Source organism: Nymphaea colorata, chromosome 9, assembly GCF_008831285.2.
Source record: "Nymphaea colorata isolate Beijing-Zhang1983 chromosome 9, ASM883128v2, whole genome shotgun sequence".
In the NCBI taxonomy this organism is placed as follows: domain Eukaryota; kingdom Viridiplantae; phylum Streptophyta; class Magnoliopsida; order Nymphaeales; family Nymphaeaceae; genus Nymphaea; species Nymphaea colorata.
The window spans coordinates 20,062,026-20,206,204 of NC_045146.1; the positions used below are offsets into that span (position 1 = coordinate 20,062,026).

The following is a 144,179-nucleotide window of genomic DNA, read 5'->3' on the forward strand; positions in this document are numbered from 1 at the left end:
TAATAGTGCCATATAATTCTATTTAGTATGCAATGGAATCGATCAAGAATTCCTTTCCTTGCATATTGTCATTTCTTTTTTTTTCCCCCACAAAAACTAAGTAAAAAGACGAAGTTAGGAAAAAGGAACTGGGCTTTCATGAACACCTCAATAGAGTCGGAACCATAAAGTCGACGCAGGTCCAATGTCACTTGGGTTGGGGAAGGGCAAAACAGACTGAAACGAAACCAGGTCGCTGTTTCATCATTTCCAGAGAGAGAGAGAGAGAAGGCTAGTCAATAGCGGGAGCAGTGCACCACCCCGAAGCTCAAATGACCCAGTAGTTAGACTCGGACTTAACCTACGACCAACAGCTGTCAGGTATTGATTGCCAAATAAAGAGCCAAAGACTGAGCACCAAGGGGGCAAAGGGCGAGCAGGAACGGAGAGGTTAGCAATGGAGAAGACGCCAGCCAAATCCGACAGCTGTTAGTGGCAAGACTCAACGGCAGAACAGCAACTATACAAGATGAGCCGCAACCGTAGGTTCTTTAGAAACATTTGGTGAGCAATTATGAATACACGGACACTCCTTTCAGCTTACAATCGTGCTAGGTGTGTTAAAATGTAAGAACCATGAAAACCTTGTTGATAGTATGCGCACCCTGGCTATGCTACTATGAGGGGTACACACCCTGCTAGATATCGCATAATAACATTTGCGAATGATATTTAAAATAGCCTTCTCAATACTTTTGTTCACGCTAATAGATTGCCGTTTCGAATATTAAAGCATGACCATTTTACGCCTTCAATACATGCAATTGGAAGCTTGATGAAATCAAACTGCTTCGAACTCAAACTTTGTACAGATCTCCGAATGAGAAGAAACCATGGAGGACTAGCAAGTCCGATGCGTCAAGACGTATTTCCACTTGTTCACTGAAGACACATGAAGAAAAGAATTCGTGTTGAATTCAGAAAACCTATCAATTCAGTTGATGTTTTTGTTCACCTGCAACCATCGACTATAGGGCACTGTACAGAGAATTTCCTGAATTGATGCTCGGATAGACAATTTGGTACGAGGAGCTATCGGGTTCAGCTATAATGAGCATCTGAATGATTATTTAAACACTGGGTCGGAAATTAGAAGACCACGAATGGGATTAGCAAAACGACAGCCCATCATACGCTTCAAGGGTAGACGCTGCTGAGGAAACCGAGTACAGCGACCCAATGCAGCTAGCAAAACGATCCATATCTTGGTCACAACTTTCTGTTGTGTGCTTCAATCATGGAAGCTCTCTCCTGCATCAAAGAGACACTGTCATTTCATACATGTAGAAGCTTTAAATAGTGAAATTGGGAACATCATGCTAACTTAATGCCAGGGTCACAAGGGCAAAAAGAAAAATTCAATTCCTGTCTTAATTTCTCTCCTTGAAAAAATAACAATGTACCTGAGACTAAAAACTGATAATATGTACAGATGACTTATGAAGATTGACTATACATTTGGACTGTTCACTCTTCATGCTTAAAATACACGATGACATGAAAACAGTTGAATCCATTACACTTTAGGTACTAACTAGAAGGGGCTATTTGTTTGCACAAATGCTAGCAAGTTCCAAACCAACCTCACCTCTCTGTGTGCTTTCTGAAGGAAACCAACGCATGAGTACTCCCAGATGCATCAATATGGGAATTAGTTTGAACATAAGAGGGGTTGTGACCTGAACATTTATCCAAAAAATTATTCAGGACCGCATATCAGATACTGCTGGGTGACCTGGTGAATATGTAAAACCACAAGACCACATTTCCCAGTTGGTGTACCATCAGCAGTACAGTGGCAGATCAAGCAGGTACTTTGTGAAGGTTTTGCACATGCAACATCAGACGACTAAGTCCCAACTCATAGGAGGGTCAAGAAAGATTACCAGGCTGAGGGCTGTTGTTCCCAAAAGAAGAAGATATATCTTCCCCTGCACATTAGAACACCAGAAAAAGTAACTGACGGTAAGGAAAGATCACAATGCACTTGATAGCTGCACTTCTTAAAGCACGAAATGGATGCATTTCAAATCCATACCTTTTAGAACGAAAGCTAGCAACCACCAAAAGTCAAGGATATAAAAAAAATTTAATTACTGCCAAACATTATTATGACACAATGTTAGGGCAATCTGTTGGGAGTCGACCCAGATCAGTTGGACCTGGAGTCATCTTAATAAGGACTGTTTGCCTTAGAACTAGTATTTTCTACTTTTTTTGTATTGGGTCCCTCATGACTTCTGCCAGTGCCCTGTAGAACTGAACCAGTAAGGTGGGTCAGGTGATGAACCAAGTATGTAATAAACCCAACCCAGTGTCTCCTATATAGTGCGAAGGTGAGCCACGCTGCCATGAATTTTGAAGGACCAGCAATTCACTTGTACATGTAGTTGTAAATGCAGCATAGGAAGCCGAGTTGGGAAGCCTTGGTGGAAGCGATGAAGGCTCGGTTTGGGCTATCAGATCTTGACTACAATGACGAGTTATCCAAGATCAAACAACAGGGAACAGTTGTGGTGGTATCAAGAGCAGTTTGAAGACTTCAATAATGTGGTGAAGGGCTAGGCGGTGGAAGCCTTAATAGGGCATTTCATGTGAGGACTCAAGGAACGAATACAAATTGAAGTGCAAGCAGTCCGCCCATGCAACCTATCTGATTGTTTTGAAATGGCAAGGACGGTTGAAGAAAAGAACATGAAGCTGAGCAATGTAGGGAGGAGCTGCAATGGCGAGAGGAGTCCTAGAATGGCTGCAACATGCTCAAAAACTCCTGCCATGGCAGTTGGGGGAACTAAGATTAGTTCGCCAGCCAAACAGGTGGTTTAGCGCCTCACATTGGAGCAGATCAAGGAGAAATGAGGCATGGGATATACTTCCACTTTGATCAACCATGGACGTCAGGACATGCTTACCAGAAACTCACATGTACTTGAATGAAGAAGGGAACAAAGTACAAACCTATGTCACCTGAGTGCAGGGTGCTGGTGCGGGTGCGGGTGCTGGTGCCGGTGCGGCACATCTCAAAAAATTTAGGTGCGGCGGTGCGGTGAGAGTATTTTATTGTTTTTTAAATATAATAATATAAACCACAAAATTATTAAACTGATCATTGATAAAATCATTAAAAGCAAAGGCCTCCTCAAACAAGTCAGATTAGATAAGAAAGATATTATCTCTGTGATGAAAACCTATAAGCAAAAGGTATTATCTCTGTGATGCAAACCTATAACTTATAAGCAATTTAAAAAAACAAATTAGACACCAAAGTGCAATCTCAAGCAAATGTTGTTAGTGTTAGTCATGACTGTAACAATAAAAAGCAATGCTCAACGGTGCTGCCTATTTGATAACAGAGGTAGTAAATTGGAACCCAAAATCGTGATTTTGGTATTGATAATGGCAACGAGGTGGTGGTTCTAAACTTCTAATGTACGAGAGGGAAGTTTCCCATCTTTCACCGTCTTTCCCTTCGTCTCCTCTTCCACCGACGCCCGTTTCCCCTTCTTTCCCCTCCCCTCTCTTCCCCTTCGTCCATGGCCAAATCCTACTTCCCTCTGTTTTCTCCCCAAGTTCGCCTCCCCACCACCGTCTCTTCCCATGTGCATCGATTCAAGAGCCTGCTTACATATTGAATGCAGGGTTCAACTGGAGTTGCAGTAGGAGCGCAGAGAGAGGGAGCAGCGTAGAGAGAAGGGAGCAGCGCAGAGAGAGAGTTTACCCAAATCCGAACGCAGCGCAGAGAGAGGGAGCACCCGAAGGCCGGAGTAGCGCAGGCTGCAAAGAGAAGGAGCGGCACCGCAGAGAGAGGCCGAGAGGGAGAGAATCAGCACCGGAGCAGAGAAAGGCCGAGAGGGAGAGAATCAGAGAAGAGAAGCTGAGCGTGAGAGGGAGAGAACTCGTGCCCTAGCTAAACTTAACATCATGTAAAAATTAAAACACCCAAAAAGTGGACGAAAAAGGGCAGGTTTGGTTTGACTACACCCGACTCATGTTTGACGCGAGCCGGGTGCGCGTCCAAAAATGGACGAATTCAGTCAGGTGCGGCTGACCACACCTGACTCGCGTTTGACCTTTTGGGTGCGCACCTGCGCCCGCACCCGCACCCGAAATGCGTCGGGTGCGGGCACAAACTGGAAGCACCCAGGTGACAGAGGTACAAACCACTACCTAAAGAGGAGGAGCCTGTTGTCGACGATAGCCACCAGATGCGAATGGAGAGCTGCAACCAAAGATATCCTTACAGGCTTCAGCAAGGATGAAGTGCCGCAGCTCATGAGAATGGAAGGACATCTATGAGGGCAAGCAGTGAGCGTGCTGGTAGACACTGGTTGTACCCGGGTCCGGGTACAAACTTCATGTTGTCGGGCTTTCGACCGTAGTGCCCGGCCCGGCCTGACATCATAACGGGCCGGGTCCAGGTTACTTGACTTGGCCCGCTGGCGCCCGGTTAAGTCGATAACTCAAAATGAAAATGTTTAGGGTTCCTTTTGCCGTTTCTTTTTTCATTGGAAGGGGAAAGAGGGTTGTGCGAAACTGCTACTCTTTGAGCTGAAACTCGTTCGCTCCTCTGCCTCTGCCTCTGCGCCTCCTCCTCAGTTGTTTAAAGGGACGAAACATCCACCACATCCGTAGATTCTCGCATTCTTTTGGGCAGAAGAGCGCTCAGATTCTCGCTTATTGCATTGGGAACGGGAGCGGAATCCAGAAGCGCAAAACCATGAGGTTTCCCTGAGCAAGAGTAAATGTATCATTTCCTAAGGCTTCCGCTATCTCGAGCGTGGATTTTGGCAACATTCCCTAGTTTTTTGGTGAGGTCCTGTCTAAGACGTTTGGATATGTGCAGGAAAGAGGCAGAATCAAGCTAGGAGGCAGTGTAGCTGAGTTCTTGCTGTGATATTCTTTGTCGTGCTTAGGTCTGGGAAGGTTATTCGTTGAAGGTGTTGTGTTTTCTACTGAGATGTGGAAGGTTATTCGTTGAAAGAGTGTTGTGCTTTCTGACTTCTGTTGAAGTTTTGCTTGATTTTTAGCTCGGGGAACTATAGGCTTGAGGCTTCATTTGTTAAAAAACGGGCTGGGCCGGGCCTTGAATTTGATTGACTAGGCCCTGTACCTGGCCCGGCCCGTTAATAGTCGGGCCGGGTAGCGGGCCGACCCGATCCAAATGCGGGTTGTTAACGGCGTTCATTAAACGGGCCGACCCGACCCGGCCCGGCCCGATGCCCAGGCCTAGATGAAAGCAGCCCCACCGAAACAAAGCGAAGAAGATATAGTGGTGAAGATGTTAAAGAACCCAGCAGCCTATTTTGTGTTGTTGTTGTCAATAGAGCAAGCTGCAGAGATAGAGACACCACTGATGCAGCAAGGTTGACCTTAGCAAGGAGAAGTTGTCAGCCTTGTTAACTGAATTGAAAAAGGTGTCTGAGTTGTCGAACGCGCTTCCTCCATAGCACAAGTGTGATCACCATATAAAGCTGCAACAGGGGGAGGAAGCGGTGAAGAGGCGACCCTACAGATGTGGCCAGCGACAATATGAAGCATTGGAAACCTTAGTGCAAGAGATGTTAGTGGAGTGCATCATACAACCTACCCACAACCCATTTGCGTCAACAGCCCTACTAGTCAAGAAAAAGGAAGGGAGCTGGCGCTTTTACATCGACTAGGGCATTGAACGCCAATATTGTGAAGGACTGGTAACACCAGTGATTGAAGACCTTCTAGATGAACTACATGGAGCTGCTTTTTTCTCCAAACTGGGCATACGAGTGGGGTACCACCAGATTAGAGTCGTAAGAAAAACATCCTGAAGATGGCCTTACACACGCATAATGGCCAGTACGAATTTAAAGCCATGCCGTTCAGGCTAACCAATGCCCCAACTACATTTCAGTCATTGATGAAAGACGTCTTTAGGCCATACCTTTGCAGGTTCATTCTGGTATTTTTGCATGACATTTGGTGTTTAGTGCAACTGAAGACTCCCATCTCGAGCATCTACGAATGGTCCTGTCAACCTTGTCATCAGTAAAGACAAGGTGCAGATGATGGAAGAAAAAGTCGCAGTTGAGCGACAATGGAAGCAGCCGCAGTCCAGTAAGGAGCTGCAGTTATTTCTAGGACTTGCAGGATACTATCGCAAGTTCGCAATGATTTGGCTCATACTGCACCTCTCACCAAGCTCCTCAAATGAGACAAATTCAGCTCGAATCCAAAAGTGGAAGGTGCCTTTAATGCGTTGAAATAGGCCATTACCTCTCCTCTGGTTTTGAGCATGCCAAATTTTAGAATTCCATTCATGGTGGAATCGGACAACTCGGATTAATGGGTGGGAGCTGTCCTAAGCCAAAAACAGCACCAGATAGCCTTCTTTACCTCTTGACCTTTCATTTTGAAACAGGTCTGCTTACCAATGGGAGTTGATGGAGATAGTCTTGGCGCCTTGGCAGTACTCATATGGAAGCAATTACCTAGAAATTCATAGTCTTGACTGATCATCACAGCATCCAGTACTGCTTACAGCAACAAGCGCTCTCCCTAACACTACAAAAGTGGAGTTATAAACTGATGGCCTTCAATTTTGAAGTACAGTTCAGGAAAGGCAAGGAAAATGTAGCAGCTGATGGCCTTTCACAAAACTGGGACCAAGGAGAAGGCTCCCTTATCACCATTATGGGATCAGATTAAGCAAGCCCACCAACTTGCAGTCCCAGTGCAGCAGATCAAGAAGAAGCTCCAACTCAGTCCAATGACATGCCATGGGTACGAGTGGAGAGATCCCTCCTTATACTACAGAGGGTATATCTATATCCCAACCAAACCAAATCTACCACAAATGCTCATGGGACTATTTCCACAACTCTAAGATAGCCGGACATGAAGGTAGCGAAGGAACTTACTAGCAGGTACATGCCACATTCTATTGGCCAGAAATGAAATGAGCCATCAAGGAATACATTAGAAAATGTGAGACCTGCCAGCAAAACAAATATGAAACCAGAAAACTCGTCGGCTTGCTACAGCCGTGCCCTATTTCCAATCAAATCTGGGAAGATATTTCAATGGATTTCATTGAAGCTCTCCCTAAATCAAGAGGAAAATTTGTTGTCCTAGTGGTGCTGGACAAGCTCTCCAAATAGGCAAATACACACATTTTATACGAGTGGAGAGATCCCTACTTATACTAAAGAGGGTGCATCTATATCCCAACCAAACCAAATCTACCACAAATGCTCATGGGACTATTTCCACAACTCTAAGATAGCTGGAGATGAAGGTAGCGAAGGAACTTACTAGCAGGTACATACCACATTCTATTGGCCAGAAATGAAATGAACCATCAAGGAATACAGTAGAAAATGTGAGACCTGCCAGCAAAACAAATATGAAACCAGAAAACTCGTCGGCTTGCTACAGCCGCTCCCTATTCTCAATCAAATCTGGGAAGATATTTCAATGGATTTCATTGAAGCTCTCTCTAAATCAAGAGGAAAATTTGTTGTCCTAGTGGTGCTGGGCGAGCTCTCCAAATACACACATTTTATACTATTGGCCCATCCTTTTATAGCAAGGTCAGTACCACAGGCATTCCAAGATTAAGTGGAGACTGGAGAGACTCCACGGCATGCCCTGTTCTATCGTAAGAAGAGACTCCCTTTTCTTAAGTTCCCAAAGTGTGAGCAGATTTTTATCTTGGGCCGAGTTAGCCTACAATACAGGGTGGCATTTATCTATAGGCACATCACCATTTGAGGCCGTGTATGGCAAGCCTCCACCAGACCTATGCAAATATCAGCAGGGCACTGCTAAAGAGGATAGGGTGGATGCACAACTACACTGCAGAGATGTTGTGCTGCAGGACCTTAAACAAAATTTGGCTGCTGCTCGAAATTGAAAGGTGTTGATAGATTGTGGGTTTCGGGTCCGGATCCATACCCGACCCGCCTTGTAGCCCGTTTTGGGCTCTACTTAAGTCATGTAACCCTAATCCTTAAGAGTTAATGATAATCTTAAGAGAGAGAGAGTCTGGCTGCTAGTGGGCACCAACTCCTCCTCATTCGTGGTTTTTTCTCCCTCGTGTTGAGGGTTTTCCACGTTACATCGTGATCATTGCTTCTCTTCCTCTTCTTCTTGTTCGTATCTCTACATGGTATCAGAGCCGTGAAGTTCCGGCGTTTCTGGTTGTCTTTTGCCCGTGTTAGAGGAGAATCGCCCGGCACTGTTCATCGTCTCGCCCGTGCCCGACGCTCGTGCCCGAGCGTCGTCTGTCGTCCCGCCGCCGTCTCCGCCCAGCGCCGCCCTGATCAACGCCGCTCAGGATTCCGCCGTCTCCGCCTAGCGACAACCGGCCCAGCGACGCCCTGATTAGCGCCGCTACTTCCGCCCAGCGACGCCCTGCCCAGCGGCGTTCCCGTTCAGCCACTTCCTGGTCTGTTTCCGCCCAGCGCCGGCCTGCCCAAACGACGACCTGTCCAGCGGCGGTCTTTTTCCGCCCAACGCCGTGTCCTTTTCCGGCGCCGTGCCGCTCTGCCTGGTCTGTTTCCGCCCAGCGCCGCGCCGACTGCCTGGTCTGTTCCCGCCCAGCGCCGCGCCGCTTTGCCTGGTTCCGTTTCCTGCTCTCTGTCCGTTTTTTGGTGTTGTATCGTGTGATTGCTTCTTGCTGCCCTTGCTGCCTACTGGTCTGTGATTATGGCAGCCTCTTCCTCGTCAACCGTCAACACCAATCCCACTGAAATAGGGGCTTTTAGAACTGAGAATGTTCCCATGCAGGTCATCACTCTTCGCCTCACCAAGGATAATTATTTCTCGTGGTCGCCTGCTATGACCATGGGGATTGCTGGCCGTGGTCGCATGGCCTATATTGATGGGAGCAACCCCGAACCAGCAAGAACAAGTGATGTGTGGCATACTTGGTTTCTTGAGGATAATCAAGTGAAAACTTGGATTGTCAATTCCGTTTCCGCCGATATTCAGCCCCTTATCCTTCGGAAGAAGACTGCTAGAGACATGTGGGTGGTCCTCGAGCAAATGTATGGCCAAAAGAAGACCGCAATTCGTACTTACCAAGTAATGAAGACAGTCTATGGCATTCGACAAGGGACCTCGTCTGTTGCAGAGTACTATGGGGCTTTGAAAGCCAAGTGGGAAGAGCTTGACTATCATTCTGATATTCCTTGGCATTGTCCCCATGATCAGGCGCTCTATGTTGCTCATGAATGGGAAAACAGGGTGTTCCTATTTTTAGCAGGTTTAAATGATGAGTTTGAAGGTGTTCGAAGTCAGATTTTGAATTCAGGGGAGGTGTCCAGTATTGAAGATGTGTACTCCTGTGTTGAAGCGGAAGAACAGAGAAGGCTTGTTACAAAAGAAGGGAAGAGGGAATTTGTGCCCTATAACGAGAGATCTGCTCTCGTGAGTCGTGGTCCTGGCGGCCCATCTAGGTCTCTTCGCCGGTGCACTCACTGCAAGAAGACAGGTCACACTGTGGATTATTGCTGGGATCTTCATCCAGAAAAGAAGGGGAACAGAGGGAGATCTTTGACTGGGAGAACGCCCGTGTCTGAGGTGCAAGCCTCTAGTGGAGAAAAAGTCTCCATTTCTGCTGACCAGCTTCGTGAACTAAGGGCTTATTTGGGCAGGCTCGATGTCAACAAGACTGAGACCTCAGAGGGAACTACAGCTAATCATGCTCTTGCAGCTATTGGCAATCAAGGTAACTCTTCTGTGGGGGAATGGATTGTCGATAGTGGTGCTACTCATCACATGACAGGTAATCCAAAATTGTTTCATGAGTATAAGTTGTCCTCGGGAAGGGAACGTGTTTCTCTTGCAGATGGTTCCTCTACCTGTGTGGCAGGCGAAGGCACTCTGTCCTTGTTGGACAAATTTCATGTGCAGGGCGCTTTACATGTTCCCCAGTTTCCTTTAAATCTCTTATCAGTCAGTAGACTTACTAAAGAATTGAATTGTGAACTTATATTCTCTGCCGATCGTTGTGTTTTGCAGGACTTGGTGACAGGGAAGAGGATTGGGATTGGTTTAGCTTCTGATGGATTATATCGTCTTCCCATACGTGTGGCTACTGCTCTGTTGACAGCGATCCGCAAGACAGATAAGAGAAGAGAAGATTGTCTTCAGTCTTTTATGTACTGGCATCAAGGAATACATTAGAAAATGTGAGACCTGCCAGCAAAACAAATATGAAACCAGAAAACTCGTCGGCTTGCTACAGCCGTGCCCTATTTCCAATCAAATCTGGGAAGATATTTCAATGGATTTCATTGAAGCTCTCCCTAAATCAAAAGGAAAATTTGTTGTCCTAGTGGTGCTGGACAAGCTCTCCAAATAGGCAAATACACACATTTTATACGAGTGGAGAGATCCCTACTTATACTAAAGAGGGTGCATCTATATCCCAACCAAACCAAATCTACCACAAATGCTCATGGGACTATTTCCACAACTCTAAGATAGCTGGAGATGAAGGTAGCGAAGGAACTTACTAGCAAGTACATACCACATTCTATTGGCCAGAAATGAAATGAGCCATCAAGGAATACAGTAGAAAATGTGAGACCTGCCAGCAAAACAAATATGAAACCAGAAAACTCGTCGGCTTGCTACAGCCGCTCCCTATTCTCAATCAAATCTGGGAAGATATTTCAATGGATTTCATTGAAGCTCTCTCTAAATCAAGAGGAAAATTTGTTGTCCTAGTGGTGCTGGGCAAGCTCTCCAAATACACACATTTTATACTATTGGCCCATCCTTTTATAGCAAGGTCAGTACCACAGGCATTCCAAGATTAAGTGGAGACTGGAGAGACTCCACGGCATGCCCTGTTCTATCGTAAGAAGAGACTCCCTTTTCTTAAGTTCCCAAAGTGTGAGCAGATTTTTATCTTGGGCCGAGTTAGCCTACAATACAGGGTGGCATTTATCTATAGGCACATCACCATTTGAGGCCGAGTATGGCAAGCCTCCACCAGACCTATGCAAATATCAGCAGGGCACTGCTAAAGAGGATAGGGTGGATGCACAACTACACTGCAGAGATGTTGTGCTGCAGGACCTTAAACAAAATTTGGCTGCTGCTCGAAATTGAAAGGCAATTCACTATAACAGGAGACACCATGATCAGTAGTTCAGTGGAGGGGACTGGGTGTACTTGTGCAGGCCACCTCATGGGTTGACTCATTCAAGAGCAAAATGGAACCACAAGCTAGCTCCTCGCTTTGTGGGTCCTTACCAGATCAAGAAGCGAATTCGGTCACTAGCCTATGAGTTGCGTTATTAGATCGAAGCCTCATACACCAATATTTCATGTTTTCAAACTCAAGCCTTACTACAAACTCGCCAACAAAAAAGAGGTAGCTATGGTGCCAATTCTGTTGGAGAGTCATCAGCTAGCCCCTTACATAAGATTGGGCACACGCAAAGTCAACAACAATTGGAAAAAGAAGGCAGACTGGTTGATTGAGCGGTTGAGCTATGAAGATCTACCAGCCACTTGGGAACCCACATCTACCAGCCACTTGGAAACCCATCGACCAAATCCAAAGATGTTTCCTTGAATTTGCACCTTGAGGACAAGGTGCTTTTGTAAGGGGGACTAGTTGTTAGGAGTCGGCCCAGATCAGTTGGAACAGGAGTCATCTTAATAAGACCTATTTGCCTTAGAACTAGTGTTTTCTACTTTACCTATATCGGCAACCCAACCCAATATACCTCATATATAGTGCAAATGGATTAACCCTAAAACAAGCAATGATATGCTGATTATCTCACCGAAGCTGGGCTTCTGTAGGTGTTAGCAACAAGAATTTCTTATTGTTAGCTGGCACTAAGACAATCTGATTGAACTTGATATAAAACCTTAAGATATTTCAAAGGTAAAAAAAATCAGGTCTAGTTCTCAAAGAAATCTTTTTTGTTCTTTTTTTTCTAATGAGTGATTCGATATCCATAAAAGTTACTCTTGCTAAAGACAACTATGCAAGATCTCACCTCTAGAAGTTGAGAATACAATTCAAGTCTACAAAAAAGTTCCAATATATCTAACGGATCATTGGAGAGAATGCTGTATAGAAGTTAGAACACAGGAAGAACTTACATTTTCCTAGGAAAATAAAAAAAAATGCTAAGGCCTTGTAAATATGAGTACCTCAACAAGATGAAGATTTGAAGCATGACTCAAAAGCACAAATGCAAATTCTCCAATTTGTGCAAGAGAAAGACCCACCTGTGGCACCCAAGTCAGCAAGAATGAGATAATGGCAAGTAATTCTGACCAAATCCACATCATAACAGAAAAAATTGATTACCATGAAAGAAGATCTCATAGGATAGCCAAAGGCCTTGGTCACCATAGCAGTCACTACTGTTTTTAATATAATAACAAGAATCACAGATGCCAGCAAAATATCTACATGGCTCCACAAGAATTGGACATGTATAAGCATTCCAATGCTAGAAAGAAAAAGTGCTGCAAATAGGTTTCTGATGGGCTCCACCTGCAAACCAAACACAGTAAGTGTGAATGACACTACCTATTCTAATTTCTAAGGGAAACAGAGATAAACTAGAAACTTCTTGCTCAATAATATATTTTTTGAAAAAAGTTGGGTATTTATATGCAAACTGCACAACAAAAATCAATATAGAGGCTCTTGTAGCAGTGAAATGCAGGTTAATACAGAGGTCGGTGAGCAGGCTGACTTGCATTCAAAATTGAGCAAATGAAAAGATATATACAAAAGAAACTTTGACAAAGAACCCAGATCTCAATAGCTTGCATAGACTTTGCCTTTTGACAAAAACTACCAATACAAGAACCATCAGAGGTGTTTTAAATAGAGGATTGTGTTCAAGAAACATGTTTCCAAACTTGTGAACTCATATTGCTCAAGCATGTGTAACAAACATTGAAATCTCTCACCCTCAGGTTGTCATGCATGTACATAATACATATATAAATACAAACATTGGGATGAGAATTTCATAAGCTGAAATATTCAACTTTTATTAGAGATCTTTCACACAAGAACGGAACTTTGAAAGCCTTAAGGAAAACAAACTCCAGGTGAATGATCCACATCATCGCTACCAATATGAACAAACATTTTAGGAGCCCAATACTATTGGAAGTTTAGGTGAAAATAGTTAATAAAAACGCATCATGATACGTCAAAATATCCATATCACAATAGTTATTAACGTACCTTGTAGAAGTTTCATTTTACATAGAATATATGTGATCATTCTTGTTTCTAAAGAACTCTTTTTTGCAAGAAAAATACTACTAAACCTATTAGTTCATAGGTTTTCCTATATTCTTTTATTTTGATTTTAAGAGATTCCGAGATATTATGAGACAAATCACATTAAGGATACCATGACTTTGAAAAGCCTTTCCGAGAAACAGCTGAATATCAGTGACTCTAGGTCAAATCAATCCCTAAAACCAGCTCTTATTATTAATGGGTTTAAAATCAGATCACTTTAACATCCAATAACAAAACAGAATCTAGCCCATAGTTGCCAGATCAGGAGTTGAAATCAGAAACCAGTCATTTCAAAATTTATAGAAGATTTAGGAAATGACACAGCGGATGGACGGTGTATACACACATCATAAAAAATTCAAATTAAGAAATAATCAAGGTCAATAGACATTGAATGATGCGCATGGATGTGAATCAGGATCATAATTTTGTTCCTAGAAATTGGATTTCCTACCTTAAGTGACTTAGTGGCCAAGATGGAGATTTCAGTTATTCTGTGTAGTACCTGAGAGACACTGACTTGAAATAAAGGTTAGCTTGGACATTCTATGGTTAGTTTCTTTTAGCAGATTCTTAAAAACAGTAGCAAAAACAACATCTTATCCAATGGACAAACAAAGACCGTATGAAGATGCCAAGAGGTAAATGAACCAAGTACAAATGGGATCTTTTTGTGACCACCAAATAGAAAAAGTAGCCATTAAGTTATAATTCCTCGTTTATACCAATCAGTCGACCAACTCAGAAGGATGTTTGGTCTAGTTCATACATGTTGTAAAGATTTAAAACACATTCTGTATTTTCTAATACATATTTTAGAATTTATACACTAAATTCTGTGATGCAATATAAGACCACCTTAATAACATTGGCCTCCATCAGAGAGATACAAGATGGGAGCCATGAATTCCCCCAAATAAGACAAGTTACAACCATCATAAAGAAATAGAACATGGAATAAACATAACATCAAACAGCTTAAAATTTTCACAAAAAGATCCATTACTTCAAAGACAGAAACAGTCAACTACAAAATCCAGAAAATACATTGACCAAATTGTCTGCTATATGGACCCTGGTAAAACAAAAGACATACCAATTCTGGTAAAACAGTTCTGTACTTTCCACCAGCAATAGGCTCTTACCTGCACTAATGTGTGGTGAGCAAAATCTGTGGTTGATATCATAATACCAGCAACAAATGACCCCAATTCAAGACTGAGGCCAAGTTTATCACTGCACTGGAATCATACAGAAGAATAAAGAATAAGATATGAACAGTATGTGCTGGGTAATAGTTATCTAAATACCAGAAAAATGAACTACATGATAGTCTACGCTCTACATTCATATTCATTTGAAAGAGAAGTTGCCTTCACCAACTAGGTTGAGTAAGACAGAAAGAGTTTCTTTTGCTTGTTTTAACAAGACTGGCAGCAAAAACCTGTGCATTCAAATTATGCTATTTTCGCTAGGCTGGCCTGAAAAGGATCTCTTGAGATGACCATGCAGCTATTTAAAATGCTTCATGTGTTAAAAATCCATTGTTTCAGATAAAGATTATCAAGCTATATCTCACAGCTATTTAGTTAAGGCTCTCCATGGGAGCTCACTGTTGTATTGGAGCCAAAAGATCAATTGAAACAGGATGGGACCTAAAATTGCAACTACGAAAAGAGAGAGGGAGAGAGAAAGAGAAGAAGAGGGGAGAAGGACGGCGAGGGAGGAGAAAACCAGTTCACTTGGCCTCATCATGGCACCCCTTATCTCAAGATCAACATGAGTCCTCAATAACATCAAGGTAGCACCCTCCAAGTATCAAACTAAGGACGTGGCTACAACATGTCACCCAACCCGATTGGTTGCGCTAGCCATCACTTGATGAGAGAGAGAGATGAAAGATCCAATAGAATGCAAATTAAGTGTATGATAAGCTACCAAATCAATGGAATCAATGCAACTCCTTGTAGAAGGGCAACTTTATGTGACTTCTATAAAGGTGATGTCCTTCTAGGCAATAATCTTAAGAGTTTACCTCACTCAGTTATATGCCATTCCATGCCCTTGAATGGAATAACCTTGTGTAAGTCATTAATTGGGATTTGAGTGTATCAACTATTCCTATCCTGGAAGGAACAACTGGATCTTCCCAATCTTGCATTTTCTTCCAGGCCTACTAGTCATATAATACCCATCACATATCCCTTTCTTTGCATTTACTTTTGCTTTTTTATCATGTTTTTAATGATTTTTACATTATTTTTGCTTTAATTGTTAACACTTAAGTTACATTATTCGTCCTCATTTCTATCATTAAGAAACATCATTTTTATCATTTTATCAAGTTATTTTTTACGTTTTTTGTTAGTTTTTCCATTTATTTTACTTTTTTCTAACTTTCAGGATTTTTTCCTTTCTAAAAAAATTGCCGAATTTTTTCCGAAATTTTCAACTTTGCTGAAAAGTATCCGAGAAAAACATCGCCGTTTAATACCTGTTAATGATATTTGTAACCATGCTAGTAACATAAAAAGTTGAGATAGACATGTATATAGCCAAAAATATCTTTCTCGAGTTTTGATTGGCAAGATTTTTCTTGGGTATTTTTAGCAAAGTTGTTTTTTTTGGGGGGGTGGGTGGGAATCTCCAAGTTTTAAAAAAAAAAAAATCAAAAGGTTAGGTACAAATACAAGGAATGAAAAACTAATAGGTATTGTATTGCATTTAAAAGGTCATGTTAAATATCTAAAACAAGAGGAAACAAAACAATGAAACAAAAGTTAAAAAAAAAACAAAAAATGAAATAAAAAATAAATGAAAAATCATGATAAAATCGTGATGTGATATTTTCCCGTTGTGGCTACGTGTATAATAAAATAATAGTTCCACTAATAAAAAACTTTCATAAGCAAGATGAAACTTACAAAACCTAAGACGTATTAGTGAAGACCAACATGTCATTTTCAGCTTACCCAAGCTAACAATAAGGAAAAGGCCACAGAAGTTAGCTGATAAAGCTCATTTGTCTGCAAATGAAAAATATAAAAATTGTTCAGGAAGCTCAACCATCAAATACAAATGAGAAAATTAAATAATGCAACTCATAGAGCGGTATGTAACTAATTCTTAAAGCAGAAAGTAAAGAACAACTACAGGCTGGCTGAAAACCCAGCCTTCAAGGTCCTCACTTTCTGGAGGTTTAGTCAAGCCATACCGGTGAACACAACTAAGATTCTTCTCCCTAATCCCTAGGTTCTGGATGAACACATATTCCTAGTTGAATTTGTGCATCATGAAGTTGATCTCATGGATTGAACTACTTGAGTTGAAGAGCCTTTATTCTGTTGAAGAAAGTATCACAAAATATACAAAATTCACCTCTATGTGATCCAGGAAAATAAGTATAAACAACTAAATTAGCTTACTGAATTCATGGCCATCAACGCTAGCCCTTATGCTAGCACTAAACATATTTTCCTTTGAAGAACTGTACAGTTACACTGATCTTTCTTAGAAACAATACAGTTTTCAATACCCTCTGCTTAAAATTATCAAAGGATTTAATAACTATGGGTGCTTCAGTTAGACTTCTTCAATACATTCCCCCGCAAACAAGTAACATTGTAGGTGAAACCCCTCATCTGCAAGTGTACCCATGTAATGTAGATTCAGAAAAGCCAAACTCAAGCTGTTGAAAAAAACATTGTCATATTTACAGTTCATTACAAATTATCACTGTTCATTTTTTTTTCATACCCATATAATTCCAAAATACAATGTGCGCACATTCGAGTTGATCATCAGCAAAGGAAATGTTGCTTACGCCTCTTTTGTCAACATCAGGTGCATTTGCCCCTATCAACCACTTCACATTATATCGGCCCCTCACTTAGGTGTTTCACACATCGCTTTTTTTCACAAACTGGCAGATTCAGCCCAATCGGCATATTAGCCCAAAAACAATAAGAAAATATTACTTTCCCATTTTTAAATAAAAAATTTTAAAAATGTAGAGTCAGGTCAATTTGATATGCCCCGTACTCTATTTTCTCATGAAATGATTATTCCCAATTCTCATATTAACAACTCTAGCTTATATTATGAAATATGAAATCTCAACATAACTGTGATTATCCATGGAAAAAGATCACTGGCACTGGCTTTTAGTTAATTTATCCAATTACATACATCTAATTCCTTACTCAGGCTTCCACATGTGAATTCATACCAGAAAGCATTGTGGTTATGATCCTGAGGAAAACCTACATACTAATCCTAAATCATGTTCACATCTCGGATTCTAGAGTATATTCATTATATATAGCTGCAGATAACCTCAGTCTAATGAGGGGTTTAAACATAAAATAAACATGTATAGGTTTGTCTATGAACCTAGAGGAGCGAATAACTCTCTGGCAAGAAATGTAGGCCGGGTTGGAGATTTTACTCCTAAAATGCCGGAGGAAAGAAGAGAAACAACACATATATGTGGTGGCCACCTGCAGTTTGCCTCCTTTCGGAAAACAACATAAGGTAGGAGAATTGGACACACCTATCTCACATCATATTTAAATGACCCAATCTGCTGCAAAGATTTACTTATCAACCAGTAAGGCACATGTACAGGTGAAGAATGACAACCACTACTTACCAAGAAATGTTCAAAATAAAAGCTTTTCACGTCATACTTTGTTCTAGATAATAAAACAAACAATAATCAACTTTTCTCAACTTTCCAAAATGTTGTACATAATTCAATTGTTTGAGCTTAAATTTTCTCTTCTCCACTTCAATCATGCTAATCTACGTAATCTTTTTCTACAGTTCACCAATAGAAACCTGCCTAGCCATTTTCCATAAAGGGGCATTTGATAGCCTCAGACTTGAGATCCTCAGAATTTGAGAACGGTGGATTTAAGATCAAACCCTTCTCCCTCCGATCTTAAATTCGACCTTTTCTCAATGCAAAGAAATAAAATAAGGATCGTAAGTGTGGATCTTTTGCCACATCAGCAAAAAGCAGAACTTCTGACACACAATATAGATGCACATTAATAGGAGTTTTCAGATGCTCATGTTACCTCTTGAATCATCACCATGCAGCCACCAGAAAATAAACAAAACATGAAGCAAATTAAAAAAATGAGTGATAACAACCTCCGAAGACAACTGACTCATCAACTTCAAGAAATGAGGAAGAAATGACCAACACAATATAGATGCAGCAGTCAGGAAAATGGACAGCATGAGCAACCTGAGGAAACAACCAAAGACCATCACTTGCAAAATCAAGATAATGCATAAGGCTAACAATTGCCCAAAATTATATAATATTAACAAAATCAAACTCCATTTAGCTGGTTCAATAAAAATGAATTATATGTAAAGAAAGTCATCAGACAGGTAAAAGGGGACAAGAAAACCAAAGCTGCACCAACTAACAACACTTACAGCTTTCCGATGGACATGATCCCTTGAACAAGGCCACTATTGCCACCTAAAACTGGAAGCAGAGCAAATAATAGGCCAACAACACAGTCCTGAAAATGGCCCAAAGAAGAAACTAACAGGTAAAATTGAGAAACTCTAAAATCTCAACACGTACATAAAACCTTCCACCTATAAATGAATGATGAACTTCAAGCTAACCTGAAAAATAAGTGTTCCTATAGCAACCTGACCATGAAGAGCATTAGCAGAACCACCCTCCACCAAAAACTTAAGCACCTGACCAAAAAAGTCAAACAGTTTGCAATTTCAGATTCGGTCGCTTACACAGCACTTGTTAGAGGATCATCTTCTGCATCAGTGGATGAAGGAACATCATAAATGACAAGCCATACCTCAAAACAGGAACATGTCACACACATAAGTCAATTCATCAAGAAAAGTGCTCACTCACTTGCCATATCACGTGACCGTTTCATATCCCTTAACAGCAAGGATATAACATATTCATGACAGAAGCTCTTATATATTAAAAACTACCAAAGCACAGATGGCAACTTGTAGATTTCAATTTCCTTTAAATTAGGGTCGATACAATTCTCTTGAACACATCTATTTCTTCCATGTAGTAAAGATACCTTCTGCAAGTTCTATAGCAGGGAAAAATGAAGAATTTTCTGTAGAAGGCATAGCCATGAGCAAGCTGCATCTACCATAGACAAGAACAAGCACATTCTACACCATATCAGGTGTGTCAATAGCATTTTAAGCAAAACCTGTCCAATCACCATATTTGTTGAGAGCCTAACCTTTGGTGCTCAGGAGATGTCAGTTATGGTCCAAGACATTTTGGCTAGCTCTCAGACAGGACTTTTCTATCATTTTCTCCTTCTCTTCCAAACCATAGACTCCAAAGGGATATTCTTTTACTACTCTGCTTGCATTTTTTCCTGCTTATGGCACATGAAGTTCTTAACTGCACTTCCTTTTTAGACAAAGCCTGGTTGAATCAAATTAAAGCAGGCTAGTTTGCCTCATTTTCTATTTACTACAGCAAAGCAAGGGAAAGCAGTCAGCCATATTTTTTTCAAATTAAGGCTAGTTATTTTCAGATTACTGCTGCCTTCTTCTGATTGCATATAAAACAGGACCTCACACATTCTTCTTTTTTTTTTTCGCTTATTCACCTTCAGCATTAACATGAAGCAACAGATCTACTCACTTATCACGTACTATGAGTTAAGATGCATGAAATGTGCACTGATAAAGCTAAACACGATCTAATGTTAACTGCTGCACCATCTAGGAAAGGAAGGATATGAAAAATCACCACAGCTGTTGATGACATTGACAGAAAAGCACCAACAAATATGCCGTCAGACATCTTTGCCCCGCATAACTGCACAAATGACCTTATTAATTTTAATTCAAGCAGTTTAAAAAGAAAAGAAATGTCATGAAAAAGTAACCAATAGAAGTTTCTACTGCAAACATAGTGATGATCTGAAGATAATTCTTGATGTTTACCAAAGCAGTCATGCCACACACACACATGAAGATGACAATCTGGAGCAGACCACCAAATATAGCAACAGGACCAACGGCTTTTAACTACATAAAAAGGCAGCAGAATCATTTCCCATTCATTATAATGAATTTGATCTAACGACACGGCTTCAGGACCAAAGTAGAGTAAAATATAAGGGGCTCATCAAACAAGTCATTGATCATCTTTCACCTACCTTTGTTAAAGAGAACTCAAGGCCCAAAGCAAATAGAAGAAAGACAACACCAAACTGTGCCACAGTTTCAACCTATTTAAGAAAAAGGCAAAAAATGTCCATGTAAACCATCAAAAACACAGAAAAGCTTTAGTTTAACCATCAGTAATTTATCAGGTGTATTCCAACTCCAGAGCCAGGTTTTTCCCTTCAATTAAGGACATCAATGAAGTTATATTGCAGGCTAGATAGAGGTTTCCCATCATACTTATCTCAAAGCTGATGCCATGCTAAAAGAACAATAAGCCCATCTAAACCGAGAAAGGATCTACTAGTCAAAGATTGATAACAATATAACAGGTTACCCACTCCTTAAAGGGTCATAATAATCAGCATAATTCATAAGGAAGGCGAACTACATGGAGATAACTATATAGATACATACACGGAAAAGGTCTCTCTCATGATAGGATAGCAATTGAAATGGCCACCTAATGTTGCAAAAGGAACCAGGCCCACAGCTACTTGCCTAATTTAACATAGTTCATAATAATGTTACCTGAACTATTTCGCTAACAAAACTCAGGCCCCCAGGTCCAATGACAGAACCTGCTAGGAGATAACCAGTTATCACCTGAATCCAGGATGAGAAATAAATAAGTAATACTCCAAGATATGAAAATAAAATGGAATTTAACATTCCTATAATTCTAAATTTTCAGTAAACTTCAAAAGGGTGATCCCAGATTGAGAAAAGCATACTAACAGGTTGCCCAAGGCAGGCAAAGACAATTCCACCAATTGTTGCAGAAACAATTACAACTACCAGGTCTGAAAGGAACCTGCAGGACATTGAGAAGCAAGTACAAAAATCAAAACAACAGATGCATGCATGTGTGCACCGAATATATGCATATATATACAATTCCAGAAGCATAACATTTTGTCCCTTCTCGTGGTAGAGGAAGACGTCGTTTTCCTAGGAGGATGTGGGAGACTCCAATGCACGTATTGTGGTCGTCTTGGTCACTTAGAGGATAGGTGCTGGAACAAAGTGGGTAAACCGAACAAATCTGCGTCCACGACTATGACATCCTCCTCCATACCAACTTCAAACTCACGGTCCATTAGTATGGTTCCCAAGGTGAATCCCACTACTGCTTCGGTAGATGCCACTTCTCTCAAGTTAACTCCAGCATAACTTGAATTAGTCACGGAGCATCGATCAAATGTTGCTACTTCCACCTCATCGGCTTCTATTGCTATCACAGATTCAGCATTTTATGTAGGTAGAACTCCCTCTAATGGTTGTTGGATAATTGACTCTGGAGCGTCTAGACATTTTTGTGGAAACGCTAATATTTCGAACTTGCAGAAATTTTATCTCTCTTAGTATGTTTGATTAGTTGATGGAAGACTATCTTCGGTTGAAGGACATGGAGATGTCCGCCTATCTCCATCTTTACATGTTCATGAAGTGCTATATACTCCTGAATTCCCAAAGAACCTGTTATCTGTAAGCAAAATTACTAAAGAGATGAATTGTCGAGTTATTTTTTACCCTGACACTTGTGTATTTCAAGACTTATCGACGGGGAGGAAGATTGGTGGAGGCCATGAGAGAGATGGAATCTACTTCTTGGATACTTTCGTTAAAGATGCGTCTCTTTTGGTTGATTCACCTTCAAGTGCATTCCAATGACATCTCAGACTTGGTTATCCATCCTTTCATAAACTTCGGCAGTTATGTCCTCAGATTTCTTCTTCAACCTCCATCAAGTGTGAAGCTTGTCAATTAGGCAAGCATAGTCGTACATCTTTTCCTTCGAGTCAAAGTCGGTCTAAGCCAAAATCTATTTTATTTAATTCATGTTGATGTATGGGGACCTAGTCAGGTTCCGAGTCGGTTGTCATCTCGTTATTATCTATCCATTGTTGATGATTTTTCTCGAGTCTCTTGGGTGTTTTTGATGAAAGACAGATCTGAAGCTTCTTGTATCTTGAAATCTTTCATCTTGGAAATAAAAACTCAATTTAATACTTGTGTCAAGGTTGGTTATTCACACTGACAATGCTCTCGAGTTTAAATCTACTTCCCTACTTGAATTCTACAAATCCCGTGGTATTGTGCCACAATTTACATGCCCTCACACATTTTAACAAAATGGTATAGTTGAAAGAAAACACTGATATTTGTTAGAGGTAGCTCGCACTATAATGATTCATTCTCATATGCCTGCCAAATTTTGGGGAGATGCAATCTTAACAGCATGTTATCTGATAAATAGAATGGCATCCTCTTCAGTAGACAACAAGATACCAATTCAAATCATTTACCCAAATAAGGCATTGTTCTCTTTACCTCCACGGGTATTTGGATGCACATGCTTTGTACATCGACTTGGACCTAATCGAGATAAATTTGCTGCACAAGCAACTAAGTGTGTCTTTGTAGGATACTCTCAAAATCAAAAAGGGTATCAATGCTTAGATCCTACATCTAATCGAGAGTTTGTCAGTGCTGATGTAACTTTCCACGAGTCTTCTCTGTTCTTTGCTGCAAGCTCTTCACATTCTCAGTCTTCCTCTGTTCCACTTCCAATTCCTCCTATTCCACTTGGGTCCATTCCCTTTATATCACCTCCTACTTGTCCCAATTCCTCCATTCTACGGTTTAAAGACCCTCCTCTTATATATTCAAGAAGGAATCCATCATCTAATGGCCTTGCGCCGTCTTGCTCTCGGGAGGTATGTAATTCTGACTTGCATAATATGCCTGAGTATTCCATTGATGCTTCTCCTCCTGATGATTTACCTATTGCACTACGTAAAGGAATCAGACAATGTACAATTCATCATCTTTCTAAATTTGTTAGTACATCTCATTTGGGAAATCATATGTGCAAATTTATTGATGCCTTGTCAGCTAGTTCAGTTCCTATATCTCATGAACAAGCTCTTTTGGACTCTAAGTGGTACCAAGCGATGAAGGAGGAGATGGACTCTCTTATATCTCGCCATACTTGGGATCTTGTCAAACCTCCATCTAGGGTAGATATTGTCGGCTCAAAATGGGTCTTCACTATCAAGTATAATTCTGACAGTACAATTGAGCGATACAAGGCACGGTTGGTTACAAAAGGGTACACACAGACGTATGGTATTGATTTCTTTGAAACTTTCTCCCCTGTGACACGTTTGGGTACTATACGGCTAATTATATCTGTTGTTGTTCATCATGGATGGAATATGTACCAATTAGATGTCAAAAATGTCTTTCTATATGGGGATTTATCTGAAGTAGCATATATGCAGCAACAGGGGGAGTGTACCAAGGTATGCTTATTAAGGAAGGCTATATACGGTTTGAAGCAGAGTACTAGAGCATGGTTTCAGAAATTGTCTGATGTTGTATCCAAGTTCGGGTTTCATAGATCTCCTTTAGATCATTCATTGTTTATAAAAAGGTCCTCACGAGGTATGGTGGTTATGGTGATATATGTGGATGACATCATTTTAACTGGTGACAGCGAGCAAGAAATACAAGATACAAAAAAGTATCTCCAACGACACTTTGTTACTAAAGATCTTGGTTCTCTACATTACTTCTTGGGGATAAAAGTAGCAAGAAGTAAAGAAGGTTTAGTTCTTTCCTAAAGAAAATATGTTCTTGATTTGCTACAAGAGACAGATATGACTGAAACCAAACCTGCATCTGTTCCTATAAACTCAAGTGAGATATGACTGAAACCAAACCTGCATCTATTCCTATAAACTCTCGTATTCACTTGTATGATGATAAATCTGAACCTGTGGATAGCAAGTCATATAGATCATTGATTGGAAAGCTACTATATGTAACCATAAGTCGGCCTGATATATCCTTTGTTGTGGGAAAACTGAGCCAGTTTATGGACAAGCCAAGAAAAGCACATTGGGATGCAGCCATGCTTTTATTGAAATTTCTAAAAGGTTCCCTTAAAAAAGGTCTATTATTTAAAAAGGATTCATTACTGCGAATAGAAGCTTATTCTCATGCAGATTATGCAGGCTCTGTTGATGACAAAAAGTCCACTACGGGATTCTGCATTTTTGTTGGAGGTAACTTAGTTTCTTGGCGAGGTAAGAAACAAGCTATTGTGGCTCGATCTAGTGCAGAGTCTAGATATCCAAGCCATGGCTCAAACTGCAACTAAAATTACTTGGGTGAGAGCCATGTTAGAAGGTCTTGGAATTCAAATAGAACTGCCTATAAAAATGCATTGTGACAATGAAGCGGCTACTTATATAGCCAATAATCCTGTCTTTCACGAACAGACCAAACATATCGAGGTGGATTGTCACTATATTAGAGACTTAGTTCAAGCAAGGATTATTTCTACTGAATATGTTGCTTCTGAAGATCAAGCTGCAGATATATTTACTAAAGTTCTTCCTATATCTTATTTCACAAAGTGTTGTAATAAGCTGAGCATGATAGATATCTATGCTCCAGCTTGAGGGGGAGTGTTGAGAAAATGTTATGTTTTGAGGTTTTCTGTATTGTTGAAACTTTTGTTTTGAATTTTTCAAAACATATTGGACTTTTTATGTAAAGGGTTAAACATAACCCTAATTAGTTCTTTTTATTATATTAGAAGTGTGGGAGCCGTAAGTAGATCGACGAGCTCTCTTCTCTCTCTCGTGTCTTCTCTCTTGTTCTCTCTTCTCTACCTTCTCCCAACAGTTCTATCCTCTACGTCTTCGACATTGAAGTTCAACATACATCACAGTCACACAAAACATATTGAAATAGATGAACACTTCTTTATGCAGAAGGTTTCAGATGAGGAGATGGAGACGTGTCATGTTCGATAGAAAGCCAGACGGGCAATTTCTTCACCAAAGGCCTAACAAAGCATCAGTTTTGTTGTTAATGAAGCAGTTGCCCATGTTCCAGAACTATGTACAACTTGAACAAGGGTGTTAAATGTGCTTTGTATTTGGATCAATTCTTATTCAGGTTCACACACAAGTAAATATAATAAGGTTGTTATGTTAGAATTATTTTAGTCTTAGAGATAAATATGCAACTGGAAAAAGACTAAATAAATGCTGGTCATACCGTAGATCCACCTGAAGCATTGGATACTTTGTCTTCTTGTTAGAAATAACAAAGACATTGTCCTGTGAAGATAAAAATCAAATCAGAATATCAAGAACAAACCAGTTGCAGCAAGCAGGCATGCACACCCTCAACCCCTCTTTCACAGACACACACACACACAATATAGAGAAAGAGAGAGAGAGAGAGAGTTTTAAACTTAACCCTTTTATCAATCAAAGTAGGCGTCTCATCAGAGCCCTCATTTTCCAAGGTAAAAACATCTTGAATTTGGAAGGACCTAGTGCCACTGACAGAAAGAAAACATTAGTCAAAAATCAAGAAAATTAACCTCAGATTGTCAATTTTCATCCGCATAAGAATGTGATGTTTATTCCTTACTTTGGTTCCTGGATTTCATTTTTCTTGGTTTTATCATGAGTAACTCTGGCTACTTCCTCCAATACAGCCTGTAAAACATTAGAGAGTTAAAGATTCACAGTCATAAGGCCTATTGCACCACTTGATCTGATAACCCACTAACAGTGATTGAAGTGATTGACTTCAGAAAGTCCTAACTAGAATCATCCATGTAAAAGAGGGAATGGAATGTGGCAAGGAAGCACTGGTAAAGTTCAAACATGGATAATGGTTAATGTTTCCTTTATATCCTTCACAAGTTAATCAAAAGGTTAACAAGGAAGCAAAATCAGACAGCCTAAAATATTTAGTATGGCATGCCTGCAAGTAGAAGAAACCCTTAGATGATTTGATTATGTTCCACTAGACCAAAAGAAGACTCGGTTGACAAGCATGGAATCTCATAAAAAGTTTGTCATCATACTGTGATCTTTGATTGAAAGAATGCATGTACTCAATAAACTTGGTTGTATCTTAATCTGATTCCTGTTGGTCTAAGTCACATAGGTACTTCAATAAGGTCCACGTACCCGTGTCGCCGTACCCGTCCCAAAATGGGTACTTTGACACTTGGGTATCTATAAATCCAAACTGCTTAATTTTACTTTGATTTAATTTTTTCTACCTTACTTCTTATTCTATTCTTTGGATGTGAAAATTCGATTGATGTTCATATTTGACTAGGGGGTTGCTTGGTTGTCCATATGTTTAAAGTTTTTCATAGGTTTCTTAAACACACTGCTGCAAGAGTCGTTGATATTATTTTCTATGTTATTTATTTGTTTATGTTGATGTATATTATTTATTTTGATACATATTTTCTAAGTATTTCTTATATATATATATATATATATATATATATACTGCCGTACCCAAGTTTTTTGAAAATGGTCAGTACCCGTACCTATGTGACATAGCTGTTGGTATGATGATTTCAGAAATAAACAGTACACCATCAAGCAATCTGCATACTTTGAATGTTAGAAATCCATGCGGCATTTGCTCTCCTCTTTCTAGGGGAAAGCAAAAGGTTGCCAAACTATGTATTCTTATTTCTTGATTATTCAAGTTAACAAAAATAAATATTCAAACTTCCACAACTCTTGGGTTCCTTGACCCTGCAGTGTCACAGAAATTTCAGATGCTCTTTTATAAAGACAAAGGGAAGCAAAGGATCTCATGAACAAGTCAAACAGTCAGTGTCGAACCGTGTCCTTTCATCTCCCTTCCAAACAGCATTATGCATAGACTCCTCTATACATGGACTTCTCTATGACCTCTCAGATCATCAAGGGAGTAGATGCAAAACTAACACCTAACTAAACTTTGAAAAAAAAAAAAAAAGTTATACCAAAATGATACATTCAAAGTTGCACAAACATCTCCTAATTGTCACAAAACTATATGGTGCCAAAATATATACAGAAGAAACACATTAACTCGTAAGGGTACGACAATCTACCTTCTTTTTATGCATTATAAAAAGCAGAAAATAAGAACATTGAAGTCTTATGAGAAAGATGTGATTTGCAGAGACATCTCTGATGTTCAAGAAAATAGTTAGTTCCCAGAGAAAAGATTTTAGAATGAACAAATAAACATCTTTTTTTCTAATTTTGAAAAGCAAAGGATTTGAACAAAGAGATGCTAGTTAAGGTGCCCTGACTCAAAAAAGATGCATCAAATGCAAGATTTCTGCAAGAAAACTGAGAAAAGGTTTATAATATGATATACTTGCTGTCAAGCATGAACTATAATTACAAAAATAAGATATAGGAATGGTAACACAAATTTACTACCTAGGACAAGTTCGTGAATTGAGTGAAAGAACTCTTTGTCTGGGATGCTTTGGCATCAATCAGCCATCATATAAATTAGCACAACAAATTTTATAGCTCTTCTCAGACAGCAAGTATTGGCGAATAAGCTCATCCATCAAAATTGCAGGAAAAAAACATGCTTGAGAAGTGCCACCATGCCCCAGCGGATGAATAGAACTCTGAACTGTAATCTATTAGACAATATATTGCATTAAATTGAATTTATCAGACGTTAAAAGGGATAAAGGAAAAAGCCACACCTACTTGTTGATCTGCCACGGTGCTGTTGAAACTGCTTCTATCAGTTCCTGCCGAAACACACGTCATGATCATTAGAAATATGCAAGAAGCAGTGGTAATTTTCCAAAACAGGCATCTATTTGCCAAAATAAGCACCAACGAAGAGCTCATGACATGAAGTCCACTTTGAAATAGGTAAATTCATGTGCATAGATATTTTACGTAAAAATAGTACACAAGGATGAAGCCATCCGGTGTCATATTTCAATGCACGCATCCGGCGACTTGCAGTCGCTCTTCCAAACTTTAAACAATTCGAGCATGGGCGCTTTGCAAACATATACGCATTAACAATAGCAGATCGACAAACTGCGACTTACAAGCCTAGAATACAAACAGTTCAACATAGTTCCTCCCATTCAAGCATATTAAAGTCACTCCAAGCAAACTCCTTCTCCATAAATAAACTAAAGCGCTCTCTGATTAAGATCCACAAGATTTGATCGTGGCCTTGTCAAAAATCATGGAGCAAGTCCATCTGTTTAATGCAAAGAATAAGTGCTTTGCGGTTGAGAAATTCCACTCGTGTTAACAACATGAACAAGGAGATATGATACGAATAGAATGGACGAAACAAGAGGAGAAACGGAGCTCGGAATCGGAGCCGTCGGAAAGGCAAGCAAAGGCGAAGAAGAAAGAAAACGCAAGTGAACAGGGTTCTTAGGAAAGCGAGGGAAGAGGTAGAGACGAACCTTCGGGCTGGTCCTTGTCCGAGAATTCTTTCTCGAGCACGCGATCGATCATCTTCGCGATGCTTCCGTCTTTGGGATCCGGCGGTTTCGCATCGTAGGAGAGGCTACCGTAGAACCTCGCCCGGATCTCCTTGTCGTCCCTCTTCCCGTCGCCTGGAAGCGTAAGGTGGGCCCAGGCAAGAGCCAGGAGGAAGAAGAAGACGCGGCGATCCGTCATTCTTCCTCCTCTTTGTTTTCTTCTTCGCTGCACAGTTGGACGGATGGCAGAGGCAGAGGCAGCAGCACGGCCACGGGACGTACGGTGCGAGGGTCCAACACACACAGCACCAAGAAGTCAGGGGGCAAGATGAAGGAGGAGGAGTCAGGAGGTCAGCGCTGCAGGGTGGGGCCGCGCAGGTGGGCTAAGTCCTCTTCCGCCCCACTCCGTTCTTGAACGCCCGCGCCTTAACAACAACCATCGGATGCGCGGAGGAAGAAAAAAGGAGAAGAAAAACAAAAAACGCTAATGAGATGAGATCATGAGCGGGGATGACCCAGTCTTTCCTTCGTCATTTATCATCATCATCAACATTTGTTCGTTATCGATTCATCATCATCACCGCCGGATTCAGCGACTGGAGACGGACAATCGCTTTTCTGAAAGCCGGTGCATGACGTCACGACATGCTTGGAAAGCAAGCAAGGCAGCCACCAGACAGACCACTTGTAAGTTTACTTCAAAAGAGCGGAAAAATAACAGATCCACGGATCCAAATAGGGCTGGACTTTTTAACGATTTGGTCATCTCCCGCAAAAATGATACGCCGCGCCAGAGTACTCCATGGTTCCTCGGGCTTTGTCGCTTGCGGATTCATTACCAGAACAAGGAAAACGATCCACCATCTAAAAGAAATAACAGGAAAAACCAAATGATCGATCCTTAAATAAGCTCGTAAGTACTCCGATATAAATCCAAATGCCGAAAAGTCAACGTGACTATTATGGTCCAGGAATGCGGGATGCGCCTACCTGACTGCTTAAAATCAAAAGAACTTGGAAGCGTATGAACATTGAACACCCACCCACGTAGAAGAAAAGATTGGCTCTGGAAGTCGAGGCGATCGAGCAGGACCTAGACACAACCATGAGAATAAGCAAAATAAAGGAAACAGTTTTTCTGTATGGAAGAAACAGCAGCAGTGAAGATGAGAAAATCGATTGGACAAAGGGTTGACGGAAAATACGAGCAACAGGAGATCAGATCAGTGGGTTAAACTTGGAAATCAACACGCTGATAGAAGCTGCGCGGTCAATTGACGTTCGTTCCGATCCTGTCCTCGTGTCACTCCTACACAGCGTTAACATGTTTCTCATAACATCTGTTATGACATGATACATGTGAGAAAAGAAAAAAGGAAGCTTTCTGTTGGGTGGACGTCGAATCAGAGACCTTCCCCCTATTGGCGTATTAGTCCATGACCTTTTATGGTGTCTGTTTTCTCCATACCAGAGCACAGAGCTCCCGGCTCCTCCTCCTCCAACTGCATTCATTCAGAAAGTCCCCGTTAACTCATAAATACTCGGACACATGCGCCCATTCACCGTCATCGCAGACACGTCAGGAACAAGCTTCATGTGTGTTGGTCGCTTTCGGTAAAACTAATTGGAACTCCTTTGGGTCTTATTTCACCACCCGCTTCTTAACGAAAAACAGGCGTGGTTGATTTTCCAAGCATCCATCTCCACTGGGCTCACTCGCTCTCGCACCACCATAGCCTAGCTGGTTGAAGGCGAGAGGATGGCCCCACCAAAGCAGAGCTCCTCGCGAAAGAGTTAGTAGGATCCTGCCACGTTCAAGCATCCGGCGCTCATGCTTCGACAAATTCCGAGAGAGCGTGACGTTCGCTCTCAGCTCGAAGCCGAGCGGCCTCTGCAAGCGGGCGTGCCTCGTCAACCCATCGATCGAGGGGCTCTGAGCGGGATACGGGCAGAGACGGTGCGAGCCATGAGGGACCTCAGCTCGTTTACGCTTCTCCGTCCAGCAGCCTCGACCGGTACGCGGACGCCTTCGACGTCGCCGTTGACGGTGTGCCCAGGCGGTTCCAGAAGCCGGTTTGACTGGGGAAAAATCTTCAAATTTGATACAGAAAGTAAAAATAAATAAAAAAAATACCGCGTGCAGGTCAATTGCAGAAACGAGGTCGCAGGGCGTATGCTTCTACATCGTCATGCTGTCGGATACGGATATTAATATTTTTTCCGTTATCTTTTTACCTTTGGGGTTTGTTTCCATATTGTCATGGCCTTGTCTTGAGGATTTGTGTGAACATGGAAGTGGTGAGAGAAAGAACATAGTAGTTTTTTTATTTTATATTTTTATCCGTTCTGTTCTATCCCCTGTGTGTGTGTGTGTTGAAGACCTACGATGGAAAGATTTGAGACTGCGGGTACCTTTTGGAAGGGTTGGGTTGGGGGAGAATATGGGAAAGATGGCCGATGAATGTTGGTGCGAGGGAACAAGCAAATAACACTTTGCTTGCAAAGGGGTGAACGCCACAACACTTTTTTTTGCCTTTCTTTTTTTTGGTAATTGGGAAATTAAATCCAATATCTCTGCCCAGCCACGACGATCTGTTGCAAGAAGAAATGATTATGTAGCTGCTACTCTATCGATCCGATCGAGAGTAGTTGATTTTTCTAGTCTGCTGAGGCCTTAAATTAGTTGCAGGCACTATCGTCACCCCCGACCCGTGCTGTGTTAATCATGTTGGATGGAACTAGAAAGATGAATGCAGGCGGCACACTCGGAATTTTATATATATCCGGCCGGCCTCATCATGGGAGCTCCATGCTTAAGCCAACTTAGCCAAGTGCTCTGTTTAAGGCTAGCCTAAATCGGCTGAGTCAAAGGTAATTTAATAAATTCAAAACCCAAGAGCTCCCTTGCTGCCCTTCGAGTGAAGACCATGCAATAAGAGCTTGAGTAGGAAGAAGTTTATCACCACCCCAAAGGAAAGGAAGAAGGAAGAGAAACTAAAAGGACCTTTTGACCACGTTGGTGACAAAACTTCTGGCCACTGTAAGAAAGAAATCGTCCTCAACTCCGTAACGCCATATAGCCAGTACGCACCTGCATCTAACTTCCATTTTCACACCAACACAAAAAATTTTCCAATTCATTAATATAAATCATGGCGGAAGCACATTGAGTCAGACCAAATGCGCTGTATTAAACTAAAACAATTGGACCCAAACAACTAAAATGACCACTAAACCCAAAAACAACGCAGTGTCCAGAATGTCAATGCCCGTCCATCACAAGACTGAGGTCGTCACTCCAAGAGCCAAAAATCTATCAAGGGTACCTGTAGAGATAGAAAGAAGGGTCAGAATTCCTCTGAGTATGGTAAAATCCAGCCATGAATGGAACATGGCCCAACAAAATAATTGTTTGGTTTCGTAAAACGATTTCAAAAAGGTCTTATGAACTACAACCATAAGCTTTCCAAAACTTAACACATATCAGAATTACATCACATCATCAAAGACAGAACGAGGTGTGCACAACCTCCAAAATTTCATAGGCTTCCAACCGTGGTTCTATGACAATGTCATGGTCATCGTGCCGAGCAACAGAAAACCCCATGGGCACTCACGGGCGAAACAGAAAATCTCTTCACCAGGCGATCCAACGGATCGATGGTAACTGCAGTGAAGCCTCCTGAGATATCTCAGGTCGCCGCTGCAGCAGCATGGTCTCTCTAGGAACCCGGGGTGAGAGACCAAGAGACATTGCTCCCAAACAGAAACAGAACGGAATCCCGAGCCCTTGTGCAGCCCAATACCCTGTGCGCCCTCCAATACAGACAGAAGAGTGGGCGACAACAGAGAACCCTCGCGCACCACCCCTCCCGAGACGAAACCAACACTGGACAACATAAAAAGCTCGCACTCGCATAAACCATCGCACAAAGTTCACGTTTCGCCTTCAAATTTCAAAAGTGAGGGTTTTTTCTTTCTAAACATCGTCTAGTACCTCTCATAAAAACCGCTCTCAGGCTCAATTTCCCACACAACAGAAATAAACCATTTTATAACTTGATTTAATGACAACAGAACAAATCATCGAAATTAACACAAAAATCACATCACGTTTGAAATTAACACAACAATCCCATCACGTTCAAAATTAACACAATAACAAAAACCCTTTTTTTGAAGTTTAAATAAAACTAACAATACCAGAAAGCAATAATGCATAACATTTCGGTTTTCTACAGAAATCACAAACCAATATAAAAACCCTCTTTCAAGAATTTTTAAGAACCCAGAGGGCACCAAATCGCAATTTCATATTAAATATCTGGTTTTTACTGAAAATCACTTTCGCAAGCCTCTTTTGAAGAGGTTTTCAGAAAAAACGTTGCGGCATGAATTTCTAAAAACTATAACAGCTTATCCGAAACGTTTGTTAATTAAGTGGATCCGTTTTGAAATTTCTTAACTTAATATAAAAGCCGTCGATCCCTCGTTTTCTTTCATTTCTCTGCCCAACTTTCTCTCTCCTCGAGAGAACGCCTCCACCTTCCTCTCGTGCGACCGATGGTGGAGCTTCCACCGTTTTCAGTGACCCAACACCAGCACGAGGGGGAGAGAGAGCTCCGTCTCCTTCTCTCGTTTCTCCCTGGTGTGTAACAGAGAGAGGGAAAAGGGATTTCGGTGAATCCTTTCTCTTCCAGTCGACGGGGAGAAGGGAGGGCCATCAGTCGTTCCTCTGTCCATCGGCAATGGCAGCAGCCGCCGACGCCTCCTTCTCTGCTCTCGTCTCTCAACCCTACCGCTGTGAGGAAAACGACCTCCCCAAATCTGTCTCCACATTCGTTGCGACAGGGATGAGGTAACAAACCAGGAGGGACGACAGGAGAGAACCTGTAATTTCAATGTCGTGTTCCTCCTTTCCCCCAAATCGCCTCTGCTATTACCACTAAAGAGTGACCCTTTTTTTTTTAGTCGGTCGAGCAACTGGTTCTACTCGTCCGTAAAACTTACTGTATTTCCCTCCTTCCCTCATATTTGTGTGTTGATTCTACACTTGCTATATGTCGAGCAGAATCTGCCTTGTTCTCTCTCGGTGACGTTCTGGACAGCTCCCTATATTTTTTTTTTGAATCATAACAGATTCGGGAAGGCCACCGAGCCCCTTCTCCTTCAGATTTACGTTCTGTGGCCAGACCCTCTGAGAGGGTTCTGGTATTCCAGTTTCTTTCTTCTAGTTTGATCGAATCTTTCTTCTAGTTTAAACGAATCCTCCAACAAAACCAATATTCATGCTTCGACCTAAGGTCAACTCTAGTCTCCTGAGGAAGGCAATAACAGACAGAAAACAAGGAGAAACAACTTGACTGACATGTTTTTCTCTTCATATCGCATGCTTTCTCATGGATATTCAGAACGGATATTCAGAACTCTGAACCTATATTTCCATCAATTAGCAGTCAAAATACGAGGGCTTCAAAATACGAGGGCTTCATGCTGAATATTCCCATACCTTTTTCAAATCCGACCAACTTCTACGTCTCTTACTCTTAGCAGCCAACAACTTTAATCTTCAACTAGATAGAGGGCAAAGATGAGGACGTTCCTCTCTCTCTCTCTTCCTTTCTCTCTTTCTCGAGTCTCTTCGAGTTGAACTCTCACGTCTAGGGCTGCAATGCAATAATAAGGAATGGTTATGTTTTCAACCTCCCTCAAGGAAAGGAAGTCAAGTCGGTTTCATTCTCCTTCATTTCTTTCCAAAACCGCTCCCAAGGGAATGAATAATCCGTCTGTTTTTCTTTCCCCTTTATTTTTCTAAAATCAGAGTTTTTTTCTTTGTTGGACGTGCCCTCCTCTAATGCTGCAGTGCAGTCACAATTTTATCTTTATCCTTTCCATAATTATCTCCTTTACGATAAACTTGTATCATTTGATCTTTCAGTTGATTCCTCCCCAATTTAACATTTCAAATATTAAAGGAAACTTAATAAAAACAGTGGGTTGTAGCTGCCCCTAATTTATGACAATGCCAAAACTCACATCAACTAGCTTAAACCCTAATATGTAAGCAAAACACGGATAAAACTTTACAACACCACCAATTTCAGCACCAGTACACTTTTCCAGGAGGCAAAGCTAGGTTAGCGACATCTCCAAGAGATTACACAGACAATGAATCACTCAGGGCATGGAGCTCCAGTGTCCCGACCTTGATCTTGGCAATTAATCACTAATCACTACTCAGACGTTTATTGCCTTTCAACTCATGAACCCTCCATAAGCATATTCGAACATGCCATCTTATTAGTGGATCCTGTTAGGACCCGGCCGGTGGAGACTATAAAAGTCACACCTAATGTCAAAATCCTAATCCCAAGATCTTCTTGAAGAGGATCTTCTTGAGGAAGCCCAAAATAAAAAACCTAAGAAAATTATACACAAGTCCTACCCCACACAAAATCCCAATAAGACAAGGAATACAAAAAAGTGTAACCCGAATCCCAAGACTACAATACTAGAGGGTGTGAGGTCAGTACAAATGTGTGTGATACCAATGATTACTCACAACTCACTCAAGAAACCACGCCCAAACCAAACCCTAATATGAACAAACCACGTCCAAACCAAACCCTAATGCGAACAAACCACGCCCAAACCAATAGGAAGGCTGGCCCTCTTGCGGTCGTGTCTTTGGCCGGTGGCCTCCAAGGTACCAGAGCGTAGAGGATGGCCGTAGTTGGGCTAAAAGGGAAATAGCATGCAAGAACTACCACCCTCGTTTCTATAGAGAGTTGAGAGTAGGCCTGGGCGCCGGGCCGGGTTGCCAGCGGGTACCCACTACTCAAGCCACAAATGAGGTTGCCGCCTGCAGCCAAGTGACGCCGAAGGGCTCTGAGAAGTGTTGACCGCTTGCACCAAGGGTGGCCGAGAGGTGTCGGCCAGTTGTAGCCGCCTGCTGCCAGGGGCGGAGCCAGGATTTTCTTCAGGGGCTGACCGACAGTCCAACTTCTGGACCTGGGTAGGGCCAAATTGAATTCAAATCCAAAAAATACATGGCGCAATTAAAAAATTATATTTTTTTCAATATAATTTTTTTTTTCATTGACCAGGGTGGGCCATGGCCTACGCCCCCCCCTCCCTTCGCCCTTGGCTGCTGTCGAAAGACGCTGAAGGATACTCGGCCGTATGCTGAGGATGCCAAAGCCGCGGCCGAGAGTTGCAGTCGCGGTCGGCCGCCTGCTGTCGTTGCCGCGGCCGTAGATTGCGGGCAAGGACAGCCGAGGGGTCTGCTGAGAGAAGCTCGGCAGCGCTTGCCTGACACCAGGTGTGGCTCGGCCACGCGCGCCGGGAATGCCGACGATGCTGCTGCTGTCGTGCCGAGGTCGAGGCCTACTAGGCCAGCGAGGGTGCTGGTCTAGCCGGCTGCTGAACGTACGTCTAATTGAGGTTGGGTTAGGGTCAGGTTGGAAAGGGCTCTATGGGTTGGCTCGTCCAAGAGAAGGGTAAATTGAGTTCGGGTAGGTGGGGTAGGCTAGGTTTGCTTTAAGTGAACTAGGTCAAGTTTGAAATGAGCTAAGCTAGGTCCACTAGGGAAATGAGGTTAGGTCTAGGCAATAATGATGATTGGCTTAGAGTTAAGGCCGAGGTGGAAGATGGACGGTAGAGGGGCTAAGTGAGCCCCACTTGCTAGTCAAATGGGGAGCTACGGTTTAGGAATGCTTAAGGGGTTGCGGTGGCTAAGAAGTTAGCACAAGGAGGCCGCGCGGCTAGTCATGTACTTTCATGTTGCTGATTTTGGTGAAAAGCAGGGATGAAGCCGAGACCGTCAAAGAACAATTTTAACGAGATTCCACCGTGTGATCTCCTTCAAACTTTGTGGGACATGTTTAGGAGATGGATAAGGGTGGGCATCGGGCCGGTAAGGAGTCAGAGGGAGAGGGGGAGTGAAGAGAGAGTCAGAGGAGGGGGAGCGGTGGACGGAGGGCGGAGGGCGGGAGTAGGGCTAGGCTGACGCTCAGGCTTAGAGATGGATAGGCAATTGTGAGCCTTGTAAGAGATGACCTTACACTGATTTCAACCTCAAATTTCCAGATCTAACTCTCGGGTATTCACCGAGGGCTAGACCTAGTTTCTTGGCCGAATTCTATCCTAGATCGATCCCAACATGACGCTCAATATCGGGCTATAAATCTCAAGCCACTAACCTTTTGATTTTGATGTCTCTCTTAAAGTAGACCGATGACTTGTTTACCTTCAAGCTTCAAGGTGTAGATCCAACCTCTCAACCCTTGTGTGCATCAAAAGAAGCCACCAAAGTCTAACTTGCAATGTAGTGGGGTGTTGTTTGTGGTCAAGTGGGGCCGTGGTACACCGGAGCTGCCGTGGAACACCTTACCGTGGTCCTAAGGCCGAATGGGTAGGGAAAGACGAGAAAGGGGAGAAGAAAGAAGGATTAGCCTTTGGTTGAAGAAGGTTGATGCCATCACCAGAATCCACCAAGGGGATTGGAAAAGAGGGTGAGGGCGTCGCAAAAGGAGGGGATGCAAGGGGAAGAGAAGGGAGCACCACGGCGGGAGAGGGGAGGCACGTGAGAGGAAGAAAGGAGATCACGAGAGGAGAGAGAGGAAATTCATGAAAATGAACTTCTATTCCAAAATTGCATGCGAATGCGAACCCTAATTACAGAAAGCTTAAGTACTAGCTAAAGTGACTTGGTTCACAGATAGATCGAACCGGTTCACTCCAAACCAAAGCAATACACAATCCGCCTCGGTTTACACAACTAGAATTAAATGAATAAACAAAGAACAAATGAATCAACTCGGGCGAGATGCCCAGATGTCTGAAAAGCCCTTGAGCCTTGTGAGCCCAAGGTGGAGAACTTGTCTGGGTTGCCACCCAGACTTCAGTCTTCTTGGAGCACCTTGCTAAACCTGGTTGGTTTAGGCCATCTTGCCTAGGCTCGATCCTAGACTACCTCAATCGACGCGTGGACTTGGACTCACGCATGGGTTTGACTCTTCTAAACCGGTAAGTCCTAAAATTGGTTCAGTCAAGCCTTGAGGGATACCCTTGAGTTGCTCGCACTTGGACCTAGTTGCTCCACCCACACCTTCCATTGCAACCTGATGAAGTGTCTTACCTCTTCAAGCTCTTCTGAAGCTTGTCCGTCTGCCTGAGCCCACATGGCCCTAGGTCTGGGCTGCTTTCTGCAGCCTCCTCAGTAGGTGGGTAGGTGGGTTCGGACCTAGAAGAGGGCCGTAATAGATCCCAAGCTTGATCGCCAAAACACTGTTTCCTCATTTAACCAACCTACTTTGTCTATCCACCAGAATTACGAGCCCAATAAGATGACCAAACTTGGATTTAGTAGCTAGGCAAATACATGCTGAATGCAATGAGGTCTAATTTTATTTGGTTCAGGATTGAACTCAGACTTGTTGCAGATCTGCATACTCAACCCCGTTATAAAGGGATTCTGTTTCACCTAACCAAATCTGACAAATTTTATATGGATTCCACCAGATATTGGATCTAAAGATGATCCATATGAATCTGGAAAGCTAGATGGACTTTTTTACAAGAGGCATAAAAACAGCTTTTCATATTTCTTGTTTTACTGTGAAAACGGAATTCCACTCAACACTCATAATGTCAACTTAAACTACTCAAGCTGAAACATCAAGGCGAAACCAAAAGGAATCTAAATTTAACTTTGGAGACAGACAGGCAGTGCAATGAAACCAAATGGCCCACAGCACTATAAGTGCAATAAATCCTCTACTCGACACTAATAAGACAGGAACCTTGAGTACCTTAGGAAGGACGACTAATTATTAACTGTATTGTTGTAGCTCTCCGGAGAGCAGTTACAAGTGGATGCAATTAATCGTTAATTAACGACAGAGTCCAATTAAGAACTATTTTTTTCATGTTCTGCACATTAAAATGGTTTGGCGACAAAGGAGCAATCAGGTTTCAAAAGGAAAGCATAAACTAGAAACAAAGCAATGCAACCTCTCAGGTTTTTGGTGATGGATAAAAGGTTGCTCCTAACATGAAGATCCTTATTGCAGCTCGCCTACAGGTGCTTCATTGAGCCACAAGAAATGAATGAAACCATACAGCTCTGCACTGACACTCACCTATTTTAAGCAAGAATTGTCCCATCAGATTAATTAACATATAATAAAAAACAGAAATAAACTAAAAGACGTGTAACCTTGTAAGGAGTTGGGTTCAACTTTCGTAGGTGGTCTGGTCGCATTTGATCTAACTGCTGCATGCATCGCTCCCGGATCTTTGAAAGTGGAGGCAGCTCTTCCCTTTGTTTACCTTCACAGAAAAAGCAAAGGTATTTTTAAAAGTTTCAACACATGTTTGAGATAAAGATAGCTGATATACATATGTTAGTATCTACATCCATGTACATTTATGTACGCGTGTGTCTGTGTGCATTAATGCCTCATCAAGGCACCTAACTTGTGGTGCAGCAAGTTGCAGGTCAAGTGAGCCTCATTCAAATCTGGGCTTGCCTAATTTGGCCAAATGGCAAGCAACTATTTGAAAGCATTTATGAAGCTCAAATCCAGCAAAAATAAATTCCTTGCAGTTCTGGCACACTATATAATTTATATTCTACATTCCCATCCTCAAAGTAACAGAAACAAGAGTTTGTAAGACAAGTAATTATTAATACCTGATTTTCCTGGCCAGTAGCACTTCAAGAGTTCTTCAACACGTTTTGGTACCACATATGCCCTTTTAGACTCATTGAAAGGATGGCGGCACAAAATCCGCTCACCAACCTATTCATAAAACAAGCAAATAGCATTACAATTTGTATATGGTATAGTGTGTCCCTGCAACGAAAAATAAGTATCATGACACACACAAACACACAAAATAAGCTCTTATGATAGTATATGTAAGAAAACCAGATATAGATATAAATGTATACCTTGCATGTCACACACAGAATCTTGCACATAACCAGAACAAGATATGTCATGACCCAAGTTTTGACCCATTTCTTTTATCAGTTGATCCAACAAAGGTAAAAACTATTCGATGATGGAATGTGTCAACCAACAAAAATTAGAAGTTTTCTTGGTTTGACAAATTACTATAGAAAGTTCATCCAAGATTTCCCCAAAATTGCAGCCACAATGATGAAGCTCCTACAAAATGGAGTCAAATTTGAATACTCAGAAGTTTGTGAAAAAGGTTTCAAACATTGAAGGGCAAATTAACCTCGCTCCAATCTTGACATTGCTGACAGCCGACAGGGCAAAAGGGGTTTGTTGTGTACACAAATGCATTAGCAGCGCATATTTGGGGAGACAAAATTATAGCATATGCCTCTAGACAGCTAAAACCATATGAGAAAAACTCTCTCACTCACGAACTGGAGTTGAAAGTTGTGGTGTTTGCCCTAAAAAATCATTACCTTTATGGTGTGGAAGTTGAGATATTTTCTGACCATAAGTTTCTCAAGTATTTATTCTCTCGAAAGGAATTGAATTTAAGATGGAGGAGATGACTCTAGTATCTAAAGGATTATAACTTCAAGATATTTCATAAATGCTAATGTAGTGGCAGATGCACATTGTAGCACCCCATCGAAAGTTTAGTCCCACATTGAAAATTGTGAGATATCTTTAAGGACGTGTAAAGGGAGCTGTTAATTGATCGATTGTCTTAATTTCTACCCTTTTAGAGTTAGAACCAAAACTTGCTAGGAAGCAAGTTGGGATCCATCGAAACTAGGAGCCAGAGCCCAGCATTGGAGGGGGTTGGGCCATTATATTTGGTGTCAGAACAAATTCAACATTCGATACTTGGGATTGAAAAAGGTTGAAGAACTTCAGATAACTAAGCAAGTGATAATCCTCCAACAGATTTTTTCTCATCTTTTTTTTTTTTTTTGATATTCAGCCATAGCAAGCTTTTTCTCAAACTTTTTTAACTTTGGGCATCTAGGCTTTATATCCCTGGTTCATGATAGTAAAAACATATAATTTTCTTGTTTGTTTCTTCATGATTCATGCCAAAATGAGGAGGACTATAAGGCTTTATATGATAAATGAGGAGGACTATAAGGCTTTATATGATTCCCAAGTCTTGAAACTACCAACACACTTTCATCAGCCTCCTTTTGATGAATAAATCTATTCTGTTCATGATTAGCTTAGCAAGAGCTTCAACCAGAACAAGAAAATTAAGAATATTACAATTCAATAGTATAACATAAGCATAAATTATTATTCGAACTTTCGGACCAGTAGGAAGCATTACCGTCATGCCAAAGATAAGATAAGCGCCACAAGTAACCAAAAAAAGGAGACTGACAATGTAATGGGTACATATGAAGCCATAGACATGGAACTAAAAATATGAGCTCATATCGATTACATCTGTAATGTCATCCCATATCTCTTATTGATGTCATCTCATACAGAAAATTTCCATGAGATAGGAGATGCAGGCCAATATTTAACCAACAGGAGCAACATCAAATTTTGCCAGTGCATTGTTGTAATCAACAAGGAGCAATGACGATAGACCACCATTGGTACATGATAGCATAGTCAAAGGTATTTAGGACATATGTTGAGCTTGGATATACGAGCCACACATGGAGACTAGAATTACTTTTCCACAAGCATACTAGTTCAAGTCAAAACATTGACCAAATCATTTTACACTCAGCTCTCAACTTTCTTTAGTTAAGTAATTATATTCCATCAACCGTGTTAGGTTTCTGTAACTTATATTATATGATTACATCTTTAAGGAGATAATAGTCTAATACAAGTGTACAAGTGTCAGAGATACACGTGCCCCCAACTCCTATTTTATGTACTCATGTCAAACCATGTTGGCATAGTGCATACAAAGGATACCAAGTTTTTATCATGCCCTTTCTCTTCCATGTATACCAATTATTCATTCGTAATCTACATTTAGACTACTTTACAAGGTGGCACGTTAACCTAAATCAACAACTCAAAGATTTAAGCGCATAAAAAAGACAGAAAGAAAGGATAGACCGATGCTCAATTGCATTCAAAGAACATGCTTAATGGAAATTACGGGATTAAGGTTGATTCAGACAAGGTTAGGTTTCAGAAAGTTACCTTTGGAGGTGATTCCTTTTCTCCAGTCATTATGTCTACCAAAGGATAACCTTCCTTACCATACAGTCGGTAGCATTTCTTTTTACATGGTATTGAAACCTACAAAGAAGAAGATGAAAGAGAAAGAAATCGAAATATTGCAAATCAACAAATATGAAGATAAATTATCACAATAAAAACCTTGGAGATATCTTCAGAAAGTTTAATACGAGGTTGGTTATTTATCTGCACCAATTTGAAGACACCACCAAGGGCAGCTTGAGCATAGCATGTTACAAGGTGGGTGCCGATGCCAAAGGCATCAACCTCATGTCCCTGCACATACAATGCAGCATCAAACTTTAGTTCCTAAAGAAGTAGATCATGTTTAAGATTAGCTTCTGGGATAAGATTCTATAAATTGGAACAAGACTAAGCTCATATAGCCCATTTTTTAGTACAATTGACATTAAGATAAGAACATGCCATAGCTGACAATGTTCCCCTGTTTATAGTTCAGGTGAATGGGAGAAGTATTTCACCCCGTCCCCCCTTGAGGGTTCACAGCTGTGTCAGTGCCTGGTGTGGGTCCCATGTATTAATTAGTACATCATACTCACTCCATTGGCACAAGGGGTACAGCTCCATGCGACTTGAACCATTGACTGGCCTCCTACCAGCCACTGCCCCGAGTGCTGCACCAAACCCCTCGGGGCTGTTCCTTGTCTATAGTAACTGGATTATATTTACTAATCATACACACTGCTAGACAGATAATGGAATCATAATCTACTGTTTTTGAGGAGCTTAGACATCAAATGTCATAATGAAATGACCACCTGCTTGTTCAAGGCATCCAACGTTTCCTCGTTAATGTCATTACTTGCAGTAATTGTCATGTCTCCAAAACCACAAACTCCAAATTCTTTTTCAATAGCACGGAAGAACTTACGAGCCTCAATAGACAGATAGGCTAGATCACCAGAGTCCAACCTAATACCTTTTGCTTTATACCTGCTCTATAGGAAGCCTGAGTTAATACCATTTCATAAAGAATTAATATTAATTGAGGCATACTAAAGATTCCTCAAAAGACAACAAAGTGATCAAGAAGCAGATAAGATGGGATGATTCTTGGAAGGAGTGGCATGAGAATGCCGATAGTCCCAGATCAAAGTAACTCTAACAACAACTCCAGGACCCCACAACTTCCCTTCACTTCATGATCTTCTTTCCTCTTCTTTCTGCCATCTTTCTCTTAGTCTTTGTTGTCTTGCTTGTTTTTTCTTCTTCAAATGCTGTCATTTATTGTCATGCTGTTGGTATGGTGTTAATGTCTGTTAAAGTTTTGCATTTTCAGCCATTTTTGTATAGTTTTTACTTGTTAGTGTCAATTTACTTGCTTATTCTCCTAATGCTGTCAAAAAATTAGATGCCTTCGGTTTTGTTTTAATGTTGTTATTGCATGTCAAGCTTGAGAAATTATGATACGTAATATAAATACATCTTTTTCTGTTACATGCCTCTTGTATGTGTACAAACATATTAATCTTCAATGTTTATTGTTTTTCTTTTTAAATTAATTTATTTTAATGTGCTAAATTGTTAGGCCACTTCTTGGATTCGTTAAGCTAGTGGCATTCTGTATGTGTTGTATAAATATAATCTGTATAACATGTTCTTTTATTATAAGTGTTGTTTTTAGTATTTGTTGTGCAGTAGTTATATGCTTTATTTTTGAGAAATAATGCTCTTAATACTTGACCATGAATTTTATATAGGCTGCTCATTCCACCTAGTCCATAGGCAACGTCACCACCTAGACCCCATCAAGTACTTTCGATTACATAGGCTATTATGAATAAAATATGAGGTTCAGGTGATGATTATTTTCTTTAAGCTGGGGGCCATAATTGTACCTAGGAAATAAAAACCATCAGAAATATAAAGCATAAAAACCAATTGGCGCTACTTTAGCACCAAAACTATATTTTGCCCAGCATAGAAAAATGGAAATTATTTTGCATGTAAATTGAATAAGGTCAAGAAGATTTTCCAAACATGCCACGGTCAACCTACATATAAAAATTGGAAGAACATATACTGATTGACATAAATTAGCCAGAATTGGTAATAACATGTATTGCTACAAAGCAGTCCAATAAAAGAAAAAACAACAGATATTTTCTAGCAGAAACAAAATTTTATTCCATGCAGAATAATGTACATAATAAATAAACTAAATGACATAGAGATATATCATCTGAAAAATACAAAAGTTGATTATATAAGGAAATTTAACGTTTCATTTCTTCAAAACCGCATAACTGAGTAAGTTCCTTTCATGGAAAAAAAATCAGAACATACCCTAAATCATTGAGGGCTAACGCAACTGCACAAAAGTTGGGTATCCCACTCTTCATCACCTGTTAGAAAGTAGGAACAACTGAATAAAGATTAAAATAAAAGCATATAATGCATGTTCCACTTTGACATCCAATATATTAAAAATGTGAAAAAAATAGATGCACTAGAACACTAGTTCCTGCTGGTGGTTCCATTCATCAGATTCTTCTTAAATCTAAACAAGGGAAAGCGTTAGGAACATTAGTGACCTCTATCAGAAATTTGTAAATATATGAATAGCTATGGTACTGGTATACTTGCATTTAAGAAGAAAATGTTCTAAATTCAGGGGTTTCAATATTGAGCAGTAGTGCTGCTCACATATTTAATTGGTTGACCTAAACTATACAAGAAATCACCTAGATTCTGGTCTGCAAATTTGGGGATTAACTCATGCATGTTCTGCACATTGTGTTGAAGTTTGATAACACTATCGGGGTGGCGAACGTACTCTGACTGTTATAACACTGGAAAACTCATCATACATGTCCATCAAGGAAACCTTCATACACAATCTCATGTTATCTACCTGACATTAAGAAAATACCAACTTTTTATTTTACTGGATGTTACTGGCTTGTTTGAACAAGTATGGAAAATGACATTGCTCCTTGACTGATGCCTACCATAGCCTAGAATGTTAAATAGGCATCTCTCTTTTAATCAACTTATGCAAAGAAAGAAAAGGTATGGTCAAGAATAACCTATGCCTATAGAAATGATCATGGACATATTTACCAAAGCCAGCAAGGTTATGTCAACATACATTAAGATTGACATGTTATCCATTTCCTTTTGTGGTCTGATATTCATTTTGCATACATGAAAAGGCACTATATTGCTATATTAGTCATGCCTCCAACTCTTCTTTTAGAAAGATGCTCATGCAATCAATAAAAAAAGAATATTGGGACATGCTCTGACATGCTTAAGTATGTTCAAATTAGCAGAATGTACTCTTTCGCTCTCCTCTATGCATTACTACCACCTTTTAGGGCCATTGATCACTTTTCCAAAAACACAGATGCTAACATTTGGGTCAGATCCACTTGCTGTTAAGCAATATGAGAACTAAGATGGCCTTTTGTAAGCCTGGGCATCAGGCCGCCTGACACCCGAAACCCAGGCCTGGTAGCGGCTACCCGCTGGCAGCCCGGCTCAGTGCCCAGGCTTAGCCTTTTGGTCCTTTTAATGTTCATTCAACGTTACTTCACTCCAGGGCAGATATCCCCCATCAGAGTATTGTGATGCTGCATTAATGCATATAGTGAAAAAAAGGTGCTGATCAGTTATCCAAAAAGAAGCATAGCTCCAGAGGTCACACAAACACTCAATCTCTCTGCAGAATTGTCATCCTTTAGCCAAAACCATGCCTCTGGGCTACTGAAAACATGCATAGTAATTTGCCAAAGAGTTTATGATACCATCAGCAATATCACCTATTTAGAGTTGAGTTCAATAAAAAAATTGGTAACTTCACATTCAAGCATCAGACAACTCCTATGGGACCCTATACATGTTAAAGGCATATAATCAACAATATGCACAACTTGATATCGAACAATCACAATCAATTGACAAGCTCTGGCAGCAGCAAAGTGTAGTAGGTCGATAATGAAACATGAAATTGTCTCCATGGATGCTATCGTAAAGTCCAAACAGTGTAGACCCAACAATAGACCAAAGAAGAATAATGGCACTTAAGGACAATCACCAACCCAAGACAAAAGATGAAATATATGACAGAACTGATCACAAGATGCTGGCAAAAACATTGAGCACACAAGAGGGTTCTGCGCTCTGTATATACAGCTAGCAAAAGGGAGCCAGACCTTGGCCAGCTCCCAATGGCTCTAAATGGAGCCATAGGGCTAGCCAACGGCTAGTCAACCTTGGTCAAGACCCAATCTTTTCCAAAACTAGAAACCACAAAAAAAAGTACAAAAACAAAAGCACAGAAAAAAGAAGAAAAAAACAATTAATCCATATACACAGTATAGCCTTTGAGTATAACACATAATAATGTACATATATGTACACATGTCACCATGTATATGATTATGTTACAAATGGATACAAAAGTAGACATGTTTATAATTATTTGGTTGAGATGGCTATCAACTGTCGTGCATCTCAAACCAGAGACTAGTTGGTCAGATAGTCTTTGGTTAAGCAACTAGTCCCTGACCTATAAATAGATATGCACATTCTTGTATAGATATACATGTTTCTTTATTTATTTTCATATAAGTATGTGTATTTATTTATTTTGACTTCGACTGAGTTGGACCTACTAGCCGTGACTAGTCTTTTCAGGGTCAAGAAAGATCTTTCTCCTATTCCTGATTTTGACAACTTGGATGACGGACTACCTTGATATCTAGCTCCGCAATAAAATCGCAAGCTTTGGGACCAGCCAGCCTATAATTGTGATGGACTTTCCACACCTATGTAAATACCTTGAAATTACTGATATTAAATCACTTAGTAACAATATTATTAATAGATCCTAAAAAAATCTCTTTAATGTTGAAACATGTAAGTTTCAGGACTATATGACACAGCAGCCAACTAAGAGGAAGATGAATAAATAATGCATGCAGACACATATTTATGAAAGACTTACATCATAGGTGTCCACAAGGGCAAGAAAGCTGCTTGGAAATGCCAGTGCATATGATGTAAAAGCAGTCAACTCACTCAGGTTGGTCTCGCTAAAAACACCGCATAATGAACCAGCTGTCTGGCAACATACAAGACCAACCATGAAAAGGAAAGCAAATCAACAAAACATGTGCATCCCAATATGTCAGAACGTCTATTCTTATCTTCACAAGGAACATTAAATATGGCACGTAAAAGAATATCCAACATAAATTTTTTGAGAATATATTTCAAGCATACATAAAATTATTGTCCATGAACACTAACATACTTATGCGAATAGAAACTCATCTTGCACTACAAGCACACTATGTTTTGATTACACAAGAACCTATTGTAATGCTTGCCAGAGATGGAACAGCTTTTATTTAGGTAAAATTCCATATTTTCTTCCAAATTAAATCCGATAAAAAATATTTTCCACAAGTCAGGATTTTTTACAATGCATACATGTGTCCAACTGGTCCCGTTTTGAATATTAGGAGGTAGGTGTCGGCAGTAGGCACATGCAAGACAACACAATGATAAAAAGTGAGGCAAACTATTTCATGTACTAATGTAATAAAGTAAAATGATGGTACATGTATACAAGGTATTTTTCTTTGAGAGGCAGGTGGGCCACAGTATCTCATTTCTTTATCAGTTATCAAAGGGAAAAGCAGCTAGGCCAAAAAGTCATTTTTGGCTCGCATCAGGAATAACATAAATATTTCAGGTGAGGTGGCATGTTGTCTTTTATGTGCAGACACCAAAAATGTGCAAAAAGAGTTGTCAGGTTTGAGATGGTTGTCTTCTGCTTCTCTCAGGCCATGTGGAGATATGCAACCTTCAGTTTAAACAAGCAAGCCTGCTGGGTCATGAAGGAAAAACAGTGCTACCATAAAAGTTGATTTATCCGCAAGATGGGAAGTCACATGAAACATTTGATTCGGGGAGTCAAAACTCCCTCCAAGCGAGAATAAGACAGTTATACCCATATTTAACAGATAATGGCAATCTGGCAGGTCAGGAAAAAATCAGCAACATAAACAAAGGTTTCCAAAAGTAGCTACATTCATAATCTTCTAATTTGAGTAGCAACTGAAATTTTAGGACTCCAGTTAAAACATAAAAATCAATGCAAAGACAATACTGAACAAGGAATATGGTTTGGATAAATGAGGCGATGATTAATTAGTGGGAACATATATATAATGACAGCATTTGTGAACAATCTAAAAACAAAATCAAAGTCTTTTGTTCACAAAATAACATGCAAATCTACAATCAAGATACAAAGATTTTTGGGGATATCAACATCAAAGAAAAAAGAAAAATAAGATTTATGTACAAAGACAAATCAGTCAGTAAAAGTGGCTAATGCAAAATCAATTTATAAATAGCAGATTAACAACAGCATCCAATCAGCCAAAAAAAAAGCAACCAGTGTTTCAGAAGGAACAACAAGCAAATCAAAACAACAAGACATAGCACATATACGAGATAAGTTACAAAAACATAATTAAAGTATGAGGCATGTAATAAATGAAGATAATGCAGATACATGCCACCAACAACCTGAAGTTTACTGAGCCAAGCCTCTACAAGACTGACAAAATCCTCACAGACATAAGAACCATCAAACCTTGGAAGTGCTTTCTCTATGATTTCATCTGGGCCCTGCAAACAGTCAAATGATCGACTGGAAATTGGTAAGACGATATAAGTTGAGCAAACTAGAAAAGCCTCAGTAACAATAACACTATCATTCTGTTAAGACCATCTTCAACCAAACGCCAGTGTGAGAGCAAGAAGAGAGAAAAACCTCTCATCATGCCTTCAGAGACTTTCATATATTAATCAGTTGACCCATTTAGTTGACAGTTACTCCATGACAAAGCAGTGAAACTGCGAAAGAACAGTCAGACTGCCGTGTAGGTGTGTACAGCATTACTTTTCAGCTGGCATGTAATACAAAATATATTGAAAAATTACAGAAATTAAGTCTGCCTTGTCCAAGCAGTGTAAACAAATATCAGTAATTTCAAGCTATTGAAACTATCTATATAGTAACAGTATCTGATCACCCCTTAAAATCATCATGACAAAATGCATCTGCCCACAGGACAGTAAAAAGCACTCAAGGACCAACAGAAAATAGTACTTCGCACATCTATATATATGTATAAGTTAGCAAGATAAGCAATGTACTGACAAAAACATAACACATACCATTAATACATACCGTGTACGAGCTGACAAAAGCATGGGAATGTGTTCCTCGAAGTGGTATTCCAAATTTTCTTCCAGCAGCAACATTGCTGAGAATAAGAGCCCCAAAAGGGAAGGAAAGCATGAGACTACTTACTGCAAAAGTGATAGACAAATGGCCACTGGGAAGAAAAAGCACATTATAGAAGCCTGCCCGACTAAATCAAATTCCAAAATGGTATTTATGCATGTAAAGGAATGTGTATATTTATGTCAAAATCTTCAGTTGAAAAAGTAGTGGTATAGGACACACTGCTTTATGTCTAGGTGAGCCTCGCTCAACCTAGGTTGCAGTTTCTGTAAAATATAAGGAAAAGAAATTAAAATCCTCAATCCTTCACAATTTCATAGAACTAAAAGAACCTAGTTGCATCAAATCCGCCAATGTAACAGTATTTCGATGCACTTATTCCACCATCAGGTCCCTACATAAGCAAATAGCACAAAATCATAATAAGGCAACAAGAAAGCACCTTCAACAAAATAAAAAATAACTACTAGCTTCACCTGGGCTCGTCGAAGTCCAAACTCGAGCAGACTCTTGGATTTCCCTGCAACAACACGATGCCTTGCAGCATTTGTAGAAACCAGTGATGCATAATTTATTAGATTCAGAAAGGGTGTCTCTAGGAGTTGGACAACCTGAAGGAAAACAGAAATACAGACTCCAACATCATATATGTAAATATAGAAGAACAAAATGGCATCCTTTTAAAAGACAAAGTAAATAATTTAATTGGAGTAGAAAACCATCACTATTACAGACACTCACAGCAATTGGTCCTTCAACTCTCATTAGAGGAATCTTGGGGAAAACAGCAGAGCCCTCCAAAATTGCGTACACTTCCACATCTGAGCAGTCTATTCCTCTAAGGTAATCAAAAAACCCAACCTACCATAACTTTAATATAAGTATAGCTAATGAAGGAACATGTAGCAAAAGTTCCATTAAAAATCCTTGGCCATGTTATGAATAAAGCAAAGAATGTTTCCCAATAGGAACATGTGACTCTCTTATCGGGTGTTATTTAAACAGTATAATTGCAAAGCCTAGTCCTCCATAAATAAGCTCCTACGTGATCAAATCCTACTTGTATGGAAAATATTCATGAGCATAAAAGTGAGAGAACCAAACCATAAATATATAATACATTTCAGTTGATATTGGCATCTTAGAACTTGACTCATAAAAAGCCTTTGCTGTTCATTGCATTTGGGAGTAGCATACAAGTTATACAACATAAGTAAACAGATACTCAATTTATAAGATATAAAGATGAACAGATAGTCCACTTTTCTACACTATATGATTAAAACTGAAGTGAAAGAGTCACAGCAATAAAAAACTGAAATCTTGTGAGATAGACGGAAAATGAAAAGATTAAGTCAAACAAACCTGAAGAAGTCTGACTGCAAGAACAGGCCCATATAAACAATGTGAGATATAAATCAGTTAATAAATCCTAAATGCCACACCTAATGCAATAACATAATCAGCAATCCAAGCAGTTGAAGATTAAATAAAAAAAAATTTTGATGCACTCATTATTCTTGCAAGTGAATTATCATCTAACTTATGTAGTACCCAGTTATTTAGGTAGCAGAATTTCAGGATTCTTGATTCACAATTTTTTGCTTTTTCTACACAAATTCTGCACAAAAAACAACTGTATTTCCAGGAGGATGCATGCTGATGAACACTAAGATTTAAGAGACTTATAGCATAAATACTATAGTATACCTCACATGTGGAAGGCAAGACAGCGCGAATGAAATCAATTTCTTCCTCCTTAAGCTTAAAATTAGCAATAAATCGAATACATTCTTCCAAGCCAGCAAAGATAGTATATTCACCACCAAAAGGATTCTTTCGGAAAAACAAGTCAAACCTGAAACACACCATTTACTAAATTAGATAAGACGAAGTTGAATTGACAAAATAGAGAAAGAAATTAAAAAAAAAAATGAAAAGGCTGTCATTTTACAATAATCTGTGTCATTTATAAAAAAATTATTCATATCATAAAATATGGTTAACTGGAATAAACAAAGCCAGAGTTCCTCAGAAAGAAATTTCAAAACTGAGAATCCAGACAAAGCTTAAACCATCTCAACTTGCCGGTGGTCTGTTATTTTGTTCAAGTTTCACTTCCAAATGTGCAGGTTTGTTACTTCAATTACATCTTCGCTTTCAAACGTGAATCAAAAGTCATCATTGTGTTGGTTTTATTGTTTCAATTACACATTTACTTCCAAATGTATAAAATAAAGTTGAGAATTTTCTACCATAGTTGGTATCAAGCATACAATTAGAAGCATTACTTTTACAACCTGCATCAATGAAGCTTTCTTTACTTACATGCCCTTCTTTAACTCTCTATGCATTTAAAAGCAGAAAAAAGCATGAGTGCTGCTAGATGAGATTCATGACTCAGTAATCACCGGAACCTGCAAGTTGAAACATTTAATGTGTCCATAATATGTTGATGTCGTTTCCCTTAAGTTCATACATGGGGCAAGTCATCAGAACAGCAGCTTCGATGACAACCAGTCGTTCATTGAAAATTAGCCTTCTAAACAAGAGATTTTTTGAAGCTTGCTATATGAAAACTGCTCAGAAACTAACAAGAGCTTGTTTTTCTTTTACTTGCGTCTGCTCCCTGAATGGCATGTCACTGTAAATTCTGACTTCTGTTGTTGATCAATTGAGAACAAAAAAACGATAAAATTTCTGCAGAGGATTGCAAACTGTTGAAATATCATTGTGATTAATTGCCATTTGACAAATAGAGAATCAATTACCAAGAACGATGGACTTAGCATTCCTAAAATCTGGTGCATACATGGTTATCATATCTTCACAAAAAGCAAAAAAATCTCTTCTCAGACTTCCTAAAATAAATTTTTTTCACCTGTAGAAAGACCCCAAAAATGGTATTACCAAAAATTAAGTCTTCACTTTCCACTCATGCTCATTTGTGATCCACAACTTACACAGCTCGTTCAAGGTGCTTGCCAGCTTTCCAGTATGCATAAGCCATTGTGAATTGATAGAGATCAGTAAGAAGTGGAGAAACCATTGGATTCGTTGGAGCATCGAATTCCGCCATCGATCCATTGGCATCCATCTTTCAAATTCAGACTGACAAGTGGTCCAAAAAAATGATGGTCACTGTTTTCAGTGCATATCATGCAAACCATGCTTTCACCTAAGCATCAAAATTCACGTTTTGAAATAGACAAACACTCGGATCAAGAATATCAAAACACAGCAACTTCAACAACAGGAAAAAATGACCTTCAAGACACACATATTTTGGGTCCTCATTTGGACAAAAAAGTTAGCTGGTAAAACATACAAATGTATCACTTCAGTCAACAGATGGTTAAGCTGGATCCACCCACTCAGCAAAAACGGTGGTTCAGATTCATTCATCAGATAAGGCGGGTAGCTTTATCATGTGGTATAGTTATAATGAAACAAATAACTTAAGTTGCCGCATGTTGCGAAGATACTTTAGTCTCCAGAGCACCTATTATAGACACGAAATGTAAGTAAGAAGCCTGATATTTCATATGTGACGTGTTCCCCCTTTATAGACTTGTGGGTACAAAAGAGGGATGACAATCAAGATAACCATAAATTCTCGACTGGAACTCAATTTTTTTCTTTACCACCAAATGTCTGCTTCCATTTAGCAGACACCCAGAAAATGAAATCACGAACTTTTCTTTTCAGACTCACCAGACAACCTAAACAAAAACATGCACCAACAATAATCACGAACTTTTCTTTTCAGAATCACCAGACAACCTAAACAAAAATATGCACCAACAATAATCACGAAGTTTCCTTTTCAGAATCGTCAGTGAAATCTAAACTCAGTTCCGTACTAACAAGAAAAATTGTGGGGAAGAAACAAACGAAGTTCGTCAAGACAACCAACAACCAGGCGCCGCAAGAATGAATGAAGCATATCAAAACTTATCTACCGCGGCGAGTCCTAACCGTAAAGAAAATTCGACAATTCGAAAAAAAAAAAAAACAATTAGAATCCAACGTCAACGCCTTTCCTTTCACCATAGAACAAATTCCCGTCAAAAAGGGAAAAAAAAAAGGAAGAGAACTGAAATGCGCAGGTACTCCTATATCACGTTTTGAAGCATGGAAATGGAATGGGAACAATGTCTTTGCTACCAACCAAGGGGGAACGACAAACTCAAGGAACTCACGCACCTGCCCAAGTATATAACTATTTTTTGTTTCCTCTTTTATGGGTGGGAATCTCTTCTTTGCCTGGACTTGAGAAGAATGGCCAGGAGAAACATCCGCTCACATGCAAGGAAGATCCTGTATCAGTACGTTCCCACACCGCTACTGCCGTCAAACAAAGGAAAAATAAAGGAGGGGAATATGAGGCCTCTTGTCTTCCTAGTTCTTGGCAACCGTCATAGAGTTACCGTGTTGCTCTTTGCTCCTGCTGTGTGTCATTCCCCGGTTCTTTGATTCTTTCTTTCAGCTAATTCAGCAAATAAAAAGCGAAAGAAAACCAGTTGGTAAAAATGACGTCAGTTTGTCACCGAGGGGCACGTCGAGAGCAATAACAATTTACAGCTGGTGATGCTGTCATATTATAGAATCCTAAAGAATCACTGATCTGCTAGGAGGTATCCTAGAGAACCACTCGAAAGCAGCCAACGACACGGTTAAATCGAGTCTTTTATATGCGTGAACGGAGTAAAGATGCGTTTGACACTCTCATCTAACTTAGTTTTGTAAAAACAAACTTTTTTCAACTTAAATGCAAGTATACCAGTACCATAGCTATTCATATATTTACAAATTTCTGATAGAGGTCACTAATGTTCCTAACGCTTTCCCTTGTTTAGATTTAAGAAGAATCTGATGAATGGAACCACCAGCAGGAACTAGTGTTCTAGTGCATCTATTTTTTTCACATTTTTAATATATTGAATGTCAAAGTGGAACATGCATTATATGCTTTTATTTTAATCTTTATTCAGTTGTTCCTACTTTCTAACAGGTGATGAAGAGTGGGATACCCAACTTTTTGTGCAGTTGCGTTAGCCCTCAATGATTTAGGGTATGTTCTGATTTTTTTTTTCCATGAAAGGAACTTACTCAGTTATGCGGTTTTTGAAGAAATGAAACATGTTAAATTTCCTTATATAATCAACTTTTGTATTTTTCAGTTGATATATCTCTATGTCATTTAGTTTATTTATTATGTACATTATTCTGCATGGAATAAAATTTTGTTTCTGCTAGAAAATATCTGTTGTTTTTTCTTTTATTGGACTGCTTTGTAGCAATACATGTTATTACCAATTCTGGCTAATTTATGTCAATCAGTATATGTTCTTCCAATTTTTATATGTAGGTTGACCGTGGCATGTTTGGAAAATCTTCTTGACCTTATTCAATTTACATGCAAAATAATTTCCATTTTTCTATGCTGGGCAAAATATAGTTTTGGTGCTAAAGTAGCGCCAATTGGTTTTTATGCTTTATATTTCTGATGGTTTTTATTTCCTAGGTACAATTATGGCCCCCAGCTTAAAGAAAATAATCATCACCTGAACCTCATATTTTATTCATAATAGCCTATGTAATCGAAAGTACTTGATGGGGTCTAGGTGGTGACGTTGCCTATGGACTAGGTGGAATGAGCAGCCTATATAAAATTCATGGTCAAGTATTAAGAGCATTATTTCTCAAAAATAAAGCATATAACTACTGCACAACAAATACTAAAAACAACACATATAACAATCAATTAGATGTAGAAATGAAGCCTACAGGTGCAAAGTTTGGCCACTTGTAACAAATCAATTAATACACCACCTCAAATCACAATTTTTTAAGTATATAAAAATCCTAATGTAATGCTTTTCCTCATCTCAGGCTACTGGAATGGCATGGATGACTTTGCAAAGAATTTGATAGACAAGAACTTTCAAGAAAAGTAGTCCTTGTAGTGGGTTCTCTCATCTTTTTATCATTAACTCAACAAAGCCTATTTTTCTTCTTCACATTAAAAACACTCTCTATATGTGAACTGATGGATGTTTTTAATGCTGCCCGTGTCCGTACATCGAGTTTGGTGAGAAATAGTGTGTCGTATTCAGAAGCTTGTTCACTGAGTAAATGAATAGAAAGATCCCCGGAGTGAGTAAATGAATATAAATATTTAGTCAATTGAGCAGCTGGGTCGGACCTTATTTGAACCCGAATGTTTCTGTGTGAAAGTGATTCATATTTACCATATTACCTTTTTGTGAATACTTGAATACTTGGTGCTTCTGAATACGATACACTATTTCTCACCAAACTCGATGTACGGACACGGGCAGCATTAAAAACATCCATCAGAGAGTGTTTTTAATGTGAAGAAGAAAAATAGGCTTTGTTGAGTTAATGATAAAAAGATGAGAGAACCCACTACAAGGACTACTTTTCTTGAAAGTTCTTGTCTATTAAATTCTTTGCAAAGTCATCCATGCCATTCCAGTAGCCTGAGATGAGGAAAAGCATTACATTAGGATTTTTATATACTTAAAAAAATTGTGATTTGAGGTGGTGTATTAATTGATTTGTTACAAGTGGCCAAACTTTGCACCTGTAGGTTTTATTTCTACATATAATTGATTGTTCTGCCAGTATTAGAGACTATCTAATACACCTTCTTAGCTTTTTTAGCCCTTCAATTAATTGTCTGGGTGTCGAGTTTCTCTATATGTGAACTGATGGATGTTTTCCTTCCGTCAATGATCGCCGGCAGGATGCCATAAAGACCGCTTTGCTGCTTGGTGCTATCGATCGCGAAATCGGCGGAATTGCAATGGCCAGATAATTAATTAATCGAGAATCAACACCAATATTGAGGAGCCGGGTCCTAGTTAAGATCAGTTTGGATTCGATTTGTCTTGTTAACGCTTCAAACAAATAAAATTTGATCAGACCAAACATACTACAGAATCCTCATTTTAGATTGAATGTACGTCTATCGGACTTTCCCCAACTGAATCACAAAACATGTGTCCACAAAAAGCTTAGTAGTCAAAGTACCTATGCAGGAGATGACTGACAAGGCACACATAGGCACTGGGACCAGTGTCCATCAACTGAGCAAAAACTGCCTAGGTGCATGGCCTAACCTTAAAAATTCAAAAATATTAAAATCACGGGAAAAATTTTGAGAAAAATGGCAGAGATTTTCATTTTTGGCGAGATTTTCCAAATCTTGCGACTTTTCCTATTTTTTTCGTTTTATTTGATTTTCTTGTAAATAACGAAAAAATTTTGAAAATCTCGCGACATTTGTGAGTCGAGTTGACTGGCCCGAATGCCCATTTCGAGCTTTTTAATCATACACCATTATTATAGATAGTGTTTTCTTTTAGGGCGATTTTACTTGAAATTTTATGTTGACCCTTTGCTAGAGCTTCATTCTGTTGCAATAAAGTTTTAGTAAACAGGAAATAAGATGACATATCTCTCCTTGAAGCTTATCAAAGACAGATGAGAGTGAAAACAAGGGAGTGCTTTGGTACAGGGCAATAATAGTTCTATACTAAGTGTTCTTCACAGATCCACTTGTCTGAACATTTTTGTTGCACTTGAGGTATGATAGTGTTGCATATAAACTTAAGGAAATTATAAAACAACAGTTATGAGGATTGACTCGGATTCTATTTTTATTTTTTTTTTCGGCTAACTTTTTTGACATTCCGCTTATTTTTTGGATCCCACCTGACTTTGGGGTAAAAGTAAAAATTTGGTTACCTGAATCCATTGAGGAGTTTTCAAGGGTCAGATTATGTTGGATGGGATCGTTTTCTTGTCCTTGGCTCCTCGCATGCTAAAAGCTGTTGGGTACAGAATATTGGATTTGGATGGAGATCGTCCATCCATTTCCACATTTTTTTCGAGAGTCTCAGACATCAACTGAGTTCAAAGTTCAAACCAGTCCTTCAGACGTCAACTGTTCTTCTTAATGGCATGTCACTAGAAACCATCAGAAGGAAGAAGGATTGAGTATTATCTCTTTCCTCAGTATCCTATGGTGTCCTCTCTCTCTCTCTAATATATATATATTATGGGCAGAACCTGTCAGTTGAAATGCCGGTCGTGTAAACTGAATGCTGGACAGTAGTAGATATTGTTGGTTGCAACTTCAGTCTAGTGAAATATAACTGAAGCATTATGAATATGGGTAAGAAAGAAAAGATGCAGATATTGAAAATAAAATATGATGCATAAATTAAGCTCATCATCTGAGTATATGAATGTTGTGGGGAAAGGATTTAGTTGTCAGGAATATGTTGGTGGATGAAAAAGACATGAAGAGGATGATGAAGACTGTACAACACCACTCAGTGAATGGGACACAAGTAATTCCAGAATAACGTTTTTGGGGATTGGGAGCTAAGGAATCAAGTGTTGCTTTTAACGACAGATAAATTTGATGAAGCAAAAGAAACTTGATAATATTTAAAGAAAATGCATGTCAACCAATTAGACTTGAAGATATTGATTGCATCGAGATTAGAGGACTAAGGCAAGCAGATGAATCTATCTAGCCTTTTGTGCAAAAAATTTGAGGCTGTCAGTGTTAGATTATGTGTGAGTACATTTATGTATATTCGTATATATGTATCACTTCATATATTACATATCCAGTATATATATATATATATTTGTTTTCTTCTTTATTGATCTTTGTTCTTTACTCCTTTTGTATTTTCTTTTTTTTTCTCAGCTGTTTGTATTCTAGCAGTTGGAACCATCCAGTCTGTGTGTTGGATTGTGTTTTTTTGCTGTTGAAGGGACATAGCTCTTGTTTAATGAGGCAAAGATCTTGTTTTCAGTCAGAATATCTGTTTATGTATTCTGTTTATGATGCAAACTAATAAAAAGTGTAGAAAACATAAAGGATTTGTAGAGGTGTAGGAACCTTGAAGCTGAAGCAAAAAAACAACAAGCTATTGATTTACTGATAACTAATGAGGACTGATGTAGAAAATGTTTGCAGTAGCATTTCACATCGCTCTACCCTACCATTCATACGCTAAAAAAAATATTTATTTTTTTGGGTGCAAACACAAATAAAGAATTGAGTTATGGGCTTCCAGTCTGGAGTATAAAAATCCAAAACCAGATTGCATTGACAGAATCACAATCACTTGCAGTAAACACATAAAGTAAAATAGGGATAAAGTTATGATTTTATGCAAAATTGACAGCTTTCTTCAATTCCTAATACTAGTTAACCCAAGAGGCAGACTTGTTATGATCACAGGCACAGATATCTGTAATATTTGAAAATATTATGTTTTATTTTCATAACAGCATAAACGTTTTTGTAAAGGGAAAATTTCGTGATATGATCAAAATATTGTTCAAAAGTATTTCTTGTGATAAACCACAATATCTTCCATTTTCCTATATAAAATTTTTTTCAATCTGTTTTTCAGAGTATTTGCAAAAGCTATTCAGAATTTTAACGATACATTTTTAAGAAAATTAGTAGAGAAGAACTTATTTAATAATTTTTTGTTCTCATTTTTTTATATAATTTTGAATTCTCAAGGTTTTCCTGAAAAACAACTTTGTAGAAAAAAAATACCTGCCTTGCCAGTAAAACCCAAAAATTTTATATATTTTTTATATTGTCATGGTTAAGGGAAAGATACGTTCTGACAAGAACAACTGAAATTTGATGAAAAAGAGGACTTTGAAGACAATTCGTTCCTTTAATGGTACTGAGGAAGTCAGATGGAAAGAGAGAAGGCTCTTGTGCGTTCCAATTTCTGTTCAAGCAGGTGCTTCCCACCATTCAGAGTGGGAATCGGTTGACCTGGATTTGACTTACTTTTGCATATTTTAAGTAGCACCCTCACCCAAATGTGGCTCCATCATTATGCCTAGGCAACATAGGTATGGACAAAAAGTCCAAAGTGATACAGGTCTAGGTTATTCACCTATCAATCCAATGTGAAGGTGGAACAAATGTATGAACAATATAATAGTGAATGTTTTTCAAATAACAGAGGTTTCAAAACGAACCTGACAACCACCTCTTAGAGCCTCGATAACGAGATACTTCATTTGGTCCCGACTGACGGCCACATCTCGACTGACGGTCACATCTTTTAAATACTCTCTAGCCAGAATTATCTGTTGTGCAAGAAATCATGTGAAGAATAAGCCTTAGAGCAGCAAATTTGAAAAATAAGAAGTTTACTTTCTTTTTCAGAAATAAATTGAATAATACACATCACAAGAAAAACTTAACTTTCAAAAAGAACGGGTAACAGTTTTTCAGAAATTTCACACTACTGAAGAGACAACACGTAAAGAAAAGCAGGCAAATAAAAACATCAAAGTGAATAACATCCTCTGACGGTTTGACCTGCAAAATCAGACAATGCTGTAGCTCTCATTGAAGGATTCGTGGTGAGATATAGACAAAGAATTTACTAACTTCCTAGGAAAACTAATGACTTGAATATTTTTCTCTATATTTGACCTGAAGAGTTGGTCAATAACCATATTTTTCAGTTAATATAATCCATTAACTTTGAATTTCCTTGCAAAGCAATCAAAGGTCATCCTTAATTGCAGAACATTGAAGGTTTAGCTAATGCAGGAATGAAGCCGCCAACACCGCCGATAGGGCCAGCGAGACTAGTGAATCTTGATGAAAAGTTTTATTGAATCATACCATGGGATAACAGTATTAGAAGGTTCCGGTTTCAAGATGGTATATTGAATCTTGATGAAAAGTTTTTTTGCTCAAGTTCGTAACTCCTTTCACAACTCTGAACTCCCCTGTTGTTATCAAGCTTTGTCTATCTCAATAAATTTTGCAGAAAGAGCAGACTTTTACATTAACTGGTACTCCTTGACCAAATGATAAGTAGCCAAACATAAGGGCCACAAGACGACGCATAAAGACCAAAGAAAGCTTATAATTGGGCACCAAACAGATTTGATATGGCTTTTGTCAATTCCGTAACTCCAACTGGAAAGAGCTTATAAATGAAGCACCAGAGGCGGGTAAGAGAACGGCGGAGTGGACACTTGCGGGATCGTCGGGCCGCCAACACCGCCGATAGGGCCAGCGAGACTAGTGAAAGCTGAGAAACAAAAGAATGAAAATTGTAAGGCATTACATTTTAAACATAGAAGAAAATTGGCAACTTACAGCCGCATCTGGTGCGGCAAGCTCATAAGTTCAGAGGTGCCGCTCCAGATGCGGCTGTAAGTTGCCAATTTTCTTCTATGTTTAAAATGTAATGCCTTACAATTTTCATTCTTTTGTTTCTCAGCTTTCACTAGTCTCGCTGGCCCTATCGGCGGTGTTGGCGGCCCGACGATCCCGCAAGTGTCCGCTCCGCCATTCTCTTACCCGCCTCTGGTGCTTCATTTATAAGCTCTTTCCAGTTGGAGCTACGGAATTGACAAAAGCCATATCAAATCTGTTTGGTGCCCAATTATAAGCTTTCTTTGGCCTTTATGCTTCCTACTATTGCCACTTGCTTCTAACTGCCGTAAGCTACTCCAGTTTCAGAACAAAACATAAGGATAAATTTTAAGCGTTGTAAAATCCTAATAAAACAATACCCAAACACTAAGGTTGCATTTGATAACCCAGGATGTCAGATCCCAGGTGGGATTTACCGCATAAATCTGAGGATTGTCAAACTATAGATTTAGAATTGTACATTGGATCTCAAAACGCTGAAATCCATGAATCTCAAATCGGAGGGAAAGAATTTGACTTGAAGTGTACATGTGTGTGTAGACAGGGGAGGAGAGAGAGAGAATGCTGAGGGAGTGCATCAAACGTAAGATTTTTAAACCTCAGATCCCAGATCCGAGGTTTTAAAATTAAACCTAGATCTAAGATCCGACGCAATCAAATGCAACCCCCATGACTAGGGCAGGCATTTTTCGTGTGGAACCTAAACTGTGCTACAAAACTTCGTCTAAAATTGTTAACGTGAATATTTACAAAACAAAGATAGTAAAGGTGGTTTTCCAAGGTTCGACCGAACGAAACAAAGGTATATGTGGAAAATGCTTTTTCTATAAAAACAAAAAAAAAATGAAACAAATAAAAACACAGGGTCAGAGACATGTAAGACTGAAGCACATAAATCCAAATCTAACTTGAATATCATGAAAGAGCCTTCTGTAAAGTTGGCTTTGATAATTATGGTATACAGAAATGGCGTGACACAATCAGAAAAACGAGCCTAGGTTATTCTGGTAGAACACCCAAAGGTTAAATGTCATAAATCCAATTAAACATTATTGGAGGTAGTTTATTATAACCTTGAGAGAAAAAATGGACAACAAGATGTGCAATAATATTAGATGATAAACTGTCACAATACTTTTCTCTTAACCGTTGAACTAAAAAAGATCAAAGGTTGGTTGAGACTGTTATTTATCCATCTAACATCTATGCGTCTAACACATACCAGCTTCTCATAATATATATATATATATATATATTAGAGCAAATTCATAAATATACTTATAAATATGTTTCAAAGATTAGAGCAAATTCATAAAACAATAATTTTAGTATTTCATAAATATACTTCAATCTTTACAATAAATTCATAAAATAATCAGAAAATATCAACCGACCCTCTTTAAGGTTGAGGGGAATAAAATCTTGGTTGGCGGCCCCTCGTCCATCTAAATGATGATAGCAACTCGTCGACTTTACATGCTTCAGTCGACTTTACATGCTTCAGCTTCCAACTGAGGAAATTGAGTTCATAAAATTTTAGAAAATGACGTCTAACTTTTGTCTAGCTGCCTAAAAGAGGCTAAGAAACGGACCGGCATTAAGTCATTTTCGAATATTCTGGACAACTTCCAAAATCGTACCCCGATAATTAATGCCCGTTTACCATTTTTAGATTTTCCGGCACATCCATGGCCCATATCAGAAATTTTTAACAAAAGAAACTTAATTACATTTGTGTGGTAATACTAATTTCTGGGTTTTTTTTTCTTTTAAAGGGGTTTAGAAACAAATCAGTGAATTTAAAAGTAAAAGTATAAAAAAGCACTCATGGAAAGTGAAAACATTTGGGCAAACAAAAAAATAAATCATTAATTTGGTGAGGAATATTGATTTGTTTTTAGGATTTTTTTGGTTCAATGCTGCGTTTGATGTCTTAAAATTTTCTACCTCCACCTTTCCCCAAGGTTATTGTGGTGTTGGGGCCTGGACCCCCTCAAAGGGCTCACATCTTCGCTTGGTTCGTGCTACTCGACTGAATTAAGACTCAAGTAAACTTGCAGCATTTGGGGTCTTCTTTGGCTTCAAATTGTCCCCTTTGCAAGCCTCATCAATAAGAAAGAGACTGCGGCTCACTTCTTCTACCCTTTCCACAAAATGGACCGGCATACTGATCCGACATGAATGGAGTGTAGCGAGGTGCACAAACACCCGTGAATTTTGTGCCAACACAGTGTATGGTTCGATCCTATGACACAAGTATAATATGTCATCGTATTTAACGCATGGTTCGGCATGTCCTAGACAAATAATATGTGCTACTCTATTTAAGTACCGAGTTTATTATATGTGCAGAATTAAGCAACTCATTAAACCACGTCATTTATACAAGCAAAAGTCAAAATTAATATATATGGTCGCACTCCAAACCAAAAAAATATGTGCAACAAAAGCCCCTGTACAAGTCAAAATCACAAGGAAAAACAAATTGAGATATATTTATAAATAGCAATATTTTATTATAATTTTATATATTTATAAATATTATTTATATATTTTGTTATAATCGGGTTTCTCCCTGCAACTTGGAAATGTTGACACGTTTAAATGGCCCCCAAAAACCATGGAACGGATCCATTCGACTTTCCACCCATTCAATCTCATAGGGCCGTAAAATAAGGGGAGCCGCATGGGTATGAAGAAGTGTCTTCTTCCCCTGCGTTTCCATCTTGGAAGGCGAACAACGGAGGGGAGAGGAAGGAGGTCGTGTTGCCGGTTCCGATGAGGAAACTGCTCCCGAACCTCGACAGAGAAGATGGACTTGACACGGTACTTGAGGTTCCCGTTCCAGAGGAGATATTCAACCCAATGGACGGGTCCACGAAATCAAATTCATGGAGCAACGTCAAGACGTGGATGAAATGTTCACAAGTCTCTGTAGTTAGACCGGCAGCACCTCTACCTGGTGCTGGTGGTGGCGGCAACTCCGAGCTCCCACTTCTCCTCAATGTTGTTGGTGTGCCGTTGATCCCGCTGCATGTTGAGAATGATACATGACCGAACCATTCCAAAAAAGTAGCTACCTTTCTACAACACAACCCATGAATCAAACTGACGGACCGCCAATGTCTGCCATTGAACCGGTCCATCCCATTCCAAGGACTTCTACCGGTTCCAGCTCAGGCACGGGCAGATTCAAGCACATGGTGCGAACTCTCACCCACACACTCGCAGTCTCTCTTTCTATTATATAAATCCTCAAGTTGTGAGAAGAATCCCTCTCACACACGCAGCCCAATGTATTTTTTCTTTTTGTTTGGGTTGTGTTAATGAGGCGGTATATATATAGATTGAAAATCATTTTTATATATAGAATTGACAGATTTTTCCAATCTAAGTTTAGACTGAAAATCTTCAGTCCTTAACACACCACTCGATACAATGTACATGTACACTCATTTTCTCTTTTTGACTAGTGTACAAGCAGAGGAAATGTAAAACAAATTTAATAGCCCATGCTTGAGAAATCTCAAACTTCCAAAATAAAAATGCAAAATAAAATTTATCTTGACTTTAAAAATAAAAAATGAAGAAAGAGAGCAAGGATTTCTAATTTCTTCCCAAAAACTTCGATCTTTTCACTCAAATTTTTTAGACAAAAAGTAAGTACATGAACATCAATGGCTCAGCTTGCCCCCTTGATAAAATCAATTAGAGGTGCTTCTTTTCCTCTATTTTGCTCAAGCAAACTACACAATAAACTAAAGTTGTTTGACAATTATGTGTGCTAAAATTAAAATATGAAAAAAAATACATTCTTTTTTTCCTTTTAATTTAGCAAACCACCACCAATGGAGCCGATGCCTCCATCATATCATCGAGTTGTCACAGTCAACCTACCAATTAAAAGTAGAACACTTTAAAAGAAAAGAAAAAGATAAAAAGAGCAACTCAACACAACTAAAGAACAGGTAATATAGATAGACAAGTATTGCTCCATATATATTTCACCAACCTACAAGTCATTTCTTTGCTATTGAAATGAGAGTGTGCGAAGTACAATAAATCATACACAACTTTTAACAAACAAACATGAGGAAAATGCAACACATGGTTTTAAGTCTGACCTTTAAATTCTCAGCAATTCTAATATGTATCCCATTGTAATCACTTTTATTCGTTAACATGTTTGTTGTCAAATTCCAATTCAGATGAGGAGGCTCTCAGATGAGGAGGCTCTCATGAGTGGATTTCTTTCACATGTGCTCCCAGATTTTTCTTTTTCAATTTCACATTTTTGGTGCAATTAACAAAAACTTAAGCACATCGACATCAAGTTTTTGGCTGTTAAAAAAAAGATACAGAATGGTCAAGTGTCTTTAAAGCATATTGGAACAAACTATATGATTGCGGATCCGCTTACCAAGGGTTTAACACCTAAGGTCTTTCATGAACATGTTGTTTGTATGAGGGTGTTATTCTTGGGTGATGTGCTGATTTAGTGGGAGTTTGTATTTTGTTTGCTCTTATATATAGACCATATTCAGTTTTTATGAAGAATATAGTTTAAAGTTCTTTGGCTCCATTCTGTGTTTGTATTTTTTATCTGCATAAGGTTTTAAAGTAGGGCCAGTTGAGAATAGACATATTATAATCACATTACATGTAATTCTCATGTTATACATCCATATCATATCTATGTTATTGATTGTGTTAACATTTGTGATAATTGAAGGTTTAGCTAATTTTAATATAGCGAAAGCCGCTTTGGTTCTGTATTGATATGGTCATGGACGAGATTGGTGAAAATGACGTTTAATAATATAACAGTTATGAGCTCCTAAGGTTTTATGTAATGTCTGAATGTATAAAGACATATTTGGCCAAAGTGGGAGATTGTAAGAATAATTTGGTAGGCCGGCACATGTTTATGAGGAATTTCAGACATTATGGTTGTCTTAATGTAAATATCCACTTAAGTGATTGCGTTTTGAGATATTACGTTATTTAATATGATATGAGGTATTTTTATGATGTATACATACCTATATGCAATTATAGATTCTTTGATAGGTTGAATTTGTAATTGCTTATAATATAAAAGGGTAGTGGTGGTCCATAGGGTACGGTTGCTTGAAAAAAGAATGACCTTCAAGTCATATTTTGGGTCCTCATTTGGACAAAACATACAAATGTATCAGTTCAGTCAACAGATGGTTAAACTGGATCCACCTACTAAGCAAAAACGGTGGTTCAGCTTCGTTCATTAGATAAGGCGGGTGGCTGTATCGTGTAGTACAGTTATAATAAAACAAATAACTTAAGTTGCCCCATGTTGCGAAGATACTTTAGTCTCCAGAGCACCTACTATAGACACGAAATGTACGTAAGATATTTCATATGTGAGGTGTTCCCCCTTTAGACTTGTGGGTACAAAAGAGGGATGGCAATCAAGAGAACCATAAGTTCTCGACTGGGACTCAATTTTGCTCTTTACCACCAAATGTCTGCTTCCATTAAGCAGACACCCAGAAAATGAATTCACGAACTTTTCTTTTCACAATCACCAGACAACCTAAACAAATAAATGCACCAACAATAATCACGAACTTTTCCGTTCAGAATCGTCAGCGAAATCTAAAGTCAGTTCCGTACTAACAAAAAAAATTGTGGGTAAGAAACAAACGAAGTTCGTCAAGACAACCAAGAACCAGGCGCCGCAAGAATGAAGCATGTAAAAACTTCTCTACCGCGGCGAGTCCTATCCGTAAAGAAAATTCGACAACTCGGGGAAGGAAAACAATTCGAATCCAACGACAACGCCTTTTCTTTCACCATAGGACAAATTTCCGTCAAAAAGAAAAATCGGAAGAGAACTGAGCGCAGGTACTCCTATATCACGTTTTGAAGCATGGAAATGGAATGGGAACAATGTCTTTGCCACCGACTAAGGGAGCGTGACAAACTCAAGGAACTTATGTACCAGCCCAAGTATATAACTTATAACTATATTATGGATGGGAAGCTTCCCTTGGCCTGGACTTGAGAAGAATGGCCAGGAGAAACGTCCGCTCACATGCAAGGACGACGCCGTATTCCTATGTTCCCACACCGCTGCTGCCGTCGAACAATGGAAAAATAAAGGAAGGGAATTTGAGGTCTCTATCTTCATAGTTCTAGGAAATCGTGTATGTGGTTACCGTGTTGCTCTTTGCTCCTACTCTGTGTCATTCCCCAATTCTTTCATTGCTCTTTGCTCCTGCTGTATGTCGTTTCCCGATTCTTTCTTTCAGCTAATTCAGCAAATAAAAAGAGAAAGAAGTCTAGTTGGTAAAAATGACGACAATTTGTCGCCGAGGGGCAAATCGAGAGCAATATCAATTAACAGCTGTGATGCTGTCATATTATAGAATCCTAGAGAATCACTCCAATGAAGGGTCGGCTGGGACTGGGAGTTATCCTAGAGAAACACTCGAAAGCAGCCAACGACACGGTTAAATCGAGTCTTTTATACGCGTGAACGGAGTAAAGATGCGTTTCGCACTATCATCTAACGTACTTTTGTAAAAACAAACTTTGTTTTTTTGGTTGGCACATCTAAAATTTGGTTTTGATTTTTGAATAATTTAAGGGGGCTAGGGCTTTCAGTTTCTTTTATAAGACTAGGTCTTATCGACTTTAAACATAATTTTGATGGCAACCAAGCACTTGAAAAACTCAGTTTCGAAAGTAAAATTAGGTTTTACCTATAAAACTTGGTTTATAGGTATCATACACCCTTATTAAGTAGTAATACTTAAAAAAAAATTCAAGTTGAGTCGTTTATCGGCGGGCAAGTCAACTCGTAACTTATGTTATGCATATAATAGTTTTCATATTTAAGTAGTGGTAGTGCACAATTTCAGAACTCACTTTGACGCTCCTTCTTAAAATGTAAAAGAAGGAAAAAAAGAATCATCTAAAAGCGTAGATTACATAATGACTACATTCTTGTTGCTTGGTCATCACTGCCAGAAAACGAGAGAGAGGGGGGAAAGAGTCGAGCCTCTCCATGAAGGGAAGGCAAATTTGGTAATCAATTTGATTCAAACGAGAGAGCGGAGTAGAAATCAGTGCAGAATGAAAGCAATTAGTTGAGTTCCCGTGATGCACCGCATGCGCACGGTAAGCGGAGTACTCGTGGAATCCTTGTCACCCTTCACGTCTGCCAAAAAATTAAAGAGAAAGGCAGGGCAGGGGCATCACCTCCTCCTCTACCCTCTCGGCCTCTCCCTCTTTGTTTTGCAATTCCTCTCCATCGTCTTTTATGTTTTCGAGTGGCTGAGTTTGAAGTGTGCTCACTGACAGCTCACTTCATCTTGTGAGATAGCCCTAACAACCTCAATATCTGAGTGTGCTATATATAAAGGGGTTAGCTTGTTTAAAATGTTTACTACAGCCCATGCACGCACTTACATATTGAAAGGTTCCGGTCCCAAACAATGCGTTCAGAAATCAATTCAAGCAAAGCTTACAAAGGGAATTAATTTGCAAATTTTTAAATTGATAACTTCAGGATGGATTAGAAATGGAACTAATTGTGCTTGCGTCGTCGAAAAAAGTATAGGGGAGCTTTGCCGAACGATCGAATCCAACGTACATATGATGCAGTCATGTTTTGAGATGGGCTAGCTGCTTTCTGATCTTATAGGACTTTTTACCGTACCACCTGTCGCTTGCGCTGGTCCATGGATCAATGTAGCATAGTGCTGTTGAATTAGATTGCAGCGCCTCTTTCCAGAGTTGATGAATATGGACGCGACTCAATGGACAGTGGCCATCTCTAAAGCAAAGAGAATTGTGGCGATTTAGCAGATGGTGGGATCTTTCTTCTGTCTGTCTCACCTAGCAACTCCGAATTTCTACTGGGGAAGAACTCGAGCAACTCAAATTTCTTATCTTGTCTCTTCCCCCCACTCAACTCTACAAGTTAAAGCATTCCATGCTGCTGAGGGTACAGATGTGAAAGACCTAATGTACAATTATCTGCATCAAGATCCCATTGGAACGAGTTCTTGAACAGATAGTCTTCTTCTTCTTTTTCTTCTTCTTCTTCTTCTTCATCTGGGAAGGAAATCTCTAGGACTTCAGTCGGCCGTTTCTTTCAATCTCAAAGAAGTTTTTGGACCACTACAATCGGTCAAACTCCCGCTCAGTCCGAGCAACAGTACTACCGCCTATTTGGAATGGAGTGCTTAATGGACCACGTGTCAGAGACTTCCAAATTAGTGGCTATACGCACCCACAACGCGCAGCTTTTTTTTTTTCCCGTCCCCAGCACTTGAATCTTTCAACACATTGCTATAAGAAACAAGTAGATGGAAATGGGAATAAAAGGAAGAAAAAGAACGTCATTTTTCAGTCAGTTTATATTTAGCTAGTTACGAACCACTGTTCTTATTCCTACCTTCCACGTTAATGCAGTACACAACGATTGCACAAATGAATACTCACTCATATGCACACATAGCAGCCACCCTGTACGGTTCAAAGTGTTGGCCGAAGGAACAAAAGGGGTTATTGAAAGAATTGTTCGGAAGCCTTTGGTACGTAAATGTAACTGAGGAGATTGGTAAGAGTTCTAACGCGAGAAAGGGGAAAGAAAACCGCTAGTAAACTGATAAAACAGAATTGCAGTAGAAGCGCGGGTGGGTATAATCCTGTAAAGAAGAATCCTGAGTAAATCAATTATGTCGGTCGGAGGTGCAGCTAATTCTGTTTTATCAGTAATGCACGAGCATCTAGGGCACAAATACAGACTTAGTTTGGTCTTTCTTTCGTTTCTGCTCACAGTAAGCCTGGGCACCGGGCCGGGCCACCGCCGAGTACTCGGTACTCGGCCTGCCATGGGCCCTGGCTCCGGCCTTGAAAAATTGAGTTTTAGGTTTTTTTCTATCATGCTTGGCTCGGCCCGATAAATAACGGGTCGGGCTCGGGCTTGCAGCTGTGATCGGCGGCGGCCCGAGAAGCCCGATATTATTATTATAATATTATTTTTTTTTCCACAAAAATGCACTTAGGGAACTTAGGATTTTGGACTTTTTGTTGTAAAAAGTTTCGTCCCCGTGGTCGAGACTGCCTCCTCCCACTGTCCTCCCCATCTTCATTACCGTCGGTCCTCCCCATCGCCGTCGCCATTGCCGTGAAGGTCGGACTTTTTTTCGACGATCTTTTTTTCTGCTCGTTAGGGCTTATTCCATCGCGCTCCTCTCCCCAATCCCCATCGCTTGTGGCCGGTCTGGCCCATCGTCGATCACCAGCCACCGCCTTGCCGTCACTGCTGCCCAAAAGCCCAGCAAGTCCTCGAGATCGATCCTCTGGAAGATGACGAGCAAGATGTCCTTGTCCATCTCGTCCATTTCCTCTTCTCACACCACCATCCCGCTTCGCGATCCCCTCATCCTTCTCATCTTGCTCCACACATTTCATCTGCAACCAGAAGCCCTTCGGAGCTAGGGTTTGGGTTTTGAGGACAGGAAGACACGTAGATGAAAGATAGTGAAAGATTTTAAGGAGATTAAGGAGACAAGGATTTTCTCATTTTATCCGGACCGCCCAAAAGCCCGGTTCAGCCCGCTCGGCCCCTTAATAATCGGGCCGGGCCGGGCCTCGGGCATAAACCGAAGCCCGAGGCCCGATAGCACATGGGCCCAGCCCGACCCGTTTATAAACGGGCCAGGCCTCGGGCTGGCCCAATACAGTAGTCGAGCTTCAGTTTTGACATTTTTATGGGGCCGAGCAGGGCCGGCCCGACCCAATGCCCAGCCTTACTCACCAGATCGATATATATCACCCATTTAAAAATACAAAACCGAAGGTGGACCAAGAATCTCATGAAAACTCACAACCTAACAAATACATGCATATAATTTAAAAATGCAAAACCGAAGGTGGACCAAGAATCTCATGAAAACTCACAACCTAACAAATACATGCATATAATTATTTAACTAATTAAAAGAAGCGACCATCATTTGCACATGTAGGCAGAACAAGTTTCAAAAAAAAATTAAGGAAGGCGAACTTCATCTATTGAGGACAAGTTGTTAAAATAGGAAGAGCAAAAACTAAAATTGCCACAAGAGTGATGGATAGTAGAGGTACCGCTCTGCTTTCCTGATCGGAATATACACCGATTGTCGAGCCCACGTTGTTTTTGGACCAGATGTGATAGAGTTGTAGATGGTGTGTTGAATCGGTTGTTGTTGTTGTTTACATGAAGTTGGCGACAAAATGCAAAAGGCAGCAGGTAGGTGGGGAGGGAGGGAAGGTGAGCACTCGGCTGGCAGCCGAGGGAGAAAACCAATTAACGCAGTAAAATAAAGACGGGATATTCCCTTGTGGGTGCTTGAACAAAATGGCCACACACGTCTCTACTGGACGGCACCTTAGATTCAGCACCACAAACTTTCGAGTTCTGTAAAAGCTCGACATATAGTTGGGGTGGGACTGGGACATGGCATGTGACTCGCACCAGATGCTTCTTTATCTTAAAAATAGAAGACGAACCGACACAGCCCTGGCCCCCACGTTAAGTTGATCCAAGAAGGAATGATTTTAACGGTAATAGAATTCAAAGGCATGGATCTCGACTCAAAGCGCTTTGTCAGAATCCGCTCACAGTTTGCGTTTAATGTTAACTTGGCTTGATCGATGGAATGCTGAGAAAAATTATGAGTTCAATTTATATGTATTCATTAATTTCGACCGTCAATTTTTTTTCTCAAGTTTTGTTGATCTTTGGAGCTGAACTGCAAGGACGCCGTTAATGAGTATACAACTAAAAACTATTGTGATTTAGAGATTTCTTCGACAGCTCGTTATCGTGCATGTAGCCACATTTGATTTTTAAGAAAATATCTTCTGCGGAAAAGGTTGCATGGAAGAAGATCTGTACATATTCATGTTTTGAAAGCGGTTAAACATAGGAATGTGCTAAAGAAAAATACATATGCATGTAAAACAAAATTTCATTATCCTGAGCATTTGTCTAGTTGTTGTACAAAATTCCAATATCGTGAGAGTACTGTCTGCTATTGCTGGTGAGCGTTTGTCTAGTCCAGCCATGGGCGGCCGTCGAAGAGACTGAAACGAAAAACCACAGTATATAATGCCATATTCTCAAAGCACGCGATTGATTTCCTGCAGCTGCAACTTTGCGATAACCAGATGATCAGTCGCTGAACCTCACGAAGGCCTGCAGTACTTTTACCGATCCGATACTAAACCGCAAGTAAAGGGCTATGTGAATGAGGTGCGCCGTTAACAACCAAGTAAATGAAAAGAAACTTCTCTCCTTCTCTTCTTAAAAATTAAAAATAAAAAAAGGAAAAGAAGAGAGAGGGAGAGTGAATCACCAGATCGATCCACAATCGAATGACTGATGTCCATTGGTTTCAACAAATTTGTCGGCGTTCATAAAACGTGTGAGCCAGGTGGTCCTTCATCATCTTGTCCGTATACGTATATAGTAGACGCTGTGCCAGGCGACAGAAAGAAGGCATCAGACAATGTTTAATCCCTGGTTATTACTTCAAGCCATCTTAATTGTGGGTGTTTGGTGATATTACTAGATGACTAGAATGCAGTATTCCATGGTGACACTATATTACTATTCTTTCTTTTAATCAGACCGAGACACCCCAAAGAGCCTTGTGGCATTCTCTTGTTCTACGGCCCTCAGAAACCGGTTATCTTCAATCAAGGCTCTCCAGCCCCTTTCGTTCTCTAGGGGAACGGTAAAATACATTCAAGTGGGATGGGGACCATTCGCTATGTCCGACGCTTGGGGAAACGTGAGTCTGTAATTAAAATAACAAAAGAGAAGGAAAAAAAAATTCGAGGAAAATGAGTCCCATAGGATGGGGACCAGACGAACCATGAGAATCCCACTTGCGCTGAGTGTACATGCCGTTCCCTCAGACTGCAACTCAACATGGGGAGAATCCACGGCACTTCATCCGGCGTTCACTGTTATAAACTTCGGTATTTACGTTCTTTGGTATTTATTATTTATGTTTTCTCCACGGCAATGTGTGCGGATTTCATTAACTGACCAATACATTTTGTCATAATCAAATGAAACCAAAGTGCATTTCAAACAAACATCTCTAGCTTTAAACGAAGTTGATCCATCTTTTGGGAGAGCGAAGCAGACAATCGTCCCTCACTCTCCCCCTGCTCGCAGCCGCCTAAAAGAAAGAAAGCTTAAAATGCCATCTTTTATTTGGTCGACCTCTTCAAGCACTCCTACCTATATGCGCAGAGGAGACGAACGACACCCAAGTAAAGAAGCAGCACCAGACCAAATAGGCCACTTCCGTAGAAGGGAAAAAACCCGCCAAACTGCAAGAAGGAAATACAGTTTAAAGTTCAACTATTTTTTTATAGACTCCAATTTAGAACGATCCACTGTCTAACCAAACGTAAATTCTACCCCACGAAGGAGCGACGGACAATAGATCGAGAGTTTACACGTAACATCGCCTTACATCTAACCACATACCGCTCCCTTCTGTGTTCAAAGACGAGGTGCCGTTCTTCGTTCTTTAGGATGGCTCCTTTCTTACAAATAACCCTGTACACAAAGATGAGTATTTTGAAAGACGGTCATGCATTACGGATAAAGATGACTTCAATGCTACCGATGAAGATTAACTGATTAAGGCAGTTTTCAAAACTCTCAAATGTAACAGCTCTTATTATTTAGGAGCAATGTTTAGAAATCATTGTAGAGAACCCTCATAAATATGAGGGACCTGTTTTATGGATTTCAAGGCCCATGGCCTTTCCTGGGTAAAGAAAATTACTCCACCTTAATTCTTTTGAGCTCTTTTTTATTATTGCCCTTAAAACGTGAGAGAAATTAAGCGTCTGCCGGACAAATCTAAATGTCAAGGTTTTCATAAGTTGGCGTTTGATGGGCGTGAAAACTTTTTCATTCAGGTTCTTCACCATACACCATACCAACAAATACTGGAAAAGTTTCTCAAGATTTTTTTTTTGGTTTAATAAAAAAATGTATGATTTCCACCGTGCTTTTCCTAGAAAACTATAATTATTTTAGTTCAAAAATTTTACCTGCTGTACAGTGACTGCAGAAGCTTCTTCTTTTTGGTTTCAGCCCATCAACCGCTTGCTAAAGGAACTTCAAGAAGTAGATCCTTGTAAGGCCATCATCCTGCAGATGAGACTGTCCAAAGGTCCTAAAGACACCCGCTGCAAGCTCGATCAATTTCTTTGTGTGCATAGTAAACGTAAAACAATTAACCAATTTCTTAACGGACGACCAAGTCTCCTGCAAAGCTCACGGTTGCTCAGCATATCGTGTGATTATATGGAAAAAAGGGAAATTTATGTTATAATAGTGCCATATAATTCTATTTAAATATGCAATGGAATCGATCAAGAATTCCTTTCTTTGCATATTGCCATTTCATTTTTTTTTTCCCACAAAAACTAAGTAAAAAGAAGAAGTTAGGAAAAAGGATCTGGGCCATCATCAACAGCTCAATAGAGTCAGAACCATAAAGTCGAAGCAGGTCCAATTTCACTTGGGTTGGGGAGGGCAAAACAGACTGAAACGAAACCAGGTCGCTGTTCTCAGTTTTTCCTTCATTGCAGCCGAAACTTTTAGTCGGCTTACAACTGATGGATGTACATAATCATTTCCAGAGAGAGAGAAGGCTAGTCAATAGCGGGAGCAGTGCACCACCTCGAAGCTCCCAGTAGTTAGACTCAGACTTCATCTACGACCAACAGCTCTGAGGTATTGATTGCCAAAGACTCGGCACCAAGGGCTAAAGGGCGAGCAGGAACTGAGAGGTTAGCAATGGAAAAGACGCCAGCCAAATCCGACAGCTGTTAGTGGCAAGACTAACGGCAGAACAGCAACTATACAAGATGAGCCGCAATCATAGGTTCTTTAGAAACATTTGGTGAGCAATTATGAATACACAGACACTCCTTTCAACTTACAATCGTGCTGGGTGAGTTAAAATGTAAGAACCATGAAAACCTTGTTGATAGTATGCGCACCCTGGCTATGCTACTACGAGGGGGTACACACCCTGCTAAATATCGCATAATAACATTCGCGAATGATATTTAAAATAGCCTTCTCAATACTTTTGTTCACGCTAATATATTGCCGTTTCGAATATTAAAGCATGACCATTTTACGCCTTCCATACATGCAATTGGAAGTCTGACAAAATCAAACTGCTTCGAACTCAAACTTTGCACAGATCTCCGAATGAGAAGAAACCATGGAGGACTAGCAAGTTCGATGTGTCAAGACATATTTCCACTTGTTCACTGAAGACACATGAAGAAAAGAATTCGTGTTGAATTGAGAAAACCTATCAATTCAGTTCAAGTTTTTGTTCAAATGCAACCATTGACTATAGGGCACTGTACAGAGAATTTCCTGAATTGATGCTCGGATAGACAATTTGGGTCGGAAATTAGAAGACCACGAATGTGGTTAGCAAAACGACATCCCATCATATGCTTCAAGGGTAGACGCTTCTGAGGAAATCGAGTACAGCGACCCAATGCAGCTAGCAAAACGATCCATATCTTGGTCACAACTTTCTGTTGTGTGCTTCAATCATGGAAGCTCTCTCCTGCATCAAAGAGACACAGTCATTTCATACATGTAGAAGCTTTAAATAGTGAAATTGGAACGTCATGCTAACTTAAAGCCAGGCTCACAAGGGCAAAAAGAAAAATTCAAAAAATAACAATGTAACGATACGGTACGCTATTAAATCGCCCGTATTGTGCGATACGGGGGCCGTATCGTTGTGTTTTTGTTAAATGACTATGCATTTGCATGTGCATGCTAGAATTGATAACTGCTTAGGACAGATGAGGTGGGGTATCGAGTCGAGTGTCTCCTCGACCCCGATTGTGCATTAGAGAGCATCATAAAATGATAATTGCATAGGATAGCTACGAGCTAATCACGGATCGAGACTACTATTCGTGGTTTGGCTAAGTTTTGAAAGATGTGACTGATGTGTGTGATTGTGAATGATTGGTCATGTGACAAGTTTTGTTTTAGAAAGCTATTAAAAGCTTGTTTTGAAAATTATTACGCATTTGCATGTGCATGTTAAAATTGATAACTGCTTAGGACAGATGAGGTGAAGTATCAAGTCGAGTATCTCATCGATCCCGATTGTGCATTAGAGAGCATCATAGAATGATAATTGCATAGGACAACTACGAGCCATCACGGATCGAGACTATTCTCCGAGATGTGACTCAGTTTTGAAAAATTTGATTGACGTGTTTGATAAGATGTGATTATTGTGATAATGAATGTGAATGTTGTGTTTGTTGCATATACATTACCACGGGCAATGATTCAAATGAAGGAATGGAAGGTAGTTGTACCCATATTGTTATGACGGCTAGCCAAGAATATTATTGTTATTTATAGCCCTCGTGTGGAAGCAATTGGAGGTGTGGGTGCACTCGTGAAGTGCACCAACCTCATGAATTAGCCAGTCAGTTTGTGAATGTGAATAATAATGAATGATTAAGAGATTAAAGGCCAGTGGGATGTGGCTGTGTTTGGGAGACGTCCCGTTCTTGCCACTGGTCTCGCCTGTTCGAAGCGCAGGCGGTGCAAGGCCCTAGGGTACTGTTGTGTGTTGTGCTTGGAGCGTTGGGCTCCCGCCTTCCCAACCTGGGTGTCCTAGGGAAGGTTGAGTATCTCTCCTTAGAATTCACACATCCATGGATGAGTGCTCTACTGTTGCAGCGGATGAAATGGATCTATACTGTTATGAGCCGCTACGGGGGTTGTCTCTCGGCTGTAGGCCACCCATGGTGTGCACGTGCCTGTGTTGCACTCACAGGAACTGTTAATTCACTAAAGTTAATGGAAATGTATTGTATATGATTGAATTTATGTGATTGATGTGCATGTGAATGATATGAAGGCATGTGATTGAAACTGTGTTATCTTGGCCATTGAGTGGCCTTTACATGTCGTAGTTTACGTGAGGGGCCTTCTTGGCAAATGATGTAACTATGCCCTAACACGACATGATGATGATTTGTTTTATGATTGTATTATCTCTTATTTGAGCCCTACCTAAGAGGGTTAGGGATTTTCTTGGCTTGTTGCCATACTGCGAAGGCTAAGCCTTCAGTTGTTTTTCTTTTTTCAGGTTTTTGACAGACTTGGGGCAGCAGGTTGATCAGATGGCTCTACTCACATCCTACTGGCGAGGTTTTGGGTCCTTGGTAGTGTCGACGCGTCATGGTTTGGTCTTTTGATGTCTTATTTTTGTTAGGCATCAAAGTTTAGGGCATTTTTGTCATACACATAGAAGTGATTTTGGTATAAATTGAAATTGTTATATAAAATGAAAGTTGCCCCACTGTTTCGAATGACATAGCTCCCTCCTTTTTGAATTGTTGTGTAGTTGCACCTCAATGCTTTATGTTTAGAAAAAAAAAACTTTTGTTTGGGGGTCAAAAGGGTGGGGTGTTACATGATACCACTGTAATAATCTGACCCATTCCTGGGCTCGAGCTCTTGGTTTGACGAATCTCAACCCACCTCCTAACAATTTCGATTCTGACTTTAAAAAAACTAGGAACCAAGACAATCATCTCATTAATGACATTCCTTTATACTGACTAAACTTTTAGGGTGTTACATGGAGTGCCTACCAAAAAAACTCTCGTCCAGGCCCTACCTCAGATTCACTATTAATGCCAATGGGTACACTAGTCCTGCCCTCCATCCTCGTAGAAGCAATTTGAAGATCCACTTGGCCCCTCATCGCTGTAGCAACTCCTGGGTCTATACTAGTTGAAAGCCAGACTCGCAAGGGCAAAATATCTTGAGGATCATGCCTCAAAATACAAAACCACATCTCCAAGCACCCTTTCCAGAGCCAACAGAAGGTCTCCCCAGCCCCTACCCTTGTAAGAAATCATTGAAGACAGGGTCAAGGTAAATGTTTGAATCAATGACTTTGCTTAAAAGTGAAAGACCGAGAAAATTCAAACCTGATGGTTTCATCTATGTTAAGGCAATCCATTCAGTGATATCAACGAACTCAGCATCTCCTTCCATTATAGGACGACAGATAACGTCCCAAACAATCAGGTGCTTGCCTTTATCGTGATTGCTTCCTCCCACAGAAATGAGGCCATAACTGAGGAAAGCTGCTTCACAACTTCACTACGAAGAAGAAAGACAGAGGACCAAAAACTAATCACATTTTGCATAACATAACCGCGTGAGGCATAACCTGCCTGCATAAGAAAGTATTTCCACTTTCCAATTGGCTAGCCTTTTGCTAACTTTTTGAGTAAGAGAGTAGCATCACTCCTCTTTAAGTTGGCCACAAAACAGATGCAGGTATGTCGCTGGCAAAGACCCTTCTTGCCAGCTCAAAATGTGTTCCGAATCGGAGGCGAGCAAGCTGTCCGTTTTAAAAAAGTTTAGAGGAAAGATTTGGAGGGATTTAACATTGAGCCCCGTGTGCTCTGTTATTCCCTCGAGCAGTTGTTCAATTGAAAGAAATGAGTTGACCTTTGATCTACTAAAAAGTAGAACATCATCAGCAAAAGCCAAAAGCGGTGGACAGTGACCAACCCTTGTAATGTTTGGGACCTCAACAAGACCAAGATCAGCTTTAGACTTGACTTGTTGAGAAAACATCTCCATGATCAGGATAAAGAGATAAAAGGAGACAGAGGATCCCCTTCGCAGAGCCCACGCCTGAAAACGAACTAATCGCCCTGCTTTGGGCCAGCAATCCTTTGAAGAATAGGTTTCATTCGATTGGCTAGGCATTTAGAGATGAATTTGTAGAGGGATTTGCACAACGGTATGGGGCGAAAGTCGTGAATACGATCCGCGCTTTCTTTCTTGCGATGACCGATCGATTCATTTTTCTCAGCAACTATTCAGATCTAAGAAGCTGCTGATAACGCGCACAACATCTGTGCCCACCAAATGCCAGTATGCCTGAAAGAAAGAGGCTGGTAAACCCGTCTGGACCTGGAGCGCCGCTGTCCACGTCTGAGGAGAAGACAAGGGACTTCGCCTCCTCCTCCTCTTCAGAGACCAGGGCCATGAGGCTAGTAGCATTTTCTTGGTCTGTCACCTGTGGACCCTCATTGCAGCTATCCAACAAATCCCTGGCGAGACCCCTAGGAGAGATTGGAAATGGGCGCTACAAACAGCCTGGATCTCGATAGGGCGAGTACCTGAATGCTGAAGCATGGTGACGTTAATATTGGCCCTTCTCCCCGTCACCACATTCTGAAAGTAGTTTGTAACGCTGCCCCCTTCCGCCAGCCATTTAGCACCAAATTTTTGGCTTTCTTCCTCCTCCAGAGCAGAGCAGCCATAAGCTCCTTTCAGAGTAGTTCGGCTGCATCATAGCTCGCGATCTTCCACTTTGCCAAGACATAGCCGCTCTCCCTCTCTCTCACACTCCATTTGAAAAATGAACGCGCCTCGGCGACACATAGCATTCGTTCTACCACGTCAAACCGACTCCCTGTGTTTGACATTCAAATCGCGACGCTCAACACGCCATCGATTGCACATTCGTACATCAGACGTTCTATCTGACTGCGTACACGCTCACGACTTAGACCATTATATATATATATACACACGCAAGTTTGACAACTATTATTGGAAACAACTCAAACGGCGTAATTTATTTTTTGTCGTTAAAAACTCATAGTAAGTATTCATACAAGAAAGATAGAGATTGTTGTTTGATAATTAGTTGTTAGAATTTAATTAGCAACATATATTTATACACCGAGTAAATATGAGATACACATACATTAATCATGATTTGTCAAATTAATTTAACTGATGACTATAAAGTGTTAGGCGTGTGTGTGTTCTTTTTAAATTTTGCAAAAATGTATAACTCTGCGCAGTAATACTAAGACCACTTTTTCTGCCGGGTCTAACTTTATGAGCCTTCGACTGGTTCCCCATTCTTGCAAGTGATTGTTTGAAACGAGGCCATAGAAGCAGGTGCAAAATCTCTGATACCACACGTACAAAAAAATCAAAGAAATCAGATGCATGGATTAGGTCTTATAAGTGATCATAAATTCCTAAAGAACTATTGGCATTGAAGGTTTCTTCAATCTCCAACACCATGCCTTTCTTTCTCTCTCTAAAAGCCAGAGTTTACATATGAATGCTACCTTTCATCTTCACTCCAATGGTTAAGTCTCATAATGATTGAATAACTTGCATTTATGCTACCTTTGAAAAATAAAAATTAACATAGAAGCTCGTTCACCCGTTCTGGTAAGGTAACTCACCCGCATCCATGTTGATGGATCCATCATGATGGGGACGGCCATCGACGGAGAAGCAACAGGTGGGCAGCTTACAGGATGTCGACAAGTGTCACATGCCCAATGGGCTTCTTCACATGCGGAGAACCGAAGTAGCCACCCATCGGAAAGAGAAAAAGATCGCGCACCACCCCCTTAAAACTCGCCGATCCGCCACGTTTGTAAAATGCTTGAGAGGCGTAGCCGCGTAGCCAATAGATTCGTCAGATTTAATTTTTAATGTGCGTTTCTGGTAGAGAGTACTACCAATGTTATAAGAAGCCTGCAAAAAAAACACGACTCAAGGAGTTTTTGAGAAAAAATACCTTGACGCAGTGAGGCGCACGCATCCCTGAAGCATGCACCTCATTGGGTTGAGGCGTACGCTCTACCAGTGGTACGTTCCACGCTTGAGGCGTACGCCTCAAGGACAAGTCGGAATATTAGTTTTGTTAATTAAAAAAAGTTTAAAATTAATAAAAATGGTAAAGGGGTTTCACGCGTAGCCCTAATTTAACAGATTTGTATTCCTAAATCTCTTATCATCAATCTCAAATCACTTGTAAATTCAACTATTCCTTCACCTATGAAATTATTAGAGGGTGGAGGAAGCTGCCGCTGCCGGAGCCATCGCCAACGTCAAAAACGGGTGGAGGAAGCTATGACTGCTGGAGCCATCGCCAACGTCAAAAATCCATCATTAGTAAGTCTCTCTTGTCTCCACACTTCTGTTCATGGCTGGCGCTGGCCATGGCCACCATCTTGCTGTTCTAGCCCATGACTGCAGCCCACCTGAAGCTATTTTCTCTTCATGCCTTCTTTTGACCGAAAGAGAGAGGGGGAGGCGGCGCTGTTCATGCCTTCTTTTGTTTCGTGGCCGAAAGAGAGAGGGGCAGGCGGAGGGGAGTTTCGGGGCTGCCCTCTTAACCTATTTTCTTCGGGCATTGCAATCATAAATATTACCGTCTTCATTTTTTTCTTCTTTTATTGTCATCATTTGCCATCATTTGGAGTTGGACGAGTTCTCCATGGATGATGGTCCTTGTCATTGTTGCAAGTCACGTTGAGAAGCAAAAGACAAAAGACTCCAATACTATTATAAGTGGTGGTGGGCATCTTTGTCTGTAGCACCATGGACTTAGAAATTTGAATCTCCATTGTTTATTTGGGTTGGGTGGTCTAATCCATTGTATCTTATCTTAAATTAGATTTGTTGTGCTTAAGTGCATAGGTTGATGCGTCGATGACCATCTAAATTTTTGTCTTACAAATAAAGATTAAACGAACAGTTCAATGTAACCCTCTTTACTATGAAAACAACATTTGGTTATCATTAGTCTGTCCCAAAAAATACATGTGTGGTATTTTTCAGATGGGAAAGAGACAACCTTAGAAAACGATCTTTCAAGCAACCGTTGCACGACTCTAGGGACCACTACCCTTTTATATTATGAGTAATTACAGATTCAACCTATCAAATGATCTATAATTGCATACATGTATGTATACATCATAAAAATACCTTATACTATATTAAATGACGTAATATCCCAAAACGCAATCACTTAAGCGGATATTTACATTAAGATAACTATAATGTCTGAAATTCCTCATAGACATGTGGCCCACCAAATGATTCTTACAATCTCCCACTTTGGCCAAATATGTCTTTATACATTCAGACATTACATAAAACCTTAGGAGCTCATAACTGTTATCTTATTAGACATCATTTTCACCAATCTCCTCCATAACCATATCAATACAAAACCAAAGCGACATTCACTATATTAAAATTAGCTAAACCTTCAATGATCACAAATATTAACACAATCAAAGACATAAATATGATATGGATGTATAGCATAAGAATTACATGTAATGTGATTACAACATGTCTATTCTCAACTGGCCTTACTTTAAAACCTTATGTAGATAAAAAATACAAACACAGAATGGAATCAAAGAACTTTAAACTATATTCTGCAGAAAAACTGAATATGGTCTATACATAAGAGCAAACAAAATACAAACTTCCACTAAATCAGCACATCATCCAAAAATAACACCCTCATACGAACAACATGTTCGTGAAAGACCTTAGGTGTTAAACCTTTGGTAAGCAGATCTGCAATCATATAGTTTGTCCTAATATGCTTTAAAAACACATGACCATTATGTATCCTTTTTTTAACAGACAAAAACTTGATGTCGATGTGCTTAAGTTTTTGTTAATTGCATCAAAAATGTGAAATTGGAAAAGAAAAATCTGGGAGCACATGTGAAAGAAATCCACTCATGAGAGCCTCCTCATCTGAATTGGAATTTGACAACAAACATGTTAACGAATAAAAGTGATTACAATGGGATACATATTAGAATTGCTGAGAATTTAAAGGCAGACTTAAAACCATGTGTTGCATTTTCCTCATGATTGTTTGTTAAAAGTTGTGTATGATTTATTGTACTTCGCACACTCTCATTTCAACAGCAAAGAAATGACTTGTAGGTTGGTGAAATATATATGGAGCAATACTTGTCTATCTATATTACCTGTTCTTTAGCTGTGTTGAGTTGCTCTTTTTATCTTTCTTTTTTCTTTTAAAGTGTTCTACTTTTAATTGGTAGGCTGACTGTGACAACTCGATGATATGATGGAAGCATCGGCTTCATTGGTGGTGGTTTGCTAAATTAAAAGGAAAAAAAGAAGGTATTTTTTTTCATATTTTAATTTTAGCACATATAATTGTCAAACAACTTTAGTTTATTGTGTAGTTTGCTTGAGCAAAATAGAGGAAAAGAAGCACCTCTAATTGATTTTATCAAGGGGGCAAGCTGATCCATTGATGTTCATGTACTTACTTTTAGTTTAAAAATTTTGAGTGAAAAGATCGAAGTTTTTGGGAAGAAATTAGAAATCCTTGCTCTCTTTTTTCATTTTTTATTTTTAAAGTCAAGACAAATTTTATTCTGCATTTTTATTTTGGAAGTTTTAGATTTCTCAAGCAAAGGCTATTAAATTTGTTTTACATTTTCCCTGCTTGTACATTAGTCAAAAAGAGAAAATGAGTGTACATGTACATTGTATCGAGTGGTGTGCTGAGGACTGAAGATTTTCAGTCTAAACTTAGATTGAAAAAATCTCTCAATTTTATATATAAAAATGATTTTCAATCTATATACATATACCGCCTCATTAACACAATCCAAACAAAAAAAAAGTACATTGGGCTGCGTGTGTGAGAGGGATTCTTCTTACAGCTTGAGGAATGCATGTTATTTATATAATAGAAAGAGAGACTGTGAGTGTGTGGGTGAGAGTTCGCGCCATGTGCTTGAATCTGCCCGTGCCTAAGCTGGAACCGGTAGAAGTCCTTGGAATGGGATAGACCGGTTCAATGGCAGACACTGGCGGTCCGTCAGTTTGATTCATGGGTTGTGTTGTAGAAAGGTAGCTACTTTTTTGGAATGGTTCGGTCATGTATCATTCTCAACATGCAGCGGGATCAACGGCGCACCAACAACATTGAGGAGAAGTGGGAGCTCAGAGTTGCCGCCACCACCAGCACCAGGTAGAGGTGCTGCCGGTCTAACTGCAGAGACTTGTGAACATTTCATCCACGTCTTGACGTTGCTCCATGAATTTGATTTCGTGGACCTGTCCATTGGGTTGAATATCTCCTCTGGAACGGGAACCTCAAGTACGGTGTCAAGTCCATCTTCTCTGTCGAGGTTCGGGAGCAGTTTCCTCATCGGAACGTCCCGCACCGTCACTGGCAACACGACCTCCTTCCTCTCTCCTCTGTTGTTCGCCTTCCAAGATGGAAACGCAGGGGAAGAAGACACTTCTTCATACCCATGCGGCTCCCCTTATTTTACGGTCCTATGAGATTGAATGGGTGGAGAGTCGAATGGATCCGTTCCATGGTTTTTGGGGGCCATTTAAACGTGTCCACGTTTCCAAGTTGCAGGGAGAAACTCGATTATAACAAAATATATAAATAATATTTATAAATGTATAAAATTATAATAAAATATTGCTATTTATAAATATATCTCAATTTGTTTTTCCTTGTGATTTTGACTTGTACAGGGGCTTTTGTTGCATATATTTTTTTGGTTTGGAGTGTGACCATATACGTTTATTTCGACTTTTGCTTGTATAAATGACGTGGTTTAATGAGTTGCTTAATTCTGCACGTATAATAAACTCGGTACTTAAATAGAGTAGCACATATTATTTGTCTAGGACATGCCGACCATGCGCTAAATACGCTGACATATTATACTTGTGTCGTAGGATCGAACCATACACTGTGTTGGCACAAAATTCACGGGTGTTTGTGCACTTCGCTACACTCCATTCGTGTCGGATCAGTATGCCGGTCCATTTTGTGGAAAGGGTAGAAGAAGCGAGCCGCAGTCTCTTTCTTATTGATGAGGCTTGCAAAGGGGACAATTTGAAGCCAAAGAAGACCCCAAATGCTGCAAGTTTACTTGAGTCTTAATTCAGTCGAGTAGCACGAACCAAGCGAATATGTGAACCCTTTGAGGGGGTCCAGGCCCCAACACCACAATAACCTTGGGGAAAGGTGGAGGTAGAAAATTTTAAGACATCAAACGCAGCATTGAACCAAAAAATTCCTAAAAACAAATCAATATTCCTCACCAAATTAATTATTTATTTTTTGTTTGCCCAAATGTTTTCACTTTCCATGAGTGCTTTTTTATACTTTTACTTTTAAATTCACTGACTTGTTTCTAAACCCCTTTAAAAGAAAAAAAACCCAGAAATTAGTATTACCACACAAATGTAATTAAGTTTCTTTTGTTAAAAATTTCTGATATGGGCCATGGATGTGCCGGAAAATCTAAAAATGGTAAACGGGCATTAATTATCGGGGTACGATTTTGGAAGTTGTCCAGAATATTCGAAAATGACTTAATGCCGGTCCGTTTCTTAGCCTCTAATATTATTGCACATCTTGTTGTCCATTTTTTCTCTCAAGGTTATAATAAACTACCTTCAATAATGTCTAATCTGGATTTATGACATTTAACTTTTGGGTGTTCTACCAGAATAACCTAGGCTCGTTTTTCTGATTGTGTCACGCCATTTCTGTATACCATAATTATCAAAGCCAACTTTACAGAAGGCTCTTTCATGATATTCAAGTTAGATTTGAATTTATGTGCTTCAGTCTTACATGTCTCTGACCCTGTGTTTTTATTTGTTTCATTTTTTTTTTGTTTTTATAGAAAAAGCATTTTCCACATATACCTTTGTTTCGTTCGGTCGAACCTTGGAAAACCACCTTTACTATCTTTGTTTTGTAAATATTCACGTTAACAATTTTAGACGAAGTTTTGTAGCACAGTTTAGGTTCCACACGAAAAATGCCTGCCCTAGTCATGGGGGTTGCATTTGATTGCCTCGGATCTTAGATCTAGGTTTAATTTTAAAACCTCGGATATGAGATCTGAGGTTTAAAAATCTTACGTTTGATGCACTCCCTCAGCATTCTCTCTCTCTCCTCCCCTGTCTACACACACATGTACACTTCAAGTCAAACTCTTTCCCTCCGATTTGAGATTCATGGATTTCAGCGTTTTGAGATCCAATGTACAATTCTAAATCTATAGTTTGACAAACCTCAGATTTATGCGGTAAATCCCACCTGGGATCTGACATCCTGGGTTATCAAATGCAACCTTAGTGTTTGGGTATTGTTTTATTAGGATTTTACAACGCTTAAAATTTATCCTTATGTTTTGTTCTGAAACTGGAGTAGCTTACGGCAGTTTGAAGCAAGTGGCAATAGTAGGAAGCATATTTAATGTTAAAGCAAGTGGCAATAGGAAAATTTTAGAAAAGGACGTCTAACTTTTGTATAGCTGCCTAAAAGAGGCTAAGAAACGGACCGGCATTAAGTCATTTTCGAATATTCTGGACAACTTCCAAAATCGTACCCCGATAATTAATGCCCGTTTACCATTTTTAAGATTTTCCGGCACATCCATGGCCCATATCAGAAATTTTTAACAAAAGAAACTTAATTACATTTGTGTGGTAATACTAATTTCTGGGTTTAGAAACAAGTCAGTGAATTTAAAAGTAAAAGTATAAAAAAGCACTCATGGAAAGTGAAAACATTTGGGCAAACAAAAAAATAAATCATTAATTTGGTGAGGAATATTGATTTGTTTTTAGGAATTTTTTGGTTCAGATGCTGCGTTTGATGTCTTAAAATTTTCTACCTCCACCTTTCCCCAAGGTTATTGTGGTGTTGGGGCCTGGACCCCCTCAAAGGGCTCACATCTTCGCTTGGTTCGTGCTACTCGACTGAATTAAGACTCAAGTAAACTTGTACCATTTGGGGTCTTCTTTGGCTTCAAATTGTCCTCTTTGCAAGCCTCGTCAATAAGAAAGAGACTGCGGCTCACTTCTTCTACCCTTTCCACAAAATGGACCGGCATACTGATCCGACACGAATTGGCTTGTCGACAAATCTGGATCCAACTAATTGAATGTCCATGATTAGCTGGTTCGGTTCAGATTCAACGCTACCTTATGGTCCAATTACTTCTCATAAAATTAGGCAAAATGAGATCAGAGGTAGGTCAGGGCTAGGCAAAGGCTTCATATGTGCCAAGGTTTGAAACTCCCCCCAAATCCAATATCCATCAGATCCAAGCAGATATCCAAATCCATTCGCATGTAATTAGAATTTGAGTACTTTGTATTCATATATTCAGGACCTGTTTAGATCGGACAATGTGACTTGAACGGAAAGGTAATTTTAAGATTGGGTCTTGAATTTACTTTTTCATGTCTAAATTTAGATTTCAATGAATAATTTATATTTAACTTGCAACGCGGAGATCATTTCATTTTCTGGACGAGAATGAATATGGACTCCAGCTCCTCAACTTCTAGTTTCCATCTATATCATGTCAGCCCATCACCCAAAAAATTTTGGTTAAAAAAAAACAACAAATTCCCTTTTTGTTTTTATTTGTTTAATCATTTTCCTATAGATAGGCTGACATGATATAGATGGAAACTAGAAGTTGGAGGAGCTGGAGTCCATATTCATTCTCGTCCAGAAAATGAAATGATCTCCGCGTTGCAAGTTAAATATAAATTATTCATTGAAATCTAAATTTAGACATGAAAAAGTAAATTCAAGACCCAACCTTAAAATTACCTTTCCGTTCAAGTCACATTGTCCGATCTAAACAGGTCCTGAATATATGAATACAAAGTACTCAAATTCTAATTACATGCGAATGGATTTGGATATCTGCTTGGACCGACTAATTAAAAGAATACAAAGTCATATGCGTCTCAATGCTTTGGACTTCAACAAACATCTGATCCAAATCTGGATCTTACTGGGAAAGACTCTAGTTTACAAATTTTGGAGCTGAATGGCAATTATATCTGTATCCTGTACCTCCCCCCAAATCCAATATCCATCAGATCCAAGCAGATATCCAAATCCATTCGCATGTAATTAGAATTTGAGTACTTTGTATTCATATATTCAGGACCTGTTTAGATCGGACAATGTGACTTGAACGGAAAGGTAATTTTAAGGTTGGGTCTTGAATTTACTTTTTCATGTCTAAATTTAGATTTCAATGAATAATTAATTACCTATCAATGAATAATAGCTGAATGGCAATTTACAAATTTTATGAAATTCTCCTGTTCGCCACTAAGTAAAAGAAGCTTTTTGGTGTTGAGATTACTCAGTGTTCCTTCCTCCACATGTAATTTAATGAAGTCCTTAAGGGCTATTACTTGAGCTGCAGCCTGCACTCTATATAGAGGCCACAGTGTAGCAAGGGAAGGGAAAGGGGCGAGGCAGAGTGATGGAGTTCTCTGCCAGAGTGGGCATGGTAGTGTTGTACCGCCACTCCACTAAATGTTCAACTATATTTTACAGCTCCAAATCTGCTGAATTATTTACAATGTCAAACTCAAAAGCCCAAAGAGTACATGGTGTTCGCTAGTCGATGAGCATTCTTAATGTTGAACATATGATCATATGACTTTAAATACAAAAAATATAAAGTTGAGAGGTCTGTCTTGTACAAATTTGATATTCTTTGTGAAAAATTTTCAGAGAGCTGTGCAAAGACTTTTCCCCTGACTTATTTTCCCCACCAACCTCAAACGGAGACAATCCCAAAAAAGCGTAATTTAATCCGCTTCTTTTGGTCATGGCCCAAAGAAGTAAGGTGGCGGAAGGGGACAAATAGCACCCTTTGTATGTCGTATTTACAGGACTAGTTGACAAGAAATGGATACATATGACAACATGGTACCGGGCCCTATTATTTTTCCATCAGAAAACAGAGCCTGTATAATATATATATGGAACCAATATGCACCGTGGCTCGATCTCATCTCCTTTGGAAATTGAGATGCTTGATGTTGAAGGCGAAAATGAAGAGGAAGAGGAAGATGATGCCCACATGGAGTCCAAGAATCGGGAACAGGAAGTCCGAACGCAGGCCTAGATAGGTCTCCATGAATTCTTTGGCAGTCTCTGGTTGATGTCCGAAAATGCTGACGGCTTCCGGCCGATCATTCAACTGGGTCACCATCATGCCGTATATTGTCCACGCCGCCGGGTCCATCCAATAGTACCATCTAGTCCACACACGCATCAACTGCACAGAGAAGCAACATAGGGGTGGGGATTAATTACTGCAGATAAGGCGCCGCCGTTAGACATACAATTTGTGGAGGCGTTAAGTGGGAACCGCAGAAATTTACATGGCAAGGTTGAGACTTGACCTGACCAGGGTTGGAGACTTTGAGACATTTCATATTCCCCTCATATCACTACTCACCACATGTGGTGGTGCTACTTTTAGTTACGCTACATGCAAAAAGCAATTAAAATTTCCTGCTAACTCAGCATTTAGTTGACCAAGTCCGCCCTGTTCCTCCCTTTGTTGGACACAGGCTACACCGCTCTATAAAGTGGTTGACATTTCGTGCTAGTGATCTAGACACGAAATTTATATGCATTGTCGAAAAACATACCGGCCTTGGGAGGAAGAAGCCCGAGAAAAGATTCCATAAGACGAAGAAGAAGAAGGACAAAGCTGCTGCCATCTCGAGGCTAGGCAAAAACGACACCAGCATCATCCCAAGGAGAGTGAAGTACATGAAGCCCAGGAAGACAAAAGATATGAACCACACAAACTTTATAAGCGTCCACTGGAATCCAATCATCGAATACACAATGAACGTGAACAGTATCACTTGGAGTATGATATAAGGAATCTCCACAGCCACCTGCAAATCAACCCACAAGCAATCAAAATTGGAGAAACCAGAATAATGTTGTTTTAGCTCCATATTTTTACGTTAGGTGGCGAGTAAGGGACAAATACTTCAGTACAGTCAGACATCAGTTGTAAGGGGAGGAAGAGGAAGCACGAGAAACTGAAAAATTGCAACTGGTTACATCTTTTCATGGAAGAACGGACCAATTTACATCTGTCCCCTACCTGAGAAATGGCGTAAGGCAAGGCCGAGTACATTCCTGCTGACTTTTCTCGATAGAAGACGGTCCTTTCAAGCCACACAATAGGTTGAATTGATGAACAGTTGACAAACCCCAAGAACAAAGCCGACACGTAGAGGGCTCCAAGAGTATTAAACAAATCTTGCTCTCTCTTTCTGTGTAAACGAGGAAAACAATAGCACAATAGCCTTTAGGTTGTTAGTACACCTAGGAATGAAATGTCGCGCTTACGCACAAACTCACAATCGTCCTCTTCAATGCATATAAGAGATGCATGGAACAAATTGTTGTGTCCCAATAATCAGAAACATTTTCTTGGATATTACTTGGTAGACACATGTATTAGATCAGAACGCATTAACAAGTTTGGAGTTTTTCGACCAAGCAAAGAATCTCATGCGAAAAAGTTCAACATGGTTTAGGAAAATAGTTACCTACGAGCTACACACAAACACACACACACACACACACAGAAGAGAGAGAGAGAGAGAGAGAGACTTACGGCTTATAACCGATGTTCCAAAATATGGTGCCAAAGAGAACGGCAACTATAAGTGTAACAACGAACCGAATAAGGTTTTGCTCAGGGTTCCTCCAATATGACCAATGTTGCTTCAAATAGCAAGCAACGCACTGAGTTTTGAAGCTTTGAGCATATCTTGATGTGAAGACGAGTTCCTGTGAACCTGGCAACGGCTTACTCAACTCTTCAACCAGTTGCATGTTTTCCCTGACAGAATTCACATTTATCCGTTAAAGACGAAAGAATAATGAAAAAAGTGGAAAAGAGAACACAAGAAGATCATCAGTAGGACTCAAGCATAGACAAGGGCATTACTTGTATAAAGGAGAGCGCTGATAATATTCTGCAAAGTCTATTCCGAGATCAAACTCCATATCCGTAGATGTCACATCCAACATCCACGCTGAAGGGTTAGAACCACTTCTCATCTTGGGTACCCCAGGAATTGCCTGCAAATTAGTTTTATGCTTCACTCGTAAGCTCTAATCACAAGTTTAATACTTAGAAGAGCAAATCAACAACTGATCACAGAACCGTTTTAATTTTTACCTCAAGATATTTGACCATGTTCTGCGCAGAATTTCCTAGTGGTCCACTATAGATAAGTTGTCCTCCTCTTTTCATAAGTAACAGCTGCAATTTATATGCCAACAGTTATGAAAATTAACAAATAGGCAGATACTTCCCAATACAGACAATCGAGAGATCTGTCATTAGAGTTCATATGCACTATAATGTTTTTGTTTCTACCTCATCAAATGATTCAAAGATCTCTGTGTTGGGCTGATGTATTGTACAAACGACCGTGCGTCCAGTATCAACCGTGTTCCTCATTGCTCTCATGACTATGGTTGCAGCTGGAGTATCGAGCCCGGTCGTGGGTTCATCCATGAAAATGACAGATGGATTAGAGACCAGCTCCACTGCAATAGTGAGGCGCTTGCGCTGATCAGTAGTAAGGCCGAACAAGTCAGGGACGCCAACCAATGAGCCCTTCATTCCCTTCAACTCCACCAATTCCATAACCTCATCCACAAATCTCTGAACCAAGTATAAATTAAGGGCTGTTAGTTTTAGAAATTCAGCAATGACTCGATATCCAAAGGATCAGCAGATGCATCAAAATCTAGTAGAATTTCATTTTATGCAGAAACATGTTGGAGGAAAGAGAGTATTAATTGCTCAAGGGACATACAATTCTGGTCTCCGAAGATATCTCGGGAGGGAGTCGGAGCCATGCAGAGAAAAGAAGGGATTCATGAATGGTAATGTAAGGAGAATGTATATCATTCTGTTCACAATAGCCAAAGACCCTTGCAAAGGTTTCCTGCTTCTTTGGATATCCAGAGACCTTGATGCATCCTTCTATATAACCTCCTGTCTTTCTTCCAGCCAAAACATCCATCAATGTGGTTTTACCAGCACCAGTCACCCCCATCAGCGCTGTAAGAGAACCTGGCCTGAAGGCTCCACTAACATCTTTCAGTAATTGAATCCTCTTCTCCTTTATCCCATATTTCTTCATTTCCTGCACTTCACATATTTAAAGTTAAAAAGACGAAAAACAAACGCATGACAAACTTAGCCATGAATTATACTAACAATGACCAGCTGATTGAAACAATGCACCACCATCCCCCAAAACCAAATGTCACTACCTTGAGTATTTCAATCGGCTGAATGTTAAGTACACGCAGAGAGAAAAACACACTCAATCACACAACAAGTCAAAGACGCATTGACGTGAAAAGACATTCTACTGAGTACAGACCTTTTGACTGACAGAAGATAGACATAGATGGAGAGGCGGTGAGTGCAGAAGTTACCGGGGGCGTGTCCACGAAGTAGTTTATGTGCTTGAAAGTGAGAGTCAGCGGTTGGAGCGGCAAGACCATCCGCCTCTCAGGAGTCCCATTCGGTAAGCCGAAGGTGGGGCTGCTGTCTCGCCGCGCATGCACCCTGCTGTCATCTGCCGGAGCACTTGCAACATTCCCATGAGCTTTTTGAGGGGCTACAAGGAGTCCAAGAACCACATGCTATGATGTTTGGTGATGGTACTTTAAAAGAATAAAAGAGTAATTGGTAGAGAAATTGCACTATGTTCATACCCCTGAGATACATCAAAGCAATTACGCAGAGCGTGTTGAACAGCACGGCGAAACCGCAGAGAGCTCCAATGCAAATCCAAAAAGAATATTGATGAAAGAACATTCCTCTTGCTTTGAGGAAGGTCGTGCCGATTGTGTCACCACCCCAAGTTGGCTGCCGAAAGGTAAACAACGAACACATTTGAGCGTCTGTTATGTAATGCCCTCAGATCAGGTTATATCGAAATCACTAGTCCTGGTGATTTGCATGTGCTTTGCACCGAATGCCAGAACCTCAAATTCTTTTGCTTCTGAGGTTTTGGCTTCCGATTCTTCACGGACGAGTTAGGTTTTCGTTCACCATCAACTTGTGATTTTCGCTTATCACCCCATGATTCATGAGATTCTTTTCACAAAACAAATACAGCCCCAACTTACCGTGTTCCACCTTTTATCCAGGAATTCATTAAGAGCCACCGCGTTCTGAGCATACGTCGCTGGAGATATCCAGTAGCCCCAAATCCACCAAGGGTGGATGTCGTCTGTAAAAAAGGATGAAAGAAGGGTACAATTCAATAACTCTTCCAAAGTGGAGCGTGTAAGAATGAATGACAATACTCTATTGTTTTTCAAGTGAGAAGAGAAAAAGTACATGCGATTCCACATTTTTCTAATAAAGTTTATAAGTAGGGATGCATCATGCTTATGGGTCCTGAAAGCATAGAGCGCCTAAAAGAGAAGAAAAATCCGACCTTTTGAGAGGACAAAACCACCGAGAACGTAGATCGTCACAAGGATGGTAATCCCCAAGACGTTGGAGGCCACTTGGGTCCTCGCAAGTGCAGCAATCAAACGATTAAGGCCAATTGAGGATTCTTGTATGCAACAGAAGGCCAGGAACAGCCGAAATAGCCTAGAGAGAACGCATGGAATTTTTGTGAGCAAAAGGAAGTAAATGCTAGTTAATACAATCTATCTTCTCCTCCACCAGCTGGTTACAGATTAAGCTATGTTTTAATCATGAAAAGATCGTGTAGAATTTCAAGAATGTGAGAACTCGCAGTTGCTGTGGTGTGATGATGTAGCGAGTTTAAGCACAATGGGAGGAAAGGGCATGCAAGTACCTGTTTGCAGAGCGAGCAAAACCGATGGGGAAGTAGGTCACCAAGAGCCACAAAGCTGATTCAAACAACGTGATGGGGACGTGCAGCAATATTGCTGGCACCAAGAATGTCCATGCTGGGTAAGACTGCAGGTCCCTCTGCTTGTAGAACACCGGAAGCCTCAGAAGCAACATGGTGAGCTCCACCATGCCATTGAACATGAGCACCACCACGCCCGCGTATATGGCGCCTAGTAGCCTGATGAGCTCTTGGTCGATCGGCGGCGGGTCCTTCCCCCTTGAGAACGTAGACGTCACGATGATGGCTAGCAGCACGATCTGAACTGCCTTGAAGGCGTGGGCGACGCTGTTCCTCCTCACAAATAGCAGCTCCCTCGACAGGCTTGCCTTGAACAAGTCCCACTTCTTCACTTTGAAGGACTTGGACGGCAGGACCGCAGGCTGGCTCTCGGTGGAGACTTCACTCTTCTTCAAGTCCCCATACAGGTTTTGGCCCATCTGGTACGATTTGAATGACTCCACGAACTCTTGGTTGGAGACATACCTATAGCACTCGTTCCTCTTGGCCCAGTACCGTGATTGATCCTTCCCGGAAGTTACCTGCGTCACGTTCAACTCTTAACAAAGGCTAAAGATGTAGAGAAAACTTTTCTGCTTATATGTAAGTGAAAAAGAGGAAAATTAAGGAGCCACAGAGTTCTTCTCTTGGTTTCGAAATGATGGTACTCTATAATCTTCTCATCTTTAATGCATATGAATTGTTTTAGAAGAATCAACTTCTTGTTTGCTTAATTGCCAACAAAAAGGGTGGTGGCAATAGTCGGACCGCATTTGCGCGGTAGAAAACGTAGGAGACTTAAGGTGCTTGTGCCATATATGATTGGTTGGGGTAGACAATCAGTTGAAAATGAGTATAGATCAGGTTACCCGGTGCCGTTACTTCAGAACGTAAATTTCCATCCTCTGTACATTGCCAAGGTTGTAAACAGCAAATTAATGCACATAAAATCCTTATGTTAAGGCGTCAAAGACTGACCGAGCAGTACTCAATCCATCGAGGTTGTAGGTTTCAGAGTTGCTATAGCAGAGAGTTCAGTGCAGGTTCTTGTTTCACTGAAACCTGACACTGTGAAGGGATATTTCAGAAAAGCAGGCTTTTCGCATTTGAAGGACAAGGAACATATTTTTATTCATTTTTTACTCAGTTTTAGGCATTTGAATTAAAGGATATACAAGACAAAGCAAATGGTTAGATGAGAACTATAGCTAATTTGCTACTTGAACATGTATTGATTGGTTGATCATTCACTTGCAGGTTAAGCGCCTGGTCTGTTTATATATTCAAACCGACAGGTAAAGAATTCCGCTTTAATTTTGTGCTGCCAAATTTGTATGAGCTAGCGGAAGAAATGTACCTCTAAGAGGAAATCAGGGACGTTCATTTTGTCGGGGCATTTGAATCCCATGAGCTCAAAGAAATCGAGGGCCTTCTCGCGCGGGCCTTGGTATAAAATCTTCCCCTGGCATAAGAGTATGACATCGTCAAACAGCTCAAATGTCTCCGCAGAAGGCTGCAGCAGCGTCATGACCATCGCCGTGTCCATAACATGAGCCATATGCTGGAGGAATTTCACGATCTTGAACATCGTGGAACTGTCTAAACCGTTTGATATCTCGTCCATGAAGAAGGCTCTTGCAGGACCAACCAACATCTCCCCTGAGAAAAGCAGGGCGCAATAAGTTTAGCCGCTTTTAGCTTTTTATAATTCTAATTACTTTCTAGTAGTGACCGCTCGTTTCAGTGACATGCCATACCAATGCTAACGCGCTTCTTTTGGCCTCCTGATATCCCTCTCCTCATCTGGTCACCCACCACCGTGTGTGCGCAGATTGAGAGACCAAGCACCTGCAATGAAACAGAGGAACTGAATCTCCAAAACTTCCATCAAAGCATGCATGACACTTATATATCACCTACGACTGACTGACTGACTACCCATCAATTTGTATGACCCCTTTTCATTTCAGTTCATGCGTGTGTACCCGGAAAGCGTAAAATGAATTGCTACCTCGATGATGTAGTCGACCGTCAAGTTCCTTCCATTCATTTGGGAGGCCTAAGAAATTTGGGATCACAGAAAGAGGGTCAATTTCAGAAGCGTAGACAGATAGTAGCGAATTGCTTCGAAAAATGAAGATGGATAAAAATCACAAAAGAATGCAACCTAACGACCTTAATAAGTGCGTCAATCTCCGGGTCGTGTTTGGCGCCCGTGGCATCTTCTGCTCTTGAAATTTCCGACAGAATTTCTTTCAAAGTGCAAATCAAGAAAATTAACGCCCACCCCAAATTGCAAAACCAATAAAACACATGGAATCAGTGTAAATTAATTGAAATACAAATTGCTATGTAGGCCTGCTGGGAGGCATGCAGATCGACTTAATTGAAATTGAAAGGTTTATTAAGAGTACGTTATAACCATTACATTTATACTTTTGATTTTCAGAAAAGGATTTTGCACATAGCAAACCTTAAGCAAGTTTATCAAACACGACGCATAACATACTTACTCTTCATGCCTGGTAAAATTTTATATTTAGGTTTTAGAGTATACAAGCTAAATGGTCAATCTAAGTTGACAGATAAGTAATTCGGTCAGAGATTTATAAAAAGTGCTACGTACGTATAAATTTCTCGGTGGAACGCTATAAAAAAAAGGTTTAGCTAATAGAATGGCAAGATTAAGAGTTAATATAATGATGACTTCCCCTTAATCCATTAAGGGGCCACGAGTGGTATTCGTACCGGAAATTGTTCATTGATAAAGTAGTACTATCAGATCAGGGACTTATATTTTTTAATACGAAGTGCGAAGACTAGATTGATTTTGATTGTTCTCCCTCTCTTTCACGTTAATTTATGAAGAGGGAAAGAATGTAAAAAAAAAAAAAAAAAAAAAAAACTAAAAGGGGAAGAAAACGATGTTTTTGTAGCTTTGAATTAAAAGCACTTGCGGTTGCCCCTACAAGTTAAGTTACCACCAGCCAAGGTTTCTTGTTTTTTTTTTTTTTTCCTTCCTTTAAAAAGAAGGAAGAGATCTTGACTGAAACCATGTGACTGCATTGAATTCTTTTGATTGATTCGTGATAAGAAAAATCAAACGCGTCAGAATGGAGGGCCATCTTTAATTATGAGGAGGAGGCCAATCGTCCAACCGCCATTCATCGACGCTCTGTAATGTTCCGTGCATAACCTGATAAACTACTACTAAAAGAAGCGGCGCTGCAGCAAGGTTACTCGCAGGAAGGAAGAAAAGAAGCAGCTCGTACGTACGTACCTGATAGGGTGCTGCTACCGAAGAGCTGGTGAGAGAAGTGGAGCGTCTCCTGCACCGTCAGCTCGCCCTGGTGAAGGTCATACTGGCTCACGAAGGCGGTCGCCTGCTTCGGCACCGACTCCAAACCATTGTATTCCACTCTCCCGCTCACTCTGAGCCCCGATTCCAGCTTTCCAGCCAGTGCTCGCAGCAACGTTGACTTCCCTGATCCGGGGCGGCCCAGCACTAGAACCATCCTGCTCAGCTCAGCTCCACCACAACCATTAATTGAATTAGAATTCAAAATCGAAATACCCCATTGATCTGGGTGGCTGGTAACTTTCAATGTGCATTGTTTTATCTTTCAAAACTTCCTCGCAATCGATCCGTTTTTGAGGCGGGGATGGCGAAGAAAAGCCAAAAAGCATTATTTGTTGTCTGATGATGAATTGAATACCAACAACCGATTGGAAGTTTAACATTTGCGCAGACTCATCAAGGTTAGGTAAAAGTTATCCGGCTCACGGTGGTGGGTAGGACTTCAATCCCTACCCCTTAGCCTCCGCTTGTACAGTCTCAGTCTCCCACCGGTTGTTGGGAATGCCTGACTATTCGGTTTAGGGATAAAAATTACATTTCTTAAAATTTTATTAAAAAAATGTTTTAAATAAAATATATAATTTATTTGTATTATAAAAAATTTAATATATGTTTTTTGTACAAAATCAACCATATATTTACAAAGTTAAATTGTAAAAAATAATATTTTAGCAAAGTAAGTTTTATACATAAGATAAAGAGAAGAGAGGTACATGGACAAAAACAATACCGAGATGGGTAGATGTGGCCAGACAAATCGTCGAGTATCTTCACCACCACCCGCTTGTCGCGAAAGACTCGCACATAGCTTCTCATAATTACCTGCACACACATGCACAACACCATCACATCCATCCACAAATTTCTGCCCAGTGTGGAGGACGGGCGGGAAATGAGATGTGCACAATACCATAGATGTATAAGCGTGTTGTGACATGGGCAAGAGACTGCAGCCCTTTAACCGTGACCTTCTCCAAACTGACTTCTCCCCTCACCCACAGCGCGCCATTCTTATTCATTTTTAACCGGAAAGGTAAAAGATTTCTAGCTTAGGTAATCACACATGACATCGCATAATAGGACCATCTGCAGGTGGTCCATTCAAGGATGCGAAGAATGCTTTTGTAGAAATCATCTGATGCTACTTCATCTTCGTCATATGCGCCTTCCCAATTAATTCGACCGCAACAGTTCGAAAACAGGTGTCCGGCAAAAGACTGCGATAGTTTCTCAACCAATTGTGGACCACTCTTATGGAAACAAGATCAGCCGGCTTTGGTTGACGGTGCTTCTGTAAATTTGTTTTCGATATCTAGAATCACTTATCTAACCGTTGAAAAGGTCTAGAATCACTCAACTATGTAAGCATAAAAAGGTTCAGATAAATGGTGTAAAGATGTAAATTAATATTATATAACAAAAATACTCATCACCTTTTTTTTTTTTTTTAATTATTCATCACCGCTGTGCTTATATATATATATATATATACAGTCACTAATGGTTAGTGCACCTGTCTCGGTGATCTGCCAATGCAGAACCATGATCATCGACCTACCCAATTTTGAAATATTTAATGTTGAAGGGGTGTCAGTCCTAATAACTATTCAGGGTTGAAATGGAGTTGGGATGTACCCTTACAGGTAGGTGTGTGTGTGTGCTGCCCTTGGAACTCACCAAGGGTAGGATCCCTATGCTTTCCAAATCAAAAGGTGGTCCCCTGTTTGCTTGTTTGAATTCTGTACCGCCATAAAAACTCTTTCCAGCGGACCTGGTTTTGGCATCACGTACCAGTTAAAAGCAAACTTGGTTTCATGGTAAAACCAGCTCTACTCCAACGTCATCCACACAGCTATTGAGCAGCTGCTCCATTTAAAGGGTACGTTGACCTTATGTTGTTGGCAAAAGTGAATGGTAATTTCTTGGATTTCACTACATTACTGTTACTGCATCTGAACTAGTCACGACTCTACCGTTATGGAAACCAACACATTCTTAAAGCAAAAGAAAAAAAAAATGTAGGGAACTATCTGAACAATGCAAGGAAACACAATTCAATAATTAAATGCTTTACGTAATAGAAATACTACAAACAGTAATGTGTTTGGAGGTCTTCCTGTGCATGTGCATGTCAGTAATGAGTTCAGTCTCTTCTCCTCATGCCTTTACTTCCAGTCGGTTGGACACTATATTCCCAATAGCAGCCAAGTTGGGTGCGAATGTTGACTTGCCACAAGAATTCCAGGGCGGGCATATACACCCAAAAAAATTAGTGGGGAGAGAGAGAGAGAGAGCGAGAGGGATGAGGCAGGCCCAGTTTAAGAGACGTACTTTACGGCTGCTCAAGGTGATCTTACCACAGGTTCTAAGTTGGTTCCAACTAAGTCCTCCTCCATTTCATCTACGAAATGCCTCAAATTCAGAGTGCGTTGGATTCGCACGTCCAAGTTGGTTCATGGTTGGCAACTTCTGAGATTCTTCATTCAATACAACCAGCCGAGGATCGGCCTTATGGGATCCAATCTTAAATCTATATTGCATATCCCGCCAGAGTCAGCTCTTCAATCATATAGGTGGTTGAGTTGCAGTAATTGTGCATCAGAACACTAGTGTGGGCACAGGCACCGCTATACTTTATGACAAGAAAGTTTGAGAGAAGGATTTAGATGTTGCTATCTACACAAGCAAGGCTGTTCTCTCATCCTCGGTTTCGCTGGAGGGGTGGGTGCAACTCTACCAGGCGTGAGAAAGACTCTAAACTAGAATTTCTTAACAAATGACCCAATCGATCGCCTCAGCAGTCGGTTAATTAAGTGATACTCAAACTGGAGAATCGGTCTGCGTTCCTGACTTGAGGAAGCGTTCATTGGTAGATGATTCCGCTTATGCTCAGTGTTGTCATGTAGGCGGATCTTTTTTCCCTCTGTTTAGAGTTGTCATACAAAAAAGGAAAAAAAAAAAAGCCATAGCTAGTGCATTCATTTATTTGGAGGCACTGGTGGATAGGGCCGGACAGGACAGGACCTAACCTCCTTCTCAGGGGCTGCCTGGGGACCAGAATCTATGATCCCTCGCCGGCCGGCATCCTGGGCGCCGGGCCGTACTACCAAGAAAAGAAACTTCAGGTTTTCTTGCTTTAAGCTTAATAAAGATAACATAGTGCTTCCATTTGGAAGAAGGATATAGATGACGGTACCTCCATGAGATTGATGGTAGCATTCCACAGTGTAGGGAGTGCTCTCTTTTGCTTTCGAGCGTTCGCTTCCACATTCAACTTGTCGAATCGTATCTCAATCTTGGGAAGATCGATATTCAGACTGCAGAAAGGAAAGACAAAGTTATCCTGGATTTCTTAGACGAGCACTTCCTCCAAACCTCTTTTCGAGGCTAAAGGAAAAAGAAACTTGATTAAAGGATAGACACATGTGTTAGCAGGAGGGACATGGCGGTCTCCGAAAGGAGAAATTGACAAAAAAAAAAAAAAAAAAAAAACACATGCAGCTGCGCCCGCTGCTGAAGGTCAAACTTCGAAACTTCATCTGGTTTACGACTCCTCCACTTATGCCGTTATGCGGGCGCAGAGGGACAAGAAAGAAAAAAGAAAAAGGGGAAAGCGGGAAGAGAAGAAACACCGGGGCATCTGTTATTCAAATCTCTTGTGGTTGTGGATACTATATATATACGTTCGTGCTCAGAATGTACAAAAAAAAAAATATCACTAGCTGGACACTTTGGTGACGAGGAGAGACCGGCGGTTTACCTGTCGAGGCGCTCTCTGAGCCTCGTGAGGAAGCGCAATTGGTCTTCCTCCTGCATCATTCTGCCGGCGCAATCCTCGGCGGAGGAGCACTCCTCATCGAAAATTTCAGGCCCGCTTCTTCTTTCTGGGGCTTGGGCCATTTTCTACGTCCTTAACCCTCGCCGGGAGCTTTTTAAAAAGAAAAAGGACTCTAAGCTGGCCGTCGGGAGATTAAAAAAAAAAAGACTCCAAACCCTAAGCTCCACTCAACGAGAGAGAGCAAGCGGGTTGTGAGGGATTCGTAGGCTGCAGTGGGCATTTTATACGTAGATATACAAAGGGATTGCGAGCGATTTCATAATGGTGCAAACGGAAGGACGTCGGTGGGCCAGAAGGTTGATGAGTTTAAAGGAGGGTGGTCGACTTTGGCGTATTTTTCGCTAATTAATGGATGGGCCACCGAGGGTGTAAATGCCGATGGTCTCCCATTCCATTATGAGGGTTGGCAGCAGCAGCAAGGGCGCACACCCATCCATCTGTACGTGGTACAAGAGAGGGTGGGACCCCATCCATTTAACTCTTCCCTCGTCGTATTATACTGAACCCAATGTATTTCGGCAACACCTCTACCACATCCGTGTTCAGTTCAGCCTTATTCATCTAAACCATGGAATTACAAGAAAAAGGAAGGTGTTGAGATATTCTCTCCATATTGAGATATCGTTCAATATGGCAATGAGTGAATGGGGTTGATATTGCTTTTCTTGGAATTTCTCTTCATTAACCACTCGATCCTTCTCTTCTTTATTTATAATCTCTGCATACAGATCCATATTGAGATATATCGTCCAATATGGCGAGGACTGAAGCGGGTTGATATTGCTTTTCTTGTAATCTCTCTTCACTAACTGCTATAACCAATCGATCCTTCTCTTCTTCATTTACGTCTGCCAGATCCATATTTTGAGATACATCATTCAATATGGCAAGGAGTGAAGAAGGGGCCGGTTCATAACGCTTTCCTTGTAATTTATCTTGTAACCAATTGATTCTCTTCTTTATTTGTCTATTACCAAGTCTGGAGATATACTCTAGAATGTCCTATGGTATGCATATAACTAACTGCTTGTATATATACACCATCAACGAATTGAAATATATACATTAAATAAAAGACCCCTAGCTTATTCTCGTTTTATTTAGTATTCCCAGTGATCTCCGTTTTCACAGGAACACTCGAGCTTAGGAGGTGGCTAGGTAGGCCGGACAGAACTGGCATGACTCAGTTAATTTTCTTCTCGGAACAAGGCAGAAAATGCACTGAACCTAAGAGATTCATCTTTTCATCATACAGCGAACCTTGTATGGTGATGAAAGCAAAAGGGGAAAGGGGGGTCGACCACGAATACAAGTTTTAGGCACAACAATCCTTTTTAATGAATTTGTCCAAAGGAATTTGTGGCTTGAGCTTGCCAGGAACTTATTGATGAAAACGAACGTTCTGTTAACTGCTTTCGGACCTAAACTTTAGATGTAGCCAAATAGTGTTTATGATACGATTGGACGTGCAACTAATGATATTACGTATAAAAAAAAAACTGCATCCGTAACGTATTTTTTTCTCGAATTATTGCCAGATCATGAACTATGCAACATCTTTCTTCTCTGGATCGACTGTTTTGTGGAACACAAGTTCTGGTTTGGGTACCACAACTGAGATAATTGGAAAAACAATGACGTCGTCGACCCTTTCTTTTACTTACTTTTTCTTTTACATAGGGAGGAGCGACATATCAATTCATTGCTTTGTTTTTTTGTTTTTCTTTTACAAAAAAAAAATAAATAAAGGATTGGATGCGCACATTCAGAGGATGGCTCATCGGAAGTGATGAACATGGACAGCTCGGCTGCACATGTGTAATCCTTCTCACTGGATGAAACGAAAACAGCAAGTAAAGAAACTAGGAAGCTAGCAAGTCCAGCATAGCATTTACTGCCCAAAGGAGTGAAAGTCTTGGATCGAGTCCCGATTTCATCATTTCGTAAGCTATATTATATATGTATAGTGTTTTCTCGAGGCATGCATGCTCGTCCTTGAAATATTTGCTCAAAAAGCAAAAAAGAAGCTGGCAGAACCATTAATTCGGGACACAAGGTTGAGTTTACTATTGGCTACTTTAATTGAAGAAAGAAAAGAAGTTTCACATCCGTCGAGGAGCTCATTTTGCTCGACAAAAATGGCCGCAATTGTCACCCGCAGTGGATGCTGGATGGAAGAAGTTGTCCCAATGAAAATTACTTCCTCGATGAAATGGCAATCTAACCGTACAAGCGCAGTATCCCGATTCTTGGGTACTTCATTCATCCATGAAACAAAGCGGCCATGGTTGACCTGCTAAATTTCATTCAAGTGCATGCATGTCATTCTCATGAACTTATTGTAAGTCCGCCCTAAATGAGATTACTAGTTACTTGTATGCAAATTTTGCTTTGCTTTGTTTTTTTTTTTTTTGTATTCCCTTTGGCCATAACGTACGTAGTGTAGTGTTCATGCAACAACAAGTCAATATGAAGAACCTACAACCACCTAGGTGTACAAATTAAAGGAGGGTGGTTTTGTTGTCGATTTCCATCACTAGAATTCGTTACCTGTGTATTTCAATTGACTTGGCAAACCGGACAGCTCGTCATCGATCGCCCGGATATTTCAATTGAGGAATCAGCAACGCATTCGCTCCCGTCCACAATCAGGATTTCAACGCTCATCATTTAAGTCGCCTCATTAACTTAGTTTCCGCCAGAAACTAAGAAGCAGCCGGCTGCAATAGCTTGCCAACCAACCGGCACATGGCTTCGTCGGCTTCAGCTTACTGCACAATGCTCATACATGCCTCGTTCGAAGCCGACATAGCTCTTGGTCCAGCATAAAATGAGCCAACCGCAACCAAAGAGGTGCAACTGCACCGATGCAGCCGCAGGGTCAGGGGTCCACCCAACATGCTGGCCCCTGCGGAGCCGTTTTGTTCCGCATCGGATGATAAAATAATCTTAAAGAACAATAACTTTGCCAATATTGTTCAATAAACAACATAATGAACGACTGTAAGTTCACAGGACGGACTACAACAAGTGGAACCAATCATCGCGCATACGTCATGAATGGGACAATTGAATCACCAATCCAATCAACACAAGAGGATAAACCTAATTAAGGCTGCACATGAAACAAAGTGGAACCCTGATGTAGCAGAGAGAGATAGGTTCAAGAAATGGAGAAATTTTCCAAACTTCTGCGGGTTCATGTCCTAGCTAGACTGGTAAATTTTCTGTCAACAATCTATCTTGAAAAACACATGGTCACCATAATTCGTTGCACTTAAGGGTCTAATATGTACCGATTTCCTTTAATATCTGTGTGTGGTAATGAATAATGTTGCCCTTGATCTTTATCAGATCAGCATTAAAAGAAAAACAAGAAGAAAAAAACCTGAACTAATACTACATGATAAAAATGCTTATTTCTTTTTTTTTTTGGTTTGCTTCAACCCATGTATTCCAAAGAGCAAAGGCTGAGATTGTTCTTTATCCACCTAGCACCAACTAATTTCTATACATATATATAAAAATATGCTAAACATAGGTAGGAAATATTATTTTTAAACGTACATAGAGTGGGCTGTCCTGTGGACACACTGCTTGACAAAATTTTACGCCAGTTAGTAAAAGAGATCTACCTTAGAAGAGTGTTGATCAATTCTAAATCATCCAACCAGTTGCTAGTTTAATTAGGTCAGTCGTTATAGTTATCCTGATTAGATTTGTGGGTTAGGCCTCAACCTTGTCATGAAAAAGACATTCTTTTGACAGTGCTTTCTTTGATTTTGATCGTGAGCAATCTCTGTTGTTGCTATCCGTACAACAACAGATGGAGCTGTACATAGATCAATACAGATGAATCTGCAAATAATTCCTCCACGAGAACAAGTGATTGTACCATCCAGTGCTACCATGATTTCTTGTGTGCATGTAACTGATGTTCTTGACGTGCATGCATGCTTAAAGAAAAACAAACCTTTTGTCTTGAGAAAATGGAAATTGTATGTCATGTAACCATAAGCGATTCACTTGAAATTACTTCTGGCACGCATCCAAGATCAAACACTCCGGGAGATTCTTGTATCATCAACCAAGTCCATCTTTTGGAATCTAAATTATGAAAGTCTGATAGAAATTACGTTAGCCGTCCCCTCACATAAAGTTGTGGTTCGGCCCTGCCGGAAATTAAGTGAGGGGGCATCGTGATAACCAAACAACGAAGAAATATCTGCATCATGTCAGATAAGTTTTACGGCGGAGAAGAAGTCAGATGGCACCAGCTGGGAAGTGACAGCCGCGGCCCATAGAGCAAGGCTATCTAGGTAGATGGTGTGCGATCAAATTAGGTGTCCCTCTTATAATTAGGTTTTTGTTAGGAGAACGTACCTTTCCATACAAATAAATGTGGTCAGCTGAAACCAGTCGACACCATATCTCCGTATGTATCTAGAGCCGCTACCAAGCATGTGCAGCGGTATGTGGACATTAGTAGAGATCTCGACTTTTAGGAAAAAACGACCGGAAATTAAGATGAAAGCAAGATTCGGCTTCTTGTTGCATTGATTTGTCCAAATAAAAATAAATGCATGACGTACCACAGTTTTCAACTGTCCACCTCGTATTTCTGATCTTCTCTTTCGTTTTTCTTCTTTTATCGTCGCATCTATATTTGTTTTTCTAATCCAAGACTTCCGTTTCCCGATAGCAATGTAAAAAGATAAATTTCCCAAAATTTGAGCAGATTTTGAATGCGATGCCATATTGTTTCGTGGTCGTGACATGAGTCCCGAAGACAGGCTTCGCCCGTAGATATCTTTTTAAGTGGAGGCGCACCAGTAAACCGCACGACACTCGGACGGTTGCCCTCACTGGGCACTGAAATTCTTGTCTTGTCAACCATTATAACTCTTCTTCTCTCCAATTCCCTGTGCAGTGCGCGCGCGCATACACACACACAAACATTAAAGTTGGTTCTTTACCCTGTAGGTGCCCGATATTTACTTCGGTGCATGCATGCATGCAGTCAGTCCTTATAAGAAAATGAGTATATATAGATGTTGCATGTTAACAAATTTCATTGATGTATAATCAATTGATATAGTGGAAAGTGGGTGTTGTAATTAATCAATTTTTGATGCGAAAAACTGATCAAACAGAATCACGTGGATCAATTGATCTAGTCAGTGTCGGCGGGCCCACGAGGACTGGTCACTGGTCATTCAAGGGTACGTAAGCCACAGACTTGGGGGGAAGGAGCCCTTTAACCTGCAGGAATGGAGATTTTGACGCTTCAAGTCATATGAACGAACGCCTTCTCAGTGCGGTGCTTTGCATGGGAAAAAAAGGTTTACCATCTACGCAACCTTATCCTTCCATGTGTCCAACAACCTCATAAAATGGTGCCGACGGGGATATTTTTTGACCGTCTGCCATCACAAAACAATAAATCTACTGACCGCACCCTTGAGAACTGTCCATTTACCAATCTTGTCATTGATTCAATAGTATGTCTTATACCCTATCATATCATATCAGACTAAAATATTCTTTTTTCATTTTTAATATATACGACCAATCTGTGGATTCTTCCAACGATTCTCGTGGGCTGCAGTATCTATTCTATTTTAGTGGCCTTCCTATAAATAAATAAAAAGAAAACGGGAGGAGGCAAAGCAGTTCAACTTGGATTTAGACAAGAGGTCAACTTGGTTGACGATACATTAGTTTAGAATATAGCTCATATCTCTCTCTATTGTGCTGACCTGACCGATGAGAGGGAGCTTCACCTGGTGTACGTTTGCATCCCTTCTTTTTCCTTTTCTTCCCTGTATCTTGGATGAGGGCTTAGTTCCCACACTTTGCCCACCTAATTGTTCGGATGCCGTGAGAAAAAGCAAAGTTTCCAAGGAAGGACGTGCCGCTGCAAAACCTACCTGCAGGAAATATCTTCCTTGTGTTTCAAAGAGCTGCCAACAACATTTTTGGGCAGCCCAAACATAATCTTTCATCAATTTTGCAGGCTGAATTTCTGAGCTGTCAGCATCTCTTTCTTTCATTTATTCATATATAGTATAGTTTTTTTCTCAAAGTGCTCAACCAGCAGAGTTTCATCCAAAGTCATTAATTCCTACTCAAAGAAAAATAAATCTACAGCAAAATCTAACGATTCACCAATCTTGCGCCTGCGACGATGCAGCTGGCAAAGAAATTAAAACAAATGGTCATACAATCATTTGAACTTGTTAATAAGGGGCTAACTGCTAGGACCCTATCCTCAGATTTAGTTGTTCCACGTAATTAGATGATTGGCAAACCCAACTTCACCTAATAGGTTGCTTAATTTACATAAGGCTCGATAAGCGGAAGCCGCCCGAGTAAAGCGAAAGCTGTTCCATCACTCATTCACACCTCCAAGCAAAGGAGGAGATAAAAAGTATTGCGTCTCCTGTGCCGTCGTTTCGCAACACAGTTATAGCATCCACGGCTTTGCCTCCCATTTGTCACCTCCTCTACTCTACTCTAGTCTGGACTTTGGATTCTGAATTGAAAAGGAAATTAGCAATCTCTTTTATATTTCTATTCAGATCTGATAGAACAATATTTAATATAAATGGGATTTGTTTCAGGAAAAAACCCAAGGATCAATATTTAGCCATGAACGCCACCCACCTGCGGGATCGTACAGTAGGCTTCACCCCGCACTTTCCTCCATCAATCCCATGAACTCTATATATGCTATAAAACTCTACTAGATAATGAGTAAAACTAATGTCTTTTAGTGACTGCTTTTTCCAGGTCTTTAGGGTATGCTAAAACTGAGACAGGGGCCGATGATGGTGAATAAAAAGTGGAAGAGGAAGAGAGAGAGAGAGAGAGAGAGAGTGTGTGTGCATGCACGCACGTGTGTATAGTGAGACAGAGGAAAAATTAAAAGTAGCTGGCTACCTTTATGGTTGGACGATTTCTTGATTTTGTGTCACTAAAAACATGAGAAACAGTGACGTGTATTCTGTCGCTACAAACCCATTACCTAGCGGCAAGTGTCATAATAAATGCATCTTTTAAGACGCTTTTTATCTTCATTCATTAATTTTGAAGTTTCATGGTTTTTTGAGCTGCGTTTTTAAGTATCTACAAATCTGAGACAGGTCACAGGGTAGAAGAGAAAGAACGGGAGAGAAAAATGTTGGTGAAGGAATATAAATGTATATACCCCAGCGCAGCGTAGTTCCAATATTTCTTTAAAGTTTTGCACAGCAGCCACTGATACCAATCCCAGTTAAATCCCTTCAGACCTTGCAAGTCATGCATTGGATGACAGTGGGTCAACTTTTATCTGGCTGATAAAATCCGGGAAACAATCTCCCAGCAGGGCCATCTTGGGTCAACTTTAAAGTAAATAAACATATTGCCATATTCGATTTATGCGAGCGACATATAAAACTTGATGTGAAAAATAATCACCGCCTGCGCGCGCACCGGTTGTTGCTGTCCATATGTTATGGCCGTGGGATTTTTGACTTATTCATATACAAGCGGCCCGGTGGCTCTGGTTGGTTCACGGTCATTTATGAGATGAGAAAGGGGTTGGTCATCGTCTACATTGGTGATATACCTGCGGGGAAGCTGCTCTCTTCGTTTTCGTTTACCAGGCAGGCAGGAGGAGGAAGAGGTCGTGGCCATCCCATATTCATTTAATCACTTTTGCGCCAGGCCATGTGATAATAAAGGCTTCTCCATGACTTGCAAATTTCGTACTGGCATGCACCAGGTCAGCCCTTCTCTTAATTTCCATTTCCTTTTAAAACCTACCCCCATTCATTTTTACCTTACTTTATATATAGTGTCAGGCCGGTCAGTGAATTCACGTCCTCCGGGGAAGTCAACGTCCTTGTCTTTTATGTATCTTTCTGGAACCATGTGACGCGAAGCTTGTTGTAAAAAGTTTAATTCGTATTAAAGTTTGTAAAATTTTTTAAAGGTTTATAAAGGAGTTGATTAAGTGATTAATTGTCGGGCGGGCGATCTGATAAATTAGAAGCTTCTTGAGCCCAGTGTGAAGTGGGTGTGGCTATTACACAACACGAGCCCAAATCATTGGTTTTTAATTTGTAAGGGAGACGGATGCAAGTACAAAACTCTTGGCTTCATGTGACTGACGCTATATATAGCCGATGAATCATGTTAAGAGTTGAGCATGCATCATTAATTAGCTGGAAAGTACAAGTACAAAGGGTTTTGAGATATCAGGTTTCAGACGCGATTTTAAAGTCGTTCTAATGGTCACTTCCACTGAATTATCAAGTGATCATCTCGTGCTGAAGTTGTGTCTTCCTTTTTCTTTCATCTGGTTGGGAAGACTTATATATATATATGTATGTGAGGACAGCAAACATTTTACTGAACTAGGAACGACAAGCTAGCTGCCAATCGCCAACCGTGGGGACTTCATTTGCAAAACCAGAGAAGTCGATCCTTACTTATTAGGACTACATATAACGATGTTGAAATCCCCATCATCATTGGATACGACCCGCCCAGATCCTGCTGCATTTGGTCTTAAATTTTGAATAGTGAGGGGGACAGCTGCGAGACCTTTGAATACGGGTGCGACGTGACTTGTAGGAATTAAAGACGGGGTAGCCAGCCAAGTAGTGCAATAAATATGAGCCCCTTCAATATTTGCTGGACCCAACTACTCTCCTTATACCGTCTTTAAGAACATATATGCATATGTATACATGATAATTGTGAAACAGAATAGACACCTGTTCCTCTACAGCAATATTGTCTGAGAAGAACACTTATATAATATTGCAGAGCCACAGATCGCGAGTGCGACTTCTCATCAAGTCAACCGAGAGTGTGGATTCGATCGAGTTGCCAACCACCAACTACCGAGTCTGATCTTGTTTACTAAATGCGAGATGCTTCTTCTACACCGGGTCTTTCCCCTAAAGTTGAGAACGTCAATTATGACTCTTCGTGCAAGCTTCTTTGAAGTTGCAGGAAAGCGGGTAGCCTGCCCAATTGCAATTGAAATTTCAAGGAGCCTACGTTCATTATTTGTCACATGGATATCATATCATTCACGTCCTGCATTGGGAATGGTTGGAACGGAGAAATTGAAGCTCAACATGTTGGATTCTTTCGGAAAACAATTATGACCGAGTCTGTTCCTCTTCTTTTTATTTTTTTCTGAACCCTTGTTACAGAAATGCATGGACAACCTTAATTAATGAATAAACGCATGGCGACCTTATCTTGGAAAAATGATATGCATCGATTGTGTATATATATATACGTATCTCCTGGATATCAAGATATACATTGTGGTTTTTTATCATCCTACTGTATCTACGAATGCCCAATATTTAAGCTTATGGGACTACATGCAAATTAGAATTTATATGGTTTTAAAAATAAATGACTTACCTTTCTCAGATTCGAGACATCAAGATTTTTATTTTCAATCTTATACTTTCATATGTTTTTCATTAATTATTTTTACGGTTAGATTTATAAAAGAAACATATTAAGACGCAAGAAATTCCAGCTTGACATTGATTGCCGTGTTTAAAAATACAAAAAATGGTAGAACTGCCCTGGTCACTAATTGCAATTGATGTGTAGCTTCTCTCTATCTCCATCCATCCCATAGCCTTAATTTCTACTGTTGAAGATTCTGTAAAAGCAAAAGACAGCGTCAGTTGCTACGAATAGACGTGTAAAACTGATGGAATCCTGCTCTGGCTGAAAGTTCCTTCCTTCATTTTCTCAAGGCTTTTCTTGGGCATAACAAATTTCATTGTTGATAAGGGCAGCTGCCTACACTGTCCCTAATATATGGAAATCTGTCCTTTTTTGCACTGTCAATCCTTGTTGATAAGGACATGCTTATTAACATATATAAACATTAATAAATAGCAATGTCAGGATACCTTGGGTGCACATTTTTCATATGATTAGTATACTGATTGATTTTTCATGGCCAGAAGTACCTCAGTAAATGGATTTATGGATTTAAGTGCCAAGTCAGGAATTTTTTATAAGTAGCTGAATTAAAATTTTTAAATTTTGACTAAAAAAAATATTATTTTTCAAAATTTTTATATAAAAAGTGAATTTTTTAAAATTTATATGTAAATTAAAAAAAATTAAGATGGGTCCAAGGCTCATGGCAGCCCCACCCCTTGCTTGCTTATGGTAGTCGTATAATTCAATTCAATGTGAAAAGCAACCAGTCCGCATCCAAACAATGGAGCATTCGATTGATGCAAAACGATCCAAGGAGTGTCAATTCATCCTCTTGAATTGTGGTTACGTGAATAACGTACATCCATCTATTCATCATCATTAGCATTCCCGCGACACGGTATGGTCCTTCGATTTCCTCAAGATCCTGTTACTGCTATCACTATCACAATCATAAAAATGATCCCAACTTCAAATGCAGCAGATAAAAATGCAGTAGATGAGTCGTATCTCCTCGCCCTCAGCTCCTCCGGGCCAACTAACTTTCATGGATAAATTGCCAGTTGCCGAGAGAAACAGCAGGATGCTCCATAAATGTGAGCTAGGAGGACGCTATCTATCAAATTAGTGACGCATGTTAATTGGACATGCAACTTTTAGGCTTGAGGATGAATCGGAAAGCAGTAAGTAGCACTTTTTTTTGTTTACGTCGATCGGTCCAACTAGTACTGGACATAGTTTCCACAACTTTGTTCAACCGAGCTGTACATCAGTCAGCTAGCATTTCGTAACAATCATGGTAGCCCTTAAAACATGTTTTGTTCTTTACCACAAATTAATTAAAAAAAAACCTGTCCAAATAGTTAATATCTTCCCCATTTTCTACTTTGAAAATTCACCAAATTAAGCAGGCCCCTAACTCAAATGAGACTGAGCATCTTTCTCTAATCAAACTTCAATGTGACTGTGCCTCCCAACCAATTAAAATCTGACAATAACTAGAAAGATGGTCATAACATAGTTTCAGCTGCAGTTACACGAGAAATACTAGAGGAGCAAAGCGAGCATTGCCTAGATTTGAATGGTGCCGTCAGATTTGGGTGATCAGGTGTGGCTGAAAGACAGGGACAGAGACTAGTAGTAGGAGCTGATAGACGATGAATGAAAGAAACTCAAGTTTTTTCTAGGTGTTTGCTTGAGGTAAACGAGTATTAAGTGCCATCTACTGCCTAGCAATTAATGGAAATGTATCTCACGGCCAGTCTGCCGCAATGAAGGATTGATTATCCGTCTTCCCAGGAACGAGTCCGTTGCATACATTTCTAAAAGGGGTAGAGTAGACCAAAATGAAAAATCCTTAAAGGGTCTGTCTGGACAACAGTATACAAAGCCATTTTGCGCGTGTTTGGAAGATGTCAAATGTGACACAACTCAAATTTCCGTTTGAACAAGGAGTTTCCTAATCGACTCATAATCAAAACAAAACCTAGATAGCTTTTACATCCAAACGACTTATAAATTAATGAAAAGCATGGCATCCTACACTGCAAGTTGACTCTAGTGTTAATGCATGCCATCCAACCTGATCGGTTGTGGCACCCATCATTTGAAGAGAGAAAGAGAGAGAATTTGGAGGGGTGCGATGGGTTTGGCACGGACGGAGAAAAATGAAGCTAGAGAGGTGTGTGTGTGTGTGTGTGTGTGTATCCATATATAGAGTCACTGACTGGTGACTCTAACGATACCTGGCCATACCAAATGATGGACATCCATCTCTTTGATTGGATGAACCTCATTTGATCCCCTTTTTACAATTAGATTGATGTCGAAGGGGAGGAAAGGGGGTCTCCCTTCCACCACCCAACAGTCGGCCGGCAAGGGAAGGAATCCCCTCACTCTGAATGTATGGGAGGGAGGGAGGGAGGGAGGGAAGAAGGGGGGGCTCCTCCTCCTCCTCTCCATTCAAGGATATATAAGTATGTATTGCAGATCTTTCTTATTGGAGAAATCTGGTCATGCATATATAAATGCTTGACAAATACACGGCCAAAGTAAATATGGTGGTTGTAAACTTGGGCTAAGCAAGCTATGGTAGTTGGGCAGACGGCCAGTGCTGCTACTTGATTTCAGAAAAAAAAGAAAGAAAAAAGGATCGCTCTTGTCCTCAAAAATATCATGTACCACTTAGTTGGTGAACTAGAGCGGAGCTTATAGCATAAACATATACTTGTCTACTTGAGTGCCAGGTATTGCTAATATTGGATTTTTTTTTTTTTTCTGTGTTTATGTCTTTTGAAAACTTCAAAGCTGCACTTTGAGTCATGGATGGAAACACGTGGTTGAGTTTTTGGAGTCGTGAAAGCCAGTGGTTCAAAATTAGTCTGCACATTCAAGCCTTAATTTTTCAGCACCATCAGTATTGATATCATGTGTGTCGCTGGTATCCAGCCTAGCCCTGAATTGGAGGTTTTAGTGTCTACTTGACCCGAACAGCTCGACGCGTACCTGTGGGGATGCATCATATTTGTGGTATGCAAGCTCATGATGGAGCGGGCGCATGCCCACATCTCAGGGCGGCTTTGGTCAGAATAGTGGCCTCGGCGGATGTCCGGTGGCGCTTTGTGGTAATTCCGATGGAGACGTGTACGAGTTCGGAGCCGCCCAAAAGCAGCGGCGGACCCCCATCTCCGGAAGCCGGCGTTCATCACACTCCAGCCTCCCGCGTCGCCATTCATTCTCCTTTTCCAAAGCGGCAATTTCATTTAATAATAATTGATAAATAACTACGCTCATCCACATTTTTCCAAATGCAATTGCCACATATATAACTAAAAGCTAAGTCTAACTAGAAAAAAGTGTGGCAATATAATTCTTCTCCTTATCCTACCACCTTCAACAATTGAGAACTCGTCTTACAGGATAGGATACAGACTGACCTTTTCTTTTTCTACTTCTCTCAGTGTTGCCTTCCCCTTTCCTTTCCTGCAGGGCAGCCCATGGCTTTTTCTAGTAACATGAATTATAATGCAACAAAGATGACTTCGAAGGACATGAGAATTCGGTGAATTTTTTTTTATCAGACATCGTCTGTCTAATAGAAAAGCAAAGCCAAACACGGGATCTAATCCCAACATGGACGTGGTTCAGTTTTATTGGATGGGTCCCTTCTTAGCTCTCCCCTGTTTCTGCCTGCCAACCGAAACAAGGGACTGAGATTGGCATTGCAGCTACTTTGAGAGGGTGGCTTCGTAAATTCTGCCAATCAACTTCAAATCCCCCATATCATATCCATTTGAAAAGCCCCCTCCGCCTCCCAAGTAACCCAAGGTGCAGGGCCTCTCACTCCACACGCACGCACGCTCACTCTACTCAGCCGCTCAGTCCCGGAGCGAGCGACAGAGAGATGGCGGACTTGCTCAAAATTCCGGCGTATGGCTCCAGATTCCGCGACATACGTGGCCAGTGCAGGCAGCGCAGGCACTCGCAGAAGCCTTCCGTCCTTATCCGTTCCATCGGCTTCAGGAACTTCGCCGGCCTTCGCCCCTTCGATTCCTCCGCAAGGTTACTCCGGAACGCCGTCCACGTCGCAAGACCAGAAGCTGCTTCTCGCTTCTCAAATGACAAACACAGGAGATGCTCTGTGGTTGCCATGGCTATCGACGACGGTGAGACCTCTGAGTTCCCTTTACCATTTCTGGTTAATTGGTTCGCGTCTTGTTACCTGGACCTAATATTTCCCTGGTTCCTGGAAGGGCGATTGTTTCCGTCTGTTCTGATCTTTCCACAAGAAAGGATTGGGGTTATGAACTGTTATTCTGAAACCTCTTTGATCCTGGGAAAGTATTTATTTTGAGTAATTATGCAATAATCTTTGAATAATGAATGAAATGATTCCAATCATGGAGAAATAGATACTTAGTTGATGGACGTAGTATGATATCCCACTGTTGGAGCTCAGAGGTGAATCATATGTAGTGCTTATTACTCCGTAAAGAAGCAGTTGCTTTTGGTGGAATCTTTGTTTGTTGGAATCGAAAGCTTCTATATAATTGAGAATCTGGTTACCATTTCATATCGTCTATGTTTGAAAACCATCGGGAGGTTTGATAGTATATTGATATTTGCACGATCCTCTGATGGACTATGTCGATATTCCAAAAATTACAAATCTATGTTAGAATATGATGTAAGGAAATGCGATGATCTTGTGGTAATGATAATGACTGGATTCACAATCATATTTTCACTGTATTTTTCCGGAATATTGTGTCTGTGTGTGTGTGTCAGAAGGGAGAGGGGGGGTGTAGAGCGAGAGAGAGAGAGAGAGAGAGATTTCTGATGTGAGAAAACTATTGCTACCATGTTAAAATAGTGCGTGACACGGTGCATGTCATGTTATTAGTATTATAATCGAATAGTATTGACCGCCATATGAGTTGTTTTAAAGTGCGGCATAGTATAAACAGGACGTATGGTTTATGGATTTAAAAGCTCAGTCATGAAATCAGATGTTGTGCTTTCTGTGAACCATGGGATCCAGTTTCAGCAAACTGTATCAACGCAAGGCAAAATGTGATTGAGGAATCAATGTTGTTCTCAGGAAAAATGTTTCCCTCTTCTCATGCTTTTCTCTAATATTCCTTAATTTCTTGATTGTACCATGTTTATAATGAGTTGGTAAAAGCTTCTATTTTTTATTTAGCATTTTTGGTTTGGATCTTGTAATTTCGACATCAGATCATAGAAGGCTGCCTGTATGGCTTTGTTAATGATGAATGTATTCTCTTAATTTAATGCAGAAAAGCGACAAGTACCATTAAAAGATTACCGCAATATTGGAATTATGGCTCATATAGATGCGGGTAAGACGACAACAACAGAACGTGTTTTGTACTATACAGGTAGGAACTATAAGATAGGGGAAGTCCATGAAGGAACTGCTACAATGGATTGGATGGAGCAGGAACAAGAAAGGGGTATAACCATCACTTCTGCTGCAACAACCACCTTTTGGAACAAGCATCGTATAAACATCATTGACACGCCTGGACATGTGGACTTCACACTAGAAGTTGAGAGAGCATTAAGAGTACTGGATGGTGCAATATGCTTGTTTGACAGTGTTGCTGGTGTGGAGCCACAATCAGAAACTGTATGGAGACAAGCAGACAAGTATGGGGTGCCAAGAATATGCTTTGTCAATAAGATGGACCGTCTTGGGGCAAACTTCTTCCGAACCAGAGATATGATTGTCACAAATTTGGGTGCAAAGCCTCTTGTGCTTCAGATTCCGTTAGGTGCAGAGGACAGTTTCCAGGGAGTTATTGATCTTGTCCAAATGAATTCGGTTGTTTGGTCTGGAGAAGAACTGGGTGCAAAGTATTCTTACCAGGATATACCTAGCGATCTTCAAGACTTAGCTCAACAATACAGAGCGCAGTTGGTTGAAACTGTGGTTGAACTAGATGATGAAGCTATGGAGAATTATCTTGAAGGTGTTGAACCAGATGAGGGGACTCTCAAAAAATTGATTAGAAAGGGAACTATCTCTGGTAGTTTCGTTCCACTTTTATGTGGTTCAGCTTTTAAAAACAAGGGAGTGCAGCTCTTACTTGATGCTGTGGTAGATTATTTGCCTTCTCCATTGGACGTCCCACCGATGAAAGGAACGGACCCTGATGACCCTGAAACTGTCATTGAGAGAGTTGCAAATGATGAAGAACCATTTTCTGGTCTAGCATTTAAAGTCATGAGCGATCCATTTGTTGGATCCCTTACATTTGTAAGAGTATACTCGGGGAAGCTGACTGCTGGTTCCTATGTTCTGAATGCAAACAAAGGCAAAAAAGAGAGGATTGGACGACTTCTAGAGATGCATGCCAATAGTAAGGAGGATGTGAAGACTGCATTGACTGGTGATATAGTTGCACTTGCAGGACTGAAAGATACCATAACAGGTGAAACTCTTTGCGATCCTGAGAAGCCAGTTGTTCTGGAAAGGATGGATTTCCCAGATCCTGTTATTAAAGTAGCAATAGAACCCAAAACAAAAGCGGACATAGACAAAATGGCTCTTGGACTGATTAAACTTGCTCAGGAAGACCCGTCTTTTCACTTTTCAAGGGATGATGAGACTAACCAGACTGTCATTGAAGGAATGGGAGAACTCCATCTCGAGATCATTGTTGATCGACTGAAAAGAGAGTTTAAGGTATTGCATCTTCGAAAGGTTTTTCTTTTTCGCCAGCTGTTTACACTTTCATTCTTATGTAGGTATGATTTTCACATATATCATGGTCTGTAATCCCTACAATTTGGACTTGACACATTCGACTCCACACTTATTTGCTTTAAAAGGGATCCTTTTGTTTTATTTTTAAAATTTGGTAATATGTATGAATTTCTTGTTGCTCTTGTGATTCCACTACCTGCAACCTGTTTAGACATTATGCCTGTCCATTCCAGTTATGGGAAATCACATATAGGTCTAAAACGTATGCCCTTTCCCATAATTCTTTGTCTAGAATGCATCTGCTGGTGGGAGGCAATATCATTGACTAGGAGCTGAAACATTTAGTAAGTGATTCAAGTGTTCTCTTTGCAGAAACAGATTTTGCAGTATGTAAAGCTCGTTTATTCTGTGATGCAATTCAAACTTTCTTTTTAAAATAAAATTCACCTTTTAAAAGAAAATATTTAGAAAGAGATGTATACTTTTGAACTTTTTAAACTGTCTTGTGTTTTATATGTTTTTCATATTTTTTGTTTACTCTGCAATAACAATATATCTTTGTGTATTTCTTGTTTCTAGGTTGAAGCAAATGTTGGGGCACCACAAGTAAATTACCGTGAGAGCATTTCTAAGACTTCAGAGGTAAAGTATGTCCACAAGAAACAGTCAGGGGGAGCTGGTCAGTTTGCAGATATCACTGTGAGGTTTGAGCCCATGCAAGCTGGATCTGGTTATGAATTTAAGAGTGAGATAAAGGGTGGTGCTGTTCCCAAGGAATATATACCTGGTGTGATGAAAGGTCTGGAAGAATGTATGAGTAATGGTGTGCTTGCTGGGTATCCAGTTGTTGATGTGCGTGCAGTGCTAGTTGATGGTTCATACCATGATGTTGATTCAAGTGTGTTGGCATTCCAACTGGCAGCCAGAGGTGCGTTCCGTGATGGTATGCGCAAAGCAGCGCCAAGATTGCTGGAGCCTATTATGGAAGTTGAAGTAGTCACTCCAGAGGATCACTTGGGTGATGTTATTGGTGATCTGAACTCAAGAAGAGGCCAGATCAATAATTTTGGTGATAAACCTGGAGGTCTCAAGGTAAACTTTGTAAACTCCATGCTTTTGGTTTCTATATTATTTTTTCTAATATTTGATCTCATTTACTGGTACTGTTTAATCATGTGTCCAGTTCTGCGGAAATCTATTATTAAAGGATTATGTGTTTCAAAACAGAATAATACTCTTACTTCACCTAGTGAAGGTGTGTCATAGATTATAAATGGGCAGAATCAAGGGAAATGTGTTCACTATGGCAATCTTTTAGCATCAGAAACTTCAGAAAATTTGTATTATTGAATGTCATCGCTTACTCTGGATTCTTGGTCCCTTGAAACACTGGTCATGGCTGATCTGACAAGTTAGTTAATTGAGCTTATAAAATCATATCAGTTATAAATAGTGCCACCAGCACACACACACACACACACACACACACACACACACAGAGAGAGAGAGAGAGAGAGAGAGAGAGAGAGAGAGAGAGATCTTTCTGCCATGTGGTAATCAGTTTTGAGAGAGAGAGAGAGAGAGAGATCTTTCTGCCATGTAGTAGTCAGTTTTGTTTGACCTTTTTCTTGCTGCCGATCCAGATGCTCCTAAAGCTGGTAAGATGACCTGGTACTGCAACCCATGAAAGTTAAAAAAGGGAGAGGTGAATGAGTCTGGTAAATAGTATGTGTATAGAATGACTTTCGCCTGGAGGGTGCCACAATTTTTGAACATCCAGCTTTAGCATCTCATCCTAGAAAAGGAATAGGGAATATAAATGTCTGTTGCTGAACCTGCATTTTATGGTCTATCTTTGAGATGCTGAGGAAATGATGACTGTATCTATTGTCACATGCAGGTTGTTGATGCTTTGGTCCCACTAGCTGAAATGTTTCAGTATGTTAGCACACTCCGTGGAATGACAAAAGGGCGTGCATCTTACACCATGCAGTTAGCCAAGTTTGATGTTGTTCCTCAGCATATACAGAACCAGCTTGCATCCAAAGAACAAGAAGTTCCTGCTTGACAAAATTCCTCCTGCATCAAGCGCAACGTTGTTGTTGGTGCTTCACCGTCTCTGTTGGGTATGAGCTTCAAAATATTTAGCTTGTATTTTACTTATTTTTGCTTGTATAAATAGGTGAACTTTTTTTTTCAAGAGGTTATCTATTTTTGTTTAATTTTCATTTTTCATCAAGAAATGAAAGCCTGAGAATGCCCACTCAGCAGTTTCGAAACCCCACCCATTCTTGAAACATGGAGTCCATTATTTACCAGATGATGAATTCAAGTGTGGAGAACTTGGTGGCCAATAGCGTAGCGCTATTAATCTTCTTTTCCTGCTTCTATTTTTCGAGTTCCTTGCCGCTCCTTAATATCAAACCTTACTATGCTCCTGTTCTCCTTCGAAGATGCCATTATGGTTGAAAAACTGAATTACTACTGTAATTTTGCTTCGGAATAACTACTGTAGTTCAGGCACCTGAGCTTCTTTCGATTTTAAACTAATTTGGAAAATAACATTATGAAATTGGTACCTGTCGTTCAGTTTTCCCTTTTCGGTTGAAAACCTTCTTGACATATTTGGTTGAGGACCATGAAGTGTAATATTTGGACAAAATTGGGGTTCCTTGTCCAAGACAAAGGAGGCTTTTCTTTGGGGTCCTGTATACGAGTGCAGATCCTTGTTTCTTTGTTACTTGGGCTCCTGCCAGAATCACTTTCTCGCACAATGAAGCTGAAGGGGCTGCTTGTGTTTGCCAAATAGCCAAACACGTTCCATCGAGTTTTAAAATTTTCCAATTGTTTCCCTTTGCGTGGCATATACAGTAACCGGAGTTGATTAATGTGGTTTGTGTCATGGCCGCTACCTCTGTTGATTTCTAAGCCTCATGAACAATGTCATCAATATTGGTGTCTATCGGCCGGTTTTGGCTGATACGCATTGTATAATCACAAAATGATACGAGGATGAGTAACGGCCCTTCCAAATTTCGGCTGACACAAACCGATATAGGCTGATGACCATCAGCCATGCACATGGTTCTTTAAAGATTTCGACCGGAGATGGAATCTGAGACCGACAACACGCATTGCTTGCTCATTATTGAGGACTGTTGGATGTTGATATCGATTTATGCTTCGACTGCCTTGCATTATTGCTCCCAAAAACGGAATAGCTTGGAGCTGGAAATGGAATTGAAATAATTCCGTCGCGGACTATTGAAGTCTTCTTCTTTTGTCTTGTCAATGGGCACGGGTCACTGCTTATGACATTTGGAAAGCAGACTGCTGCACAGGGGTTAGGTCCCTTTTTTCATTACCCAGAAATCTGTACAAAACTCATAGAGAGGGTCCCGGGATATTGCAGATTTCTGGCAAAAAAATTCAGTGAACACGGAGCTGCTTCCACGTGCAATGCTGGCACCAGCAGTCATGGGAAATAAGGCCCTGTTTGATCACAGGAAAAATCCTGTTCATCAGTTGAAAACGGTACGGGCGGGTGAACTTTTACCCGTTCGCCTTACGACGCATCAAACGCCATCAAATTTCACCCGAAAAACTCATACGATTGGGTGCAATTTCACGCGTGAAAAGTACACAGAGACAAAATTGAGAGTCGTTAGGACTCAATTTTTCCCCTCTTTTCCTGTGGACGCCCATCTTCCCCTCTCTTGCTGCGTCTCTTCCTCTCTCTCTGTGTCTCCCCCTCTCTCGCTTTCTTGTTCCTCACCTTTGCTGCTGCACATGTGTCTCCCCTCTCGCTGCATCTCTCCTCTGTCGCTGCGTTTCCTCATCTCTTGCTGCGTCTCCTGCTCTCTTGTTTCTCTCCTCTCTCGCTACACAGGTCTCTCCTCTCAAACCCAACGTCGCCCGATTGCAGCCCCAGGTGAGCCCTATGCGCCTCTACATGTTGCTCTCTCAAATGCAAACCATCAAAAACTCATCTTTCCTCTTTTTTGTTTTTCATACGCAGGCCTTCAATACCAACAGGAGATTTGGTCTTATCCCTCTTGGCTGCTCGTTTATTCAGGTATACCTCTCACAACAGGAAATTAGCTCTGCTCTTGCTTTTAATTTCTGTTTCCTTTCCCGTATAATGGTTTTTGATGGTTTACAGAGTGTTTGGCTTGAAGTTGCTCTGTTTTTTACGTATCCTTTTGTCTCTGTAGCTATGTTTTTTATGGTTCACTGTTCTCTGTAGCTATGTTTTCCGTATCTCTTTGTCTCCGCATCCCTGCAACTGATTCTTTTTCTTTTGCTTCCTAAGTTCTTTTCCTTTCATGCTCTCTCAAATTTATTTCCTTTAGATTTATTTCTGAAGACTGATCTTGGTGAAGTTTAATTTCTTCTTTTCCTCTTCTGTGATATTTGGGTTGGGTATTAGCAAGATTGGCTAAGGACCGAAGTTAGAAATCAACTTGGCAACCTGATCCAACATTGGCTTTTACATTACGGTGTCCGTTTTCTTAATTGGTGAAGTTGAGGACCATATGAATGCAAAATTAGAAATTGGTCACAGAATAGACTATGATTTTACTTCCAAAAGTGTAAGAATTCAGAAATACATGCTTTGTAAGGCCTCCCAAGGCGACAAGAAACAAATGGTTTTACTTACTTTAAGGCCCCTAAAAGTGACTCTGTTTATGGTTCTATTAGTGTGCAAATCATATGTAATGGGTTATTCCTTGCATGTATCAGGGGTAACGAATCCATGCATATATCATCTTCTTTCCACTTATCACATTCTTTACTATGAACTGAACTTCATATGCATGAGCCTAAATATATATATGTATGCCCGTTTAGTGTTTTTTATGTGCAAATTTGAGAATTACTTTTGACAGTGGATATTTGCCCAAGAAATAGTAATCTTGCAGAAGGCAATATGTTCCTCATGTGGACCGAAAACTTCTAATCATGTAAAATGGATTTTGTCCTCAGCCTAAAATTTTACTCGTTTTTTCTATCTCTATATTTCAAGTTGCATTTGTACTTTCCTGTCATTTTTTCAATGGTAATTACGTTTTGTGCTGGTTCAAGGGCACACACTTATACTCCTTTCTATCCATTCCTTTATTTCTTGTATTTCCTTTAGTTGTTGTGCTTCCTTGAGCAGCCAATGACACACCTTTGGCTAACTTATATGAGAAATTTGATTGTGTGGGGGGGCTGATTGGCATGTTCTAGAAAGTTCTGAAGATGAAACTAAGCTTTTAGTTGGTTCTGTAGTTGCTGGTATCTTCGGACTACTGGTCGAAGATAATCTCACTCTTTCCCATTTCTCAAAGAAAGGGAGATATGTTCAAGCGGACCTTTGAGTTATCAAAGGTTTTATGTAAGGGCAATTATAGAGGATCAACCTTATTCTTGCTCAAAAAAGTATGTCAAGCTTAACAAGGGCGCCCTCTTCAGATCGTTCCATACCTTTGAAGCAACTGAATGTCATATGAATGAGTGTCTCCACAACAAGTATGGTATGCAATTACGTAGGCCATTGGACATTGACAATGTCACCGCAAAGCAAGAGGAAGAGGTAATGACCCGATTGGAATGCTTATGCTTTCATGTTTTATTTGAAGAGGTGTTATACCCACGTGAAATTGGATTATTGTTTAATTATTTGTTTTACATCATCTTCCAATTTCTACCCACGTGAAATTGAAGGAGAACAAAAATAACAACAACTTCTAATGGTCAGGAAAAAAGTCTTTCATATTTTTTACTTTATGCACCATACACAACTAATTTTACCTTGCAAAAACTACCAAGTAAAAAACTACCTTGTGCATCAAACACAGTTAATTTTATCGTAAAAAAACTTCCCCGCAATCAAACATGGCCTCCAATTAAAAGAGGGTAAAATTTCTATCATGTATTTTTTTCTAGAATTATTTTATAGTTAAATTCTTCTCTGCAATCAAACAAAGCCTAAAGAAAAAGCAATATCTTCTTTGGATGAGCCAAACTGGAACTCTCAACACAGAGAGCCATATTTCATATTTGTGCTATAACCGTTCATAGACATTAACTTGGCTAAAGCCAGCTCCCGGAGAGGATTGAGCATGCTGCCAATGTAATTTCATATAGGAGCCTATCATTTCCACATGGTACAAGACTCATACAGGGTAACATCAATTTAAAGTATTTAAGATGATTTGTAATATTTCATAAGATGAAAAGATAGGGGAAATATTGATATCCAATAATATATGTCGGTCAATATGCTAAATAAACCGGTATAGTGCCGTGAAAATTTTGAGCTGTATTCTGGGTCCGCATCTACAGATTTCCCAAAAGAAAAAGACAAAAGAAAGGAAGGAAGAAAAAGACGTTTGAGAAGTCGGTGGCTTTGTCTTGACCATCATCCACGAATGTGGAATAAGAATTTTGAACCATCCATAGGTTTTTCTGTAATGACAGTCGATCACTAACATCATCTTTTTAAGAATAGATTGCGTCACTCGACTGCTAAGAGCCTTCGCTTCTGCAGATGCAGGAGGGTTAGAAGGGAAGCTTTAAATCGTGCAGGGTACACATGTCCACTTCTATTACGAAAAAGGGAATACTCAAAGCTGTTCAACGAAGGCAAAAGGATCCATCTGACGTAATGAAAGTTTCTATCCGGCTTTCAGCTTCAAAGCGCGTCGCACTGTTACTCTATACGGGAAGTTAGAGCACTGAATATCAGTTATCAACACTGTGATCATGTGCCATATTTTTCCACCGGAGTGGAAGATAATTGTATGAGATTTGCCTAGATGTGCTTAAACCCACAAGATCAAAATCCAAATGATCAATAGGTTGCACTCTGGCAGAGTCCCGGTATCCCAAATATTTTAAAATAATGACTTTCATAATCCACTAACAAAATCCAAATGGCTCACAAAGTGAACTTAACGGAGCAACCACCATGGTCGAATGTTCGAAACATCAAAACACTATCGTTCATCAAAATAGACTTTGCAAAGAGAACTTACAATAATAAAAGGCTCGCAGAGACTGACCTAAGCTCAGGTATCGCCCAAGCACCCACACGCTCCAGCACTTCACATGCTCAACGCACACGACAGAGGGGTCATCACCGGACAAGTCGGCGGAAGGATGTCCTGCAACTTACAACAACAACATTGAGTTATTACTTTAAAGTCAGGCCCTGTTGAGCTTGTTTCAAAGCCAGGCTGAGGCTATGTGGGCCTAATCCAATTTTATTGAAAAATATCTAATATATAAATCTGTATTTATGATGAAAAATATATAAAACATAATCAACACAACTTTTATATAATATATATTGTTGTCCAGCCTTAGAAGTTGTCAAGCCAACCCAAGGCCATTTTATGGGCCTGACTAGAGCTGGCTAGGGATGAGCCAGCCCTGCTTGGCCCGGCTTGATAAGAACTTGGGCTCGACACCAAGTCCCTTCCCAACATTCTGAGAGAGTTGGAGAGGACTCTGTACGATAATGTAGGGCTTTGTGATCGAGCTGGATAAATTCACAATTCTCAATCCCAAATATTTGGAGAACTTTGTGCATATATATACACAACTTTTTTTGTCCAAAAGAAGTTAACTTTGGTTACCTTGTGTAATGTTTATGGATAATTAAATTGTCCAGAAATGAGAAATAGCACCTCACGTCCCAGCTACATTTGGTTACTTACACATGCAACAAGCTAAGAATTAAGGGTGGGCAACAGCCCGGGTACCCGATAGGTAGTCGGGTACCAGACCGTGATGGGTCGAGCTCGAGCTGAGTATTTGACATTTGGGCTGGCTCGATAAAAAAAAACTTATTAGACCAGACTAACCCGAGCTGTGGGTGCTGGAGGCCTGAGCCGGCCCGATATATGTATTTCAAAATCATCTCTCTACATTTTTTATTTGTTTTGTTTTTCTCTTTCTCTCTCTCGTTGTATAGATATGTATATTGACGTGATGCTGACATACCGGCTTTTGATGCATCGATGGCTCCCTAAAAAACTTTTGGGGTGCCACTGTACAAACACTTATACTTTTTGAGATATTAAAAAAATGAAGTCAAGAGTTTCAAATAAGGGTTGACACTGAAAAGTTAAAGGTTTGGGTCTAACCCATAACTAAGTGGGCTAGCTTGGGCAGCCACCAACCGCTTTGGGCCAGCCCCGAGCCCCATGCCCAACCTAACTAAGAATATAAGATGAAACTCTCATATGTATTTAAAAGTCATCTCTTTATATTTACTATTTTGTTTTGTTTTATTTATTTTTTGTTTATCTCTTTCTTTTTCTCGTATTTTATATATATATATATATATTGATGTGATGCTGACATACAAACTTTTGGAGTACCGTCGATGGCTCCCTTAAAAAACTTTTCGGGTGCCACTGATGGCTTTCTCATAAACACTTGATAGTTTTTGAGATATTAAAAAAATAAAGTCAATAATTTTTGACATCGAATCAGAAGTTGATGGTTTGGCCTAATCCATAACTAGGTGGGCTAGCTTAGGCAGCCGCCAAAACCTTTGGGCCAGCCAGAACCCCACTTTGTCAAGCCTTGGGCCGGCCCGGCTTGGCCAGCCAGAACCCCACTTTGTCAAGCCTTGGGCCGGCCCGGCTTGGCCAGATGCCCAGCCTAACTAAGAATATAAGATGAAACTTTCATTTTTAATATGCTCTAATATGAAAATCAAATTATTTTCATCCATGTAAATGGATGGCTGTACCAAATAAAGTTCAAATGTTTAGTAAGAAGGAATTCGAATGAGACTACAAATGAAAATGTAAATATGAAAGCCTTAATTTCAGTATTTACCATTTCTAAGGCAAATCAATATGCTTTCACTTTTCTCTGCATTAAAGAGAAGATCGTACAAAGGAAAGAAAGGCCAACAAGGGACCTTTGAGTGCTACCTGTTTCATGTGTTGGAATATATACTTAAAAAATGACAGCTACTTTTAGGTCCAGCACTGCTCAGATAACACTACAAGAGTGTTGGGTTATGCACACAGTCCAATATCAAACGACACCAATCGTGGTGTAAAGTCTGATGGTCTATCATATATTTGGCTACTTCGACGGACACAAATGCATATTAATCTACGTATTTTAATACTCCTACAGCTAATATTACCCCATATGTATTCATTACCTTTAAATAATTGAAATGCATGCATTATTATATCATTTGATACTCATGGTAATGAACCGAAAATTAATTTAGGGTCACATGTAATAATACATGCATTTAAGCATCTATACAACTTCGATATTGATCAATTACACATAGTAGTAATATAAAGAAATAATTAACACAAATTTTGCCATTTTGGTGGTCCAAATGTATGATAATGAAATGCATATATTGGAGAGAACATGCCAAAAAAATAATTATTATGTATGCATGATCATGCTCTATTCATGCAAAAACAACAATTCTAATGATCCTAAAAACTAAAGAATTATAAACATTATTGCAAGAAGCATGGATGAACAATGCAGATGCAACAAAAAGTAGTTTTAATCACTTGATAAGCAATCCTAATATAATTTAAGAACAAGTCTAAAACCTCTAAAATTGTTGAAATCCATATAAAGTAGACTAAAACGACATGGAACCAGCTTCAAAACTTTATAAATTAATCACAGAAGCCTTTGATTTGGTTCAAGATCCTATGAACAAAACCAGCAAGACATGAAACCAGTCAGAAATTAATTTTCATCAACTCGTCCAATTATTGCCCGAACTGGTGTACAACTCGAAAACCAGTTTGAAATATTTCATAATGGTGACAACTTATAGAACCAGTTAGAAATCTATATGAAATGATCCCAAAATGCCGTAAATCGATTTGGAGCCTTATGGCCCGACTTTATGCCATAAACCAATCCCAATGCCCTTAAAGCTAAAGTAACATGTGTAGAACCATGTAAATTAGCCAAGTATTGACATAAAACCGAGAAAAATAGCAGAAAGCGGTTCAGAACCTGTGACGGACTGTTAGGAACCAGTTCGAGAAATTGAGTGAACCGGGTTTCAGAATAGACAAGACCGGTTCATAAATTTAGGACCAATCTCTTGCATTCGATTCTACTCAGCAATACGGACCTTGGATCCCAATCTAATCCAGCTTTCCGATGACTGCATTTGTTATGGCCATACAAAGACTTCAATATTCAAATGACCCATATCTGGTTCTTCAAGGTGTGACAGAGATGACCAAAACCAAAAGGCCCATGTATCTCTGGTATGAAATGTCAAGTTCTGAGGTCTGAAGCTGGAGACAAACCTGAGGAGACCCATATCTGATCCAGATCTATCTGAACCCCATATGCACGGAAATATGGATGTGACATATGAATCCATACCCCGTATACCTGGAAATGAATCCGGCACTGTATCGTATTAAATTTGGGTTGAACGATTAACTTTTTAAGATTTGCATTTGGACTGGACCTGCACTAAGGCGGAAAAAAATCCAAACCTTGGGCTTCCGCTTCTCTTTTCATAATAAAAGAAAGGAAAAACAAGGATGTCAATTGACCAGACCTGGATAAGGTATCCAATTGAAATTCTTCAAAAAGATTCAGATTTAAGAAACAACATCTGCAGACTAAATTCAGATTCAGATGTTATCATGCGTTTTAGGTTTGGTATAACAGCCGGCTTGAGATTGTGATGTGCAGATGTAGATATGATGTAAAGTTTTCTTCATTTGTATTTGAATTCAAATACATAAACATCTGAAAAAGTGGATATATATAATTAAATACGTCCGATTCTAATATGAAAACTTGACATCGCTAAAGATAAGTCCGTTGCCGGGGCTGTGTTCGACACCGGGGCAATGCACTACACCCACCATGAACCTGCATGTGGTTTGGTTGGCAAGTCCATTTGTCGGTCAGCTGGACATTCACTGCACATAGAACAGGATGTCGACCCATTGCGGCATAACGCCTGATCCCAACGTCCGATACCGTCGACTGTCCAGCCTCTCCTTTCTTTTCTTTTATAAAAGAAGTCAAAAAGGAAAACAAGGGGAAGTCACCGCTCGTCACTGGCAGACTCCATGGTCGCCTGCAATACTTTAGTTAAAGAACTGAGAAGGTAGGCAGCCAACTGGGGAGGACAATGCCTCCCCCCTCCCTCCTTTCGAGATGAGGAGGCGGACGCCATCCCTCACTGCCGACCACGGCTACTCCATTCACCAGCGGGGTATTAACAACCTACAGGCCCGCCGGTGAATGGCGGAGCGAATTCCTGGTGGGGAGGAGACATCTAGCTCCTCCTCCCTGGCCAGCGCTGAGACAGACATCCGCCCGGCCCTGTTTGTTTTTTCCTTTTTTTTTAAATATGTGGGCCGTCCACATGGACAGTCCAGATCAGTCAAGCATGCTCAGCGGAATAGTATATATATATATATATATATATATATATATATATATATACACACACCAAAAGCATGTCTAGGTCCGTCAATCCTGAACCGGCATCAGCATGAGTCATTGCACGAAATGTGGGCTCTCGGCCTGTGGTGGTTAACTCCAGCGGTGGGGACTCGATGTAGCCTACGCCCGCGACAACAGTTGCTATTGATCAGCAGCACCTAATGCGATTATGCCAAAGCGTGGATGAAACGTGTCTTTCACATTAACATTCACCTTATGTACATTGTCGGCACTGGGAGGCCTTCATGCATGCATTGAGATGATGATGAGGAGGATGCAAGGTGTACGCTCAGTGACCAGAAAAACTTTTAACTTAATTTTCTTGGCATGGCTTATGTGAAGATGTCGAGATTTGCTTCCTCGAAACAACATCATGTTCAGCAGACATGGACGAATTAGACGTGCCATGGCGCCGCTACTTTTGGATAGAGAATTAGATTATTTGAGCCAATTAGTCAACTAGCTACCAGGGGGATGACGCTTGGTGTTCTCTATGGGGGAACCTCCTGCTCAAATGAATGTCGGAGCTCAATAAAGAAAGGTCGCTCTTGCAAGTTGCAGCACACGGAGTAGGTGGGCTCTTTCTTATTTCTGTTGACTGACTATATAGCGGACCACACGTACCGATCACATCGTGCACATAATGCTCAGATGGAGGGATTCACAGCATGCAGGCGCGCCTTGAAATTAGACCACTTAGTAGTCAGATCCTCTACAAAGAAACATCGTTTTGGCCACAGAAAACTCAAGTTATGCAAAGAAACATCATTTTGACCCACCTTGAATCTTAAGCTCTTGAAATTAACACTAACTAAATTTGTAGTACCTCATGTAAAAGGATTAAAATTACCATTTCTATGTTGATGAAATTGAACTTTTTGGCTATGTTTGATCAGACAGGAGGGGAACCTCAGATTCTTAATTCTGCGATTACGAGTCTTGAATGCTTTCAAACCGGGATCTCTCTTGCCCTCCTCCCTCTCCCTCTAGTGCAATTGGACCAGGCTTTCCAGTCAACCCCTCATCTTAAGCCCTTTCCCTTTCTCCCTCATGAGAAGTAAAATGGACAACAAGTAAGTTAATTGCCTGGAAAATGTAGTTAGTTAGTGGATTAATATCGGGTAAGAAATTAGGTAAAGGCTTTGGTATGATAGCGTTAGTAACTAGATCTGTACGAAAAATTCATCAAATCAATTAAAAGTTGGGGTTTGTGCATAGAGCTCGGAAACAGTTATTTCTGCCGGACTCTACTACAAACTTTTTTCCTAAATTTATCACTTATCAGAAATGCTAATAATTATTTTGGTAGATGAGATCCCAACAATATTTAGAATGCATGGAACAAGGCGAAATGCACAATTAGGCACATCGAAAAATCCAAACTTCGCAGCAGTTTGTGAGCTTTCAGACTTTGACAGCGTTCACGTACAAATTAATCCAACTGCTACTGTTACAATTTTTTGTGGAGCTCATCTAGCGAGGAGGACGACTCCTGTCTCTCTCACATCTTCCTTGGCCCTAATCGGCTGTCATCTCTATAATGAATGGCGGGTCTCCACCTTGAGGGGCCATGCATGGGAGTGACATTGACTGCAGCTTCTTGCTCAACATCATGAGCGTCAAGCTCACTGTTCAGTAACTGTTTGACTTTCACCTCCAGCAGCCTGATTCATTTCATTCAAGCGAGGCCGCATAGGTGGTCCGATCGATTGCTGCCGGTGGGTGGATCCGGACGTTTTGCCGCCAGCTGCTTGCGTAGCTAGTGCGCGCCCCAGAACCAGGTCCCTTAATTTGTTTCATTGTTTTTTGGATCTTAGTGCTAGCCACTAGCTGCTTGGCTGCTAGCAAATTATGTTGCTAAGGCCAAACCCTCTACACTGGCAACTAGCGAGCCAACTTCTTGTACAGAAACTCGGTTCTCCTTTGGTGAAATGAAATGTTGGAAACTGAAGAAGCATATGCACCTCGTTCTACACGCACGGCCCATTCCCTCAATCTATCAGTTTTCACTGATAGGAACGCTGATGAGCTGAACGCTTCGTCATCAAGTGGTTGTTTTGTTTCACATCGTAGAAATTCTGCTTTCTTGACCACTATGTAACATGAGCAGACTATTGTTTGGCTGCTTCAACGTGGCCATATATGTGAGATTAATGCTCATACAAATGGATCGGGACAAGCACTAATTGTACTTTTACTTTAATTTTATAATCTTTAGTATGTATACATGTCCACAACTTTTGTTGATTGATTACATTAAAAAAAGAAAAGGAAAAATCCGCTGCCTTGTTCACTTAAAGCTTTAAACTTGTGATTGTGACACACGTACCGTTAATATATTCCCAGTAATTTTAGTGCTTACCCTTGCCACCCACAATGTTGGAGATATGTGAATGTGCCGAGGAATTCAGCAGTATGGTGTCCTTAAAGCATTTAAGCAGTCGTATTATATTAGTATTGTCAAGTTGTTATTATATGGTCCACAACTTTCCTTTGTTTTTTCTTCTTGCTTTCATTCTTCTCTTTTTGTATTTATATATATGTTTATTGGTTGGCTTTGAACAATAGTTGGCAGATATCTTATAAATATTTAATCATTTGGAGAAGATTATAAATGAGAAGTACTGTGGACCCATAACCCGTTCATAATCTGGCTCTGCTTTTGACACGCAGGCCGACTACACGACAGTTAACAAATCGGCGTCTAACACTTTGATCAGCTTCACAGTAGCTCCTTAACTTTTTTGTTCTTACTGGGGGCTCCGTGCGCGAGAACAGTATTTTGCATCGGATTGGGAGGGGAACGCCACGTCCGCGCCACAAAGAGGAGGAAATAGTAATCACCGTCTTAACAGATCTTAATTAAATGGACAAATTTTCAACTATTTGCAGTAGGAGCACATATAAGGAGGAGGTGTATGCATATTTTAGTGCTCCGAGGCCGTCTCGATCTGATGGGCCGGCCCCTCCAACGTGATAAGGTGGCGTCCTTAGACTGAAGGCAGATGGATCGCCCTTGGATATAATGTCCTTGGAGTTGCCATTTGGTGCTATACTACACTACGTGATCAAGTTGGCAAGCGACGCGATCGGAAAAAGGTATACAATTGGACGGAGGCAGAGGCATCAATATAGTCCCCCACAGATACCTAGCTACCTATAAAAAGACCCGAGAAAATTATTGCCCAAGGTCGTGACCGTCGCCTGGCCTTCTTACCTGTAAATCTAGGTTCTGCAGAAAGCAAGCGATCGATTATTATCGGGTAATTACGGAAGGTCGGATTTCCTCTCAAACATACATCATGAGGAGAGAGACCTTCGGGACTAGTCATTAATCAGAGGCCAATTGGGCTCAAATCAGCTGGTACATATATATATATATATATATATATTTTTATACGACTTGAACCAGATGCCACATATTGTTGTGCTGCTCATGGACGTCACGTGGTGAGATGTATTAATCATGACGGTACACTGACAGAAAAATGAAATGGTTCCCAGTCTTTCTCATTAATTACTAAGGTAAAACACTCGGTGTGTTGTTCTGCACTTAGTACTGGTGGTCTGCTCAATGTTTCGTGGGGACTAAATTAACAAATATTTCAAGCATGGGGCAGCTTCCCAAATACATCTCACGACTGAGCTTATTGATTTTGCATATTTCGTGAGCCTCAAATTTTAAGATGAGTACAACTCCCACTGCATTGTTTGGTTCTTTCCCAATTTTGAAAACCGAGAAGGCTATATGCACTTCAAGCCAAGAGTGCCTTCGACGACATTGAGGTCATGTGAAATTTTATGATCTGAGGTTCATGGTTTTCAGCAAGTACTATAGATCGTTTGAAAGATGCATGAACTATAATATGAATTTGCAATCCTCGAGTTTTAAATCCATACATCCAATTAGAGATAGAATCCTCCCTTCTTTAATTAGATATCTATGGATTTTGGAAGATAATAGGATTATAACCTAAATTTAGTTTGTGGTTGTGAAATCTGTATATAGTTTGTTAAAACCATGGACATAAACTGGTGTCAAAACAAAAGTTTTGCTTCCCGACACTCCCCACTGTAGTTATAGAGTTTGTTAAAGTCATGGTTTTAAAGGCTTCTGGGTCGCATCAAACGCCCTCTCAGAGCTGTTGACTTAAAACACTCACAAAGTGGCCTTTGGATTTGGTAAGCCTTTTGATAAATGCAAACTACATCGTCCCTGATTCATGTAAATAAAAGTTGATATGGGATCCGCTGTGCTTTCTCATGAGCAGCACACTTCTTTGGACAGCAGGGCGGGGGGGTTGTTTTTGAGGTCCCATCCCTAAAAGATGAGTGTGAGATTGCTTAATAAATTTCAGAGAGGATGGATGGGCGGGCACATTAATGTTGTGTCATTCCCAACGCACAAGCAGACGCATGAATTAATGCGATCAATTCTAACTGTACGAGTTTACCGCACACACGAACGAACGAACGAACCCTTATAATTAGCTCATCTACCCATCGGATGGTAACCGAGCTTCGCTCTCTCCCCCCATCCCCCGTTCTCTCCTCGTTCGATAGATTAGACTCTCAACATGGAAGAGAGAGGGAATAATGCATGGCCGCACTTAAAAAGCACATGTTCGGATGAAGAGGCGCCACTAATCTAATCTATTTTGGTGCACCGCTATGTACATAATTGCACATGCTGGCCAGCATCTCTTTCTATTGATACAAAAAAAAAAAAAAAAGTCCCAACAAAATTATTTTATACCAACAACTTGAAGGGAAATGGAGATTGCAGCTGCAGCGAAATACCGAAATTGGAATCAACAAGGAAGTTTTTTTTATTATTATTACAAAGAAGATGTATTGCTTCGTTGGTGGTGATGAAGAGAAGGTGGATACACAACACCAACCAACCAACCAACCAACCAAAATTTAGAAACCAACAAATTACACCGTCCCATCGATGGTAATTCCAAATGTATTAAATATAAGGCGACAGTACTGTACAGCTACAACGACCAACTGGATGGTGCATGGGGCAAAGGCGACCCAGCTCAGAGACTGAGACTTGGGTTAAAAAGAAAACATGGCCCCAAAGGACAAGACTGTTCAAGTTGGGGAGGAATCATTCGGCTCTTCGTCCTTTCTCTTCCCTACGTGTGGAGTAGACAAAACGAGCCCACGTGATGTGCTTCGGCATCCGGTAGCACGGCCCACTGTGCCGATGTGCTTCGGCATCCGGTAGCACGGCCCATCTTCTCTTCTCTCCCCGCCAGCACCGGCGAACGCACCCACGAGCCCCCCCCCTCAGTAGAAATCGACCGGCGACGACGAGCCATCGTCGTAGAACTCGTCCGCCACGTGGTCGATGGGCGGGGGATGTTGGGCGGAGCTCCGCAGCGGAGCAGCGCCCAGTTGACGCCGTGGAAGAAAGGATGCTGCTTCACCTGCGCGGCCCCGCGGGTGGACCCCATCCTCCGGTCCGGGTCCTTCACCACCAGCCTCGCGATTAGGTCCCTGACGGCGGCCGAGGCGTGGGGCTGTCGCGGGAACTCAAGCGCCCGCGCCACGATGTTGGCCAGCGTCGACTCGTGATCCGGGCCCTTGAACGGGGTACGACCGTACAGCAGCTCGTAGATGAGGACTCCTAACGTCCACCAGTCCACCGCGTTCCCGTGCCCGTCCCCCGCGATGATCTCCGGCGCCAGGTACTCGTGCGTGCCGACGAAGGACATGGACCTGGCGTCGACCGGCTCCGCCAGCAGCTCCGGCATTGTCGACGTCGCGCTGCCCCGCGCCTTCCACTTTCTCCTCCGCCTGCGGCCTAGGCGGAAGCAGGAGACGGCGGGCGCCATGCAGTCGGGGAGTATGCAGGAGCCGGGGCCATGGTCGGGACCGAACCCGGATAACGCGGAGGCGTCGGGGTCGGGTGGGATCTGGTCGGGGCGGAGCAGGGAGGTGCAGCTGGGCTGGTCCGACTTGAGGGAGAGGTCGAAGTCGGTCAGCATGATGTGGCCGTCTTCCCTGACCAGGACGTTCTCGGGCTTGAGGTCGCGGTAGACGATGCCCATCATGTGGATGTACTCCAGCGCCACCACCACTTCTGCCGCGTAGAACCTGCGACCAATAAATTATTAGACGCCATCCCGCACTTGCATCGACAGGCTGGCGCTACCTTCCGTCCGTCCATATGATGCGTACGCTACACAGTGCAAAATCTTGCTGCCCGAAAACGAGCAAAGACTCATTTTGTGAAAGGAATTGAAATCTTTTTCGTTTCGCATAATAAATTTCGTTTGTGGGTAGAAAATCCAACGCAATCCTGCTGTTACTGCAAATTCCATTGGATCTCCACTGGTAGAATTAGACTAAAACAGAAAGGGATCTTGAATTCCGAGGATCGGGTTTCCATTTTGCAGAATTGGTAGAAGAAGCCCGAGGTGGACCTAAAGAGATGACCCTCACCCATGGGCCACCGTATTCATTCTTAATGCTCTCCCACATCAAACTACTGAAGAAAGACAAGTAGCTTGATCCCTCCCACACAGAAAATTTCTTGTTTCTGTCGACTTAAAAAAAAAACGATCGATAATTCTCTCCCATCTTTCAGATAAACAAAAACCATAGGAATCCGTCGGTGGAGAGAGAGACCTGACGGCGGACTCCGGGAAGCGTTTGGCTGGTTGGAGCTGGCGAAGGACGTGGAGATCGCCGCCGGGGCAGAACTCGGTCACGAGGCACGTCCATTTCTCACAGTCGAGGTGGGCGTAGAGAGTGGGCAGGAACGGGTGGTCCAGAAGCTCCAGGATCTCCCTCTCCGTCTTGGCCCGAGTCGATTTGTTCCTCGTCACCAGTTCGTTCTTATCCATGACCTTGACGGCGACGTACGTCCCAGGGACGTCCTTCAGCTCCGCCAGGTAAACGGTGCCAATGTCACCGCCGCCAACACGGCGAAGGAACCGGAAGTTTTCGAGGGAGAGAGGCGATCCGGCGATCGACTTGAGGCGGGACACGGCCTCCCAAGTGAGATCGGTGCACGTCTTGTGAGGCTTGGCGGTGGAAGGCGGGGCGGCGGAGGTCGTTGTGGCGGTGTCGGAGCTGGTGGTGAAGTCCGTGGAGGCCGTGCTGCAGAAGCTGACACTCTGCGACTCCGAGTCGTCGTTGCGACCGCATGGCCCCTTCCAGCAACCGTCTCGATCGAACGATGGCTGCTTCCGGCACACCTCCTCCTCCGCCTCCATCGACGGGGACGGGACGATCCTTCTATCGGAGTATCTTTTTCTTGTCTCTTATATACGCGTATCGGCGCCTCCCTCTCTCTCGCTCACAGATGTGTTTTTGCTTTCTCTGAACAAGAGAAAGCAGCAGAGTGCGTGTGGTGTGGGTGGAGCTGAGAGCAGGAGTTGGCCTTTTTATCCTTTTTTTTTTTTTTGAGCAATTTACGAGAATTAGCCTCGATGCGTGGTCAAAGTACAGGAAAGGACTCCCTTTGCGTTGGGACAAACAATCCATGTACAGCGGGGGTGAATGACGGGCTGTTTTCCTAGCTTCGTTGAAAATTATCCAATCATTTCTTTGCCTTTAAATTGCGAGACCTTACGTTATTCATGGGTATCGGCCTTGTGATAAGGATTGACGTAGATGGGAGATCATTTGGTCATCATCTGTACGCTAGAGCTCTTCCATCGCCATGGCAGGACATCCGTGCATGGATGCTTAAACATAAATCATTATCTGAAACACAGATATAGTCTGTCTATAGTTAAGTTGGGGAAAGAAAAAGTGTTAATTATAAGTTATGATCTTGAAGACTTCCTCCCGGCCGCAAGTCGAGAGGCTTTTCGACGCCAAGCGACGGGATGGACTGATCAAGGTTAGGAGATGATGCGCTCGCTCGCTTGCCCGCCCCTCCCTGATCGCGAGGGCAAGTGGTGGGGATGTTCTCGTGGATGATAGGGACAAAGTTGGTCACATGGGCATGGCTGCAACAGTGGGAACAGGGTGCGTGATGGGGAGGCCGGAGGCGGAGGCAGACGGTGTTGGGTGCTTCCCTCGCCGCCTTCTTCTCTTCCACTCAACAATGCATTCTAAAATCTGACGTCCTCCCACCGCTTTGGGCCTCCGTGGTTTTGGCTGCGGAGGACCGCATACCCTGTGCAGTCCGACAATCGGGCCTGTTCATTTTCTATTTAGTTTAAGAGATACGAGTCGATGTCTGGGCCCCTTCGCCGTCTGCTTCCATCGCAAATCGTATACGGTTCTACTTTTAATATCACCATTGGTGGCGATTTCGAACAAGCCCCCTGACCCCCGCTCTTCCTTTTCTATCTGCCACTACGTATATCCTGCATAGATGGCAACCGAAATAGGCAAAGTTTGCATTTGAATTGAACTAGTGGCAAACCAATAGGTTATTTTTCAACTAATACCCTCTACCAATTCCGCTGAATTGCATGCTCAATCGACCTTATTCGATTCGAAAGAGATTAATCTGATAACGTTGCTACTGCTCATATGAAGTTGCCAAATAAGCAGAATGCATACGCGAGGTGGCAGTGAGGGCGAAGCTAATTTTTTAAATTTTAGATTCACGTAGTTGGCAGAATTGGAGGAAGCACGAATTCTAGTTCACAGTCTTGCGTGGACTCTGGTTCATCATAGACAGAGTGACACTCTGGGCTTACCAGTTACCACCGTCGTTGCTGATCTCGGGTTTGAACTCACCGTTCTTGAGTTCCAACCGCGGACAGTACTCCGAGCTCCAAGTCAAGAACTGTTCGTGGTTTAATTGCCCAGGCAAGCCATGTGAGGAGGCTACTTATTCGCGAGTATCTGGGGCATAGTATTTGTTCAGGCCTCCGACTAGCAGGGGGGCCACGATGTGACCGTAGGAAATCTCATGTGCAGACAAGACCAATTCTTCTCTGCAGATGGGAAATGGCTGGAAAATTTGCGTTATGAGCGAAGCATTTAAGTGAAAGAACAACCACTGAGACAGGTATATATAGAACGAGCGACAAGGGGTCAATCTTTCCTTTTCTCTTCTTAATAGCTGACGCAAAAGCTCTGTGTGACCGGTTCACATCCTCATATCAGGAAACGGGAACCAGTCTCCAGCTCAGCCCCCTTCCAACTCCACCTCTAGCTATTCATTCCAAGATTTATTATGATTGGTAAGATATTAGATGCATAATGTTCTGTACATTTTCATAATAAAATGTGGTTGTTTGTTTTTTTGTGATATTTTCATGATATATATGATCTTGCCCTGCATGCAATGGCCACGCCTTCCATGAGAGGCGTCCCAATTTCAAAACATGCTTCTTTTGTGCTGTTCCATAAATCCTGCCGCCCTTCGACATGGAAGAACATAGCCACTTCCCATGTTGTGCTGCTCGCGATGGTTTGGTTTTCTCCTTTGTTTTATAAGATGTTAACCGTACAGGGTAGATCTCATTAATGATGAATTGTGCGCCAATCAACTGTGCCTAGATTCGAAATGTGACGCAAGAAAGAGAGATTTTCCAAGTTCTTAGAATATCACTTTTACGTTGAACAACCTCCGAGGAACGGCAAGCTCAGAAAATATTTCTAAAGTATTGCTACGGAAAAGATCTGATTTTGAATCTTCAAATGCGACGATATAGAAAACATACATTGGGCTTGGCTGCCCTTGTCTTCGAAATAGCAGGGAATAAAAGGCTAATAAAGAAGAAGGATGCTTCAACGTACAAATCCATCAGCCACGAAGGGAAAGGAGAAATGGAATGGAACTCGCGACCAATTAGAATTAAAAGTTGAGCGGAAACCAAAAAAACTCTCAAGCCAAAAATCGGCCCCCATTTGGAACCCGGCTAAAGGACAGCCAGCCACAGAGACTTCTCCCACCAGATGATCCCCAAACTAAAGAAGCTTTGAAACATACCCTTTTTCTTTCACCTTAAGCCCATTTCAGGCAAACCCACCAGCCAATCTTTCAGACCCAACCCAATTGCTACGGGTCAGATCAAAGTCGGACTTGTAGTCCCCGTGACTCGCGATTGAAGCCGTCCCGTGTCCTCCTCGAGCACCTGAATTGAAGCAGAACAGGATAAATAAAAAAGGAGGAGGTGCGAGAAAGAAAAAGAGAGAGGTCACAACGTTACGTGATGTTGAAGAGAGTCTGGAAGGCTTGCCTGGTGGACGCCGCGCCGCCTTCGATGGCTTCAACTCCTTTGTTGAATGAAAATTTCCTCAGGCTGGTGATCGTCGGTTATCGCCCCGTTCAGCTCTCGATTTGATTCTGTAGGAATGGCTCTGCGCAAAAGAATTCATTCCCTGGCACCACGGGCAGCTAAGTTATGGGTTTCTTCTCTCAGAAACGCCGAAACATCGATTCCCCACTTCAATCCAGCGCCTCTCAAGGGGAATTCACTTCCCCTGAAGAATTTCTTAGGTGGCCCTTCCTTGTCGTCCATTCTTTCGCAGGAATCCAGGGCTCCTCGAAGCAAATTAGGCGCCATTAGCCCTAGGCGCGGATTATTATATGACGGAGGGAGTCGATCTTACTACGTAGATAGGTACCAAGTGCGCCATTTTAGGCAAAGGGGCCCCCGAAGATGGTTTGAAAACCCTCGGGCAGTTTTCTTGGTGGTGGTTGTCGGTGGTGGCGTTCTGATCACCGTCTATTTCGGCAATTTGGAGACCGTCCCTTATACTCATCGCAGGCATTTTGTCCTCATGTCACGATCAATCGAGAGAAAAATTGGTGAAAATCAATTTGAACAAGTAAGTGCTTATCGACTAGTTTGCAGGGTCTCTTTTCTCCCCCGATACATTTCGAAGGAAATGAAAATCCGAATCTGGCCGAATTTCTGTCATCTCTTTGCCATTCGAATAACGTCGATTTGCTTAAAATTTTCACTTGAGCTGTACGTGATTGCCTTTTGTTTTGTTTTGTTTTCATGAAAAGAACATGCATGCGAAGAAAACCTATTTTGACGGGTTTGAGGCCCCTTCTTACACTCAAAATGTGGCCATTTGATTGTCAATCCATATCTCGAGAACCATTTGGATTACACTGAGGATCTCCCCACGATTTTTTCAAGTGAAAGATTTGACATTTGCTTTTTCTACTCCCTTTGGCGATTTTTCTCGACCTTTGTATATATCAAATTTTTTCTTTGATCTCATTAATCAATTCCTTCTCTTTATCGTTTCATGGATTAGTCTAATCCCTTTTCTCGACTCTTCATGACTTGTAGTTGAAAGCTTCTTTAAAGAGAAAAATCTTGCCCCCACTGCATCCAGATAGTATAAGAGTGAGACTAATAGCCAAGGATATAATCAATGCTCTACAACGTGGAATTAGGCATGAGCGAGTATGGAGTGATTTGAAATATTCTGCTGAACCGTTAGAGGTTACGGATTCAGTGGGCAGTCATACTCCCGTAATTACCTTGAGTGGTGAGCAAGAGAAGTTGGATATTGGATGGCACAAAGAGGATGAGGTCCTTGATGATAGTTGGGTTCAACAAAATCGAAAAATGAGTAAGGCTCAAGGGTCTCTACCTGCGACCCAGCACTTGGAAGGGTTGAACTGGGAAGTGATTGTGGTTGATGAACCCGCTGTTAATGCTTTCTGTCTTCCTGGTGGCAAAATTGTTGTTTTCACTGGTTTGCTCAACCATTTCAAATCAGATGCTGAGATAGCAACGGTCATAGGCCATGAGGTGCAAACAGTTCCCTTTCACTTATCCTAGAACAATTTGTTAATTATTGTAGAAATTCCCTCCTATTTCCTTTTGCAAGCACTTCAATTTTACACAATTTCTTAGTGTTCTATGTGCTTTACTTTTAGGTTGGACATGCCATCGCACGGCACGCAGCTGAGGGGATCACTAAGAACTTATGGTTCGCAATTATTCAACTTATTGTGCTCCAATTTATTTCTATGCCTGACCTTGTCAATGCTGTATCAAATCTACTTTTGCGGCTTCCATTCTCAAGAGGGTATGTTTTCATGATTTCATTCTTCTTGGCCTGCTTAGATAGCTTTTATTTATTTCCCTAATATCCAACTATAATTTCATATAGAAAGGACAGAGTCTCTCGACACTCGGCATTAGAAATAGAGATATAATGTAAACTTTGGTTTATCTCCTTGGGCGTTAGCATGGGTTGCTCTTTTGCAAACCATACATCTACTTCTGTTTTCTTTGTCCATTAAGAGGGTAGAGCGAGAGTGAGGAGTAGGGGATTCTTGCCACAATGTGACTCTAAACTGAGGCCTTGCTTACGTCATACATGTAGATTTGAATGACTAGAACAAACCTTTCGACAGACACAAGTAAAATTGCTTACCTTTGCAGAAGACATTGGTTTTTCCGATCGACATAAAACAAGATTAATCTCTTGAAAGTAACTGGGAATCACTCTGAAAGCAATGAGCAAGGTCTTCAGGATTTTAGAAGTAACTAAAATTATTCCAAGTTACTTATTTAGTTGAGGAAAAGGAGACCACTGGACAAATTTAGTGGACTAGGAACTATCACCATTCATGGTTAACTAATTACTTGAGAAGGATCTATACACAATTTCGTTCTTCATCATACTAACATAGGCATGAACCGACTATATCTGTAATACATATATGGATGATTGCAATATGTGTATCTTAAATTTATTCAAAGAAAGCTTCTGTTCGGTACCTAAAAAGTGGTAGCCAGAACAGAAGGCAGTCACTGAGCTTAGGTATATATGGCATCACAACAAGAGGAAGCATTGCTTAATAGATTTCTTTTTCTTTCTTCAAAAGAAGAGAAGCACATAAGTAAGATGTTATCCTGCTTGTTACTGATTGAAAGCAACTAATCGTCTTTACTGCAAAACTATGGATTCATGACAAATTGGCCAACGGCATTTCTATTTCTTGGAGGAGCTTCTGCCTAAGTGGTTTTGCTTTTTCTGCATTGTTTTCATGTTCTTTGGTAGTCTTTCCAAACTGGACACCTACATACTATCAGTCTGCCACTAACTTCTAAGATAGTGGTGCACCTTGTTTTGCATAGATTAATCTTTGAAGTGCTGCACACATGCGTGCACACACACACGATAAGTATTAGAATCAATGGTGTCAGAGCACAAATTTTAGTAACTCTGTTTGTTACTAGATTTAATTCCAGAAGCAAAACTTGGTAACCTATGTAATGAATTCCAATACGCATAATTCTCCTATCTGGTTGTTGTCTTGTATGCATAAAAACCAAAACTCCTCAGCCACTGAAGTAGATTGCGGTTGGAAACACCATTTAAGGATTGAAGTTGATTGTAGTTGCAACTTCTGTTACCAATTTCATCAGTTAATGCTTACGATAGAAATTAGCCATGACTAATTAATGTCATACTTGATAACTATTAACAGGTTAGTCCTCATGGGGAACATGTAGGAGCCTTAGAACTTAAAGGGAAAAGGGAAAGAAAAAAAATCTGAGCTTTCACTTCATTGTTTACAATTCATTAGTTTGTGGAACTTGAGTATTTGATCACTGGGAAGTGAGAATGCTGAGTTTTTTCAAATTTTCAGGATGGAAATGGAAGCTGATTACATCGGACTCCTGTTGCTTGCTTCTGCTGGCTATGATCCCCGTGTGGCACCACGAGTATATGAGAAACTTGGCCAGCTTACGGGCGAATCAGCGCTCAGAGATTACCTCTCCACGCACCCATCTGGACGGAAGAGGGAAGAACTACTGAGGCAAGCAAAAGTTATGGAAGAAGCACTTGGTATATATCGAGAAGCCATTGCCGGACATGGAGTTGAAGGATTTCTGTAGTCTCTACCCTGTAAACCGCCGCTACCTAAAATGGGAATTTCATTCTTCCAATTCAAATTTGAACAATTTCCCGTCACTCATGTCGAGGTTCCCCGACGTGTTTTTCGTTCACAACTTGAAGTGTCGCTTCTCTGATGCATATGGTGATCCTCGACAAGATTACCTAATAAGTTCTTAAAAATGCAATGTAAGACGCATAGCTCATTTCCAGGGTCGCATTCATGCAGTTTATTCCTTCTCTGGAAATGAGCTATGCGTCTTACATTGCATTTTTAAGAACTTATTTGGTAATCTTGTCCATTTGCACTGTTCATTGGAACTCATGTACGCCTAGCCAAAGAAAAGAAAAAGGGAAAAAGAAATACTTGCGTGAAGTTGTCATAGGTTGAAATTATCCCTGTTAAGTGTAGTTTCCCTGCCTTTACAAGCCCAAGTCGATCCCGTCGGTTAGGAGGTCTTGATGAATTTGAAGATGGAACTTTGCAACTCCAGTCTTCACTCCAGTGCGAGCCTCAACGAGTCCCAGCTCTTTCCTTATCTGAAGTGAGGCCGGGCATAATGACTTTAAAATGCTTGGTGTTGGGGTGAGTAGTGGGTACACCAGTCTTGCGAGAGGAAAACCACAATCCAGGTTTTTCAAGGATTACACAGATGAACGCAGTAAAGCAAAACTTTTTCTTCATCGAGGAGAATTGAGTTCTAATCTCTGCAATCTTGGCAACCTTCACAAAATCTGTTTTTCTACTCTCAAATAACCCGATCGACAATTGCGTACTTAAACTGAAATCACATGAAATTGGGTTTGGTTTGCAATTTCATAAAACCGACTGTGTTCTTTGTGCAACCGTTTTCGCGTCAGAATCTGGGTAGGATCTTATGACTTCGCTAGTTGTTTTGGTTAAGCCCAAGTAGAACACTAACAGTTTGGTTTGTCCGCGTGACCTGGATCTGTAAGCGTTTCCTCCTCCTAGCCTGGAATTGAACTTTGAGAGCGAGAGAAGAGAAAGGCTAGAGAGGGCATGTCCGCCACAATTGACCTCGGAAATTTAGACAACTTTGTTCCCCGGTGCCGATGATAATGAGAAGGGCTAATGATCATCGGCAAGTCCCTGCCACGTTCGCCAAACTTTGTCAGGTCCCGGCTCTTGTCCCTAATACAAGAATGCGAGACTATGCGCGAGGCACGTCAAATTCAATCTCACCTAATCACCGCCGGCATGTCCGACGACGTGTTCCTCGCGAGCCGCCTTCTCTTCTTCTGCGCCGTATCAGACGCCGGCAACCTTGACTACGCGACCTTGCTTTTCAGGCGAATTGGCGATCCTAATCTCTTCTTGTGGAACACGATGATACGCGGTCACGCCATCAAGCGACGCAGCGGCGAAGAGAGCAATCCCACTAACGCTATAAGCTTATACAAGCAACTGCTTGCGGCCGGGTTCTTGCCGGATGAGTGCACGTTTCCCTTCGTGCTGAAAAGCTGCGGTAAGGTCCTTGCCTTGGAAACCGGGAGGAACGTGCACGGGCACATTGTGAAAACTGGTCTGCTTCGATGTAACGCCCATGTTGCGAATGCACTACTCAGTTTTTACGCGTCTTGTGGGGACCTCGAGCGCGCACGAAAAGCGTTCGATGAAATTCCTGTACCGGATGTGGTCTCACAGAACGTCATGATTGGTGGGTATTTGAGAATGGGTGCTTTGGATATGGCCAAGCAATTATTCGCTGGTATGAGTGAGAGAAACTTGGTTACCTGGAATACCATGATTACAGGCTTCGTTCAAGCAGGACGGGGCAGAGAAGCATTGGAGTTTTTCCACGAGATGCAGCGGTCTGCACGTTTTGACCCGGATAAGATAACGTTGGCAAGCCTTATATCTGCTTGTTCTCGCCTGGGAGCTCTAGATCAAGGGAAATGGATTCATAATTATATGCAGAAGAGGGGTGTGCCGATGGATGTGGTCATAGAAACAGCATTGGTTGATATGTATGCAAAGTGTGGATGCATAAAAAGATCGTTGGAGGTGTTCCGCGAGATGAACTACAAAGATGTCTTGGCATGGACGGCCATGATCAATGGGCTGGCAGTACATGGTCAGGGGGAAGAAGCACTTGACGTGTTCAAGCAAATGCTGGTCGAGGGAAAGTGTAAGCCAAATCAAGTTACATTCACTGGGGTTCTGTGTGCGTGCACGCATTCTGGTTTGGTGGCTGAGGGTCGACAGTATTTTCAA

At 40.7% G+C, this 144,179-nt stretch overlaps 7 protein-coding genes, 1 long non-coding RNA gene and 1 pseudogene across 14 annotated transcripts in view; 4 read left to right on the forward strand and 5 right to left on the reverse strand.

Annotated features, from left to right (window-relative positions):
* Positions 1–932: 932 nt before the first annotated feature.
* On the reverse strand, positions 933–29,645 carry LOC116260092 (K(+) efflux antiporter 5). 3 transcript variants are annotated; one of them, XR_004174026.2, is made up of 20 exons: positions 28,800–29,643; positions 28,072–28,115; positions 25,970–26,037; positions 25,793–25,877; positions 25,589–25,650; positions 21,251–21,326; positions 21,044–21,118; positions 20,506–20,577; positions 20,291–20,374; positions 20,094–20,162; positions 18,965–19,042; positions 18,767–18,855; positions 18,473–18,569; positions 16,288–16,341; positions 14,461–14,556; positions 12,356–12,544; positions 12,196–12,273; positions 1,822–1,970; positions 1,628–1,718; positions 933–1,290 (listed from the first exon to the last, which is right to left on the reverse strand). XR_004174026.2 is itself a non-coding variant. In XM_031638181.2 (20 exons), exons 1-20 carry the CDS (start codon positions 29,014–29,016, stop codon positions 1,271–1,273), a joined length of 1,689 nt encoding a protein of 562 aa, XP_031494041.1. In that variant the 5' UTR covers positions 29,017–29,641; the 3' UTR covers positions 933–1,270. The 3 variants fall into 3 exon arrangements, 2 of the variants coding, with proteins under 2 accessions (XP_031494041.1, XP_031494043.1); XM_031638181.2 differs by having other exon boundaries at positions 1,926–1,970; positions 28,800–29,641; XM_031638183.2 differs by lacking the exon at positions 16,288–16,341 and having other exon boundaries at positions 1,926–1,970; positions 28,800–29,645.
* Positions 29,646–31,924: 2,279 nt separating this feature from the next.
* On the reverse strand, positions 31,925–34,543 carry LOC126410371 (uncharacterized). Its single transcript, XR_007574248.1, has 2 exons — positions 34,327–34,543; positions 31,925–32,143 (listed from the first exon to the last, which is right to left on the reverse strand). It is a non-coding gene; the product is annotated as an uncharacterized LOC126410371 (long non-coding RNA).
* A 4,083-nt stretch (positions 34,544–38,626) lies between these two features.
* LOC116260093 (nicotinate phosphoribosyltransferase 2-like) lies at positions 38,627–53,777 on the reverse strand. 5 transcript variants are annotated; one of them, XM_050079555.1, is made up of 16 exons: positions 53,490–53,777; positions 52,247–52,394; positions 50,994–51,141; positions 50,025–50,144; positions 49,760–49,894; positions 49,616–49,677; positions 49,227–49,302; positions 48,560–48,661; positions 46,965–47,081; positions 44,300–44,358; positions 42,772–42,946; positions 42,134–42,268; positions 41,954–42,052; positions 39,514–39,622; positions 39,037–39,149; positions 38,627–38,943 (listed from the first exon to the last, which is right to left on the reverse strand). In XM_050079555.1, the coding sequence occupies exons 2-16, from the start codon at positions 52,378–52,380 to the stop codon at positions 38,896–38,898; spliced, it is 1,632 nt and encodes a 543-aa protein (XP_049935512.1). In that variant the 5' UTR covers positions 52,381–52,394; positions 53,490–53,777; the 3' UTR covers positions 38,627–38,895. The 5 variants fall into 5 exon arrangements, with proteins under 5 accessions (XP_049935512.1, XP_031494045.1, XP_031494044.1 ...); XM_031638185.2 differs by having other exon boundaries at positions 38,627–38,959; positions 52,247–52,461; positions 53,490–53,773; XM_031638184.2 differs by having other exon boundaries at positions 38,627–38,959; positions 53,490–53,771.
* A 34,204-nt stretch (positions 53,778–87,981) lies between these two features.
* Positions 87,982–100,658, reverse strand: LOC116260155 (ABC transporter G family member 45-like). The gene is made up of 21 exons (XM_031638281.2): positions 100,384–100,658; positions 99,820–99,940; positions 97,354–97,445; positions 96,546–96,781; positions 95,441–95,517; positions 95,277–95,324; positions 95,023–95,113; positions 94,623–94,924; positions 93,209–93,807; positions 92,837–92,997; positions 92,523–92,626; positions 92,106–92,259; positions 91,824–92,008; positions 91,193–91,525; positions 90,748–91,038; positions 90,547–90,630; positions 90,313–90,446; positions 89,977–90,204; positions 89,458–89,629; positions 88,988–89,242; positions 87,982–88,608 (listed from the first exon to the last, which is right to left on the reverse strand). The coding sequence occupies exons 1-21, from the start codon at positions 100,521–100,523 to the stop codon at positions 88,339–88,341; spliced, it is 4,077 nt and encodes a 1,358-aa protein (XP_031494141.1). The 5' UTR covers positions 100,524–100,658; the 3' UTR covers positions 87,982–88,338.
* A 13,073-nt stretch (positions 100,659–113,731) lies between these two features.
* LOC116260330 (elongation factor G-2, chloroplastic) lies at positions 113,732–118,893 on the forward strand. The gene is made up of 4 exons (XM_031638577.2): positions 113,732–114,098; positions 115,233–116,644; positions 117,245–117,757; positions 118,566–118,893. Exons 1-4 carry the CDS (start codon positions 113,837–113,839, stop codon positions 118,731–118,733), a joined length of 2,355 nt encoding a protein of 784 aa, XP_031494437.1. The 5' UTR covers positions 113,732–113,836; the 3' UTR covers positions 118,734–118,893.
* Positions 118,894–119,096: 203 nt separating this feature from the next.
* LOC116260331 (uncharacterized) lies at positions 119,097–122,343 on the forward strand. The gene is made up of 3 exons (XM_031638578.2): positions 119,097–120,596; positions 120,684–120,740; positions 121,940–122,343. The coding sequence occupies exons 1-3, from the start codon at positions 120,125–120,127 to the stop codon at positions 122,026–122,028; spliced, it is 618 nt and encodes a 205-aa protein (XP_031494438.1). The 5' UTR covers positions 119,097–120,124; the 3' UTR covers positions 122,029–122,343.
* Positions 122,344–133,293: 10,950 nt separating this feature from the next.
* Positions 133,294–135,534, reverse strand: LOC116261393 (serine/threonine-protein kinase D6PKL2-like; annotated as a pseudogene).
* A 2,590-nt stretch (positions 135,535–138,124) lies between these two features.
* Positions 138,125–142,021, forward strand: LOC116261604 (mitochondrial metalloendopeptidase OMA1). The gene is made up of 4 exons (XM_031640446.2): positions 138,125–138,898; positions 139,375–139,842; positions 139,971–140,122; positions 141,696–142,021. The coding sequence occupies exons 1-4, from the start codon at positions 138,422–138,424 to the stop codon at positions 141,943–141,945; spliced, it is 1,347 nt and encodes a 448-aa protein (XP_031496306.1). The 5' UTR covers positions 138,125–138,421; the 3' UTR covers positions 141,946–142,021.
* Positions 142,022–142,207: 186 nt separating this feature from the next.
* LOC116260914 (pentatricopeptide repeat-containing protein At3g62890-like) overlaps positions 142,208–144,179 on the forward strand; it is a 2,887-nt gene continuing 915 nt past the window's right edge. Inside the window, exon 1 of the mRNA XM_031639450.2 lies at positions 142,208–144,179. This exon is cut by the window's right edge and continues 915 nt beyond it. Within this exon, the coding sequence (XP_031495310.1) occupies positions 143,037–144,179 (1,143 nt within the window). The 5' untranslated portion in view covers positions 142,208–143,036.

Excerpts from the sequence above, each read along its gene's own strand:
- LOC116260092 (XM_031638181.2), bottom strand. The coding sequence starts at position 29,016 with ATGACGGATCGCCGCGTCTTCTTCTTCCTCCTGGCTCTTGCCTGGGCC. Across the intron at positions 28,116-28,799 it reads GGACAAGGACCAGCCCGAAG|GAACTGATAGAAGCAGTTTC; the intron begins GTTCGTCTCTAC and ends GTGTTTCGGCAG. Across the intron at positions 19,043-20,093 it reads CAATGTCATCAACAGCTGTG|GTGCTTAAGTTTTTGGTGGA; the intron begins GTGATTTTTCAT and ends TTTTTTGGTCAG.
- LOC116260093 (XM_031638185.2), bottom strand. The coding sequence starts at position 52,380 with ATGGATGCCAATGGATCGATGGCGGAATTCGATGCTCCAACGAATCCA. Across the intron at positions 48,662-49,226 it reads CTTTTGTCAGCTCGTACACG|GGCCCAGATGAAATCATAGA; the intron begins GTATGTATTAAT and ends GACTGTTTGCAG. Across the intron at positions 39,623-41,953 it reads AAAAGGAATCACCTCCAAAG|GTTGGTGAGCGGATTTTGTG; the intron begins GTAACTTTCTGA and ends TTTTATGAATAG.
- LOC116260155 (XM_031638281.2), bottom strand. The coding sequence starts at position 100,523 with ATGGCCCAAGCCCCAGAAAGAAGAAGCGGGCCTGAAATTTTCGATGAG. Across the intron at positions 94,925-95,022 it reads AAAGAAGCGCGTTAGCATTG|GGGAGATGTTGGTTGGTCCT; the intron begins GTATGGCATGTC and ends TGCTTTTCTCAG. Across the intron at positions 92,998-93,208 it reads TTTGCTCGCTCTGCAAACAG|GCTATTTCGGCTGTTCCTGG; the intron begins GTACTTGCATGC and ends CGTTCTCTCTAG.
- LOC116260330 (XM_031638577.2), top strand. The coding sequence starts at position 113,837 with ATGGCGGACTTGCTCAAAATTCCGGCGTATGGCTCCAGATTCCGCGAC. Across the intron at positions 114,099-115,232 it reads TGCCATGGCTATCGACGACG|AAAAGCGACAAGTACCATTA; the intron begins GTGAGACCTCTG and ends AATTTAATGCAG. Across the intron at positions 116,645-117,244 it reads GACTGAAAAGAGAGTTTAAG|GTTGAAGCAAATGTTGGGGC; the intron begins GTATTGCATCTT and ends TCTTGTTTCTAG.
- LOC116260331 (XM_031638578.2), top strand. The coding sequence starts at position 120,125 with ATGCTGGCACCAGCAGTCATGGGAAATAAGGCCCTGTTTGATCACAGG. Across the intron at positions 120,597-120,683 it reads TCGCCCGATTGCAGCCCCAG|GCCTTCAATACCAACAGGAG; the intron begins GTGAGCCCTATG and ends TTTCATACGCAG. Across the intron at positions 120,741-121,939 it reads TTGGCTGCTCGTTTATTCAG|TTGCTGGTATCTTCGGACTA; the intron begins GTATACCTCTCA and ends TTGGTTCTGTAG.
- LOC116261604 (XM_031640446.2), top strand. The coding sequence starts at position 138,422 with ATGGCTCTGCGCAAAAGAATTCATTCCCTGGCACCACGGGCAGCTAAG. Across the intron at positions 138,899-139,374 it reads GTGAAAATCAATTTGAACAA|TTGAAAGCTTCTTTAAAGAG; the intron begins GTAAGTGCTTAT and ends CATGACTTGTAG. Across the intron at positions 139,843-139,970 it reads CAACGGTCATAGGCCATGAG|GTTGGACATGCCATCGCACG; the intron begins GTGCAAACAGTT and ends CTTTACTTTTAG.